The sequence below is a fragment of the Muntiacus reevesi genome, chromosome 6 (assembly GCF_963930625.1).
Source record: "Muntiacus reevesi chromosome 6, mMunRee1.1, whole genome shotgun sequence".
Taxonomy (NCBI): Eukaryota; Metazoa; Chordata; class Mammalia; order Artiodactyla; family Cervidae; genus Muntiacus; species Muntiacus reevesi.
The window spans coordinates 101,306,976-101,439,092 of record NC_089254.1 but is presented as its reverse complement, the minus strand read 5'-3'; the positions used below and the strand labels follow the sequence as shown (position 1 = coordinate 101,439,092).

Here is a 132,117-nt window from a genome sequence, read left to right as displayed (position 1 = left end):
AAGGCCAAATCAAAATAAAAATACTGGGGAAAGCAAAAAGACTTTCACTCAGTAGTGTGCCTAAAAAACATACAAAAAAATCTCATGCTAAAGAGGAAAACAAGGTAAACGATTTGAACTTGATTTATTCAAGATGAAACTAAATTTATAGAAGAATCTTCATAAAACTTTAATATAATTAAGGATGGTTAAGGTGTTCCAACAGATTAATAAAGGGTATGCTACTTATTCAGATGTTTAATAAGTTAAGAAAAATAAATAAGGAAGTCAGGAAAACACAATCAATGTGTAAAAATAGATCAACTATGGACCTCTGAAGGAAGAAATATAGCCATACAATTTTTAAAAATCAATAAAGAAAATAATTTCCAGACCTAAGATCAAGGAGGGAAATAGTCTTGGGAGGTCACATTAAGAATCCACTCAGACTTGAATACAAACAGAGGGATGATATTTTGAAAGTGGAGTTTACACACATGAATAATAGATTAGAGGCTGTACTTAGAAAAGATAGTTCCAGAGCAAAAGAGAGTGAAGAAAATGGTGAAGAAATAGTATTTGAAGAGATTTCACCATAAACATTCCAGAATTAAAAATAGACCTAAGTCCTTAAACTGCAAATATTTATTATACTTAATGAGTGCAATACATAAACATAAATGTACACTCAAGCAATTTTTCATAACTGAAGATGATATAATCTTCAGATAAAAATGTACTCAGAGAACAGAATAGGATAAATAAAAAATAAATTCTCAAAAAATATAAATTCTTAACAATTGTCTCGTTGACTATTGTCTTTTCTTCATTCTCTACATTTCACTGTGTATTGACCTTCTAGAATTAATCAATGTTGTAGTCAATCAACCTATCTTAAGGCTCTTAATTACCCCCTTAGATTTCTTTTTACTCTTTTCATCATGTTTTAGACATTTTATAACTATAATTCAATTGCACATTTATTCTATGAAAGATGCCAGGTTACCATTTATCCCCTCTACCTATTTTTTCAATGCATTTTTTTATATTGATTCATAGCCATTGTTCTTGGTTCATTATAGTGTCTTTTTTGCGTCTAAAACTTTGTGATTAAAAAAAAAAAACATTTATTTATGTATTTATTTGGCTGCACCAGGTCTTAGTTCCAACACATGGGATCTTCAACCTTTACTGCAGCATGCGAACACTCAGTTGTGGCATGTGGGATCTTGTTCCCTGACCAGGGCTTGAATCTGGTTCACCTGCACTGGAAGCATGGAGTCTTAGCCACTGGACCACCAGGGAAGTCTCTGTGATTTTTAATAGAAGTTATAATTTCTTTTGTCTCTCTTCTTAGACTTTATAGTTTACTTTTTTCAATATTAAGAGGAAATACTAAAAGTTATCCAGGGTAAAAGTAATTATATACATAGGAACAACAATTCAACTGAACACGACTTCTCATCATCAGCAAAGGGTCTAGAAGCAATAAGCAATTTTCTTTAATGTGCCAAAGAGGGAACAGGTTGTCTTTCTAAAATTATGTATCTTCAAGAATTCTTTTGAATGAATGAGAGAAAAGTAAGACTTTATTTATATGAAGATAAGATGGTGTTACATACCTACAGATCCTCAGAGTACTATTAAAGTATATTCCCCAATAACGATAAAGGGTAACCTACAGGTAGGTTGACACATAATTTGAAAAAATTATTTTGATAAGTTTTATAACCTATAGATTATAAAATGATTATTTTGGCATTTTAAAAGCAGACATTAAATTTTTGAAAATGAGTAAACAGAGAAAGGGATATTAGATAGAAAAGTTAATATTCTTGATAAGAATTGAATTCTGAATCACTTGAAATTTGTTAGAGTACTTGATTAAATTTAGATACTATCAATTAATGGAAATCATTTTAAAACGGTATGACATAAAATCTATGGATCCCCAAATTACAAGACAAATGAAAAGAAAGTAAAAGTATTATGAATCCACAGCAGGCAGAAGGAAGAAAAGGAGAAATAAAGGAGCAAATAATTTTATAATGAACAGAAAACACAATTTAAACTGATATTAATAAATCTATGTACGTAAATTAAACATTATGCATAAATGGAAGACATTAAAAGATAAGTGAAGGCGAAGTTGCTCAGTCGTGTCTGACTCTTTGTGACCCCATGGACTGTAGCCTGCCAGACTCCTCTGCCCGTGGGATTTTTACAGGCAAGAATACTGGAATGGGTTGCCATTTCCTTCTCCATTAAAAGATAGAGTTAATCATAATAAAAGGAAAAAAGAAAATCAAGTTACAAAATCCTTTCAAGAGTCATACCTAAACTACCTAAACATAAATACAAACATACAAACTCTCTGTCACTCTCCTTGTCTCCATCTCTCTCTATCTCTCTCACACACAGACCAAGGTTAAAGATGAAATAATCGAAAAACATGTTTGAGCCATATAGAATCTGGTAGTTGCTATACTGAGATAACTTCAAAACATTTATAGACACACAGAAACTACTACAGAATAATAAAGAAAAGGTAAATCCACCAGAAAGATAAAATTCAAAATCTATTCCCTACAAAGACTTAGCAAACATCAAATAGGAAGAAACATCTTTAATCTGAGAAAAATATCTCCAAAACTTACACAAAAATTACATTTAATAGTAAAATAATAAAAACTTTTCTTATGAGCTAGAAAATAAACTTAATGTGCTTCATTGAAAACACTTCTATTTAACATTGACTCATAACTAGTCAGCAACAGGCAAAATGAAGAATAAAGGGCACATTAAAATGGAAAATACAAAATACCAATTGTGTATGAAGAAAAAACTATAGATGAACTGTTGAAATTAAGTGTAATTATAAAAATTATGGATTCAAAGGCAATGCAAAAAATGAAAATATATAGATGTTTAAAAATTGGAAAATTTGTAAAGATCCTAAACTTCTCCAAATTCATCTATACTTTCAATGAAATCCAAATCAGAATTCTAGGAAATTTTCTTTATTTGTGGAAATCAATAATCTTATTCTAAATTTTGTATGCAAAAATGTCAAAGATCAAGGAGAGCCAAAAATATCTGAGAATAAAAAAATGAAATAAAAGGAATTTATTAATCATAATCATGTATATTGTCACCATGCTTTTTTAACTTATATGCAGAGTACATCATGAGAAACACTGGGCTGGAAGAAGCACAAGCTGGAATCAAGATTGTCGGGAGAAATATCAATAACCTCAGATAAGCAGATGACAACACCCTTATGGCAGAAAGTGAAGAACTAAAGAGCCTCTTGATGAAAGTGAAGGAGGAGAGTGAAAACAATTGGTTTAAAGCTCAGCATTCAGAAAACTAAGATCATGGCATCCGGTCCCATCACTTCATGGCAAATAGAGGGGGAAACAGTGGAAACAGTGGCTGATTTTATTTTTCTGGGCTCCAAAATCACTGCAGATGGTGATTGCAGCCATGAAATTAAAAGATGCTTACTCCTTGGAAGGAAAGTTATGACTAATCTAGACAGCATATTAAAAAGCAGAGACATTACTTTGTCAAAAAAGGTCTGTCTAGTCAAGGCTATTATTTTTCCAGTAGTCATGTATGGATGTGAGAGTTGGACTATAAAGAAAGCTGAGCTCTGAAGAATTGATGCCTTTGAACTGTGGTGTTGGAGAAGATTCTTGAGAGTCCCTTGGACTGCAAGGAGATCCAACCAGTCCATCTTAAAGGGGATCAGTCCTGGGTGTTCATTGGAAGGACTGATGTTGAAGCTGAAACTCCAATACTTTCACCACCTCATGCGAAGAGCTGACTCATTTGAAAAGATCCTGATGCTGGGAAAGATTGAGGGCAGGAGAAGAGGATGACAGAGGATGAGATGGTTGGATGCCACCACTGACTCAACGGACATGGGTTTGGGTAAACTCTGGGAGTTGGTGATGGAAAGGGAGGCCTGGTATGCTGCAGTTCATGGGGTTGCAAAGAGTTGGACACAACTGAGTGACTGAGCTGAACTGAACTATAAAACTGCAATTATTAGTCAATGTGGTGTTGAGGCAAGGATGAACAAATAAACCAATGAAATAGCTTGGTTAACTCAGAAATACATACATACATACACACACACACACACACACACACACACACACACACTTTTGATCTAAGACAAAGGTGGCACTGATATTTTCAATAAACAGTGCTGAGTAGGATGGCTATCCATGAGGAAGAAAACTAAGACATGCCCCTTACCATATATAATATAGAAAATAAATTTCAGGTAGGTTTTAGAACTAAACATAAAAGATACAAACAAATCTTCCAGAATACAAATTAGATGCTCTTAGAGTAGCAATATTTCTTAAACAGACTCCAAAAGAAGAAGATTGTCTCATTGCAATAATGAACATTCTGATCGGATTTCCTTTTCTTTGTGTATTTTGTAAATTTACGAACAACACATTTTCACTTAGGTTAATATCTTTAACAACCATTTCTTGAAAGTAATCTAGAGAAAGAGAGAGAGAAGGCACTTAAATTTTTAAAGTTTTTATAAAGCAAATGTTTTTACTTAACATGATGCCAGATACAGAACAGAGGTGAAATGGAGAAACAGTTTTCATAGCAGAACATTTTACCGTATTTCCAGCAGCAAATACTTCTGTCTAAACATAAGTGACAGTGGCACCACATAATCCCACTCTAGGATCTGATTAAGGGTTTCCCTGGGATCAGAACCACCACCCCTGGAGAATAAGGCTGGAACCCTGTGACCTGGGAGGGACTAGTCAGAGGAATGAGGAACCTATGGTTAGACAGTGTGGGTATCAGATGTGACTCTGAGATCCCAGTACAGAGCAGGAAAGGGATCTTCACAAAAGTGCCATTTTTGTCTTCCTAAACCTGATGATTTCTGCCAGCCTTCTGTCCTCTTCTGTAAACCATTGCCCAGTATATAAATAATGATTTGTGCAACTGTGTGGTACTATTTTTTATCTTTTCCCCAACTTGGGCTGGAATGTAGAGGAAAACTCACAGAGATGGGAATGGCTGGAGCTGAGTCACCTGCTCCCTGGAGTGAGTGCAGTGGATGGGGAGTCCCAGACACCTTTTCTGTCCTGACGGAAGGACGGGACTCAGGGTGCTCAGGAGCTTTGAGGTGTGAGGGTTTTATAGTCTGATCACCTAAAACCAGCCCATTCCCCAGAGGCATTCCTGTCGAGCCCAGGGAACAAATTACTAAGCGTCTTCTCACCATTCTGTCTTCCCTACAGAGTAGACCCTCCCCTCTTTGCTCTCCCGGGTTGCCATCCATGAGTGTGAGTGTGTGTGTGTGTGAGTGTGTGTGTGTGTATGAGTGTGTGTGTGTGAGTGTGTGTGTGTGTGAGTGTGTGTGTGTGGTGTGTGTGTAACTACTTAAGCAGAGAAATAAGAACTCAGGAAGAATGGCTGGGGTAATCCTACTCAGAGGGATCTTGCTATGAAAATTTAACAAGTCTAAGTCATATATTATGGATTATGTCACACAGAACAATTTCCAAGTAATTAGACTTATTATGTACTTGATCTTCAAGTCATGCCTGCCTCCATATCCCCTTTTGGAATGATTTAAATGTCATGATGTGATATGTGTGGACCCATAGAGCTTGTTAAGACAGAACCTCAAAGGACCAAATCCTCCCTGGAGAATGAACAATCTTTGTCTGCTGAAAAGTGCTATTATGAAATGAACTACCGAAAACTTCCATTACAAATAATTGTTTTTACTCAGAAACTCAAAAAGATTGAACTCTATTCTCTTATAATTGGGCATGCTTTGTGACTTTAAGAATGCTGGACTTACTCTCTTGAGATAGAAAGTCATCAGGCAATACTGTTTCATGCCGGAATGCAGTAGGCAAACATCTGTTCTGAACCACTGCGTTTTGGGCAGAGACCTGGTTTGAGATATCAATTTATGGGTTAGCAGCACATGTAATGGGCTTCCGTGGTGGCTCAGACAGTAAAGAAATCATCTGCAATGCAGAAGACCTAGGTTTGATCCCTGGCTTGGGAAGATCCCCTGGGGGAGGGCACGGCAACCCACTCCAATATTCTTGCCTGGAGAATCTCCATGAACAGTAGAGCTTGGCGGGCTATATACAGTCCATGGGGTCGCAAAGAATTGGACAGAACTGAGCAGCAAAGCACAACGGCACCAGCATATATAATGTACTATAATCATTGAGACTGATGAGGTCCATAGAAAGTAGATAGAAAATAGATATGAAGAATCAACCCTGAAAAATACCAGTGTTTTTAGATATGGGAAATGATGAGGAGCAACCAGGAAGGTAGAAGGGCCACCAGGAGAGCAAAATATCAGTGTTCAGGCAGGCAGTTCATCTCTCCACACTAGTCTTCACTTCTTATACTTGTACAGACTCCTAAAGTCAGGTAGAGAGTGAGTCCTGAACTTTCTCACTTTTTCCTTGTAGATACCCGAGTCCTGGACATGCAGACATCCCGACACATGCGCATGGTCCTCTGAATTCCCAGGAAGATGCTGGAGCCTTTCAGAGTCACCTGTATCCATCTCATTGCTCAGCTTTTCGTCTGAAGTTTTCTGGTCAGAGGGTTTGGCACCATATCTTCATGAGTAATGCCTGTTATTAGTACCTCTGACAGCTGTGATGCTTAATAAGTGCCTCTCACTATTTTCCATAAACACTCTATTCTATATATACACAATGAGAAGGATGAGCCAAGTCGAACACAATCTTGCAAATAGGTATTATAAGTAATCTAGAGATGATTTAAAGCCTATAGTAGGATGTCCACAGGTTCTCTGCCAATAACTATGGGCTAATGGCCTAGTTTTCTAGGATTTCCTAAACCTAACCACCACATAAATAATAGAAATTTATTTTCTCACAGTCCTAGGGGTTTGCAGGCAAAGACAAAGGTGTTGACAGGTTTGGTTTCTTCTGAGGCCACTCTTCCTGGTTTCTAGATGACTGTCTTCTCCCTACGTCTTCACAAGGTCTTGCTTCTGTCTATGTCTATATTCTATCTCCTTTCAAGGACATTGGTCACTTCGAATTAGGGCCACTATAAATACCTCACATTAATATAATTACCTACATAAATCTTATCTCTGAAAAGTCACATTTATATGCACTCTGGGGCCATGGTTTCTATATATTAACTTTGAGGGGACACAACTCAGTATAAAGTAGCTAATTACTCACTTTTCAGACAATGAAATGTTACCACATGGTGTGCATGATTAATAGCCACAAATCAACTTGCTGAATATTGGCTTTCAGGTATATGACTTGACAATTAAGAATTATCACCTCTTTTGGCATATGGCTCAGGATTGTATTGCCCCAGTTTTTACCTTCCTACTAATAAAGAACTCAGTATAAAAATAAAAACATTAACTGGAGCAGATTGGCATTTGTGTAAACTCTCTCCAAGGGCTTTCAGGCTGCCTTAATCATTAATGAATTTAATAAAAATTTGTTACATGCTGAAGATAATTCTTCAAAAAATTATTTGATAATATTTACTGTTTTTTTAGCAAGGAAAAGTTATCAAGATAGTTGTTGGTGAACTTAGACTTCAAATGAGTCAATAGTATAACCTGTGAACCTTGAAAAAAAGGATTTGTCAGTTGAGCTCACATTCCCAGAGGCCTAGTTCCTAGAGGCATTTTCTAAACAGTGACCATAAAAAAGGAATCTAAGCAGAAAGCTACAGTCTTGTTGGATGGAAGTATTCAAAAATGGAGATATGGAGTTTAAGAGGGCTAGGAATTGAGTTGTGGGGTATTTGGAAAAGGAAAGATCTGTAGATAAGGAGCCCCCAAAATTTGTGCAAAAGTTTTTGTGAGGTATTTCTTAATCCTAAAGCACATGAATGTTAAAGCCTAACAGGGAACAGTTGCTGAGGGACTGAGATGTGAGATGAGCTGAGCATAACTGGACAGATATTTCAGATGCTACAAAATGTCTAGAGGAAGTTGAAGTTATAATCTAGCCAACCTGGAGAGATCTTCATAAAGATTTTCATATATGTGCAAAAATGACATCCAAGGAGTAAGAGTAACAATAAAATAGACTCATATTAACAAACCTAAAGACCCTGATGCTGGGAGGGATTGGGGGCAGGAGGAGAAGGGGACGACAGAGGATGAGATGGTTGGATTGTATCACCAACTCGATGGACATGAGTTTGAGTAAACTCCGGGAGTTGGTGATGGACAGGGAGGCCTGACGTGCTGCGATTCATGGGGTCAAAAAGAGTCGGACATGACTGAGCGACTGAACTGAACTGAACTGAACAAACCTAAAATCAAGACCCAGGAGAAACAAGGTGATCTCCAACAAATGTAATTGTTTGTTCATGGGAAAAGCACAAAAACCTCAATAATCTTTATAGAAGTATAATATAATTGATAGCTTCTACAGTGTATAATTAAACCATTGAAAATGATCAATGCTCAAGAGATACATTAGTCTGACAGTTGAGCCCCCAGACATAATACAGATAGTGAAGTTACAAATAAAGTTACCAAATAACTATAATTTATATCAAAGAAATGGGAAACAAAGATAGAAAAAATGAAAAATATAATGTTTCACTGAAGAATTAGAGTCTACAAAAAGAATCCAATATCTGTTCTGAAACAGCAATATGTATTATCTTAAATTAAGAAAACATTAGATAGATTTAACAGATGACTGCCCCCAACAGCAAGCAGGACCAATGAACTTGCTGCTGCTGCTGCTGCTAAGTTGCTTCAGTCGTGTCTGACTCTGTGCGACCCCACAGATGGCAGCCCACCAGGCTTCCCCGTCTCCAGGCAAGAACAATGGCATAGATTGCCATTTCCTTCTCCAATGCATGAAAGTGAAAAGTGAAAGTGAAGTCACTCAGTAGTGTCTGACTCTTAGTGACCCCATGGACTGCAGCCTACCAGGCTCTTCCATCCATGGGATTTTCCAGGCAAGAGTACTGGAGTGGGGTGCCATTGCCTTCTCCGACCAATGAACTTACATGAAGATTAATAAGAAACTAACAAGCAATAGCATTAAAAGTAATGAAAAATGGAGCTGAGTCTGAAAGACATAGGGGAAAATGGTAAAAGTTCTAACATACACTAATGAAGAAAAAGATAAAATAGGAATAAAACAAATTTTGAATATTATTTCTGAGAATTGCCAATTCTACATTTTCTATTCCAATTTCTCTGCTTAAGTTTTATTTCATGGTATTTTCACCATTTCCATTTTCCAGTTTCTTTTATTTACCCATCAGATTCTTGTATTCCCCAATTTTTCCAGTCCATAATTTTTCTTGTCTCTACATGATCAGATTATTTATAAACCTTAATTTAACTGTTTCATATTATAGATTTTCTATTTTTAAAGCTATACTTTCAAAAATGTTCTATTTCTTCATTATATAGTTTAATATAGGCTCATCATACTTGGACTTAAAAATTCAGGTTAAGAAAATATTTTATGTGAATTTAATCTCAAAAATGCATATTATATGAATTTCATTAGTGATCATTTTTCATTTAATATGAATTTATTAAAAATATTACAAGTCAATACATACATGAAAAGGTTGATTTTTTAAGAATATATTCTTTTGAATGCATGTTCCATACAAGTACATATTTTCTCTCTCTCTTAATAGTAGAAACCTTGGATGTTTCCAATCTTTTAGCTACTAGAAATGCTGCTACAACAAGGCATCTTTGCTCACATAATTATGTCCTCAGATGAATTCTTTAAATTTGAATTATTGGATTGAAACTAACAGCATTCATCTCTTTGTATCAAATTTCCCTGAAGAAAGATATAAGGCTTTAGGCTCCTATGAACACACAATAGTTTTACCTATTTTCTTAAGGCTTTCCCATAAAGAGAGAATAAAATTGAAAAAGTCATCAATATTAATTACAGATAATTGTATCTCTTTTTAAACTTAACATTTATTATTTATATTTTTCATATGAATGATGATAATTTGGAAAATTAATTTTAAAGTGTTCTGAAGATGTTTAAAGAACTGCTTAAATTTTGTGTTCTATTCAAGTTCTATTCTACTTCAAACTCTTGAAACACTTCAAAAACTTAGCTGTTAAACAGCTTTAACTTAGTTGCTAAGAAGTTTTAATTACTTGAAAGAGATACAGTTAAAAACCAAAAGCTTGATAATGAATACTGAAATTTAACTAAAAGGCAGTTTGTTTTATAAGAAAGTTTCCTTACCTCCCTTCTTTTTTCTTTCTTTCTTTTTCTTACAATTGTGAATACATATCATGTAGTTTTACTGAACTTCTTCACTGTTAGATAATTGTGACGCTGTGTTTTCACTAATGATTCAGAAAAATGAGCACAAATTCCTCCAAAAAGCTCTAAATTGATAAATTCATCAGTATAGTTTTTATACTTCATTGTAACTTTATATTTAAACACACAAGTACATTCTATACAAACTATAATGGACAAGCCTCAGTCACAGTCTCAATCATTCCATATTCTTATTTTGACAGCTAGAATAAAGGTTTTGAGTCCATACCAATACAGCAGTCATAAAAGTAGTCAAAAAAAAGCCTATACCAATATAAAAGTCAGAAAACATAGTAGACTCTGTCTAAATTCATTGTGTTTCATGGATAAATCAAGATTTAGTTCCCTGGGACTTAACCGTTGTGGCAGATACCTCTCTTTCACTTCCTCACATCTGTCAGTCTGAGCTCTCTGGAATCTTCATCCACTTATCCCATCTCAGCCCTCCATGTGACTAACTCTGGTCTAACCCGGTTGGCTTCACTGAGTAAAACACAACAGCACCTCACCTCATGGAGCTTTGCATGCCTCTTGCTTCCTGGGCCAAGGTTTTCCTTTTCCCCTGGAGAAAGTCACACTGGACTCCTTGGTGGTCATGATGTGCATATAACCTATAAGATGGATAATTAATACCCCATGGAGTGAAACACACATTTATGAATGAGAGAATCAAGCAATTAAGTTATTCACTTATCTATTCTTGGGTGGACTGTTCTAAGACACATATTTCATAAGGCTTCTCACAAGACAATCCCATGAGGTAGGACAACTAGTTATTTCTAAAACTGAGAAGTAATGCCAGCATCAGTAAAGCACCCTTGAACTTCCTCTCCCAACTCTTTTGTCTCACTCCTCTTTTTCCTTATTTATCGTTAAATGTTGCTGCCTGCCTGGTGGCTTAGATGGTAAGGAATCTGTCTGCAGTGTGGGAGACCTGGGTTTGATCCCTGGGTTGGGAAGATCTCATGGAGAAGGGGATGGCTATTCACTGCAGTATTCTTGCCTGGAGAATTCCATGGACAGAGAAGCCTGGTGGGCTACAGTTCATGGGGTCACAGAGTGGGAAATGATTGAGCGACTAACACTTTCTTACATACATAAGCTTTTATTTGGGGGGAACCCAGGATCATGGAGCCACTAAAGTTGCAAAAATCTAGTGGCAGAGAGAATCTAGCCTAAGATGTAAGGGTATTCTCTGTTTTTGGAGAGGCAGAAAACCCTGTTCTCCTGGTCCCATTGAAACAGAAGGGAAAGGAAGACAAGTAAGAAAACATTGTTGGTTAGATGCATATATATCCTGGGTTTCCCGTTCTGGCTTGAAATCACAGGCAGGGGGCTGTTGGGTACAATGAGAATAAATCTCAAAATATATGAGTATTTCCCTAACATTTCCCATTAGTATCTCTGGCTGCAGAACAATGTGCAAAGCAACTGCATAAAAACATCACATAAGGTTGAGCAAACAGAGATAAGCGCTCAAGAACTGTTGTGTCTGGATCCAGGAGCAGTAAGACAGCTTTCCTGGACCCTTGCTGCCTCTGGCAAGGACTTAAATAATTCTACCTGCCTCCTGAGAAATCTAGTCAAGAAGCAGACATGGAACAACGGACTGGTTCCAAATTGGGAAAGGAGTATGTCAAGGCTGTATTTTGTCACCTTGCTTATTTAACTTAAATACAGAGTACATCATGCAAAATGCTGGACTAGATGAAGCACAAACTGGAATCAAGATTGCCGGGAGAAACATCAATAACCTCAGATATGCAGATGACACCACCCTTATGGCAGAAAGTGAAGAGGAACTTAAGAGCTCTTGATGAAAGTGAAAGAGGAGAGTAAAAACACTGGCTTAAAACTCAACATTCAGAAAACTAAGATCATGGCATCTGGTTCCATCACTTCAAGCCCAATGCATGGGGAAACAATGGAAACAGTGAGAGACTTTATTTTCTTTGGCTCCAAAATCATAGCAACCATGAAATTAAAAGACACTTGCTCCTTGGAAGAAGAGCTATGACCAACCTAGACAGCATATTAAAAAGCGGAGAAAGGTCTTTGCAGATAAAAGTCCATCTAGTCAAAGCTATGGGTTTTCCAGTAGTCATGTCTGGATGTGAGAGTTGGACCATAAAGAAAGCTGAGTGCCTAAGAATTATTGCTTTTGAATTACGGTGCTGGAGAAGACTCTTGAGAGTCTCTTGGACAGCAAGGAGATCAAACCAATCAATCCGAAAGAAATCAACCCTGAATATTCATTGGAAGGACTGATGCTGAAACTGAAGCTCACATACTTTGGCCATCTGATGTGAAGAGCTGACTCAATGGAAAAGACCTTGATGCTGGGAAAGATTGAAGGCACGAGAAGGAAGTGACAGAGCATGAGACGGTTGGATGGCATCATCAATTCAATGGACATGAGTTTGAGCAAGCTCCAGGAGATAGTGAAGGACAAGGAAGCCTGGTGTGCTGCAGTTCACGTGGTTGCAGAGAGTTGGACACGACTGAGCAACTGAAAAACAACTACATCTTCCCTTGTTATCTCTCAGGTCCATCACTACCACTCTAACCTGTGTATTTCTCCAGGCCATCCTCTAGCCAGCATTTCTTGCCTGGACTAATAGTAGCTTTTAAGCTGACTTCTCTGATACCAGTTTGGATATCTCAAATCCTTGCTCCATACAGCCCTAGAACCAGCCTAAATTAAGGTCTGTCTACTTGATATTTTCATACTTACAACCCTTTAATGGCTTCACATTTCACACAGGACATATTTCTGGATCAATAGCTTAGAATATGAGTGTTTCCCTGCTGCTTTTTCTCCAACCTTGCTTCTCATTAATCCTTGCTTTGTGTTTTTCTGTCAAAAAACCGTGACCTTTGGAGTTTCCCCCACCCCATACATGTCGCTTACTCCCTTTGGGCTTTTGCTCCTTCCACTCATTAGACAGAATACATGTTTCTGCATGCCACCTCATACTTCTGGTTAACTCTCACTCATTCTTTAAGATGATCTTCTCCTGGAAGTCTTTCTTAGCCACTCTCACCCTAACAGAGTTATACTTTCCTGAGCTACATTAGCTCTACCCTCTGCAGAGCTCAGTAACTTATTTAGTGTGTGATAAGATTAATTTCATTATGTATCAGTTGTTATCCCCACTAGATAATGAATAAAGTCATAGTAGAGAATGTATTCTTTTCATGTTTTCATTTCCAGACCTAACAGCACAGAATGTGTATGTGAGTATACACACATGTGAAAATGAATTTTAGCAATTTTGACTTGTATTTATTCCTGTATTTTTAACTATTCATTACCTCTTTAGAGAATTAAGATTGCAAAGTAAAGACATTATAAGTCATTGACTTCATAAATAATTTTGCATCAGGTAAAAGGCTAAATTTTACAATATTCCTGCTTCTTTCTAGTACAGTGGGAAACCTTATTTGCTAGTGTCTTATTTATAGATTATAGGTCTTATTCTTTAAAGATATGCTAAGCTTATGCTGTAGATGATATTGATACCATTTGCTCAGCTCTTACTATGTGTCATGGATTCTGATAAGCATTTTGCATATAGTATTTTCTCTTCACAACACACCTGTGAGCTTAGTATCAGTGAACTTTTTGCACATATTAAAACTAAATTTCAAAAAATTTAGGTAAGTTGCACACTTAGCAACTGAAAGACCTTTGTAAAAACCAAACTCTAGCTGAACTCAAAACATGCATATTTTTAAACCTTTTTTTGGCCGTGGATAAAATGCCTTCATAACAGATACCCTTAAAAAGGGCTGTTTTATAAGAGAGAAGTTCACATGTTTTCAGCTTCAAAAATATTTTTCACAAAAAATCTTATTTTAAAATTTGAATAATTCCTTTATATACAGTTTAAATATTTAGAAGGTTTAATTAAGTATGTAATTTGAGGAAAGGGGTGAAAAACAAACCAAAAAAAACCTCTCTATATATCCTTTTCCATTACTTCTTAACTATTTTCTATCACTTCATAATTGCTAGAATTTTATGCTTGGTTAAAGTGGCTATTTAACTTACTCAAATATCAACTTAAAATCAAATGATTTCTGATAAGTTATAGCTCCAGTATCCCTAGTCAATCTTCACAATTACAGTATGTTCTTATTTGCTAGGGTGTTTTCTCCAAATTTTGATCATTTCCCATAAGAGACAAGGACATTTGGTCATTTCCCATGACCAAGACACGGAGACAAAAACAGAGTTCTTTCAAGGACTTTGTTACTTCCATTCTGCTCTCTTCTCTCACCTCCACAATCCATGGATTGCCACCCACACTCCACAAGTAGAGAAAAAACTAACTGAGAAAGCTCTGGTATGTCTATATATTTATTAGCATGACATCATTTGGTGTTTTTCTGTTGCTGTTAATTGCATCACAATTATATTCTTAATTGTCTTTCCCTTGAAGCCATGGCTCATGCTCTCCTTCATTTAAGTTGGTTATGCCTTAGAAAACGTCACTATCATAGGAATATAAAGAAATATTTCAAGTGTAAACCAATTTTTGAAAGAGACCATAGTTGCTGAACTTAAAATGTTTAACTACTATGTTATTAATCTCTCCCAACTCCTTTATCTTAAATATTCTACAAATACCTTGCTTTATTCCATAATATTTTGTCTGTAAGTTCCGATTACAGAACAAAAAATATACACACTTATTTCCTCTTATTCAGAATATTTCACCTAACCACATTACAAGTATATACACTGTGCAGTTATGTGGAAACTATTTTCATTTTCTTGTGCAGCACTAGCTTCACTACCAGAGTCAGAAATGTAGACTGGGCTTTCTTGGATGACAGTCTTAGGAACATTTGAAGAAGATGAAGAAAATGCCCTAAAGCATGTTTTGATATCTGTGTAGTTATTGGACGAGATGACTTCTTAGGTGCCTTTAAACTCAGTCATTTTATTATTCTTTAAGTTTTTCGTCAACTTCTCTCTTTGTGAAGCATTCTCTTCAGAGCAGCTTTGACCTCTTTATTCCTCAGACTATAGATCAGCGGGTTGAGCATGGGATTGAAAAGGCTATGAAACAGCAAAAGGTACTTTTTCCCTTCCTTAGAGTCCCCATGTCGGGGCCCAACATACGTGATAATGGCTGTGCCATAAAAGAGCCCAAACACACAGAGGTGGGATGAACAAGTAGAGAAGGCTTTCTGGCGCCCTTCTCCTGACCGGATCTTTAGGATGGCACATAGAATATGAATATAAGATACCACAATTGAGGAGAATGGTCCCACCAGCACAGACACTGCCCCAGCCAAAACCATGGTCTCATTAATGTGGGTGTCTGCACAGGCCAGCTTGAGAACAGCTATGATCTCACAGAAAAAGTGATTAACTTGCTGGGGCCCACAGAAGGGTAACGGTAGGAGTAACAGCAGGTGGACTAGGGCTAGGAGGACTCCAAAAACCCACGAAGTCACTGGCAGGGTGAGGCAGACTCTCCAGCTCATGATGACTGAATACCGGAGGGGGTGGCAGATGGCCACATATCGATCATAGGACATCACCACCAGGAGAAGACACTCGGTGTGGGCGAAACTCAAGAAGAGAAAGGTCTGTGTGATGCAGCCAGCAAAGGAGACGGGCTGGGCTGGACTCAGGAGGTTGAGCAGCATCTGGGGCACCGTGCTGCAGGCGTAGGCCATGTCGACGATGGCCAGGTGTGAGAGGAAGAAGTACATGGGGGTGTGCAGTCTGGAGTCCAGTGAGATGAGCCCCAGGATGACCCCGTTCCCCAGCAGCGTGAGGACAAAGAACAGGGAGAAGAGTCCAAAGAGGAGCATCTGAGTCTTTGTGTCAAGGGGAAACCCCACTAGGATGAATTCTGTGACAGGGGTCTGATTTCCCTCCATTTCCCTGTGAAAGAGACAATGAACCTTGCCAAATCGGAATGTCCAAGGGGAGAGTTTTAACATGCTGAATCTTTGTCTGTCTCTGTTTATTCCCTAATAAAACATCTTCAATGATATTTTTGCCCTGCTAGTCATTTAATAAATGAAAACTATGCATGCCACATGAGACAGAAGGAAACATTTTCACCGTGGTATGCTAAATGCTAGTATTTGGAAATCCTAGTATTCTGCTATAGTAGTCAATAAATCTTTATTCCCAAACCAACTTTTGTCACAGCTCAAAATATATTAATGCTTAAATTGCCTTCACAACAGTGGAGTTTTTCTCAGTCTGTGCTGGTTACATCAGAGGTTTGCCCATGTGTGCTGCTGTGTACATGTATACATGTGTGTAAATTTGCACTACTGTCTTTACATCTATATATGAAGGAAGGAAGAAGAATGAGGAACATGTCAGTGACTTGTCTATCAGGTTGTCTCACAAATTTGTGCCTTTCATAAATGACTTACTTGTGGGCTTGTGATCTTTACTGATAGCATAACACAATTAATTTGAGGGCATGGTGAGCAGTTTGTTACAACTTCAGTTAGATTTAAAGTAGAGACCTTTGTCTTTCGATTTTTGTACCCACAATGGGTATTCTGATCACACTGTCTCATGATCCTTACATTACCCCTGTTGCCCCTCTTATATTCTATATAGATATTTATATTCTATATCTTTAAGTACGTTTACACACATACACATATATACACAGACATATATACCACATTCATATGTTTATACATATGCGTGTGTTTATATATATACACATACATATATCTATATTTATCTATACTTGAGTTTTTCCTAATATTTTCACCATATCCTACAGTAAAACATCTGCTGGGAACATATATGCATAAATATATATATGTATATATATACAGATATATATATATATTTTGAATCTCCACTATGTGCAGTGTACTTGGTATTTTCTTTTCTATATTATTCCATTTATTTCATTAGTAAAAATGCTGGTTGAATGATTTCATGATTGGTCGTAACCTAGGATTTAAAAAATATTGGTCTATATCCAAGGCTAGAGCTAAAGTCCTAACTGTAGAGTCATCGTCACAGAATCTTTTATATATTTTATACCTCCTTAACTCTAATGTAAAAGTTATTATTTATCCACAATCTTTAGCTTGTTGTGGCTTATCAAATTTTTAAAAATCATTTCACAAGAGAGTAGGTTTGAACCATTGTAACTTTTAAACCACTGTCTGTTTTCTTGCTTGTCTGACTCTACAGCCTTCGTCAGCCCAGAATCCATCCGAATTTCACTAAAATATGAATCTAAAAAAATTCCTAATTCAGTTCTTCTCTATAAGTCCCCATTAAAATCTTCTGAAAAGTTAATGTTTGAAAGGCTTCATAAACAAAAGTTTATGCCCTGCTTAAACAAACTTTCACCCTGCTTCAAAGGGAGAATCAAAATTCATAGTAGAAATTACTGGGAGATGATGACTTTGTCTTATTAAGAAGTAACTATAACAATTAGAATCACCTCCTTGAAAGCTGGTTGTTATACTAGAGCTGAACTTTATGTCAGTGAATGCTTTATATCAAAGATTGAGTAATCATCTATTCAAGATGGGATTCCTTGTGTTATGCTGAGGTCTTTTCCAACTATAGGATTCATTGGCTTTCAATGTGTAGAAAAGTGTTAACCATTTTCACTTCAACTTGCTTGCAATACTTGGGGCCACTTAAATTACCAATGATGTTTGTAAAATGTCACATACTTAAGCACACAAGAAACTAAAGTAGAAGAACTGAGAGGCACCTCATCTTCCTCCTATCTGAAAGTAGTTAAAATACAAAACATAAAATCCACAGATATTTACTAAACACATCCTATGTCTTGCTACATAGTTTCAGCTAAGGATATACAAGATAGCCCTTGTCTGCCGGTGTATACAACCTGCTTGGAATGATAAGACTGTTAAAAGAAGGCACAAAGATGAAAATTCTCATGTTTAATGACTTAACAAAAGAAAGTTCATGCTAAAAATAAAAGCTTCTGGACACTCCTCTGTAACAAACTCATTTTGTAGTCAATTTAGCCCATTATTTCATGAAGACACTACTTAATTTCATGAGGTGATAGAAAGGTTTGTAAGGAAATCTCTCAAATAGCTATTTATCTTACAGTTTAAATAAGAAATTCAAGACTAAATGCATCAAAGTAATAACCTATATTAGTTGTTTCTAAAAGAGATGATAATTTTTAAATTTTCCTATTCAGTTCAGTTCAGTTCAGTTGCTCAGTCATGTCCAACTCTTTGCGACCCCATGAATCGCAGCACGCCAGGCCTCCCTGTCCATCACCAACTCCCAGAGTTTACTCAAACCCATGTCCATCGAGTCAGTGATGCCATCCAGCCATGTCATCCTCTGTCGTCCCCTTCTCCTCCTGCCCCCAGTCCCTCCCAGCATCAGGGTCTTTTCCAATGAGTCAACTATCCATAAATAGAAGAAATTTGCTATTAGCAGATAATAACAACTACATTTAACACTGTGATTTTTCATTACAATCTATATGAAATTATATAGTGAACAAAGATTAGATAATATAACAAACTTACTTTAAATTCACACCTTAATATGAGAAGACAAGATGAACATGAATTGGGTAAAGTGAAAGTACACCCATAAAGTATAACAAATAGCATCTGTAAATCAGTGTTGAAATTCTTTTCTTCCAAGGATTATCTGAGAAAAGAAACTGTCTCCACAGAGGCAACAAGATATCTCTCAAAAGAGATGATTTTATTTTCTCCTAGCTCAGCTATCCTTAAATACACTTCTGAGAGTCTGATGTAGGGGAGGGATAAAGATCCACTGCACACCACCACCTGTTTCTTCGAGGGAAAGGGGGCTCTCGAAGGCTATACTTATTTCTGGTTTCAAGAACTCTGACATTTCCCCCTTCTTTAACCCACCAAATATATTAAGTAGTATTTAGGGCACATGAGACCCATATATTATTTGCATCCTCTCTAGTACTGTTTGAGTTATATCACGCCTGACCTGAACACGTATCCCGTATATTTTTTCCATCATCACCACAAGGAATGCAATTCATACAGTGAGACCAGGTAACAGGACCTACAGAAGCTATAGAGAATATGTCGAGGAGTCAGAAAAGAGGATAAGGTATCCCAGTGGGACTTGTTAAATCCTGTTCTTTAGTTTCCAGAGATTCTGAGCCCAGGGGGTTATAGGAAGAAAGATCGATGTTCCCCTAGGTCTGTAACTATTATCATTTTCTCTTCTTTCTGAAATGGAAATTAATTGACCTCAAGTCACCATCGCCTACCTAGCTGGCACAGTGGTAAAGAATCCACCTGCAATGCAGGAGACTTGGGTTCAATCCCTGGGTCAGAAAGATACCCTGGAGTAGGAAATAGCAACCCGCTCTAGTATTCATGCCTAGAAAATCCCATGGACAGAAGAGACGGCAAGCTACAGTCCATGGGGTGGCAAACAGTTAAGACACGACTGAACAATAACACCATTCCTATATTCAAATAATAAAGTAGATAGAATGTAATTTCCTAAATTAGAGCTGTTTTAGTGTGCACAGGAACAAATTAAGGAAATAATAGGCCAATTATCTTTTACCCTGAGAGTGATGACCTGCAGTAGGTCTGTAGGTAGGAAAATAAGATTTTCCTCATCAAAACTGTTCAGTTAAAGGCTTATTGGAGACAAGAGTCTAAATTATACCATCACATATTAGAAAGAAGCTGCTCCCTATATTATCATTTTAAAAGGATTAATCTCAAAAATATACAAGCAACTCCTACAGCTCAATTCCAGAAAAATCAATGACCCAATCAAAAAATGGGCCAAAGAACTAAACAGACATTTCTCCAAAGAAGACATACAGATGGCTAACAAACACATGAAAAGATGCTCAACATCACTCATTATCAGAGAAATGCAAATCAAAACCACAATGAGGTACCATTACACGCCAGTCAGGATGGCTGCTATCCAAAAGTCTACAAGCAATAAATGCTGGAGAGGGTGTGGAGAAAAGGGAACCCTCTTACACTGTTGGTGGGAATGCAAACTAGTACAGTCACTACGGAAAACAGGGTGGAGATTTCTTAAAAAACTGGAAATAGAACTGCCATATGACCCAGCAATCCCACTCCTGGGCATACACACCGAGGAAACCAGATCTGAAAGAGACACGTGCACCCCAATGTTCATCGCAGCACTGTTTATAATAGCCAGGACATGGAAGCAAACTAGATGCCCATCAGCAGATGAATGGATAAGGAAGCTGTGGTATATATACACCATGGAATATTACTCAGCCATTAAAAAGAATTCATTTGAATCAGTTCTAATGAGATGGATGAAACTGGAGCCCATTATACAGAGTGAAGTAAGCCAGAAAGATAAAGAACATTACAGCATACTAACACATATATATGGAATTTAGAAAGATGGTAACGATGGCCCTATATGCAGGGCAGAAGAAGAGACGCAGAAGTACAGAAGAGACTTTTGAACTCTGTGGGAGAAGGTGAGGGTGGGATGTTTCGAAAGAACAGCATGTATATTATCTGTGGTGAAACAGACCACCTGCCCAGGTTGGATGCATGAGTCAAGTGCTCGGGCCTGGTGGGCTGGGAAGACCCAGAGGAATCGGGTGGAGAGGGAGGTGGGATGGGGGACCGGGATGGGGAATACGTGTAACTCTATGGCTGATTCATATCAATGTATGACAAAACCCACTGAAAAATAAAAAATAAATAAATAAAAAATAAAAATTTTTATTTGGGGTCATATTATGTTTTATTACTATTATTGTATGTATAGAACTTTTCCCTATTTTGTCATTAGTCTTATCTATTTTAGTGGCATTTGTAAAAAGAACTAGGCTTTTATTTTAATGATCTTTATAATTCCTTACTTTATAAAGTCTGCTCTTAAATAAATTATACCCTCTCTTTATTTTAATTCTTGGTCATCGTATATTCCTGAGTTGATCATTAAGTGTGGTTTTAAAAAATAATTTGCACTTTATAATACCATTTTAGCTATACATCTTATTTGTTAGCCAGAAATTTTATCATTAACATTGTCAATAAAACATAAATTATGCAGAAGTATATTTTTGGTTTCCAAATATTTGTATTATCTCTTTGTTAATTTTAAATGTATTGTGGTAAAATAATGAGTCCTAGTGATGTTGATTTTTTGAAAATCTAAAAGGTTTTTTTTTTAAACTCATTTGATTTTTGCCATTTTTATACTGATTTTAATGTGATATATATTTTCATTAAAGTCATGGTTCTCAAATCTTGTACCTGGGGAGCCTTAAAAAATACTGACACTTAGGACCCACCACCAGAGACTGATTTATTTAGTCTGTGAGTGCCCACAGGTTTTCCAGAGCCCCTAGGTGATTCAAAGCCAAGGGCAAGAGCTCCTTTCATATTTTTTTATTCTCTTCCCTTTTTCTTTCAGTTTTTGCCTTCTTTTTTATTCTTCAGAAATCCTCATTTCAACACCTGATTTCCACTGACTATATTTTCTGTAGGTTCATAGGCTACACTGACAGATTTTGTTGCATATCTAACAGGTTAATGAGAACAACATATTTTATTTTAGGATTATAAATTTCACTTTCTTTGGGCTCATTTTCCTTGAAGGTTTTTTATGATATTAACTGGGTGGTTATCCATTCAAGATGAGAGCTGGATGCTGTCATCATCATTGCTCTCATGGTCAACAAAATCAATCCTCTAAAGAAAGGCAAAATCCTCCCTCATGAATTAATGCCTTCAAAAGAAAATAGAATTCCTCAAAACTGTTCTTATTCTGCCTCTTTGATAAGGTTCATCCCATTGGACCTCCTCACTGCTATGAAAGTGAAGTGTTAGTTGCTCAGTCATGTCTGACTCTTTGCAACCCCATGGACTGTAGGAGCCACCAGGCTCCTCCGTCTATGAGATTTCCCAAGCAAAAATTCTGGAGTGGGTTTCCATTCCCTTCTCCAGGGGACCTTCCTGACCCAGAGATCAAACCCAGGTCTCCTGCATTGCAGGTGTATTATTCACTGTCTGAACCACCAGGGAAGCCCCCTCACTACCATACTCTGTGATAAAGTTAATTCGTGTATCAAGACCCACAGAATGTAGGCTACCCCAGTGGCCTGATACACACCACAAAATAAACCTAATTCAGCCTGTACTTATGGGAAGCACCTGTCAAGGAGACCTAACATACATTAATCACAGTCCTACAACTGAGCTTTAGCTGGCTTACCTCACCCTAGGAAACAGGACCTGTCAGCTATATTTCTTTATAAAAAGAAATCCCCAGACTCCTGGCCAATCAAGTCCTGTTCCTATATGACCTCTTCTAACACTTTATAAAATTTGCTCCTGTCCAAAATCCCTTGGGAACAGTGCTCCACTGTTTATGAGGCACTGCCTTCCTCCAATCCATGGGTTGTTTTCCCTTAAATAAAGGACATCAAAATCATTATTCAACTGTTCAAGTTTCATTTGACACACAATTTGACATTTCCCTCATCATTTTGAAAATTCTCTTCTGCCATCTGTTTTGCTGAGGAGAAGTCTGCTATTACTTTAATTGTTATTCTTTTGTAGCTATTTTTCCCTCTGAAACTTTTGTAAGTTTCCTCCTTCTCCTTAATGTTCTGAGCTTTAGTTATGTATGATATGTCTAGACATGGATTTATTTTTCTTCACCATTGTTTGATACTCAGAGTACTCTTTTGATTTGAGAATTCACACATTCATCAGTTAGAAAAAAAATCTCAAGAGTGATATATTCAACTACTGTTCTGCCCCATTTTGTCCTTTCTTCTGGAATTCCTATAAGATAAATAAATATTGCACTTCAGTCTAGCTTGTATGAGATTTTTATTCAATTTTCTTAAAAAGTAATGTGCTGCATTTTTTAGTAAATTGTTCACTAATACCCTCTGTTTTGGACTTCCCTGGTAGCTCAGATGGTAAAGAATCTGCCTGCAATGCAGGAGACCCAGGTTCAGTCCCTGGGTTGGGAAGATCTCCTGCAGAAGGGAATGGTTACCAACTCCAGTATTCTTGCCTGGAGAATTTCATGGACAGAGGAGCCTGGTGGGCTACAGTCCACGGGGTCACAAAGAGTCGGACATGACTGAGTATCTAATACTTTCACTTCACATCTTCTATTTCACAAATTCTTCTCATGTGCTCAGTCTAGAATTCACTCCTGTTTGTTGATTTTTTGTGTGTGTGTGTGTGTGTTGATTTTTTTTGTTGTTGTTCTATTTCAGGGATGAGAGTTTTATTTCTAAGATTTTTAATTGGTTCTTTTTGAAATCTACTTGTCATTTTCTAATCTGGTCATTTAAAACAGTTGTCATGAATTTAAAAAGTCTATTTATGCATTTGAAACATACAAATATAAGGTGTTTGTCAAACGATCATTCCTTATGTCACAAAATGAATATCATCAAAAGCGAGTTTGTATTTCAGTTGTTTTTGGCTGTTTTTCTTGGCACTGATTTCCTCAAGTCAAGAAAATAGATTCAAAGCTTATTCTTCAGACCAGCTTCTTCCTTTCTCCCTTCCTCCCTTCCTTTCTTTTTTCCTTCCTCTCTTCTTCCCTCCTTCCTTTTCTTCCTCCATCCCTTCCTCTCTCTCTCTCTCTCCCTCATCTAGAAGATTACAGACTGTTTCAGCTTAATTTATGGGCCATCGTATCCAAACTCAGATCCTACACTAATGGTTTAGGATTATCTCCCTAGGTGATTTTCAGTATATCAGAGATCCAGCACAGACAGAGTGGGTGGTTGGATTCCATGTCAGGCTGCAGTGTTATGCCTGGAGGTTCTGACATTCTTACCCTGCAATTTTCCTAAGGCTGTATCGTGAAGCAGTTTTTGGAATAAAAGATTTTTCAGCTCCATTAACAAACAAAGGATGTCCCTCCATGCCCTCCTCATACCTTATTTTCAAGGAAGAAGCCTAATCCCAGTTCCTCATTATCACATGGAGTACTTCAGTATCTATTGTTTCTAAGAGAAAAGATATTGCCTCTCCTGACAGCTTTCAGACTCAGCCAGCAAACCCATGGTGTCAGCATCACTTACAGGTCATTTATGCTTTCTTTCTGGTCCACACAGATGTTTATCTTGCCTTGCAGGCTGATTTTGTCTTCTTAATTTTCTCTTTTCATACTTTATCTGTTGCTGCTCTGGGTTTGAAGTGAAAGTCCTTGAGCCACTGTGATTGAAGTTTGAGTTAGTATTTTAAAATGTGAATCCACCTATATTCAGAACTGTGGCAGTACAGTGGCAGTGTGAAAATTAAAGTAAGAGAACCACATGTATGGAGCTTATACAACAATTCTCTTCTACTTCAATATTTTCTTTTGATGAATTTGTTCAATAATTGAAAGAATGAGGTAGTTTGGACTTGGACATAGAAAAACTCCAAGTCACCATTTAAAAGTCCCTAATGGTTGTTTAAAATCAATTTGACCTCTACCACAGTAAAAGATAAAATTAAAAAGCTTACTGTGAAATAATAAAAATTTTAAGATTGGAGAGGCATTGGAGAGAATATATTCCAAATACCCATTTAATCCATGTATATTCACTCAGCCTCTGCTTGTATATTTATAGGAAGATTGCACACCAATTAATGAGATATCATTGTTGGCTAACTTGTAATTCTAGAAAATATTTTCTCATATGGATTTTTATTCCATCTCCTTACACATCTACTTAATGATTCTAGGTTTTCCCTCTGTTCTTAGATGTTCAACAGTGTCTGACTCTTTGCGACCCCATGGACGGTAGCCTGCTAGGTTCCTCTGACCATGGGGATTCTCAAGGCAAGAACACTGCAGTGGTTTGCCATGCCCTCCTCCACGGAATCTTCCCAACCTAGAGACAAAACTAGGGTCTCCTGCATTGCAGGCAAATTCTTTACCAGCTGAGCTACCAGGGAAGTGGGGAATAAAACCCCACTTTTACCTCTTAAAGGATATTCTATGGGACATTTGAAACTCACTCTTCTGTTTCTTTTTTCCAGCCTAAACTCTGATTAGTATTAAAAAAAATTATCTGTTCATTTGTTTATTTGCTTGTCTATTTATTCTTCTTCAAACCACACTACACTTGTTGGCAGGCAATCTTAAGGACAGAGAAAGCTATCCAAGGAGGAAGCCATTAAAAATGCTGAAATGTCAACCAGTGAACAAGTTACCACAACACTGAATTTATATTTCCACATGTAGAACTTGAAACTTCCTAGTAGAGCTATTCTAGCTATTCGGCTGGTGAGAAGTCTTAGTTGTGGGTAGGGAAATGAATGTAACAAAGCTACAGACTACGGAGAGATGATTTTTGTCTGTATTTCCTATCCTAGATGATATCTCATGAATCCTCCTGCAAATATCACTACATATAGAGTGTACAGTTTATGTAGAATTCTTCTTACAGTTTCATCTTCTTCTAGCAGTTAAAAAGCAAAGACATCACTTTGCCGACAATGATCCATATACTCAAGGCTATGGTCTTTCCAGTAGTCATGTATGGATGTGAGAGCTGGACCATAAAGAAGGCAGAGCACCGAAGAATTGATGTTTTGGAATTGTGGTGCTGGAGAAGACTCTCGAGAGTCTGTTGGACAGTATGGCAATCAAACCAGTAAATCTTTAAGGAAATCAACTCTGAATACCCTTCCTCTGACACTGAAGCTGAAGCTCCAACACTTTGGTCACCTGATGCGAATAGCCAACTCATTGGAAAAGATTCCATGCTGGGAAAAATTGAAGGCAGGAGAAGAGGGTGAAAGAGGATGAGATGGATGGATGGCATTATCGACTCAATGGACATGAACCTGGGCAAACTCTGAGAGATGGTGAGGGACAGGGAAGCCTGGCGTACTGCAGTCTATGGGGTCCTTTAGTGTCAGACACAACTTGGCAACTGAACAACAACAATGAAAACCAGGCTCCTATGCGCTGTTCTTCAACCTCATTTCAATGAGACTTTCCCCAAAACAATGTCGGTTTTAAATCATGAATTTTACCAGCATGTAATCTTACTGTGTGATCACGTAGATTTCCATTCTACTCTTTTTTTTTATTATTATTATTTTTATTTTTTTTTATTAGTTGGAGGCTAATTACTTCACAACATTTCAGTGGGTTTTGTCATCTACTCTTTTTATAGTATATTTCTTTGCCACACTGCCGTCATGCAGATGCCAAGCCTAAGCCAGGTTCAGGTAAAACTGGTGGTGTTTCAGGAAGAAAACTAATAAGCAGTGTGGGTTTTAAATCAGTACAAGGATATTAAACTCCCAACTCTGTCCTATTACTGGCTGTGAGGTGTAGAGAAAGTTACTAAATCACTCCAAACTTTGGAAAATCATACCTTCTTTACATGTCTGTGTCTCTCTCTTTCCCTGGGTTGCTGCTTTGTAAATAGGTTCATCTGTGCCATTTTTCTGAAGAACAAATATATGGACACTGAGAGGGGAATGAGATGGGGGGATGAACTGGAAGACTGAGACGGACGTATATACAGTAGTGATATGGTGTATAAAACAGATAACTAATGAGAACCTACTGTACAGTACAGGGAACTGTACTCAGGGCTCTGCGGTGACATAACTGGGAAGGAAATCCAAAAAAGAGGGGATATATGTATACACATGTATATCTGGTTCACTTTGCTGCACGCTAAGACCACACTGTAAAGCAAATATTCTCCAATAAATTTTAAATCTACTTGATAGCATATAAGGGTGAAAGGTGAGTAGGATAACATTGGGAAATAGTCAGAAGAATCCTAAGTATCAAGTACATGTATCCTTTTTTCCTCTTGCTCTCAGCCTTTTCGAAACTATGGCCAGTGTTAAAATAAAATATATATACTGGGTCACAACAAAATGTAATTTGTTTATTAAAATCTCATAACACAAATACTGAAACAATTCATAGTAATCTCTCATCTACTTAAACATTTTATGCAATTTATTAACAAAATATAGTTTTGTTGCATTTCTTTTTTTTTTAGTCAGAGCCACTCCTCAGATCTGTTACAGGATATTTTTTCATAATTCATCTACCTCAGTTACCTTCATACAAGATTGGTCTTTCTGGTCAATTCTTTCTCAAGTATTTTTGAACTGACACAAGAGTGAATACAATCCCTTGATTTTTCTAATGAGTCCTTGTAGAAAAATTCTGAGTTCAAACCAATGGTTTATGTTTTGTATGAGGCAAATTATCCTATATTTTCCTCTTCCTCTTCTTTTTTGGGGTTTTAACTTTAATATAAGGTATATATATTTGGGGGCTCCCCAGGTGGCACCAGTGGTAAAGAGCCCACCTGCCAATGCAGGAGACTTAAGAGACGTGGGTTCCATCTCTGGGTTGGGAAGATCTCCTGGAGGAGGGCATGGCAACCCACTCCAGTGTTCTTGCCTGGAGAATCCCATGAGCAGAGGAGCCTGGTGGGCGACAGTCCATGGGGTTGTAAAGACTGGGACATGACTGAGCACTCACATACACGTTTCAGAGAACACAAATTTTCTAGCTATACTTTTAAAGTCATTTTTATGAAAATATTACCTGTTTTTTCCCTACCTTTAAAAGAGGATACACAATAATTACATAGTGCTTTAAATGTTACATTTAGAGCTAATATTTATCTCTTTATTCACATTATTCTTTTTGGGTGGGGAGGGAACTGGAGTAAATGTGGATTTCTGGGGGCTGGCAATTTCCTGATACTGCTGGGGTAAGAAGACTAAGATAATGTCCACAGACAAAATGATTTACCCAAATGAACTAATGAACAGAATAGTCAATGAGAAGAAGAGTCAGTAACTGGGCTTTCTTAGAACTAAGCGGAAAACAGTGCAAACTTTAATGAAATAAAACAAAGATCTTCATATTTATATGAGAGTCTGTTAATCTAAACACAAACTCTTTCTAATTAAATGGTGCAAACTTAAATGAAAGAAAACAAAGATCTTCATATTTTTTGTCTCCCATATCAAAAAATTCTCAAAATTAAGCTTTTGTTTTCACACAAATAAATTCATTAGGCTCAGATTCAGGTGATTTTTCAGAACACATGATGTCCTCCTTAGATTTTAAGTTCCAGACCAAGTAGTTGGCTCTTTCTATAGTTCTTACTGCATTTCCCAATAGGATCCTGCTTAACCAAGGTCAGTGTTTATTCTGTCTTGTTAGAGGTGTGCTGTTGTAGCAGCATTTATTATGACATTATTAAGCATATGTTTATATTCATAAGGGAGAAGGAAACCGTAGTGGAATTGAAGACAAGATTTGAGACAACGAAACCTCAAAAGAAAAGAAACTAGACCTTAGTGTTGAGACCTGGCCCTGAGAATTGACGACTCTCTGCCACGCATTTACCATCTCACGATTCTTCTCTCATGGCCTGTATTTTCCATGACCTTATTCTTTAGGAGTTAGGAACAGCATCTGATCAATATAAATTCTTAATGCCAGAGATTTAAGACACAAGATTTTAAGGCAGGTACGTTGCCGTTCTCCTAAGTCTCACAGAGAACAAACCTTCCACCCTCAGGACTCTTCCTGGCATCCCTCACATTAGCCTGTCTTCCACAGCACTCTCCTCAGGGCACCCTTGACCTCTTTGTTCCTCAGGCTGTAGATCAGCGGGTTCAGCATGGGGTTGAAAAGACTATAAAACAGGGAAAGAACCTTCTGCTGCTCCTCAGGGTGGCGGGACTTGGGGGCCATGTACGTGACGATGGCACTGCCAAAGAAGAGCCCGACCACGCAGAGGTGGGAGGAGCAGGTGGAGAAGGCCTTTCCGCGGCCCTCACCTGACTGGATCCTCAGGATGGCGGCCAGGATGCGCGCGTAGGAGAGCAGCACCAGGCCGAGGGGCCCCAGTAAGATAAACACACAGGCCGAGAAGATGACAGCTTGGTTCAGCCTGGTGTCAGCACAGGCCAGCTTGAGGACAGACAGGATTTCACAGAAGAAGTGGTTGATTTCATGAGGCCCACAGAAGGGCAGCCTTAGGATGAGACCCACATGGACCAGGGCCAGGAGGGAGCCACATGCCCAGGAAGTGACAGCTTGAACAGTGCACACTCTCCAGCTCATGATGACAGAGTAACGTAGCGGGTGGCAGATGGCCACGTACCGATCATGGGACATCACCACCAAGATGAGACACTCGGTGTGTGCAAAAGCCATGTATAAAAAGGTCTGCATTATGCATGGGACAAAGGAGATAGTATTTTTCTTGTTCAGCATGTTCACCAACATCTTCGGAACATTGTTTGATGCATATGAAACATCAACGATGGCCAGGTGTGAAAGGAAGAAGTACATGGGGGTGTGCAGTCTGGAGTCCAGTGAGATGAGCGCCAGGATGACCCCGTTCCCCAGCAGGGTGAGGACATAGAGCAGGGAGAAGAGCCCAAAGAGGAGCGTCTGCACGCTTGGGCTGAGCGGGAATCCCAGGAGAATGAACTCTGTGACCCATGTCTGATTTTCCGCCATGCCCTGGCGACAGTGCCTGTGCTGATCACAGCTGCTGCGGTGCCTGTGGGCTGAGAGGCAAATGCGGATCTGGATTAGCCATTAACAGCAAGATGGGGTCTGTGGTGTGTACTGTGTGCTGACTCAGCCAACAATCGCTTGCAAATTCATCACGTACGTCACGTCTTTTCATCCGCAGTAAAGCAGAAAGGCTCCCGTAAATCGGATCAGTGAACACAGGGTGTCATGTATTATTTCCATTTCTTCAGAATTTTATTTAACTCTGATTGCAAAGTTTATACTCATACTGTCAAGATGGTAGCCACAGAATAAATTGTTCTCCATGATGACTAATCATTTTATTTTTAAGAAGGGCCCATAGTTACCTTCTCATTTTGCTTCCTTATTTCTTCAGTTCTCAAATTTTGCCCATACTTTATCATTTGATTCACTCTTATTTTAAAGCTTGTGCAGAGTACACTGCACACAGCAGTTGCTCAATAAATGATCATGGAGTAAATACACCAATAAGGCAGGGAATGAGATGTACAAATGCAACTTCAAGGAGGTATATTTCCTTCTGTGATCACCAGGTTTAAAGCTTTAGCAAATGAAATTGGCACCAAGTTTTTTCTTCCTGATATGATGCAGGAAAATCTAGATTTTTCCATTCTGGGCATGAGCAGAGTGCCATCACTGATCTGGTCAGCATTCATGGAAGTTGTTTATGATCTATCATCAGGGCAAGGATCTCTGTTATATTCCTACTCCTGCCCTACACTACCTGCTTGCAGGGCTGCTTCCCTGGTTCTAAGGAGATGTTACTTCTGGGCCCACTGCACTTGTACAGTGCATTTGTTGAATGGATGAATGGATGGATGGATAAAGGATGGATAAAATGCATTACTTTAGGAATAACATCTAGAGTATATTCTGGAATTTAATCAAGTCTTTTGACTCTTCTTTAATTCTTTGGTTACCATTCCACCAACCTCATGGACACCCATGGTTAACAAGGTGACAAGTGTGACAGAAAGGGAGAACCTGAAATGCTCCATAGAAGCACACACCTATTACCTGACAATTCATGATAGACATGATCATTCTCAATGAGCAGCTTATGACCCAGCTTTGCAAATCCCAAGGCTGTCTTAAGCCCAGAAATCTGCCTGCCTGTACGCTGGCCCTGAACTTTCCATTCAGTGTGCTGATTTCTAGAGTCCTTCCTTTTTCCAGATCCCAGCTCCTCTAAATGATCACACTTGGCCAAAAGCCCTTTACTCACTGTGGCACTGGACTGAGCCCAGAGACAGGTTTACATATACAGCAAACAGCACAGAGGCCAGGAGAGATTTTGAAGATCCGAACTGAGGCTCTGGCTCCCTCAGCTGTCTCTGAATGAGAGGGTCTGCAGCTGCAGGAGCTATCCCCACTTTTTTCACACAGGCGGATGCAGGGACTGGATCCCTGCCCACTATGAGCACCAGCGGTACAGTCTTTATGCTCATCTCTGCCCGAGTCCTCCCAGATTGTCCCCTGAGTGTCCCTGAGGGAGAGGGGACTAGGACATGCAAAACACAGATGCCATCTCTAGCAGGGGAACAAAAATTGCTTAACTCTTTGTCTCCACTTCTCTGGACACTGGGGATGGATGTTCAGGAGAAAAGAAGCTGGCAGGTGATGACTTAATACCCAGATGGATTCATGCACATGAAAGTCATGAAGTAGTAAGAACAAACAAACTCCCGGGGTCACGTTGTAAATTACACTCCCCAGGTACTTCGATGGTGGTGTGTTCCTGGATCTCAGGCTTACCCAGATGGATTTAGTGGAGCTGGGAGGAAGCAGAACATCATTCTTAATGAGAAATTAACTTGAAATTGGCATTCATTTCTTTCTCCTTTCCTCCTAAGATAACTCTAAGTTACTGTTAATAGATAAGAACACTTCTACCAACCTTCCTGCACTGTGCTAAGAGGCTGAGTCTTCTACAGGTTGTACCTGAAATGTGATATAGGGTGTTAGGAGAAAGGAAGGAGAGAAAGCAGAGTAGAGCTGGCCTTGAAGAGGCATCTGGTAGAAGGGCAACAAATGTCTAATTCACATCCTTAGATACACTCGGAAGCTCAGTGAGCCTTCTGATTAATGATGCCTTGGACTGAGGTGTTGTCTTTGTAGTCACATAATAAAACAATAGAGGGTTTCTTGAAAATTCTTATTGTCTCTCTTATGTGTGTCACGCCTACATATATATATATATATATATATATATATATATATATATATGTGAATGTTTGTATATGTGTCTGTATGAGTGTGTATATTTGTATATACATTTATTTATTGGGCAAAGTTTTGGAGAGAAATAGCCAAAACTCTGTTTTAAGGACACAGCCAGTTCTTTACTGAAGAGAAGTATTGACTTGGTTAAAATGTTCATTCAAGTTTTTCCATAAAACAAATTTTTGGGCCAGCCCAGTAGATTGTTAACATATAAGCAATGTGGTTCTCTGTTAAGAAGACACGGAAGGAAATATGCCTATGGTTTTTGGTTGCCTAAACAAGGATTCATAGCATATACATTTGCATGGGTAGAATAAAGAAGCTCAAGGAATAATTGTCCTAAAACCTCTGGAGGAGTGATTAGAAAAGTTTAGAAGCTTTGCATGGCTAGGAAACTAGCTGAAGAACTTAACAAGGTAAAAGAAATTGACTACTCCAGACTGGAGAATTAAATAAAATACTGCCAAGATGGTTTCTAATTTCTACATAGTACTCATACATGAATACTTAATATACATGATTACTCATACGAGTCACAATAATTTAAATGTCATTCATTCATAATTCACTCATTCAATTTATATTTACTGAGTATCTGCTGTATGTGGCCACTGTCCTTGACACTGAAGATTCAAACATTAGTGAGACATTAGCTTGGTCTTCAAGGATCTTGTCGTCTCCCTACAGAATTAGCCAGGCAAATAAACATTTAAGGAACTGTGATAGGAGTATACTCAGTATACAATGGTGCTAGATGATTCTGAAAGGTGGTTGGGACATGTTTCATGGTAAATGAGATGCTTAAACCCTCTTCAATAAGATGTAGGATGAATATGGCATGCCAGACTGTACCTGAGGGTCTGAGGGGGGAACAGCAAAAGAGTAATATTGGAAAGGGGACTCACAGACAAGTTCTCCTAACATATCAGATGTTGGACTTCATTTTAAATAATTAGAATGATATGACTAAATATATGGTTAAATATATGGTTACACTTTTTGCTAAGTGTAGAGTACTATTTAAAAGAATAAGAATGGGGACTATGAAGCAAAACTACCTGAAGGGTTATCATGTGAGAGTAAGGAGTACCTGAGTTAAGGCAGGAGCTATAGACATAGACAGGAGATAATGTATATGAAACATGTAAAAGAAACATAGGTATCAGTATTGTGACTTTTTGATGTGTGGTGAGGAGAAAAGAGAAGCCTGGATGCATCCCAGGAGTCTGACTTATGTGGTTGATACAACTCAATGCCAAAAAAGACCCTAATTTAAAAATGGGGAGAGGACCTGAATGGACATTTGTCCAAACAAGATGTACAGATGGCCAATGAGCACATGAAAAGATGCTCAATCATCAGAGAAATGTAAATCAGAAAAACAATGAGGTATTACCTTATACTGGTCAGAATGGCTATCATCAAAATGGTCACAAATGAGAAGTGTTGGTAAGGACGTAGAGAAAAGGGAATCCCAGTACACTGTTGCTGCTGCTGCTGCTAAGTCGCTTCAGTCACGTCCAACTCTTTGCGACCCCATGAATCACAGCACGCCAGGCCTCCCTGTCCATCACCAACTCCCGGAGTTCACTCAAACTCATGCCCATCAAGTCAGTGATGCCATCCAGCCATCTCATCCTCTGTCGTCCCCTTCTCCTCCTGCCCACAATCCCTCCCAGCATCAGGGTGTTTTCCAATGAGTCAACTCTTCGCATGAGATGGCCAAAGTACTGGAGTTTCAGCTTCAGCATCAGTCCTTCCAATGAACACCCAGGACTGATCTCCTTTAGGACGGACTGGCTGGATCTCCTTGCAGCCCAAGGGACTCTCAAGAGTCTTCTCCAACACCATGGTCGCAAAGAGTCGGACACGAGTGAGCGACTGAACTGACTGACTGAACTGCAGCATATATTATGCAGCACAGAAAATGCAGCCAATATTTTAAAAAACTTTAAATGGAGTACAACACAATATATAAAAATATTGTGGCAAAAAAAAAAAACATATTAATGAATAAATGGCAAAAAAAAAAAAAAAATATTGGATCACTATGTTGTATATCTAAAACTAACATAATATTATAAATCAACTATACTTCAGTTTTCCAAAGACCAATATTTAAGAGATGGTGAGAGGAAGTTAATCTCTCAATGAGAGCTAAAAAAAGAGATGAATAACAAACCAGAAAATATGAATTAAAAAAAACAGTGAGCTATGTTATATGTTATGCCAGGATGCAAACTATTCACTTTAATCCTGTGAGTAATTCTAACTTTATTTTTTAAGTACAAGAATATTCTGCATAGAGCTACGTTGAAGTTAATATTTATAGACACAAGTAAATGAATCCAAAGTTACTAAGAAAAAGGCATTATCATGCTTTAAGACAAACAATACTTCTTCATATCATTTTCCATTTGCCTTGATCTGTACAAGTGTGAATGTTATTCAACATGTATAGAAAATTTAAATTTCCAAAGAGACTGTTATTAAGATGTTAACCAGAAATACAATAAAATATGCAGTGATTTCATTGTCTCCAGCCTCAAGTCTCCAGACTCTCAGGGGCTGTGACAGGTAACACATTTTAGTGCCTAGTGGCTTCCCCTTCTGCATACTTGTTATTTGGTTGCTTCCTCTCTGATATATTAACTATCGTTCCTCCATGTACCTCTTATATATATGTATATATATATATATACACATATATATATGTATATATATATATTAATGTTACAATTTCTCTTGTTTGCTTATGTCTCCTCCACCATTCTATTTGTTCTTGTGGATTATATCTTTTGCTCCATTAGCTATATCAGTGGTATCTGCGAAGGAAGAAAAGGTACATGTGTATGATAAAGCTTCCTTGCTCTAAAAGAGTACTTAACACTTCAAATTTTATATTCCTAGCAAGTAGTTCTTCACCCTAAGAATTCTTTCTCTCTAAAATAAATTTAATTTAATTAATCTAATTTTTTTACACAAGAAACTAACCCTAGCATATTCAAGAAGCTCTTTTGACTACTATTTGTTTGCTGGCTTATTTTGGGGGGAGGTTTTTTGAGAAATGGGAAAATTATTTATCTTTACATGATGGTCTACATCTTCTTTATTAAATTCCATCAGCAATATCTTGTCAATGTCTCTCCTGCCTGGACTGTCTATAATAAATTGAATTTATCCCAGGTTTTTCTTCTATTTACCTTAATCCTAATCTTGCTCCATTGGTATGCTTGAGGGATGGTTAAGTATGAAAACCAGTGTAAATGCAAGGTCAAAGAACTCAGAAGAACTGGTCACATCAGCAAAAAATATCAGTCCTTTCCATTACCTGCTTTATCACCCAAACTTACTTCTACAAATGAGTTTAAATTAAATGGTTTTCATCATGAATTGTTTGATTGGTTCAATCAAATGTCCAACCTGCTTTGTGCATGTGTAAGCATATACATGGGCTTCCATGGTGGCTCCGTGGTACAGAATCTGCCTGCCAATTCAGGAGACACAGGTTCGGTCCCTGGATCAGGAAGCCCGCCTGAAGAAGGACATGGCATCCCACTCCAATATTCTTGCATGGGAAATCCATGGACAGAGGAGCCTGGCAGTCTACAGTTCATGGGGTCACAAAGAGTCAGATATGACTGAGGCACTAAAGAACAAGAACAACAAAAGCATATACATATACGGCATAATATATGTATGCACACATAGATACACTAAACCTTTGCTGATTCTCGGGCATGAGGGGATGACTTGACACAGTCCTCAGGTTAATGGGAGCCCTGAGGTAGCCTGAGTCTGGGGATGGGGCGGGCGAGTGTTTGTGCTTATGCTCCCCAGTGTAGATCTGGTCAGTGCTGTAGGTCTTACAGTCGCCAGCCAGTAGGACAGAGGCCCAAAGTCTGTACTCAAGTATGAAGCGAATTGGAAGAGCCTTGCCTATCAGTGACTTATTAAAGACTTTCAAAGAACTCTCCCTCACTTCCTCCCTCCCTCAGTGACTGCAAATGATTCTAGAGAGATTCTAAGTCAAAAGGTGTGTGCACCTCTCAGCCTGTCCAGGGGAATCAGCTTTAGGGTTCCTCAGTTTTCATACCCTTACTCCCCAAGAACTCCTGAAACTTCAGTTTGTTCACTATAGAATCTCAAGGTGCAGGAGCCTCTTAGAGAACTCATTAAAAAAAGATACAGCTGGAAAGTTGCCTCAGCATCTTGGCAAAGATGGAAAAAAACACTTTTTAATTGATCTCGAAGGAATAAAGACTATTTCAAGATCTAAAAAGTAAGTGTCAGTAAAAATCTCCTTGCGGAGTTCATTAAAACTTTGCCACTGTTAATTACAACAGCGGAGCCCTTAGTGGGCAATCTTACAGGAAAGCATGGGGGTGCTTGGAGTTTGGGGGAAAAGTCTTAGCTGCTCACCTCTGGGGCCCCAGAGTTAATGTTTAAGTGGAGTGTGGGGACACCCTCCATGGAGACTGGGACTACAAGTGTCTTACCAATAGATCCACACATTTAGAGAACAGAATAATAAATCAAATAACTGCAGTTTATTCCAGGCACACTGTTAAGAGCTTTATACAAATTGTCGTGAATCATCAAAATGGCATTTTAAAGTATATATTTATCACCTGCCTATTTATAATAGAAGCAAATCCCATCAAGCTAAATAAATCATCTAAGATCATATAAGTGACAGCCTCCTGATTTAAAACTGATTTTGAAGCCTTTTCCATCTTTCTACTAATAGAGTCTAGTATGAACTCAAGTACAGTCTCTCCAGACCATCTCATAGTTCTCTAGTTCAGCTACTCAAACACCTTCCCTGTATATTTATTTTTAGCAACAGTAAGGAACACAAAATAAAGCAACATTAAAGGAAGTATGATGATAAAGAATAAAACCTAGAACTTCTTCCAACATTATTTCCATTTCAACATTTCCTGCTGCTATCATGTGTCTGTCCACGTTGGTATTAACCCCAGGTCTAACACAACCATCTCTTTGCCATATATACCATTTATACACCTTTGCTTACATGCTACAACAGAATCATCTCAATAGATAAATACCAAACTGATGCCCAGTTATTCACCCCTCTTAGTTCTTCTGTGAGCCTTAACCTAAGGCCTAAGGCATGGGGGAACACTTGAGGTTAATGAGCTAGTGTTTGTCTGGGTCCTCCAAGAAGCAGAAGCCAAGACAAGATTAGATGTGCAGAGGATTTATTAGGAAAACACCATGAGGAAAAATAAGGAGGGAACACATAAAAGCTTGAAGAGCCATTTGATGCTTCTCTGATTCCTGTGATTTCTTTGATTCTGATTTCTGATTCCTTGGAGAAGGAAATAGCAACCCACTCCAATACTCTTGCCTAGAAAATCCCATGGACGGAGGAGCATGGTAGGCTACAGTCCATGGGTTGCAAAGAGTCAGACACGACTGAGGGACTTCACTTTCACTTTACTTTCAGTTTCACTTTACTTTCGGTTTCACTTTGATTCCTGTGATGGAGAGAAAGGAAGGCTCAAAACATATGTATCACTTAGGACCACAGCTAGAAACAGATGGTACTTTCAAATGTGATAATTTGAGGAACATGTAATAAAGGGACTATTTACAATGTATGCATAGGGTGTGGGGAAATCACCAGGGAAAGTGCAAGATCCTAGGCCAGTGCCAAAACCTGAGCTATTAATAAAATTTTTTACAACCTCTAGACCTAAAGGAGAAGAGATTGCTGTTACTAGAGCCTGGAGACAAAAGAGGGCTGTGCAGAAAGGGTACCCTGATAGAAATAGGAAACTTAATGATAATTGGACAAGTCCATATTGATGTTGCACATAACAATAAATACTTAGCCTCACTCTCCTCCCTCTCTTTGGTCTTTTGTCTTTGTTTCCAATGAGACAAACCCAGCAAGAGGCCAGAGGGCAGTGAAGCCCCAGGATGTAGCACATGCAGATCAGTCTTACCAGGCACAGAGCAGGGCACGCAGGCGTGTGTGCTCAGTCGCTCAGTCGTGTCTGACTCTTTGAGGCTCCATGGACTGCAGCGAACCAAGCTCCTCTGTCCATGGGATTCTCCAGGCAAGGACACTGGAGTGGGTTGCCATGCCCTCCTGCAGGGGGTCTTCCTGACCCAGGGATCAAACCCATTCCCTGCGGCTCCTGCATTGCAGGCAGATTCTTTACTGCTGAATGATAACCAATAATTATAAAAGGACACAATTAGAAAATCACTGCTTTGTGGCCAGTTAATAAGTGGCTCAGATGGTAAAGAATCTGCCTGCAGTGCGGGAGACCTGGGTTCGATCCCTGGGTTGGGAAGATTCCCCTGGAGGGCATGGCAACCCACTGCAGTATTCTCGCCTGGAGAGTCCCCACGGACAGAAGAGCCTGATGGACTGCACCCATGGGGTCGCAAAGACTCGGACACGACTGAGTGACTAAGCACAGCACAGCCCGATAATTGATTCGGGCAGTCAATGGATGGTAAAATAATTGGCTGGAAATAGTGTGAGGAGACAGAATTCTCACATAATACCCAAGATTTATGCTGCAGAATACTAATTAATTTCAAAGTAGGAAAAAGTTCTTTTATAATGGAGTAATCTAATAGAAACTGTTCTACCATATTACCAAACTAGACATTATCAGTACCGGAACAGACTGGTGTCATTGGCCCCCTGATATGATGCACTAGGAAGAACGCAGCATCATTCATGTAGCATTCCTTAAAAAAAGGTTTTGTCTGGCCTTAAATATGATGAATCCAAATTTCAGGACCCTCCACAAAGCAAGTAGCCTGGATTCCTAAGAAATGTCTATGATGTTAAAGACAAAAAGTCTGAGATTAAATGAAACTAAAGAGATAAGAAACTAAACACAATGCATGATCTTTGATTGGATTCTGAATTGAAAAAAAAATTCAAGTAACCATTGTTAGAAAATAATATTGTATCAATATTAAATTTTATATATTTATTTTGAATATATGTTGTATCACACACACACACACACACACATATATATAAATGTTGTGAGCATGCTATGTTATTCCCCTCATTAACCTCAGCATTATTAACATTTTGGACTAGATAATTCTTTGTTGTGGAGGGTTGCTTGATACACTGTAGAACAGTTAGAAGCACCTGTGGTCTTCAGTCAGTAGATGAGCGTACCATCCCTCTCCAATTTTAATAGTTAAAAATATTTCCAGACTTTGTAATAAATCCCCTGGGGACGGGGCACAAATTGCCACAGATATATGTATATGAATAGATAGACAGATAGATAGACAGACAGATAGAGATAGATAGATAGATAGATAGATAGATAGATAGATAGAGACAGATACATAGATAGATAGATAGATAGATAGAGAGATAGACAGATAGATAGACAGATAGAGATAGATATATAGAGACCTAGGTAGCTATCAAGAGAAAGCAAGATAGATAAATAAATGATACATAAAGATAAAATATATCAAAATACCAATAATTAGCAATTAGGAAATCCAGGAAGAGATAAGGGTGTTTACTATATTATTCTTTTCACAAGTCTGTGAGTTTTAAAAATTTACAATAAAACACTGGTTAAAAAGAAAAATAGAATCAAGTAAAACATTAACTAGATTGGCCAAAAGATGTAATATGAAAATAAGACAAAGTAAGAACCTAAGATATAAAACAGTCTATATCTGTCAGTCTGACTCTGACCCAATTTCTTTCTCTAATCATTTACCTTGATTTACTTTTGCTAGCCAAAGATCACCAAAAAAATCTGTTCATGTAATTTTTTCTATTTCTTACACTTTTTTATTACACTTTTTATCTAGCACAGAGCAGTTACCTGGCACAGAGGGAGTCACCAAACATGGGTTGTCATTGCTACTGTGAAACATTTAGGGTCAGCATCATTCCCTACTCTTGTTCTGCTTTGGATTTTAGAAGATGGTGTTCTGTTTATGAAAAATAAATTACTATACAAATAAAATAACCCTATCCTAAGAATCAGTCTAATTAGTAAATACACCTTTCCCAGTCAGCCTGCTTGGGTCCCCTTACTCCAACTTTCCTTCTTCCCCCTGTTTTCCAGTCTCTCTTCTCATACTGAAACTCTGAGTTTAATAAAAAAAAAAAAAAAAAAAACATTATTCAAGCTGTTCTTTCCACATTTAAGGCTCTGGTAAGGTTATTTAGCTTCAGCTAATTTTAATTCAGTCATTTAAGCTAAAGATGAATAAATTTACCAAGCTGCTTTTAAAAGAACCAGACTAATGTGATCAAAACAAAAGTTACAATATATACAGCTTAACTGCTCAGATAATCATGATGGTATGATCACTCACCTAGAGCCAGACATCCTGGAATGTGAAGTCAAGTGGGCCTTAGGAAGCAGCACTACGAACAAAGCTAGTGGAGGTGATGGAATTCCAGTTGAGCTATTTCAAATCCTGAAAGATGACGGATGCTGTGAAAGTGCTGCACTCAATATGCCAGCAAATTTGGAAAACTCAGCAGTGACAACAGGACTGGAAAAGGTCAGTTTTCATTCCAATCCAGAAGAAAGGCAATCCTAAAGAATGCTCAAATCACCGCACAATTGCACTCATCTCACACGCTAGTAAAGTAATGCTCAAAATTCTCCAAGCCAGGCTTCAGCAATACGTGAACCGTGAACTCCCAGATGTTCAAGCTAGTTTTAGAAAAGGCAGAGGAACCAGAGATCAAATTGCCAATATACACTGGATCATTGAAAAAGCAAGAGAGTTCCAGAAAAACATCTATTTCTGCTTTATTGACTATAACAAAGCCTCTGACTGTGTAGATCACAATAAACTGTGGAAAATTCTGAAAGAAATGGGCATACCAGACCACCTGACCTGCCTCTTGAGAAACCCATATGCAGGTCAGGAAGCAACAGTTAGAACTGGACATAGAACAACAGTCACGTCAAGGCTGTGTATTGTCACCCTGCTTATTTAACTTATATGCAGAGTACATCATGAGAAACGCTGGACTGGAAGAAGCACAAGCTGGAATCAAGATTGCCAGGAGAAATATCAATAACCTCAGATATGCAGATGACACCACCCTTATGGCAGAAAGTGAAGAGGAACTAAAAAGCCTCTTGAGGAAAGTGAAAGAGGAGAGTGAAAAAGTTGGCTTAAAGCTCAACATTCAGAAAACTAAGATCATGGAATCTGGTCCCATCACTTCATGGGAAATAGATAGGGAAACAGTGGAAACGGTGTCAGAATTTATTTTTTTGGGCTCCAAAATCACTGCAGATGGTGACTGAAGTCATGAAATTAAAAGACGCTTACTCCTTGGAAGGAAAGTTATGACCAACCTAGATAGCATATTAAAAATCAGAGACATTAGTTTGCCAACAAAGGTCCGTCTAGTCAAGGCTATGATTTTTCCAGTAGTCATGTATGGATGTGAGAGTTGGACTGTGAAGAAAACTGAACGCCAAAGAATTGATTCTTTTGAACTGTGGTGTTGGAGAAGACTCTTGAGAGTCCCTTGGACTGCAAGGAGATCCAACCAGTCCATTCTAAAGGAGATCAGTCCTGGGTGCTCATTGGAAGGACTGATGCTGAAGCTGAAACTCCAGTACTTTGGCCATCTCATGCAACGAGTTGACTCACTGGAAAAGACTCTGATGCTGGGAGGGATTGGGGGCAGGAGGAGAAGGGGACGACAGAGGATGAGATGGCTGGATGGCATCACTGACTTGATGGGCATGAGTTTGAGTAAACTCCGGGAGTTGGTGATGGACAGGGAGGCCTCGCATCCTGCAATTCATGGGGTCGCAGAGTCAGATACAACTGAGCGACGGAACTGAACTGAATTATGTGTATTTCCTCTCCTCTGCTCACTCACTGACATTGTCCCTGAGCCCTGTGGCCACTGATAATCTCTGAAGCCCAAAAATCCACAAACTGGATTTTTTATTTCAGCTTTCCCATTCATTGAAATCCACTTATGCTCATTCTCTGACTTCCCGAGAGAGTCTGTTGTTCGGTTGCTAAGTCATGTCTCCCTCTTTGCAGCCCCATGAACTCCAGCATGCCAGGTCCCTATCTTTCACCATCTCCCAAAGTTTGCTCAAACTCATATCCATTGAGTCAGTGATGCCATCCAACCATCTCACTCCCTATTGCCCCCTTCTCCTCCTGCCCTCAGTCTTTCCCAGCATCAGAGTCTTTTCCAGTGAGTCGACCCTTTGCATCAGGTGGCCAATGTATTGGAGCTTCAGCATTGGTCCTTCCAATGAATATTCAGGGTTTATTTCCTCTAGTCTTTCCATTTTTCCACCCTTTCTTCTATTAGTCTCATCTGTTTTCACTTATTTTCTCACTCTAATTACACTCCATGTTCCATCTCCTTTTAACAATGTTTTTAATAATCTCAGCCCCACTGTCCTTTCTCGAAATTGCCTGGAGAAGACAATGTTCTTGGATCAACCTCACTCTTTCCCTTCAGACTCAGGCTGAGCACTAGTGAAAAAAAATGTGACTACTAGAGAAGCAATTCTCAATATAAACTCATAATATGCAACCTAATCTGAGTCATCAGCTCTACACAACAATTTTTCCTCTAATTCTGCACACTGATATTTAACTTTTTCCACTTTATTGGAACCTCAGATGCCCCTATCCCCACACTTCGCCAACATTTCAAGTCACACAGGACAAATGACTTGTCTCCTTTTCACAGAGCAAAAGCGTAAGCCCTCATAAAGAAATCCTCGCCTTCCCAACACAAAAACATTCAAATGTCCCTCATCCATGTCTATGCTTTCCCTCTTTTTCCTAATCAATGGAGGAAGTCTTCCCTTTAAATTAGAGCTAATTTTCTACACAAGTACTCTTGATACTGTCCCTTCATTTCTCTCAAAAAACTGATGCTTTCAGGTTTCCCCTTTTTCCTCTCTCTTGGCTTTCTAGCCCATCATCCCCATGGACCACGAACAAACAAACCTATCTCACCAACTGTCCCCTTTACTGTCAGCATGGCTGAAGGACTTTTCAACACTTGATCACTTCCTATTGGAGAAAGGAAATGGCAGCCCACTCCAGTGTTCTTGCCTGGAGAGTCCCAGGGACAGGGGAGCCTGGTGGGCTGCCGTCTATGAGGTCGCACAGAGTCGGACACGACTGAAGCGACAGCAGCAGCAGCAGATCACTTCCTATAATTTGCCCCCAACACAACCTTTTCACTGAAATTCCACCAAAATGATTTTAATAAGTTATTAGTAAATGTTATGTCATTTAAAATACAGTGTTATCTTAGATTTTGGATATTTTTTATCCAGAAATCTCAAAAACAGGGGTCTTTCAGTTCTAGTAATGGGGCACGCATCTGTCTTAGGTTGTTTGGGCTATTGTCACAAAATACCCCTGCGTGAGTGGCTTATCAATAGGTATGCATTTCTCACAATTCTGAAGGCTGCGAAGTCCAAGATAATGGTGTCAGCAGTTTTGGCATCTTGTGGGACCCTGATTTATAGGTCATAAGCAAACGCATTCTCATTGTGTGGTGAGGGCATTCTGTGGGGTGTTATACAGCCACAAACGGCAATCAGGAGGTCTCAGTCCTTATGACCTGATCACCACCCAAGTCCCCACCTCTTATCACACTCACCTTGGGAATTAGGATTTCAATATACAAATTTTGGAGGGACACAAATATTCAAACTGTAATAACACTTGATATATCCACCTTCTCTTCCTTGAAGTTCTCCATAAACCTCAAAGACAATAAAAAACAAAAGCTACAAACCCTATGTTGGAAAAACTAAGGTCACCCTTTTCTTATTTTACAACTTGATTGAAGAATTATGGAACAATAAACTGCACATATTTAAAGAGTGCAAGTTAATGAGTTTTGACTTATGTATGTACCCTAAGGGGCTTCCCTGACTGCTCCACGGTAAAGAATCCACCTGCCAATGCAGGAGACACAGGTTTGATCCCTGGTCCAGGAATACCCGCTGGAGAAGGAAATGGCAACCCACTCCAGAATTCTTGCCTGAGAAATCCCATGGACAGAGGAGCCTGGTGGGCGACAGTCCATGGGATTGCAAAGAGTTGGACACGACTTAGCAACTAAACAACAAATGCACCCATAAACACTACTGCAATCAAGATAATGAACACACATATCACCCTCAAAAGTTTCTTTCAAATCTGTCCTTCATCCCACCTCATTTCCAGTTAATTTCAACTTTTTCTGTAACTATAGATTAATTTACATTTCTAGAGTCCTATATAAATAGAATCATACAGCATATATTCTTCTGGATAGAACTCATACAGTATAAAGTCTTAATAAAAACCTTTCTTCATTCAGCATAAATTATTCTGAAATTTGTAAGTGTGGTTGCTTGCATTAGTAGTTTCCTCTTTGTATTGCTACATAGTATTCTGTTGTATGGATATACCATAATTTGTTTACCCATTCACGTGTTGATGGACATTTATGCTACTTCAAGCAAAAAATAAAGATGCTATGACATTTGTGTGCAAGTATTTGTGAGGATCAGGGCTTTCACCTCTCTTATACAATGACTGGGTTGTATAGTAAGTGTATATTTAAAATTTTAAGAAACTATCAAACTGCTTTCCAAAGTTTTTGTTCTGTTTTACATTTTCACTACCACATGATGAGAGGTCCAGCTGCTCTATAGCCTCATCAACACTTTGTATGGTCAGTTCTGAAATTTTTGCTATTCCAATAGTCGTGTATTGGGCTTCCCTTGTGGCTCAGCTGGTGAAGAATCCACCTGCAATGCAGGAGACCTGGGTTTGATCCCTGGGTTGGGAAGATCCCCCTGAAGAAGGGAAAGGCCTGGAGAATTCCATGAACTATACAGCCCATGGGGTCTCAAAGAGTCAGGCACAACTGAGCAACTTTCACTTCACTAGTTGCATATTGCAATCTCTTTGTTTGGATTACCATTTTTCTGATAAGTAAAAATGTTCAGCACCTTCCTTCATGTTTATTTCCCCCGTGTATATATTTTTATGAAGTATATATTCAAATCCTTTGCCTACTTTGTTGGGTCATTTGTCTTACTATTAAACTGAAGAAATTCTTTATCTAGCACAGATACATGTCTTTTGCAAATATTTTCTCCCAACTTATAAACTGCTTCTCATTTTATTTATACTGTATTTTGAAGACCAAAATATTTCAATTTTGATAAAGTGTAATTATCAATATTTCTTTTTATAATTTGTTTCTTGAATATTATTTTAGAAATCTTTGCTAACTCAATATCACTAAATTTTCTCATATTTTCTTCTAAAGTTTCAATAACTTTGCCTGTTATATTTAGACCTATAATATATTTTGATTTAATTTCTGTATGTGATGATAAGTAAGGATGGTTGAGTTTTGTTATTTTTTGTTTACATATGGCTCTCAAATTTTTCTAGTACAATTTATTGAAAAAATTGTCTCCCCATTGACTTCTTTTAGCATTTGTCAAAAATCAATTGGCATTTTAATAATATTGAATTTTTTGGCATGACATATGTCCATTTTTTTAAGGTTTCCTTTAAATTGTTTGAAAATACTTTACGGTTCTCAGAGTACATGTCTCAAAAACTTTTGTCTCATGTTTCATAATTGTGTTGTTATTATAAATGGTTTTTGTTTTTCAAGCTCAATCTTTATTTGCTGTAGTATTTAGAAATATAATTTATTTTGTATATCGGCCTTATGTCCTATCAGTTCAGTTCCGTTCAGTCGCTCAGTCATGTCCGACTCTTTGCAACCTCATGAATTGCAGCACTCCAAGCTTCCCTGTCCATCACCAACTCCCGGAATTTATTCAAACTCATGTCCATCGAGTCGGTGATGCCATCCAGCCATCTCATTTATGTCCTATAGCCTTGCTGAAATAACATGCTAGTTCTAGTAGATTGTTTTTGTAATCCCTCTCTCTGTGTACGTGTATACACACACACACACATACATTATCTGATGATAAAGATATTTTTCTTTTTCATTTCGAATCTGTATACTTTTTATTTCCTTTTACTGCCTCACTGCACTTTTTGGAAACTTTGGTACAATACTGAATAAAAATGATAAGAGACAAGCCACAGGCTGGGAAAGAATGTCTACAAAAGACACTTATGATAAAGAAGTGTTATCCAAAATAAACAAAGAACTGCTAAAAGTCAACAATTATAAAACAAATAACTCAGCTAAAAAATGGTCAAAGACCTCAATGAAAGTCTTACCAAAAAAGATATACAGATGGCAAACAAGCATATAAAAACACACTCCACAGCATATATCACCAGGAAAATGCAAATTAAAACAATAAGATACTATTGCATCCTTATTAGAATGGCCAAAATCCAGACAATATGACAATATAAAATGCTGGAGAAATGTTGAGCAAAAGAAGCTCTCATTCATTTCTCATTCATTAATAGGAATGCAAAATATTATGATCCACTTTGGAAGAGAGTTTTGTGGCTTCTTATATTAAAGGAACAACCATACTCTTATCATATGATCAAACAATTGTACTCCTTGGTATTCACCAAAAGCAGTTGAAAATGCAAGTCCAACAAAAACCTGTGCATGGATGTTTATAGCACCCTTATTCAAAATTGCAAAAATCTAGAAGCAACCAAGATGTCAATAAAATTATCACTACTTACCAGAGGTTGAGGGGGGAGGGATGAATAGTTGAAGAAAAGAGGATTTTTAGGCAGTGAAAATGTTCTGTATCATCAATTATAACAAATGTACCACTCTGGTGGAGGATGCTGGAAAAGGGCGAGGTTATGCCCCTGTTGGGAAAGGAGTATATGGAAAATCTCTGTAGCTTCTGCTCATTTCTGCTGTAAACCTAAAACTGCTCTCTATATAAAGCATTAAAATAAAAAAAGCAAGTCTGAAAAAAATCCAATACTGTATTTCCTCTAGACGTGCTAGTTCATTCATTGTTAACAGTGACTTTTTAGAACATAATTACTGAAAATAATTAAAAATCAACTGTATTATTCTGTTTCACAAGCAAATTTTCTGTTGGTTTTGGCTCTTTCTTCACTTGCCCAGGAAATCTTCATCTGCTTCAAAGACAGTCAAAAGAAAACAGACTAATATAGCCAGTTCTCATTATCTGCAGTAGTTGTGATTTACTGTGAGCACTGTATTTGAACTGAATTACCAAATACTGAACTAGTGCTCCCAGGGAAAATACAGCATTAGGTTCTTGCAAACCCCTAGTCACAACATTTTTATCACTCAAAATGTCATTTGCGTTATATGGTTCTCTTACCAACATCCTTGTAAAACAAGTCCATATCATCAGTATTGAAAACTTGTTCTTCCATATAAACTTTTTCCGGTATAACACTTAGCAAGTATTTTTCAAAAGTCTTGCATAGCCTCCATACCTGCAGAGAATTATCTTGCCTGAAAGCTTAATATTTTTCACTCTGCATTGCCTCTTGAAAACTGTGAGTTAGCCAGCACTAGCTGAGAAAGGTTAACACTTTTCTGACTCTGGGTAACATGATCGCAATTTTCTTTGACTTTCAGCCTTACAACAATGCTGCCCATTACACTTTCTTTTTTATCAGTTTTCATCTCATGAATGCACAATTTAGCCATGTTCCATCTCCTCCACAGCTTCATCATGCACTACAGCTGTTACTTTCACACTTTAGGAGAGTTCTCATGTACACATCAGCAAATTCCCTCTTACTTTTTCTTGGATATATTGTACTGTTGATTCACTAACATTGAACTCAAGACCAAGAGCAGTATAAATCATGCCTAAAGAAGCTTATCTAACATTCATCAACCAAACTTATGGTTATTTTTTCTGTAAAACATTTCACAATCTTCTTGCACTTAGGGACATTAGACAGTACTTCAGTGCTACATTTGGGGAGCAACTTAAACAATGAACTTAACAACAAAAGGCACCAAAATATGAAAACATGCGGCATTAGTTAGACCACAAAAGAGAAACAAGTTTACAGCTTGGGACTTGAAATAACAAGGCAGAGTATCAGCTTCTTTATCTTAGCTGGAAACATGCACATAGAGAAACTCAAATTTTTGGCCACTCTACTCATGTCTGTGAATGACCATGTGTTTATTTGGGGTAATGCACACATTTTACCAAATAGACAAATTCACAAATATATAACCTTCAAGTAATGAAGATTGGCCCTATTAATATTAAAATACTCTGCAAGAAAAAAGGAAAGAAATTAGAAAAATTAATAGATGATAAGTTTTCTCACAAAATAGATGAAAATGGTGAACAAATATTTCTCTGTAAAAGCTTATGAAGCTCTTTTCACTGTAAAACAAAACTTAGCAGAGACTCAGAACTTTGCAAAGAATTAAGAAATTAGGAAAATATACTGATGTAGCAAAAGGAGATGAAGTATGGAAATAAAAAAGCTTAAAATATAAATGAAAAACTAGGGGGAAAATTCCAGAAATGAAGTTGAAATTGGAATGAAGAAAAGAGAATAGCGATGCTCCTGGAAACACACTAAGAAACTTTGAGCTTAAAAATAATAAAAGCAGCATAACCAACTGAAATAAAAAGTTAAACTGAATTAAAAACTACCTATGAAACAAAAAACAGTTCCATCTGGACTTACACATTTCCACAGCAATATCCAGTGCTAAAGTTCGTGAAGCAATACCTGCACAATCCTCCAGGAAAGAAGTAATCAACCAAGCTGTATACCCAGCCCAGTGGTTATACAAATGCAGAAGCACAAAGTGTAGAATGATAAAAATTATCCAAAAACTGTCAGGCCTAGAAAATCTATGGCAAAATAACTGCCAGTGAGAATTTAAAATGGAAAGCTTTTAATTACAGGACTATGATGAGTATAATTATGAGGATTAAGATAATATTAATAGATGTCGGGGCATGTTTGACGGAGGATTCCTACGTGCTGTGTCTCATGGGTCCTTTGTCCCTCTTCAAGCAGAACAGCACGCTGCTCCCAGGGACTGAGGTCACTGTGCGAGGCAGGCTTGGTCTCCTTTGGTAAACACTCTCTTTAGGACAAAACTGCTTAGTCTGCTCCCCTTTCTTGAGATATGGATTGCCTCCTGACCTTGTGACTAACGTTACCCCTTGTTCCCTTGGTAACGGTTGCTGTACGTTTGGTTTTCTGATCTCTATCATTCCCGAAAGAAGTTTCTTGTACCACAGCCTATATATACTCATAGAGAAATCATTAAAGCACCTTTGCTCCATCAGAGCTTAGGTCCCCGGGTCTTTTTTTGTCTCTCTCTCTCTCTCTTTTACTTTCTTATCGTCGACTCCGTACCACCAGGTTCCAGTCCATTAAAGGACCCCAACAATAGAGCAAAATTCAAGTGCTTAAGACATACCCTGAATGTGAAAACAAATATAAGTAACAAAAGTTGAAATAAAGGTAGGTAGGAGATTTGATAATGCTGACTTCCTCATCTTTAGTATCTAGGAAGAAAAATATTTCACTTAAATAAGAAAATCATGTAAAAGATTTATAAGTACATTTAATTGATGACAGTAATTATCAAGAATGATAAGATCAACTAAATACAGGTGGAGGAAAAGAGAGGAAAAGGGAAGGATGAAGAGTAAGTACACAGACAAATTTCATTACTGCCCACAGTAGATAATTATTACCTGCGGCAGATAATTAAATTCAATGTAAAAATAAAGAAGATTTAAGATCTTATACAAAACTGTAGATATAAAGCATAACCTCCAGGATGAAACCACAATTCTCCTAGTTATTAACACACATACACATGACATAAATACAATACAGTTTCTCAAGGTTATAAATCCATCAAGATTAACATAAAATTAGATGATGGAATTCATTCAAACTTAGAGCCTGAAAGAAAAACAAAGTTCAAGTCTCTGCTGTTCACAAGAAACAGGCAAAGCAGAGATTCAGAATATTTAGAAAGAAAAGTTCAAATAATGGCAAACAGGGCAAATACAAACACAAGCAAAGCATGAGTTGTAAACTAAATATCATAGAAGGCTTAATTCAGACCAAAAAAGCAGCATAAATCATTTAAGAGTACTCATAACACCAAGTAATGCAATTAACACAGAAGATATAACAGCTATAATGATGTAACTTCAAATGAAATAAAGTCATTCTTCATAAAGCACATACTACTAGTGATTTACAGATAAACAGAAAAACAGAAGCAGTAGGAGACACTAGTTCACTTTTCTCAGTCCCTATCAGATCTTTGAAAAAATTACTATGTAGAGGATTAAAATAGCATAATTAATCAAGTACATCTTATTAATATTTCAAAGACTCTGAATCTTCAAAAAAAAATGAGTCTTCCTTCCAAATGCCAATGGAATACACTCATATACACAAAGATCATATATCATGGTATCTTAAAAAATTAACACAAAATGTAAACACTGTGTAAAAGAAATTTTATAAAGAATTGCTTAGTAATGCAACAAACCTGATCAAATGGAAAAACTTTCATACTCTTGAACAGGAAGACTGAGCATTATAAAAATGTCAATTCCCTAAGTGATTCAATGAATATAGTGCAATTCCAAAGTAGACAGCATTTTTAAGTTAGATTAGATGTGCTAAGATCATATAGAAAACAAAAAGCATAAACTGGGACATTTTTATAAAAGAAAAGTCATAAGGAAGACTAAACCTTTTGTATTTTAAAGCTTCAGAGGATTATAGTGATCAAACAGTGTGTTACTGTGCAGGACTAGAGGGATACATCAATGGATCAGAATAAAAGACTGTAAATAAACAAATGTATATTGGATTTTTTGATGAAAATGGCATCTCAGATCAGTGATGCAAAGATGGATTACACAATAAACATACTGAAACCTCATCAAAATACAACACAAATTTAACCCCTTCTAAAAACTTTACTTTTTATTCAATGCGCTCTTAGCACATTTTTGTTATTCTCCTGAATTCTTATAGAAACTTTTGCCTGGATAATTCATTAGGCATTTCAGCTTATACTGAATAATTTAAATATCTCATTGTCATCTTTTACATATTAAAGTCTATTTCCTGTGTTGGTGGTAAATTATGTGAGGTCATGAACCACACCTTATAACTCTTAATATCCCATTTACAGTTCATTTCACATAATAAGTGTTCAGCATTATGTAGACTGTAAGAAACTTCCTAAACTTCCAAAACTTCAGTTTAATAATTTGTATAATGAATTATACAATTATTCAGCCCAGATGATCTTCAAGACCTGTCTCAGTACTAACTTCAATGCCAATTTAATTGCTGAGCATTACTCAAATTTGCCACTAGATGGTACTGACACCAAATAAACGCTACTTAAGAAAATTAACCTTTTTTTTTCTATTTATTTTTATTAGTTGGAGGCTAATTACTTTACAATATTTTAGTGGTTTTTGCCTTACATTGATATGAATTAACTTTTTATTAGGTGAGTTTTAAAAGTGAATAATCAGAATAGGTAGCTTGTTATGTATACCAGTAATAATTTGTGAAAAATAATAGAGAATCATACAATTCTTTCTCCTTTTTTAAAGCAGACAACTATTTGCTAATAAGTAAAGAATATCCTCCAAAACACATTATTTGCAGTGATGTTTGTGAAATCAACACAAAATACATTGGTAAACAAGTGCTTACTGAATTCCTACTCTGAACACAACAATATAATAGTTGTTTGAGGCTGCATAAAGGTAAATCATGCATGAGTGCTCTTATAAAAAAATGAAACAGATACAATTTTTAAAAATAAAACACAAACTAAAAATGAAGTTAGTCAGAGGGTGCAGGTATTACTTTCAGATCAGAAATCAGCATTGGTCTTCGTGGGGACTGGGACATTTTATTTTGAGACTACGGGCTAAATTTATTGTGTCATATAAAAAAGAAAAGCATGTTAAAGCAGATAGTAGAGGATAATGAATGTCAAACAAGACAATGAGGTAAAATTGAAGACTTTTCCACATAGAGCTGCATGATCAGAAGTATATTTAAAAGTTATATTTGCCTGACTGAAAGTGAAGGGACATAAAATGTATTTCATGCAAGAAAACAGGAGTAGCGATATTCATATCAGACAAAACAGACAATAAAACAAAGACTGTAACAAAAGACAAAGAGGAGCACCATATAATGATAAAGGGATCAATACAAGAGGATATTACACTTGTTAACCTAAATGCACCCGATACAGGACACCTAAATATAAAGCAAATATTAACAGATATAAAAGGAGAAACTGACAATAATACAACAATAATAGGATATTTTAACATCCCACCAACCTGGATAGACAGATCATCCAGACAGAAAATCAAAGAGGACACAATGGTCTTAAATGATACAATAGACCAGTTTGACTTAATAGACATGCACAGAATATTTCACTCAAAAACAGCAGAATACACATTCTTTTCAAGTGTACGTGAAACTTTCTCTAAGATAGATCATATGCTAGACCACAAAACTCATCTCAACAAGTTGAAGAGCCTAGACTTTACAATAAAACTATAGTAATCAGAGAATCATAGTACTGGTACATAAATCAATGAAACAGAGAGCCCAGAAATAAACCCACACAGTTATGGTCATTAATCTTTGACAGAAAAGAAAGTGAAAGCCGCTCAATTGTGTCCAGCTATTTGCGAGCCCATAGACTATACAGTACATGGAATTCTTGAGGCTGGAATATTGGAGTGGGTAGCCTTTCCCTTCTCCAGGATATCTTCCCAACCCAGGGATTGAACCCAGGTCTCCTGCATTGCAGGAGGATTCTTTACCAACTGAGCCACAAGGGATGCCTGACAAGAATATACAACGGAGAAAAGACAATCTTCAATAAGTGGTATTGGGTAAACTGTAAAGGAATTGGATTTCAAAACTTCCTCACAACATATACAAAAATAAACTCGATTAAAGTTCTAAATGTAAGACCTGAAAGCATAAAACTCCTAGAAGAGAACATAGGCTGAACACTCTTTGACATAAATAGCAGCAATATTTTATTTTTTGCAGATCTGCCTCCTAATCCAAAAGAAATAAAAGCAAAAATAAGCAAATGAGACCTCATTAAAAGTTTCTGCACAGCCATGGAGACCACTGAAAAAATAAAAATAATCTACTGATGGGAGAAAATAATTGCAAATGATGTGACCAATAAGGGGTTAATATCCAAAATATAAAAACAGTCCAGATAACTCAATATTAAAAAAAAAAAACTCAATTTAAAAATGGGCAGAAACCTGAATAGACATTTTTCCAAAGAAGATATAAAGATGGCCAACAGGAACATGAGAAGATAATCAATACTGCTAATCATCAGAGAAATGAAAATCAAAACAACAGATATCATCTCATATCTGTCAAAATGGCCATCACCAAATAGAAAATAAATTACGAGTGTTGGTGAGCATGTTGAGAAAAGGGAATATTTGGTGTATACTGTAGGTAGGATTGGACTTCCGTGGTGGTTCGTAAATTGGTACAACTACTATGGAACCCTGGTGGCTCAGGTGGCAAAGAATCCACCTGCAATGCAGGAGGCCCAGGTTTGATCCCTGGGTTAGGAAGATCTCCTGGAGAAGGAAATGGAAACTCAGTATTGACTGGAGAACCTCATGAACAGAGGAGCCTGGTGGGCTACAGCCCATGGGGTCACAAAATGTTGGACACGACTGAGTGACTAACACACACTATGGAACACAGCATGGAGCTGCTTCAAAAAACTAAAAATAGAATAACCATATGACCTGAAGAAAATAAAAACTAATTCAAAAAGATACATGCACCCAAATGATCATACCAGCATTATTTACAATAGCCAAGATGTAGAAGCAATGTAAATGTCCACCAATAGATGAATGGATAAAGATGCCGGGTATGTATACACACACACACACACACACACACACACACACACACACACACACATAATGGACTACTACTCAGCCACAGAAAAGCATGAAATTCTGCCATTTGCAACAATGTGGATGGACCAAGACAGTATTATGCTTAGTGAAGTAAGTCAGACAAAGACAAATACACTGTATTGTCATTTATATATGGAATCTAAAAAGTAAAACAATCTCCCTTAGTTCAGCTTACATTAGCAATGTTAATCAGGCATCAACTGTATTCCAGGGACTGTGTCAGAATCTAGGGAAACAAAGATGAATGAGTTCCTGTTCCTTTGATATCAAAAAGAGAACATAAGACAGCTGATTGTGCATCAGACAGGAAATGCAGGCACTTCTTGTTAAGATTCTTGAAAGAAATTCAGGAAACAGCCTGAACACAAGACAGACACGCCTAAAAGAACCTGTTGTGTTTTACAAACTATAAGACGTTTGAGAACAAAAGTGCTAGGTGGGAATATCTGGCCCTGATGCTGGAGAAGTGGGTGCTGATGGGGAAGCATGGGCAGGACATCAGAGAACTTTATGACCAAGCTAAGGACGTCGTCTTTGTAGACGGTGAGGAGAAAACAATGAAGCATTTTAAAGAGGAGAGTGACGGGAGCACAGTAGTATTTTCATTTAGGGGGGAATCTAGGAAACAAGCAGCACAGCATTTATTAAGTAGGAAAACAGAGGAAAACATGAAGTAAATGTGTAAATAGATAGCTAGTGGGAAGCTGCCATATAACACAGGGAGTTCAGCTCTGTGCTCTGTGATGACTTAAAGGGGTGGGGTGGGAGGGGATATATGTATGCATACATTTGCTTCACTTTGTTACAGGAAAAACTAAAGCAATTACACTCCAATTAAAAAAAAAAAAGAAAATATTAGGTAAGAAAAAAAAATGGAGGAGGACCAGAGGGAGGCAGAAGAGACACAAATGCTTGCAATGCATCCACTCCTAGATAAATACTTCTATTTTGTATCTGTATCTCTAGATGTTTTTCTTTTCAGATTATTATTGGCCACATGATCTCAGCCCACCATGGGAACATTTCAGTCTAATCGTGAATCAAAAGGGAAATGCTCCAAATGTCAACTACGTTTCGTGTAGAGTCATAATAGCTGCTTTAGTATGCTCTCAGTTCTGCGCACTCCTGTTACCATGACGACCTGTACAGCAAAAGGCAAGGCTGATGAAGTTGTTTTGATCCAGAAGCTTTGCCTCGCTGTTTGAGGCTTCAGATTTTTTAATATCAAATAGACCACAGATAGCATTTGTGTATACTCTGCTATAAACTAGAAATATTAATTTATCTAAATTTCATATTTTAATATAGCATGTTTACCTATGGATACATTTATGGGGTCTAAACCAGCCCAACTCACAGAGGCTTCTGGGTCTCAAAAGAATCTGGCAATAAACAACGGGGAAAAAGGAAAACCATATTACACCAAGGCAGAATAACAATTTTGATGTTCATTGTTATTCTGCCTTAGCATAATATCACAAGTACAAAATGTAAGAATCAGGTTAAAGAAATAGCTGCCTAGCTCTCTCAAATACTATTGGGTTATTAAACCTTCATTTGATTAATATTTGATCTATCTACTGTCATCCTTGCACTTTGAAAATTATTAATGCTTCCTTCTTTTATCTCTTTTTAAAAAAAGTACACATATGCCACATATTCCTGTATTTTATGGGATCATGCTGTACATCATTTTTGTAATTACTTATTTGCAAACTGCTTTTTACTCAATAGTGTAATGTGAGTTATACTATCAATATAAAAATCCCATGCCATATTTTTTTAGCTACAACATTTTCCGTCACGAGGACATTTTATTCTATCCAACTCTATTTTTTTAACATGCTGGGCTTTTTCAATTTTTTCTGTTATAAACAACATTGCAATGAACATCCCTCTAATTATTCCCATATGGATGCATTTCCTTAATCGTGTCCGACTCTTTGTGACCCCAAGGACTGAACAGTCCATGGAATGCTGGAGTGGGTAGCTGTTCCCTCCTCCAGAGGATCTTCCCAACCCAGGGATCAAACCCAGGGCTCCTGCGTTGCATGCAGATCTTTACCAGCTGAGCCACCAGGGAAGCCCAGTATAAATGTCTAAACTGGAATAATTATACAAGTTTTACTTTACTTCCAGCACTACTAGCCTTCTTCATGCAACATGCTGCTCTAGTTCTCACTACAAGCTCCTGCGCTCAGTTCGTGTTTTGCCTATAAAACTTAGCCTGACACAAAAACAAAAATAACCCTTTAAGTAAGTTAGAACACTTACTCTGCGCTGAGTACTGATTAAGTACTTCTATTTACTTATCTTCAAACCAATGCAATGGAGGAGGTTCGGTTATGAGCCTCATTTTACAAATGAGAAGACAGACAGAGAAAGATTAAACTTCCCCAAGTTTACACAGCAGGAACTAGCTCCAAAGTGGGCCCAGAACCTGTGCTTTTCAGTCACTGCATTTTACTTGGCATGACTGTATAAATTCTCATCATTCAGGCTTTATGTAAAATATTACCTCCTCATAGGCATTCCTAGACCACTGTTACTAAAGTATTCCATCATCAACAAGTCTACAAATAATAAATACTGGAGAAGGTATGGAGAACACTCCTACACTGCTGTTCGGAATGTAAATTGGTGCAGTCACTCTGGAGAACAGTATGCAGATTTTTTAAAAACTAAAAAAAAAAAAAAAACTAAAAATAAAGTTACCGTATGGTTATTTTTAAATGAATGCGGTTATGTTGAACATCATTTTAATGTGCATTTCCTCACTTTATGTTTTTTGTTAAGGGTTTATTACTTGTTGCTTATTTTATATTTTAGCCTATAGAAGTGATGTTAGGCAAAAAGCAAATTCAAGCGATTTTTTTTTTATTCCAGTTAAAGATAGGTGATAAAGCAGAGGAGACCATTTGTATCATCAACAATGCATTTGGCCCAGAACTTCTAACAAATGTACAGTGTAGTGATGGTTCCAGAAGTTTTGCAAAGGAAATGAGAGCCTGGAATATGAGGAGCATAGTGGCCGGCCACCAGAAGTTGACAATGACCAGTTGAGAGTGTCATTGAAGCTGATCCTCCTGCAACTGTGTGAGAAGTTGCCGAAGAATTCAGCACCAATCATTCTATGGCAATTCGACACTTAAATTGGAAAGGTGAAAAAGCTCGATAAGTGGTTGCCTCACGAGTTGATTGAAAATAAAAAAAAAATCAATGTTTTGAAGTGTTACCTTCCTTCTATAACCAAATAAGGTAATTATATGAATCAAAATGGGGCTTCACAGGTGGCGCAGTGGTAAAGAATCTGCCTGTCAATACAGGAGACACGTGTTAATCCTTGAATCAGGGAGATCCCCTGGAGTAGGAACTGGCAACCTACTCCAGTATTCTTGCCTGGAAAATTCCATGGACAAAGGAGCCTGGCAGGCTTGGGATCACAAAGAGTTGGACATGACTGAGCACACAACACACACAATAGAATATTTAAATTCCTACTGACATCAGCATGTTGCATTGAATACAGCTTAAATTATAGCTCCCTTTGCCTTTGTCAGAACTGTGAGCCAAGAGTAGGCATATCCATATGCACTTCTGCAGGTGTGTGGGCCCATTTTATCAAAAAGTAAAGCTTACATGGTTAGATAAATAAGTAGGAGAGTAGAGAGTCACTGCGGTACAGGATGAAAATCTGCTAATTCCTAAGACTGGCCTAGTTATTTGTATATGAGGTAAGACAGTGAGGCCAGAGGAAGTAAAAGAAAGCTGAAGTGGAGTGAGATGACTGAGACCAGAAGGAAAGAGGACTGTGAGTGCAAGCTTCCTTCAGCAAGTAATATAGGTGACGATATTCATTTATTTATCAGCTATCAGGTGCTTGTCCACCGGAGGATACAAATAAATATGCTGTGACATCTAGGAAGGAAATATTAAATTCAACACAAAACAACTGAATAAGTTATATCAGAAGACAAAATGTAAACTATGAAACTTATAGTCCACTTATAGATGACACCTTGCGGATAACAGAAAGCACTCCAGCTGTTTTGAAGCAGAAAAGTATTTAATGCAGGGAAATGGGTGTTTACAAGTGTTGAAAGAGGCTAGAGACTGTTCCTCTAGTCTTTGCCACCAAGATTGACTCCTGGCATCAAATTCAGAATGGGATTATTAAAGGAGCAGCTATCTCTGTCTCAGTCAGGAAGCTGAGAAGTCAGGAAGCCGTCACCAAATCTGATTCCCCAGAGAGTATAGTGCTTGCTAGATCCTAAAACAGCTAATTCATATGCTGCCATCTCTCTCTCCCACTCAACTCAGGAATTTACTCGCAATCTTAGAAACTCCGTTTTGGATCACAATCAAAGAGCACTCACTGTTCAAAGGGCATGCCCTTAAAACACAGACCACAGGCACAGATGGAGATCTCAGGACACAACCAAGAGCTGCTGGTTAACGTGGCTGTGGTGAGGTCACATTAACATGAGTAATATGTTAATATACAGCTGAGGCATTAAAGGAGAAAGGATGGGGGTTGAAGAGCAGGCTCCAAATCAAATTACTTCTTCTAGTCACTTGTAACAGACTAGTCAGATCTGGCCTGGCAATAAGCCAGTTTCTTCAGAGCCTCTTTGACCTCTCGGTTCCTTAGACAATAAATGAAAGGGTTGAGGGCAGGGGTGACGATGGCATAGAAGATGGAAATAACTTTGTTCATGTTGAAGGCGTGAATGGCTCGGGGCCGGGCATACATGAAAATCGTAGCTGAGTAGAAGATGGTGACCACCACGAGGTGGGAGGCACAAGTAGAAAACGCCTTCTGCTTGCCTGTGGACATGCGTAGAACGGTGGCCAGGATGCATCCATAGGACAGGACAGTGACAGTGAGGGGGAGGAGGAAGATGACCAGTGCCAGGACAAAGTCCACCAGCTCAGCTGTGGACATGTCTGTGCAGGAGAGGTTAAGGACCGGAGAGATGTCACAGAAGAAATGGTTGATGACATTGGGGCCGCAGAAGCTGAGGCGAGAGATGAAGTAGGTCTTAGCCAAGGAGATGCCAAAGCCAATGGTCCAGGAACCAAGAGCCAGGCGGAAGCAGAGCCCGTGGCTCATAATGGTGGGGTAGTGCAGTGGGCGGCAGATAGCCACATAACGGTCGTAGGCCATGGCGGCCAGGAGCACGCACTCCGTGCACATGAGTGCAATGAAGAAGTAAAGTTGTATCATACAGTGAACGAAGGAGATGCTGTTGCTCATGGACCAAAAACTGAACAGCAGCTTGGGTACCGTCACAGAGATGTACCAGGTCTCCAGGAAGGACAAGTTGGCCAGGAAGAAGTACATAGGCTTGTGCAGTGGCCGGTTCTGCTGCACCAATAGGATGATGGTCACATTTTCAACCACTGTCAGAATATAGGCCACGAGGAACATGAGGAACACCGCCGCACGCATGCCCCAGCTCCCGGGGAACCCCACCAGGATGAACCTGGTGACCCGTGTCTGGTTCTCCACTTCCATATTGGAGACACAGGGCTTAACTCTCCTGGGAGAAAAAGTTACTGGTCAGACTCCATGGTCCAGTTAGAACCTTCCATCTTTTGCCTTCTTTAACTAGTAACAACAGTAACAGATATCATTTTTTAATAGTGCATTATAGGTTAGGTCATACACTGGGTACATTACGTACACAATGTAATTTGATTCTCACATAGCCTTCTTATACATCTTAGTAATGAAGAAATTGAGTTTGGGAGAAGTATTAGTAACTTACCACATTCCCACTGCAGCAAGGCAGTTACCTAGTTATTTAGTTCAAGTCTAAGTCTAAACAGCATGCTCTATCTTTGACCCTACACTGTTTCACAACCACGTCCAAATCAAACCATATCAAATGACCATGCTTCATATTACCATTGCCAGCTGTGAAGGATACACCTGGCTTTCCTGGCCTACCACCCACCCAGAGCGCTGGAAGCTTGGCCTTTACAACGCTTTTCCCCCTGTGCTATCCATGGAGACAGAGTGAAACCTGTCATTGTCTGCGAGGTACATGAGAAGATGAGGTGGGGAGAGCTAGGCTTTCCAGTATTAAAAACCTGGACCTCAGTCGTAAATTGCTATATGAACCTTAAAATCTTATCATCTCCGAAACCCAAATTCCTCTTCTGCAAATGCGAATATTAATATTCATTTAGCTTATGTCAATGTGGATCAAAACTCAAATGAAACAATGTAAATAAAATTGTATATAAACTCTAATTGACAGTAAGTGTGAAAGGGCTCCTCCCCCATCTCAGGGCGTTAAAAGATAAGGATGGGCTCCCAGGAGTGAGGAGAGTGACTGCTGTGGGCCAAGCAGAGTAGTCAGCAGACATGAACTTCCTCTTGGAAGTCATTGGGGGTGGAGGTGAGAGTCTCTTGGAGTAGATTTTTTTTAATTAGCACATAATAGGAAATACAAAATACATAATAAATTTTGAGACATTTTCTATGAAGGTTAAAGAAATGATACTCGTGTGATGGGGGAAGGTCTCTCTGACCTCTGAGGAGGTGACATTTACACAGAGAAGGATGCCAAAGCCCCAGCCCTCTGAAGAGTGAGGTGGGAGAGAGCTGCCCTGAGATGAGGTGTGACTGCTGTGATGGATGCAGAAGGAAGGGAGGAAGAGGGGGGAAAGGCAAGCAGAGCCAGCACGTGTAAGACCCCACAGGTCATAATACGGGCTCTGAATAGTGGTCTAAATACCGTGAGAAGCAAGTGAAAGGCTGAAAGCTGAATAGGAGCGCAGGATGACTCACGCTCGGAAAGATCACGCTGACATTGCAAAAGACTGTGGGAGCAAGAGTGGGCGTTGTGAGATCACAGGTGGCTACTCAAAGGTGACGGTGACCTTGAAAACCTTGTCTCACAGAAGTGAGCGGACTCCAGGTATATTTTAAAAGCATCTTTAATGGTAATTGATGGAGCAAATATGGGAGGAAAGAGAAGAGAGAAATCAAGGAGGAATTTCAGGTATGTGGCTTACTATATGGAAGTGACGCCATTTACCATATTGGGAAAATCTTTGGTGTTTACATTTCTCATAATTTAAGAGATGGCAATGGGCTAGAATCTGTTAGGGTTTTGTTCTGATGAGTTTTAACATGAAGCCTGAACAATAAGTCCAGAATTTTCTCTAGTAATAATTTATCAGTTATTACTAGGTACTGGGAAACTTGCTAAGTATCTTTCAAATATGCCACTTAATCTACAAAACAAATGAATGAGGCACTGTTATTCTAATTGCACAGAGGACACTTCAGACTGATTAAGTAACATTCCCAAGTTTGAGAGTGATGAAACCCGAATTACAGTGAAGCCATCGTCTGTCTGACTACAAAATACAGCCTCAACCACAATGCTGTCTCACATACAGATCAGGAATACCAGATTTTGCACTCAACACCACTTCTTAAATATTTTAAATGTCTGATAATTTTAGGAAATATTCTCTAATTGTACTGAAATTTCATTATTGGCACAGGCTATTAAAGATGAGTCCAGATTTCTACAAATGTGACAGAGATGCCTGTTCAATTACTCATATAAAACAGAAATGAATATTTAGAAATGCTCGGTAAATGTATCAGAGAAGAGAAAATCATTACAATAAAGATAAGTTTGACAATAAAAATAAGTTAGAGATATTTTAGGCAGATGAATCAGAGTGAACAAAGGCAAAGAAATATGAAAAAGCCTGACATTTTCAGGGAAGCATCTCATTAAGACCTACTTCCTCTGTGAGTGGGAAAATTATAAGTTAATAAATGAATAGAAACAGAAAGAGAAAGGGGAGATGGGAGAGAGAGAGAAAGGGTGTGGGGAAAGAGAGGAAGAGATAGTGTTAAGGACCAGATTGGAGATTCCTTCATATGATATATTAAGGTATTTAAGAGTTATTCTATATTATAGACAATATGTAATCATTGAATGTTTTCAGCAGCTGATAACATCCTCACATTCCACCCTGGTTTTTGTTATGGTGGGCATGGATTTGGTTGGGTCAGAGTTGCCAAATCAGAGATTAAAACACTAGTTGGAATACACTTTCATAGCTACCAAAGACACACACAAAGAAAAGAAAAATCACCCCAGTTACAATATTTATTAAAGAAAGAAGACAAACATATTTAGACATACTTGTTCACAAGTCATATGAGTAATTTGCACTCCTAGAGGAAGCTCAACAACGACAACATATTTCCTTATTTCTCATCCACTAAATGAAGGGAGCAAGCAGTACTTATTGCACATGAAGAGGAGGACTTGACCACATGCGTTTTCAATGTATTATTTTACCATAAACTTCGTGGACCTTTACATTCATGGTAGTTTCTACTCCACTGCGGTGTACTCAAACTTGTTACCCCCTCATTTGAGACCTTTACCAATGATCCAGAATCAAGCATTTTAGCTTCTTCTCTCCATTCTTGTGCCTGCTGTGTATACACTTTCGCTTAACTCTGTATGGATTCTGTACAAGGGTAGGATCCAAGTAATTCAGATGTGATAGAAGCATAACCTCCTTCCCTGTCAAGACAACAGCAGTTCTTGTAGCCACCATCACAAATGAATTGCCAGGAAGATGCAGAAGCACATTGCTCCCAGAAGGCATAATAAGAAACTGCAGGTTGGGATCAGAGCCTGGGGTTTTTATTTCTAACCCAATATCAAGAGATGCCCCTCAATCGTAGGAGATGGAATGTGCTCACTGCATACCTGGCTGTACTTAGAGCTCAGAAGACGAGATTATCACCCTGACTGATTGCTGGAGATTGAGAGTGGATAGAAGTGTGACAACAGAATTAAACATTTAGTATTTAAACATCACTGTGCCATATGAACCTGAAGCAGAGCTGAAATTTCATTATAGGCACAAGCTATTAGAGATGAGCCCACATTTTAAGAAATGTGACATAGTTACATATTCTATCCTACATGGAAAACAGGAATGAACATACAGAAATGCTTGGTAAATGCATCAGAGAGGAGATAATCATTAGACTGAGTCCTACAACAAAAAGTGATGTTCTGAGAAGGGACTCTTACCTTGGCTCAGCAGCCTCTAAGTGGCTGGGATGTGAAAAGAAATTCTTCACTGACTCTAAAATAGGAAGAAGTAGAAAAGAAAGATTCAGGTATTGGATAGATGTGAGACGTGCACTCTCTAAACCTACAAAGGGTGAATAGGCACAGGTTACCCAACTGCTTCCAAACTGACAGTCAGGACTAGAGGAGAGGTGAGTCCTGGACACTAGGAACACATTTGTGCCTGACGCGGCTCCAGGATGGCTCTCCCAGTATCCTGGGGCCAGAGCACCCATTGCCTTCCTGCAGGAAGCTGCAGTGGTCTTAGGCACAGCACGCTGTGAAGATCTTTGGATTCTGAGGGTTTTATATGGTTTTAAGACTTGCCCTACATCTCTGCAAACACCCAGGAGAAAAGCACTTTGAAAAGGCAGTTCAGGTCTCTTCTGGGAGCTGTGAGAAATTTCTATTGGCCTATTGTGGTAATCTAACTTATTTTATACAGTATTAGTTCCATAGGGGAAAGAAATCCTTGCTTTGAAAAGAACCACCTGTGATTTTATTCTTTGCTGAAGCATAAAGAAAAAAAAAATTACTACTTTTAAATCTATCTGCAGACTTTCAGGATGGCCTGTGGCTCAGATGGTAAAGAATCTGCCTGCAATGCAGGAGACTTGGGTTTGATCCCTGGGTCAGGAAGATGGCAACCCACTCAGTATTCCTGCCTGGAGCATTCCATAGAAGAGCCTGGTGGGCTACAGTCCATGGGGACGCAAAGAGCCGGATACAACTGAGGGACTAATGCTTTCACTTTTCATAGATTTTTCAATTATTCAATCTTCAGTTACTTAAAACAGGACAATCATATCAGCACTCCATAGGAGATATTAATATCCAAAATAAACACACTGCTACATTTTGTAAAATTTTAAATAAAGGTTTTTGTTTAAATGCTTCTACTGTAATTGTGTGCTAAATAAATTTACCATAATGGGATCATTACTTTGTCTGTCAGCTGCCTTTGGGAACCACTTGACCAGTATTTCATGTTCTAGGACAAAATTTTAGTTTACTGAAATCACTTCTGAAATCTGAAGAACTCTTAAGTAACCCTCACAGAAGCAAAAGCTGTCTAATTCATTGGGGTTTCATGAAATGAAAAATGGAGATATTAGTAGTTATAAGCAATTCAGTCTTCCAATGTGTCTATGATAATTAAACAGGCTTTAACACAGTTTATAGGGCTGAAGTATGAGTAGATATCAAACAATGATAATACCCATATACTGGACTAACACTTAGCAATAAAAAAAAAATGAACTGTCCTTTACCATTAAAAAATCTAGACATAACACACAGGTTTCCGTAGTGTAGTGGTTATCACATTCGCCTAACACGCGAAAGGTCCCTGGTTCGAAACCAGGCGGAAACAACACTGGGAGGCAATCTTATTTTGGGCCTTCACTGTGACTCAGACAGTAAAGAGTATGCCTGCAATGTGGGAGACCCTGGTTCGATCCCCTGGAGAAGGAAATGGAACACAACAGACACAAGATGATACACAAAAAAATTAAAACCAACAGCTAAGGGACCTCAGGACCTGAGGGAAAACACAGCTGAGAGTGAGTTCCCTGGGTTTCCTTAATGCTTCACACATATCCTGGGCAGAGATCTGCAAAATTATCCAACCTGCAACTTCCAGCAAGTATTAATATATATATATATATTAATATATTGTATTTATATATATATATATATATATATATATATATATATATATCTCCAAGAAAAGACCATATAGCGGAATTCTAGGATACGATAGTGTCAGAGTGTCAGGGAATATAGCCAGTTTGTATCTGATGAACATCTCCTACCTATTTGAGATCATTTGTATGGAATTCTGACCCTAAACGCCTTGTGTAAAGACACAGACACAGTAATTCATAGAACACTCTGACAATGGACATTCCCGATCTTTGGAGGAGAAGTGTGGTCCGCGTTCAGTCTCCCTGGCACATTGCTACCACAACAGGTGGCTAGAACCGGGTTAGCACAGATACTGTCTGGTGGATCCTCGGTCATTTCTTTCCATTAGTGCCCACCACATCATGATATATTTAAGATCCATTTGGGAAAACTGTGGATGATACCAAATGATACATTTTGGGGGATGTCAGTTGTTCTAGGATTTTAGGATAAAAGGATTCAGGATAAACAGGGTTTGAAGGAAGTGCCTTATTTTTAGTTGTTGCAGTTTGGTGTTCATACCTCAGCTCTATTAACTGTTCTTTACCACTAGCACCACCTGGGAAGCCCTTGAAAGTAAGCGAAAGTCCCTCAGTTGTGTCCAACACTTTGTGACCCCATGGACTTTAGCTTGCCAAACTTCTCTGCTCATGGAATTCTCCAGACAATAATACTGCAGTGGGTTGCCATTCCCTTCTCCAGGGGATCTTCCCAACCCAGGGATCAAACTAAGGTCTCCTGCATTACAGGCGGATTCTTCACTGTCTGAGCCACCAGGGAAGCCCAAGAATACTGGAGTGGGTAGCCTATCCTTTCTCCAGGGAATCTGCCTGACCCAGGAATCAAACCAGGGTCTCCTGCATTGCAGGCAGATTCTTTACCAGCTGAGCTACCAGGGATGCCTTTAAAAGCCCTTATTCCCTTATATACATCTTTTCCCAGCCTCTTGATCCCAGTCTTTTCAGTCTGGTTACTGGCTGTCTTGACTGTTAACCCTAATATCAGGCTGCCATACTTTTACCTTTAAATATTTTCAGCAAATGCCACCTGGAAAGCCATCCCAGTCTTGATAATACTCTGAGTCAGTAAAGCAAAGGCCAGCCTTTATGTCAGTTCTTCAGGTAGCTGCCAGATATGTTTAAACAGCCAAAATTCTTTGAGTAAGGTCTAGATTGCTGCCTTTTACTTGCAACCTGCACCAAGAGTGTAGACTGTAACCTTCATGGCTGTCACCAATTTGGGAGGTGAGAGGTAATAAGTGGGCAGCAGAAATGCCCTAGTACTATTTTACCATAATGCAGCATTTTCCATTTTTATTAATCTTTCCCCTTTTGTAGTCAGTGTTTTACTAGATTTCAGAGTTCTGCAAAGGTTAATTCCAAAAGTTTTTGCCAGTTTATTTGTTGTTTTGTGGAGAAATAAAGTCTTGGAATTCCCTGCTCAACAATTTTCAGTAATGTTTATAAAAACATCGTTAACTTAAATATGCATATAATTTATATTTATTTATATAAATATTTGTACATTTAATTAATCTACATATTTGAATACATATATACATAAATGTGGGTTCCTCTAGTGGCTCAGTAGTAAAGAATCCACCTGCAATGCAGGAGACATAAGAGATGTGGGTTTGATCCCTGTGTCAGGAAGATCCCTTGGAGGAAGACACAGCAACTCACTCCAGTATTCCTGTCTGGAGTATCCCATGGACAAAGGAGCCTGGCAGGATACAGTCCACAGGGTCACACAGAGTAGGACACAGCTGAAGTGATTTTGCTTGCACGCATGCACACACACATACTTTACATATTATCTTTGCACCTTTCAACCTTGCCAAATTCCCTTATTAATTCCAAAATCTTTGTTGTAGAGTCCTAGAGACTTTATATGTAAATGATAATCCTGCCTGAGAACAAAAATGATTCTGTTTCTTTCTAATTTGTATTTCTTTTATTTCTTTTTCTGGCCTTATCATTTTGGCCAGGATTTCCAGATAAGAAAACTGATAATCATGGACATGAAACATTGTTCTCAATCTCAAAGAGAAAATGATTCCGTTTTTTGCTAATAAATATTGATGCTAGCTGTAAGTTATTTGTATATACATTTTATTGGGTTAAGAAGTTTCTTTCTATACCTAGTTTGCAAAGATTTTTTTTATTAACATTAATACTTCTTGTCACCTCTTGAGGTGCTAAACTGGTTTCCCCTTTTAGTCTACTGATACAGGGAAATATATATATTGATTTACTTTAGGATGTGGAACTAAATTAAAATATAAGCTATTATATTTTTGCAAAGTATGGGAATTTACTTGGCAATATTTTTAGAATTTTGTGTGGCTGTTCATGATTGCTGTTGATCTGTGGTTTCCTTTCTATAATGTCTTGGCTTGATTTGGTGTGAGGGTAATCCTGACTTCATAAAATAATGTGGTGTTTACTCTTTTTCTATATTCTGGAAGAGTTTGAACTAGTATTAATACACACATATGAAAAGATGCCCTATATCATGTGTCATCAGGGAAATACAAATTAAGTCAATAATCAAATACCACTACACACTATTAGAATAGCGAAAATCTGAAACACTGGAGAATGCTGGAGAAATATGGAGCAATAGGAACTCTCCTTCATTGCTGGTGGGAATGCCAAGTGGTACAGCCACTTTGGAAGACAGTTTGGTGGTTTTCTACAAAGCAAAACATACTTTTGCCATACAATTCAGCAATCATGCTACTTGGTATTTACCTAAAGGAGTCCTAAAGGAGTCAAAAATATGTCCACACAAAACCTGCACCCAAATGTTTATAAGCAGCTTTATTCAAAATTACCGAAAATTAGAAGACAAGAAGTCCTTCAGTAGATGAATGAATAAACTGGGGTACACTCAGACAATAGAATATTATTCAATTCCAAAAAGAAATGAATGATTAAGCTATGAAAAGACATGAAGGAACTTAAATGCAAATTACTAAGTGAAAGAAGCCAATATGAAAAGGCTGTATACTGTATGATTCCAATTGTAAGACATTGTGGACCCCTTCTCCCCAAGTTTGCAGTGACATATAATTGATGTGTACTGTTTGATATCTATTTTTATAACTTTTTCCATTTATTGTATCTATGTCAACAGAAAGACAAAGTAAACAAATGGAGTGAACTGGAGAATCAAAATTGAAAATAATCTAGGCAGGTTGGTGTGTGAAAATCAATAATGATTAGCAAAACAAAATGCACATACCTTTGTTTAAGTTTAAGAGAAAAAGAGTACAGTGAGTGTGGAATTTTTGTAACAAGTTTATAGGAACCAGGTCTTTGAAAATTAGTTGAATAAAAGACTATGGTAATGAATACTTTGGAAATAGATAGTGGTGATGCTTACACAACATGGTGAATGTAATTAATGCCATTGAAGTACACACTTAAAAATGACTAAAATGGCAAATTTTATATTATATATTGTATGCTTTACCACAATAAAAAACACTATAGTGAAGCCACAGATTTCTCATCTTCAAAGCAAATAAGATCCAGCATAATGGTCTGAACAAATATTCTGTCATATTTATTTCAGAGTATAATATCACAATCTAGATTTAGGCATAGAGAGTATTGAAAGCTCCAAAACTGATGTTATTTTTTTAAAGAGTTGAAAAAACCATTTGGAGGAAATGAAGCTGTTCTAAAACAATTGGAGTATTGTCAGGCATTCTCTCTTCTAGTCCACAAAAGTATAAGTAGACCTAATTGTCAGAATTCATCTATCCATTCAATCCACAAACCAGGTCTGCTTGATGAAGCCATGCATTATTCCTTTAAACACTGATAAGCTAATAAAATGTAAAAATGGGAGAAGAATGCTAAATACTACTGGATACCTGAGATAAGATGATCTAAGAAAAGGCCCTTTCATGAATCACTGATATGTAAATTCCCTGGTATTGGCCTACATAAGGAAATCCGTTAATTTTGTGGAGAAATTCTTCATTTGAAATCCAGGATCTCACCATAATAGTCTTCTTTAGTGTACATGTCCCACTTCACTTATCTGATCTTCTTTTTTATTTTGATGATAGATAACAAGACATTCTCATAGTCTTTACCCTTTGTATCTGAATTTCTCTAAAACTTTGCTGAGAGCAGCCATAACTTCTTTATTTCTCAAGCTGTAAATCAAGGGGTTCAACACAGGGGCCACCACAGCATAGAAGAGAGCGACCATCTTTCCGCCGTCCACTGAGGAGGCGGACCGTGGCCCCAGGTGGGTGAAGATGGCCGAGCCAAAGCGCAGGGAAACCACGATGAGGTGAGAGCCACACGTCCCGAAGGCTTTGCTGCGTCCCTGAGCAGAATGCATGTGCAGAATGGCAGCAACTATACGACCACAGGAAAACAGAACCAGGGTGAAGGGAAGCATGATCATCAGAGACCCCGAGATGGCCACCATGACCTCGTTGAAAGAGATATCCACACAGGCTAGCTGCAGCACCGCTAGGGTCTCACAGGCAAAGTGATTAATGACGTTGTGACACAGGGGAAGCCGAAAGGTGATGACTGTCTCCACCAGTGAATTCGTGAAACCAGCCCCCAGGCAGCCGGCAGCCAGCCCCAGGCACAGCCCTCCGCATGATGACCGTGTAGTGCAGGGGAGCCCACCGCCTGCAGCGGTCACAGGCCATGGCGCCCAGCGGTAGGAGCTCAGACGCAGCCAGCGCAGGGAGGCAGAGAGCTGGGCCAGGCAGCTGCAGAGCGGGATGGACTTCTGGGCGGAGAGCAGGTGGGCCAGCATCTGGGGGGCAGTACTGCCTGAGTAACAAAGGTCCACAAGCGATAAAACACTCAGGAAGAAATACATGGGGGTATGAAGCCTGCTGTCCAGTCTGATCAGAAGAAGGATGAGGACATTTCCCACAATAGTCACCGAGTACATGGCCAAGAACAAGACAAAGAGGGAGACTTCAGTCCCCCAGTCGCTGGACAGCCCCAGCAGAATGAACTCACTCATCCATGTCTGCGTTTTATTTCCCTGACCCATGAGTTTCTAAGAACTGAACTAAAGACGTCAAAGTGACAAAGAAACTCAGAATTGGAAGGTGGCTTTCATACCACATGGAGAACCTACCGGTTTGAACTTAAAGTTCTCCCTGAATGTCAGCCAGATCATCATCCAAACTCTGCTTAATGTAACTGTAGAGGAAAAATGCAACGGTATCCAGTTGTGCAGCTGTAAATCAAGAGGAAAAGTGGTTACATTCTTGAAATTCAATTTATTAGAATGTGAGTTTTCTCTCAAACATCTACCCTTAAATGGAGGAAAGAAATGAATGAAGTGCTTAGATTTAAAATTCTAGTTAACTTAGTTATTAGAGGGGATAATTCCTGTCTTTCTGGTGAGAAAGTTTTTAGCCCACATGAAAGATCTTCTTCTGAATTCTGCGTGATGTTCAGTACCGTTTAACTTTTTTGTTTTGTTTACTCCTTGGATGTCTCAGACACAACTGTACTCACCCCTCCTCAATGGAATGTATTCATGAAATCCTGAATATTTTAATTAATATTCTCATACTTCTTACCAAGGGATTTTGAATTTGTTTTCTATAATTTGCCCTTTTAATCTGAGAGTGTCAGGTGGAAGGTCTCATCTTCACCTACCTCACACCAGTGGCCCAGGTGGGCATGTCAACCCAAGATAGCCAACTTCAAGAATCAGGGGTTAAATGAAGAGAAGGTACACATACCTGTTAAAATGTATCTCTTGTGCCCTCCAAGGGTAATTTAATAATGTGTTTAATGACGTCATGTTATCATGCGTGCATGCTCAGTCACTCCAGTCATGTCCAACTCTTTGTGACCCCATGGACTATAGTCCACCAGGCTCCTCTGTCCATGGGATTCTCCAAGCAAGAATACTGGAGTGGGTTGCCATGCCCTCCTCCAGGGGATCTTTCTGGTCCATGGATTGAACCCATGTCTCCTGCATCTCCTGTGTTGCAAGCAGATTCTTTACCACTGAGACACCAGGGAAGCCCGTCATGTTATTACTTAACAACAATATTTTCCCAAGGAAGGGACAACTCATTCATTCAGCAATCTGACAGGAATCACTCCTCACCAGTAAAGGCAGAAGGGTGGAAAATCAGCTCTTAATTATAGAACATGATAACAGAGATATAACAGTTTTTTTGACCCAAGTCAAAACTTCTTTTATGTTTCCTACTTAAAGAAAAAAATGTATCCATAACTAAAGTATGAGCATGGGAGTCTGAAGTCTCTGAGATACTCCTGTGACAGTACCTGAAACTTCCACATGAGGGTCATTTTTCCAATGGCTTCTTTGCTATTCATACAGCAGATGGGCAGCAGATTACATTTATTAAAAGTTTCCAGTTTTAGTATAAAAACTTTTAGGATGATTGTTACAGATCACACCACTTATAACTCAGATGGTTGGAGGGCTTGCTATTATAGTTTATTTTCATATGATTAACTATAAAATATTCAGGATTTAGCATTGCTTTGAATAAGGTCCAAAATGTCAAGGAATTTATTAAAAAGAGAACTTTCGGAAATTGAATATCACACAGAAAGTATTATAAATGATCACTGAACAAAGATACCACTTTCAAGTCCTTTCACTGAAATCTTTCTGTCACTTACATCAAACTGATTGGAACAAGACACTCAGCTGGCAAGACTGGCAAAAAATGCACAATATTTAAAGATATAAGTAATATTCTTCACTGAAACACTTTTGCACAGCCAGAGTGCAAAAATCCACTGGAGTGGGAAGGATGGTAAAAGAAAAATAAGAATCATAATTAAATTTATTTTTATTTGCTGAACACTTACTCTGTACTAGTCATTATACTAAATACCTCACATATCTACAATATATGGGGCTTCCCATATATTTGCAAGTGGTAAAGAATCTGCCTGCCAATGCAGGAAACGCAAGAGATACAGATTACATCCCTGGGTCAGGAAGATCCCCTAGAGAAGGAAATGGCAACTCATTTCAGTACTTCTTGCCTGGGAAATCTCATAGAGAGGAGCCTGGAGCATTACCATCCATGGGGTGGCAAAGAGTTGGACACAATGACTAAGCAACAAAAATATAATATGTCTTCACAACAACACTGTGAGCTTTGGCTTATTATCTCTGTTTTACAGATAGGAAAAAGAGCTGAAGTGACTAGACAGTGGAGGAGTCAGGAGGTAAGTAGGATTATCTGATAACCTGGGGCACATCCATTATGCTGCTCCTATACATAGCAGACCCTGTGTATAGCACGTGACAGTCATTTTTTAAAGGCTCTGGCTACACCAAACATGAAAATCAGGAGACATATCAAGGAGACTAAATGAGTTCCTACTTTCTACTTTTGAGGCCACTTATCAGAGTACTGGTGGGCCAGAGTAGGTCCCTCTCATTTACCTGTGAAGTCAAGGTCTGGCCTTCAAGCCACTTCAGCAACATAAGGAAGAGAAACACAGCCCATCTCCCCCATTAGAGACTCTTCTTGAAGTACATGGAAGGCTGCGTTCATAAACTTGAAAAGGTGATCATGCTTCTATTCTATCTGATATGGTGATGAACAGTGTCTTAGAGTGGATCCACGGCAGGAAATCCTTTCTTCCTCTTCTAAGAGAAAATTAAGAGCTCTGAATACGAAAAATAAGGAAACAAAAATGACCCGATATCAGAAATGGATAAATCAAGTGCTTATTTTCAAAAACTAGCTTTCAAATGTTCTAACCTAAGAATAGTTTTGTCTAGATAAAATAATGTCCTTAAACAGTAAGAGGTGAGACATGATGAATGGGCCTGGTCTGAGGGTATGAGTTTCATCTGATTGGGGAAATTTGTCCCTTCTGAGCTGACTCCCATGGGAAACTCAGAATCTCTTCTCTGCAGTGGTGAGTGCTTATAAATAGAACCAACATATCCCCCACTGTTTGTGTAAATGGTTACTATCACACTAATATAAAAAGTGGACTATATTTCCAGGTCACCTGGTAATCACTCCAAAGGCAGAGGTAAAATTTTGAATAGCCATGTAGTTAAGCTAAAATCATTACACAGATAGAGGAGAGCCCAAAATTCTTTCCACTCATAGGATCACTTTCCATTGTGGCCCCTTTGGAACCGACACATAAACGCACTCAGTCATGCTTAAACTGTTCCCAAACTTCTTTTCAAACCTACTTAGCTGTACACTCACAAACATAATATGAATAGCCAGAACATAATTTTTAGGATGAACTTCTACCAGAGGACAACTATATCAAGCCACTATACTCTGAGACTTGAAGAATACAGGAGAGGTCATGGATTATAGGAAGCTGGTTTCACAGTTTGTGTTGCTAAATAAGTGCTGAAGAAAGACTGGAAATGCCTGAGTTACCTCTGGATAATGGAGGGGACCATCCTGTGCCTTGGAAAGATGGCAGGGCTGGGAGAGTTGTGGAGTTTGAAGCAAGCGCAGTTGGAACAGGTAACTTTCTATAACTTAGTGATAAAATCTCAAGGGGCCAATTATTTTTTGCTTATTAGATTTCTTTTAATTTTCCTCTCCCTCTGCCTGGTCACTTCTGCATCTAACACCCTAACCTACATTTCAACTTTGCAAATGAGAATTTTGTTTCCTTGTCTCTGGAGCATGAGAAAGAACTCACCAAACTTTAATTTCTCAGGGGAAGTATCTGTCTTCACTGATACCAGCTTTGGATTGTGCATGCATCCATGCTAAGTCACTTCAGTCGTGTTCAACTCTTTGCAACCCTGTGGATCGTAGCCCACAAGGCTCTTCTGTCCACAGGATTCTCCAGGCAAGAATATTGGAGTGGGTTGTCATTCCCTTCTCCAGCGGATCTTCCTGACCCGGGGATCGAACCCACGTCTCCTGAGTTGCAGGCAGATTCTTTACCACTGAGCCACCAGGGAAGTCCCTTTGGATTGCTGGGATTTTTATCCCACGTTAGGACCATGGGTCCATGGGGTCACAAAGAGTCAGACATGACTGAACGACTGAACTGACTGAACTGTAGGACTGTAGGAATTACATCAAAACTTCCCCATTCCAATCCACCCATCACCTCATCCCTTTGACAAATAGCTCCCAGGTCAGCAACTCAGGGGACCATTGGGTGCTCTGTGGTACATCACCTAATCTGAGGCCGGGCAAGGAGACATCTTTTATGCCAATACCTGACAGCTGGGCTGCTGTCCAGGCTTCCCAGGTTGCTCACTGGTAGAGAATCTGCCTGCCGATGCAAGAGACACAAGAGACATGGATTTAATCCCTGAGTCAGGAAGATCCTCTGGAGTAGGAAATGGCAAACCACTCCACCATTCTTGCTTGGAAAATTCTATGGACAGAGGAGCCTGGTGGGGTACAGTCCAGGGGGTTGCAATGAGTTGGACATGACTGAGTACACACACACAGTCCAGGTTTGTAATTCTACCATCACATTCTGTAACCTTAGAAATTTTGCCTTTCCCTTCACTTTAAGGAAAATGATTTTCTATATGTTTGTTTGTACTTAGGGATTTTTAGTGTTCAGAATCTTTAATAAAACACCACTACCCTCTGTTAAAAAATACTCTAGTGAAGATGCTAAGCATTGTGCAGTGATACTTCTACTCCCAATTTCCCTTTCCCAAGAGTGGCAGGGGAGATTTCCACCGTATGCCTCGTCTAAGTAAGCGTAACCAGTCTGTCCTCATCCTCTGTTCAGTTATGTGGCATTGCCCTGTGAAGGGCTTGGGAGCGGGTGTCGGCTTCTTCTCCCAGCCTGAGACTCACTTTTTAAAAAGAATAGACAAAAAAATAAATAAATAAAAAATAAATAAAAAGAATAGACAGCCTACCTACAGATGGCTACCTACGTGGGCACTGTTGAAAGGGGAAGTATCCTAAAGTCTATGTTATCTCTGGACCTTAAAAAGATAAGAATTTGCTCTCTAGCTTCTAAAACATTCCTGGCATTTTTTATAAAATATATTAATTTTTTACTGCCCTTTATGCTTTGTGGATTTACTGCTCTGTTTCTTATTCTTTTACCATTATTTACTTTAGTTTTAAAAGGGAATGAACATAAATCCATTTGTAAAATGAACTTCTTCACCTCTAGATATTAAGAATTGATCATTTATTACATACAATAGGAAAGATGAGCTATTTTTCCTGCTAAGGTGGTAATTTTTCCCAATATCATTTATTTGTAGTACATATTTTCCTAAATTAATTACACAATTATGATACACTAAATTCCCATGACAAAGGTTTCTTTTGAGTTTGTATGTTGATTTATTGACACGTCTTTTCTACAACAATACTATAATTTTAATTGTAGTTGCCTTATGATATGCTTTGATATATTCTAGAGAAGCTACTCCCTTAATTTAATACACTTCAAACTTAAAAACTTAACTTAATTCAAATTAAATACCCTAAATCCACACAGAATATTGTATTTAATGGAGAATCTGCAGATTCCTGCCTTTAGATCAGGAACAAGAAAGAATACCAGCCATCATGGCTACTTTTTCATATGACCTTAGAAGTTTTAGACTATGATACAAGAAAAGGAAATAGATTAAGATGGATAAAAGATCATAAAAATTATCACTATTTATAGATGATATGATTATAAACCAGGAACATATTTTTCAACAATCTATAAATGAAAACTAGATCAAGACCACCTTACAGAAATCATAAGTTCGTGGATTTATCTCTGGGCTTTCTATTCTGTTCCATTGATCTATATTTCTGTCTTTGTGCCAGTACCATACTGTCTTGATGACTGTGGCTTTGTAGTAGAGTCTGAAGTCAGGCAGGTTGATTCCTCCAGTTCCATTCTTCTTTCTCAAGATTACTTTGGCTATTCGAGGTTTTTTGTATTTCCATACAAATTGTGAAATTATTTGTTCTAGTTCTGTGAAAAATACCATTGGTAGCTTGATAGGGATTGCATTGAATCTATAGATTGCTTTGGGTAGTATAGCCATTTTGACAATATTGATTCTTCCAATCCATGAACACGGTATGTTTCTCCATCTGTTTGTGTCCTCTTGGATTTCTTTCATCAGTGTTTTATACCTTTCTATGTATAGGTCTTTCGTTTCTTTAGGTAAATATACTCCTAAGTATTTTATTCTTTTTGTTGCAACGGTGAATGGCATTGTTTCCTTAATTTCTCTTTCTGTTTATTCATTGTTAGTATATAGGAATGCAAGGGATTTCTGTGTGTTAATTTTATATCCTGCAACTTTACTATATTCATTGATTAGCTCTGGAGAACATAGGCAAAACACTCTCCGACATAAATCACAGCAAGATCTTCTATGACCCACCTCCCAGAATATTGGAAATAAAAGCAAAAATAAACAAATGGGACCTAATGAAAATTAAAAGCTTTTGTACAACAAAGGAAACTATAAGTAAGGTGAAAAGACAGCCCTCAGAATGGGAGAAAATAATAGCAAATGAGGAAACAGACAAAAGATTAATCTCAAAAATATACAAGCAACTCCTGAAGCTCAATTCCAGAAAAATAAATGACCCAATCAAAAAATGGGCCAAAGAAATAAACAGACATTTCTCCAAAGAAGACATACAGATGGCTAACAAACACATGAAAAGATGCTCAGCATCACTCATTATCAGAGAAATGCAAATCAAAACCACAATGAGGTACCATTACACGCCAGTCAGGATGGCTGCTATCCAAAAGTCTACAAGCAATAAATGCTGGAGAGGGTGTGGAGAAAAGGGAACCCTCTTACACTGTTGGTGGGAATGCAAACTAGTACAGCCACTATGGAAAACAGTGTGGAGATTTCTTAAAAAACTGGAAATAGAACTACCATATGACCCAGCAATACCACTTCTGGGCATACACACTGAGGAAGCCAGATCTGAAAGAGACACGTGCACCCCAGTGTTCATCGCAGCACTGTTTATAATAGCCAGGACATGGAAGCAACCTAGATGCCCATCAGCAGACAAATGGATAAGGAAGCTGTGGTACATATACACCATGGAATATTACTCAGCCATTAAAAAGAATTCATTTGAATCAGTTCTAATGAGATGGATGAAACTGGAGCCCATTATACAGAGTGAAGTAAGCCAGAAAGATAAAGAACATTACAGCATACTAACACATATATATGGAATTTAGAAAGACGGTAACAATAACCCTATATGCAAAACAGAAAAAGAGACACAGAAGTACAGAAGAGACTTTTGAACTCTGTGGGAGAAGGTGAGGGTGGGATGTTTCGAAAGAACAGCATGTATATTATCTATGGTGAAACAGACCGCCAGCCCAGGTGGGATGCATGAGTCAAGTGCTCGGGCCTGGTGGGCTGGGAAGACCCAGAGGAATCGGGTGGAGAGGGAGGTGGGATGGGGGATCGGGATGGGGAATACGTGTAACTCTATGGCTGATTCATATCAATGTATGACAAAACCCACTGAAAAATTAAAAATTTTAAAAAATTTAAAAAATAGAAAAAAAAAAAAGAAGAAGAAGAAGACCACCTTACAGAAATCAATAGCATTTTTGTATGCCAGCAATAACCAACTAAAAAAGTAAAATAAAATAATACCCCATATAATAGTTGTGAAGTATTTAGGAATTATAAATTATAAAGTAATTAGGAATTTCTCAGCAGAGTATATACATGAATTCTATGGCACTCTCTGCCAATACTTTCAGTCCTCCTGTGTTCTTTATCCACGTTCCCCATTTTATTTTTCTCCTTAGTAATTATGACACACCGTATTTATTATTTATTTTCTATATTTACTGCCTATTTCCCTTTAAGTAAAACGTAATAGTCAAACACAACTTAGCAACTAACCACCACCACAATCTCCAAGAAGGCAGACAATTCTGTATGCTTTTCATTGTTGGATCCACAACACCCAGAAGATTGTCTGGCATATAACATATATTTAACAGATATTTATTTTAAAAATATGGAGAATATGTGAAAACTCCAAATAAGACATTAAAGATTATATGAACTATAAATACATTTCTTGCTTTGGATTGGACAATTTAATATTATAAAGATGCCAATGCTCCAAAATGAATCTCTAAGCTCAAAGTAAACCTAATCAAAATTTCAGGTGAATGTTTCATGGAACTTTAAGAAATTACTCAAAATTTATATGGAATATATCATGCTATAAGTAGCTAACTATAGAGAAAACATGTCAACATAACAAAGGCCACATATGGCAAACTCACAGCTAACTTACTCAATAATGAAAAGCTGAAAGCATTTCCTATAAGATCAACAAGACAAGTGTGCCAACCATTGCCACTTTGATTCAACATAGTATTGGGCTTCCCCCATGGCCCAGCAGTAAAGAATCCACTTGCAATGCGGGAGATGTGGATTTGATGCCTGGGTTCGGAAGATCCCCTGGAGGAGATCATGGCAACCCACTCTAGAATTTTTCCCAGGAAAATCCCATGGACAGAGGAGCCTGGTGGGCTGTGGTCCATGTGGTCACAGAGTCAGAGACAACTGAAGTGACTGATCACACACTGGAAGCAATAGCCGCAGTGATCAGACCAAAAAAAAAAAAAAAAAAAATGAGAGCAAGAGACAGAGATAAAAGGCATCCAAGATGGAGGATAGAAGCAAAACTCTCACTATTTACAAATGGCATGATACTATATAGAAAACCTTTAAGCTCCCACTCTTGAACTATTAATACTAATAAATGAATTCAGTAAAGTTGCAGGATACAAAATAAAATATATAGAAATTGGTTACCTTTCTATACACTAATGAAGAATAATCAGAAAGAGAAATTTAAAAACAATCCCATTTACTATTGCACCAAAAAGGAAAAAAAAAAAAAACGGAATAAAAACACCAAGGAGACACTGACAAAAGAAGTTGAAGATGAAACAAATAAATGGAAAGATATGCTGTGCTCACTAATGAAAGGAATTAGTATTGCTAAAATGTCTACACCGCCAAAAAAATCTACAGACTCTATGCAATCCCTTTCAAAACACTGATGGCATTTTTCACAAAATTAGAACAAGAAACTTTTCAATGTATATGGAACCACAAAAGACTCTAAACAACCAAAGCAATATTAATAAACATGAGCAAAGCTAAAGATATCATGCACCCTGATTTTAAACTATACTACAAAGCTGCAATAATCAAAACAGTATGGTACAGGCAGGCACACACAAACACACACAATTTCGGTGGATCAGAATAGAAAGCCTAGAAAAATAAACTCAAGTATTTATGGTCAATTAATCTATGAAAAAAGAGGAAAGAATATACAATGGGGGAAAGACACTCTTCAATAAATGGTGTTGAGAAAACAGAAAAGCTATAGGCAAAAGAATTAAAGCAGACCACTTTCTTATACCATATAGAAAAACAAACTTTAAATGGGTTAAAGACTTAAATATAAGACCTGAAACCATAAGACTCTAGTAGAAAACATAGACAGTACACTCTTTGACATCAGTCTCAGCAATATTTTTGTGTGTCTATCTCCTCAGACAAGAGAGACAAAAGCAAAAATAAACAAATGGGACTACATCAAACTAAAAAACTTTTTCACAAGGAAGGAAATCATCAACAAAAAAGACAACCTACTGAATGAGAGAAAATCCTTGCAAATAATACACTGGATTATATCCTTCGTATTCAAAGGGGTTAATATCCTTTAATTCAAAAAAATATGTGTACACCTATATTCATTGCAACATTATTTACAGTAGCCAAGTACAGCAGTACCTTAAGTTCTAATAAACAGGTGAATGAATAATGAAGATACAGTATACATGCATATACAAAATGAAATATTACTCAACCATAAAAAATAATGAAATTCTGTCATTTGTGATGGACCTAGAGAATATTATGCTAAGTAAAACAAGTCAGACAGAGAAAAACAAATAGTGCATGATTTTACCTATATGTGGAATCTCAAACAAAGAAACAAACCATCAAAACAAAAACAGAAACTGACTCGCAGATAAAGAGGAAAAAACTGGTGATTGGAAGAGGAGTGAGAGGTTGGGAGAAACAGGTGAGTGAGATTAAGAGGTATGAATTTGCAGTTGCAGAATAAATAAGCCCTGGAATGTGATGGACGGTATAGGGAATATAGTCAGTAATTTGTAAGAGCTTTGTCTCATGTCGGATGGTTATTAGACTTACCATGGTGATTAGTATGTAATGTATATAAATGCCAAAATACTATGTTTTACACTTCAAACTGATATACTATTATATGTCAACTATATATCAATTTTTGGAATTAGAATATAGAATTGCATGGCGAAAAACAAATGAACAAATAGAAAAGAATAGAATTCAAAGATAGATCCATATATAGGACCATAAATGGACCATGACATGGGGGAAAGCACTAGACCTATATTTAAAAACATATGTAGAAATAGATGTCTAAAGAAATTAAAATGCTAGAGATAAACTAAAGAAATGCTGTGAAAGGTGAAAGTAGAAAACTTAGTTAAATAAAATAGAATATTTTATGACCTAGATTTGAAAAAAGTTCTTAGAAAAATAAAACTTCATAACTTTAAATCATTGGACAAAATATGATAAATTGGATTATATCAAAATGAAGATTTTTCATTCAACAAAGGACTCCATGAATAAAATTGACAGAGGTGACAGATCAGAGGTATGTATTTGCAATGGCTATAACAGAAAAGGATTCATATCTATAATATACATACCAACAAGGAAATGGTAAAAAAGCAAAGGAAAATGAACACAGTGTATAACAATAGAAATCCTAAAGGCTGACAATATGGTTCACTCAGAAAATATTCATTGTTTGGTAACTATGAGACAAACACTATGATATATTCTTGAACCAAACAAAGACCTCTATTCTTAAGGGGCTTGTATTCTGGGGGCAGTGGAAGGGTGACAGACAGACATTAAAAAAATGAATTAATTGCAAATACATTAGAATAGATAAGTTCTTTGGAAAAAATAAATAACAAGGTAAGAAGAAAGACTGCTCATGGGGTTCTCAAGGCAAGAATACTGAAGTGGATTGCCATTCCCTTCTCCAGTGGACCACGTTTTGTCAGAACTCTCTGCCATGACCCATCCATCTTGGGTGGCCCTACACGGCATGGCTCATAGTCTGATTGAGCTAGACAAGGCTGTGGTCCATGTGATCAATTTGGTTAGTTTTCTGTGATTCTGGTTTTCATTGTCTGCCCTCTGATGGATAAGGATAAGAGGCTTATGGAAATTTCCTGATGGGAGAGACTGGCTGAGGGGGAAACTGGGTCTTGTTCTGATGGGCCCATCAGTAAATCTTTAATCCAATTTTATGTTGATGGGCAGGGCTGTGTTCCTTCCCTGCTTCTTGACCTGAGGCCAGACTATGGTGGAGGTAAGGAAGATAATGGTGACCTCCCTCAAAAGGTCCCATTAAAAGGTGCCACACTCAGTGCCTCTGACCCTGCAGCAGGCCACCGCAAACCCACACCTCCACCAGAGACTCCTGGACACGCATGGACATGTCTGGGTCAGCTTCTTGTGGGGTCACTGCTCCTTTCTCCTGGGTCCTGGTATATACAAGGTTCTGTTTGTGCCCTCCCAGAGTCTGTTTCCCCAGCCCTTTGTAAGTTCTGGTGGTTCTATGGTGGGGTTAATGGTGACCTCCTCCAAGATGGCTTATGCTACAGCCAGATCTGCTGCACCCAGAGCCCTTAGGTTGTTGGGTTAGAACCTTTCACAGGGAAAGTTCTCTTTTCTGCAGTTATGGTTAGGTGTGTATTCTGTGGGTTTTTTTTTTTTTTTTTCTGTTATGTTGCTTTCTGAGATTCCAAAACTACCCACAGACCCGCCTGTGAGAGGGGTCCCTACTGTGTGAAATCTTCTCCTCCTTCATGACTCCCTCCCCAGGACAGGTCTCCATCCCTAAACCTTTTGTCTTTCTTTTTTTTTTTTTGTCTTTTATATTTTTCTCTGCCTCCTTTCGAAGAGAATGGGCTGCCTTTCTGGGTGCCTGGTGTCCTTTACCAGTGTTCAGAAGTTGTTCAGCATTCAAATGATCATTTGATGAATTTGTGGGGGAGAAAGTGGTCACCCCATCGTATTCCTCCACCATCTTGGCATGGAAGAGATACCTGGAGTAACAGACAAATTTGATCTTGGAGTACAAAATGAAGCAGGGCAAAGGATAACAGAGTTTTGCCATGAAAATGCACTTGTCATAGCAAACACCCTTTTCCAATAACACAAGAGAAGACTCTACACATGGACATCATCAGATGGTCAATACCGAAGTCAGATTGATTATATCCTTTGCAGCCAATGATGGAGAAGCCCTATATAGTCAGCAAAAATAAGACTGGGAGCTGACTGTGGCTCAGATCACGAACTCATTATTGCCAAATTCAGACTGAAATTGAAGAAAGTAGGGAAAACCACTGGACCATTCAGGTATGACCTAAATCAGATCCCTTACAATTATACAGTGGAACTGACAAATAGATTCAAGGGATTAGATCTGATAGGCAGAGTGCCTGAAGAACTATGGACAGAGGTTCATGACATTGTACAGGAGGTAGGGATCAAGACCATCCCCAAGAGAAAGAAATGGAACGAGGCAAAAGGGTTATCTGACAAGGCCTTACAAATACATGAGAAAAGAAGAGAAGTGAAAGGCAAAGGAGAAAAGGAAAGATACATGCATTTGAATGCAGAGTTCCAAAGAATAGCAAGGAGAGATAAGAAAGGCTTCCTCAGTGATCAATGCAAAGAAATAGAGGAAAACAATAGAATAGGAAAGGCTAGAGATCTCTTCAAGAAAATTAGAGATAACAAGGAAACATTTCATGCAAAGATGAGCACAATAAAGGACAGAAATGGTGTGGACCTAACAGAAGCAGAAGATATTAAGAAGAGGTGCAAGAATACACAGAAGAGGTACACAAAATAGATCTTCATGACCCAGATAATCACAATGGTGTGAACACTCACCTAGAGCCAGACATCCTGGAATGTGAAGTCAAGTGGGCCTTAGTAAGTATCACTATGAACAAAGCTAGTTGGAGGTGATGAAATTCCAGCTGAGTTATTTCAAATCCTAAAAGATGATGCTGTGAAAATGCTGCACTCAATATGCCAGCAAATCTGGAAAACTCAGCAGTGGCACAGGGCTGGAAAAAGTCAGTTTTCATTCCAATCCCAAAGAAAGGCAATGCCAAAGAATGCTCAAACTCCCACACAATTGCACTCATCTCACACACTAGCAAAGTAATGCTCTAAATTATCCAAGCCAGGCTTCAACAGTACATGAACCATGAACTTCCAGATGTTCAAGGTGGATTTAGAAAAGGCAGAAGAACCGAGATCAAATTGCCAACATCCACTGGATCATCGAAAAAGCAAGAGAGTTCCAGGAAAACATCTACTTTTGCTGTATTGACTATGCCAAAGCCTTTGACTGTGTAGATCACAACAAACTGTGGAAAATTCTGAAGGAGATGGGAATACCAGACCGCCTGACCTGCCTCCTGAAAAATTTGTAGGCAGGTCAAGAAGCAACAGTTAAAACTTGACATGCAACAACAGGACTTGCTCCAAATCAGGAAAGGAGCACATTAAGGTTGTATATTATCACCCTGCTAACTTAACTTATATGCAGAGTACATCATGTGAAATGCTGGGCTGCATGAATCACAAGCTGGAATCAAGATTGTTGGGAGAAACATCAATCTCAGATACACAGATAACACCACCCTTATGGAAGAAAGCAAAGAAGAACTAAAGAGCCTCCTGATGAAAGTGAAAGAGTAGAGTGAAAAAGTTGGCTTAAAACTCAACATTCAGAAAACTAAGATCATGGCATCCAGTCCCATCACTTCATGGCAAATAGATGGGGAATCAATGGAAACAGTGACAGGCTTTATTTTGGGGGTCTCCAAAATCACTGCAGATGGTGACTGCAGCCATGATATTAAAAGATGCTTACTCCTTGGAAGAAAAGTTATAACCAACCTAGACAGCATATTAAAAAGCAGACATTACTTTACCAACAAAGGTCCATCTAGTCAAAGTTATGGTTTTGCCAGTAGTCATGTATGGACATGAGAGTTGGTTATAAAGAAAGCTGAGTGCCAAAAAATTGATGCTTTTGAACCGTGGCATTGGAGAAGACTCTTGAGAGTCCCTTGGACTGCAAGGAGATCCAACCAGTCCATCCTAAAGGAAATCAGTCCTGAATATTCATTGGAAGGACTGATGCTGAAGCTGAAGCTCTAATATTTTGGCCACCTGATGTGAAGAACTGACTCATTGGAAAAGACCCTGATGCTATGAAAAATTGAAGGTGGGAGGAGAAGGGGACAACAGAGGATGAGATGGTTGGATGGCATCACTGATGCGATGGACATGAGTTTGAGTATGCTCTGGGAGTTGGTGATGGACAGGGAAGCCTGGCCTGCTGTAGTCCATGGGGTCGCAGAGTCAGACACGACTGAGAGGCTGAACTGAACTGAAGAAGAAATAGGAGTAGCAGCAAGGAGAAGGTTTGCAGCATCAAATAGGGTAGTGATGATAGTTAAATGAAGAACTGGAGGAGATAAAGAAGTGCGTACTTGAGAAAGAGACATTCCACACAGACAGTACAGTTAGAAGAAAAGCCTGTGTTCATTTTAAGGAATTTGGGTTTTACTATGAATAAGTGCAAGGCTGAAAGAGGAAGGACATTATTTGAGTTATGTTTTAAATGGATCACTCTGAAACCTGGGATATAAGAACAGAAGCAGGGAAATTTGACGTAGGCAATTGCAGTAACTCGAGTGGGAGGTAGGGTGGCTCACACTGGGATATAGAGAGGAGATGTTGAGATGTGATCACACTATGTATATATTTTGAGAATACAGACAACAGGCTAAGCTTGCCCATTTAAAGCAGATAGGAGAAAGAGACGGAAATGTCCTAACCACTGCAATGATGGAGTTATCATGAACTGAGTTGGGGAAGGAACAGATAGAATGGGGTGGGGTGAAAGTAGATGAAATCAGAAGTTCAGCATATGAAGACATGTTCATATTGACTAATTATAAGAATAATGCAAAATAAAACAATTTTATACCTTCTAGGCTAGAAAAAATTTAAAACAAGCAGGCTGTGGATAGATAAGGAACCCTCACACACTGAAGTAAGAATGTAGATAAAGCTAATCTGGAGAGCATTATCCATTACCAAGCTATTTGATTTCTGTGTATATTCCCTAAATAAATTCTCATAGGTCTTTAAGTGCACATGTATTATGATGTAAATCATAGGGCCATATATGGTGATGAGGAGTTGGGCACCACAACAAAGAATGGTAGCTAAAATATGGTGAACACCATGGGTTACTCTGTACAGTTTGAAGTAATAGACTAGCAATAGAGGGTTTGGTTAAAAAAAAAAAACTAATAAGACATTGTATTAGTTTATTGAGTAGTCAATATATTTCTAAATACATAAACATACTCCCAAACATCATTGCATGCATTAAACATACCAGAATAGTTGTCCACACAGCAAGGAAAAATTAATAATAAAGAATGGGATAAAATAAAATTAATCAATTTCACTTAATGAAAGAAGCCTTGTATGGGTGATAATATTTCATCTACTGAGGAACATTATGAACCAGTTAACTCTGCACCTATTTTTTTTTGCACCTATTTTTAAAAGTCTTATTTACCACTATACTAAATTCTAATATGAATTATCTTTATATGTTTCATAAAAGGCAACCTCTAAAATAGTCAAGAAAGTTTCAATTAATAAGTTATTCAATCAGCAGGTATTTATTGGCACTGTTAAGGCACTGGGGAAAAAATGAGATAAAATACATAGTCCTTACTCACATGAAGTTTATAGCTTAACTGGTGAACAGTTATTTTGCCCTTTATAATGTGAACACTGGAATTTTCTCCTTTTAAAAAGTGGGAGATCAAAATATCTTTACTCTTGAGATTTTACTCAGAAATTTGAGCCCCGTTATTCATGATACTAATTGATAAGATTCAGAATTTCCAGTGAAAGGTAGCATTTATTACTAAACTTATGAGTGCTTATTAGTAAATTATTAATACATTGGGTAAGTCTCAGATTTCACATACTAAAAGCTAACAGGTCTACAATTATTTTTTCCATGAATTCGTATGACTTGTACAAAAAATAAAATTTCCTTTTATAGAGACAGTCATTTTCTTCCAACCCTGATAGACAAACAGTGTGGCCTGAGAGCAATCAGAGAGAGGAGGAGGGAATCAGGATGTAGATGAAGAAGCAGGCACACATAAGGCCACATCAGGCCCTGCACATGTGAAGTTTGGATTTTATTCTAAGCAGGAAAAAGATGTGACCTGATTTGTTTTCTAAGATAAAGAAGCCTTCAACAGGTCAAATGGCCCAGGTCACTCAAACAAATTGTAGGGAAAAGACAGAGTTAGAGGGGCCCTGTAGATTAAAGAGATTTCTAAGCATATCAAATTGAGAAAACTGGGCAAAATTCAACTACAGTGACTAGGAATCTTTGCTTGAGGAATAAACCCACAAGTAAATACAATACAGTAATTACTACAAAGGTCAAGAGAATAGTTACTTTTGGGAAAAAGGAGTTGTCATTAGGATACATGGAGGGACTGCTGCAGCAGCTGGCAGATCTTCTTTTGTTGTTTTAATTTGAGTGGTGGTTACAAGAGGGTTTGTCTTACAATAATTCACTGTTACACATTCAGTATTGTGTTCTGCCTCTGTTTTCGCTTACAACATAAAGTAAAAAAGCAAACAATAACTTTAAAAATTAAAGTTGTGTGCAGAACAGAATGTAAAAAGGAGAGGTGGAAACAGAGAGACCAGTTAATCACATATTTTGTTGGCAAGCTAATGAACTCTATTGCTGGGTAGAATGTAAAAGAAAGGAATCAGAAATTACTCTGAAGTATGATGGTCCCTTTTACTAATACAGTGAAGGTGTTTGGTGGCAAGAGGAAAGGAATAGCTTGGGACAGAGAAAGCAAGCATAATAGCTCTATTTTAACTATGGTAAGAATGAAATTTATATAGTGTAAGTGAAGGAGTCAATCAAACATTGATACATGGATGGATGGATGAATAAATGCCATGGTCCTGGGTAAAGTATTACTTGGAGCAGACATAGAACAGTGATCTACTAGAGCCATAGCGAAAGGGAAAAAGCTCATTTTGAGTAGTTGTATGTAGAGAGAAGTTTGCAAAATATGTAGCCCTACAATTGTGTAATGCTACTTAAAAAAATAGCTGAATATCTACTCTATACCACCACTCTACTAGGTATTTTACATAGATAATTTATAATCTTCAAAATAATCACATCACTGGTTATGATCACTTGTTTTTATAATTGAGGAAACTAGAGGTTAGAGAGTTTTCAGAGCCACATGAAGTGTGGCTGTTCCCACCCTGAAATATTTTACTGTTTATATTGCATTTTCTGCAATATAACACGCAAGAAGAATTTCAAAGTAAAAAGGGGGATATGAAGTCTAGGAGGAGAGCTTATCCAGAAGACTGCAGCGTAGGAATTCAAGGCTTTAAAAAATTCTGTTGTTGTTGTTTTGTTACTTAGTCATGTCTGACTCTTTTGTGACCTCATTGACTGCAGCCCGCCAGGCTCCTCTGTCCATGGCATTTCCCAGGCAAGGATACTGGAGTCGGTTGCCATTTCCTTCTCCAGGGGCTTGTCCTGACCCAGTGATCAAACCCGCATCTCTTGCGTCACAGGCGGATTGTTTACTGCGGCAGTGACTTACATAGCCAAAATGTGGATGAATGTGGAAAGTCAGTCTAGCAAAGCTTGTTCACCATGATCTGCCTTGTCAGCAAATCTAAGGAGAAAGGGCAGAGACACAGATGCAAAGAACAGACTGTTGGACTCTGTGGGAGAAGGCGAGGGTGGGATGATTTGAGAGAACAGCATTGAAACATGTATATTATCATATGTGAAACAGACCACCAGCCCAGGTTCGATGCATGAGACAGGGTACTCAGGGCTGGTGCACTGGGATGACCCTGAGGGATGGGATGGGGAGGGAGGGGGCAGGGAGGGTCAGGAGGGGGAACACATGTACACCCGTGGCTGATTCATAAGAATGTATGGCAAAAACCACTTAAAAAATAAAATCAAATGTCGTTTTACGGGCTGTTAGAAGCCCTGTCTTTGAATCATTACCCTTTTTCACTAAACTTCCCCAACACTCTTCTGAAGGCGCTCATCACTTCCTTGTTTCTCAAGCTATAGATTAAGGGATTCAGCATTGGGGTCACCACAGCATAGAACAGAGCAACCCTCTTCTCCCGTTCTGCGGAGGAGCCAGCCGTGGGTCTCAAGTATGTGAAGATGGCTGTGCCAAAGCACATGGAAACCACAGCGAGGTGAGCTGCGCACGTCCCAAACGCTCTGCGGCGTCCCCGGGCAGAGCGAATACGCAGGATGGTAGCGACTATGTGACCGTAGGAGAACAGAACGAGGAAACAGGGAAGCATGATGACCAGAAATCCTGAGACGGCCACCATGACCTTGTTGAAGGAGGGGTCCACACAGGTCAGCCTCAGCATAGCCAACATCTCACAGGCAAAGTGGTTAACAACCTTCCGGCACAGAGGCAGCTGAAAGGTGATGGTCTGCATCAGCGAATTCACGAAGCCAGCCCCCAGGCAGCCTGCAGCCAGCCGCAGGCACAGCTCCCCGTGCATGATGACCGCGTAGTGCAGGGGCCGGCAGACGGCCACGTAGCGGTCATAGGCCATGGCCCCAGCAGGAAGAACTCTGCGCTGCCCATTGCCAGGGAGATAAGCAGCTGGAGCACACAGCCGGAGAACGGAATGGACTTCCGGGCTGACAGGAAGTGAACGAGCATCTGGGGGACCGTGCTGTTGGTATAACAGACGTCCACAAACGACAGGACACTGAGGAAAAAGTACATGGGTGTGTTCAGCCGGCTGTCCAGTCTGATGAGGAGTATTATCAGCAAGTTCCCCAGCACAGTCACCAGATACATGGCCAGGAACAGGACAAAGAGGGAGGCCTGGGTCTCCCGGAGGCTGGACAGCCCCAGAAGAATGAACTCACTCATCCATGTCTGGTTTCCCCTGCCCATGGGTCTCTGAAGACCAAACCCAAGTTATAAATTGAAAAAGCTAGATACTTAAGGTGCCAGAGGACCTTGTGGGGTCATTTAGACAAAACAACCGTCCATTATAAAGTGGTGTGCGTTTTCAGATCATGTGTCTCCTTCTGGGTTTGGGAACCACTGTAGAATGCACGATGTGGCTCAGATCCAAGGAAAACAGAAAACTCTCCTCATACCTTAAGTGGGAAGATTTTCATTAAAATGCTTAGATAATTGAGTTAAAAATGTTAACTGTAAAACGTGATTTTTTTCTTTAAAGCCAACTCCTAACTATGGAGTTTGTTTACTTCTTTGTTAGATACCAGTTTTTCCCTTCTTATAATCTCAAAATCCATATTGAATGGACCCTAACAGGGATGAACGGTTTTAATCACTTTTTAAATTCTGGATTCTTTGATTGTGAAAATGAGATATTAAATTTCCACCCTTTTAAAATCACAGATTTTGGGTTATAAGTTAGAAGATAGCAAATATAAAATAGTTTTTAGGAGCTAGAAATTGTCAAAAATTACATCCCCAATTCAGTGAGATGAAAAATGAAGACCTGAGTGATCAGACTCAGTTTTGAGAAACCTTCACATATTTGTCTTTTATCTGGTTGAGAGAATAAAGGGGAAGAATCTTCTATATTGTATTTCTCCTCCCTTGAAAGAACGGCAGTGCCTGGGGTCGACAACAAAGGATGACTGTCAAGAAACAAAAAGATGAATTAACCATCTTCCTTAGTGATAAAAGCTCAGATAGTTGCCACATGTGCTAGCCTATTAACTAAATAAGGGAAAACTGGTTGCACATTCCTTCCAATTCTATTTGTATATATTCTGGATAGGGATGATTGTGGTTTGGAGACTATAAAATGTGATGGAAAAATTAGAGTTAACTCAGTGAAATGACTGATGATTACCTCTTTCCTTTAGCCCTCTTTCCTTTTATCTCCATCTGAAATATGTGACTGTTCCCTGTGCCTTAGAAAACTTTGTCTTTCCTCATCCTTATGCTATGCTCCCTCTACTGTGCCTAACATGACCAGAAAGTAATAGCCTTCTCTGCTCAATACCCCCAAACTTTCTAATCCTGCTGATGTATCAGTACTTCGGAAAGCGCAAGAGCTTGAGTATTATCTCTGGAACACTTAGTAATCTTACATGGGCCTTATTCAAATCACAAGTGATTTCCAGGAACCTCACAGACCGAACAAAGCCCACTCTAGATTTTCCACATGCTCTGCCCCTCAAATTACTCTGTCCTTTGGGTAGAGAAAGTGAAATGTAAGCACAGCTATCCCAAGAAAATGTTACCTACTTGCTGCCTGTGATCAGAGAGGGTCATTGAATATATGATGAAAATTATACTTTGTTTTGAGGGTATTGATGACAGTCAGGGCAGATAACTGCAGATAATCCCAAAGGTGCCATCCAGCTGAGAAGGGTCTATGGAAATTTGCACTTGATAATCTTTCTATTGTCTATGAATGAATTAAGCTTGCTAAACCATTCCCACTTAAAGAGATAATTTATGTAAGTTACAAGAGGAGGCAATAAAAGTACAAAATGTTCTTTAATTCTTTAGAATTTACTCTAGAGCTTCAGATTAACAAGTCACTTTGTAATATTTATATCAAAGAAAGAGGAAACCTACCTTTCTATCCCCAGTGAAAAGGGAAAAGTTGGAATATGAAATTATCACTGGTGAAGACCTCGGGTACCAGAGAGAGGTAAATGACTTCAAAGGGGAAAATCTGAGAACTGTCAGTGGAATATGACCATGTACATATAACATTTTAATAGATAATATTTAATCCTGCTATAACACAAAAAACAATTTATGTAACACAAGTTCTCTGGGAGAGGGCTAAAAGAAAAAACAAAACAAAACAATTCAGGAGGTAGCTGATGATTATTTAAGGTTTTCTCAGGAAACAAATAAGGAGAGTTTGCTGAAAAATCTGATGATAATCTCTTGTGGTTTTGAGGCTTTCACCTCTTAAAAACAAATAATAGTTAAGGGCAAAAAAAAAAAAAATAGTTAAGGGTTTGACGAAGAAAATATAGTAATCCCTAATCTTGGGTCAGTAATTCCCCTTAAAGGCTCAGCAAGTTATTGATACAAATAGAAACACTCATTGTTAGCATGTCATGTTTCTGCATCATCTTCATGATTTTAAAGTGCCATACCCTGGGGTAAATGAACTGCTTTGTCAATGAACTTGCATTTCCCAGTTCAACTATTATTACCTACTCTTGCCCCTCTGTATCCATGGGATTGGTTCCAGGATTCCAGTGAACACCAAAATCCATGGATGTTCAGCTCCCTTATATAAAGTGGTCTATTATTGCATATAACCCACACACATGCTCCTGTACACTTTAAATCATCTCTAGATTGTTTGTAATATCTAATACAAAGTAAATGTGATGTAAATAGTTGCCAGTATGCAGCAAATTCAAGTTTTGCTTTTGAGAACTTTCTAGAATTATTTTTAATATTTTCAACCTATGGTTGGTGAATCCACAGATGTGGAACCTGTGAATTTGGGAGTCTAGCTGTAGCTTCTTCATCTGTCTAAACACAGCATACATCCCAATTCATTGGAGTGAGGGAAGTAGGAAGAGTGATGGAATTAGGATAGGACATCAGTAGTAAAAAGAATAATTTTTTTAATCAAAAATAAAGATTCAACAGCAAAATAAGTAAAACGATTAAACTCTTTGAAAATATGATACGTAAATAAAAGTTAAAAACAGACTTTCAAAAATAAGGTGGAGGTGTTATAACTGACAATAACAACAAAATTAACAGCATTCCTGAACCACCTTTCCTTCCCAGAACTGTGATTCAATCTCCCTAAAGAAATGTTCTTCTCAAAAAAGAAGCAGGCAGGAAAGCTTGCGATTTCTCCCAAATGTTAACTGGCTAAGTTGCTATCCCCACCCAATTCCTACTTCCCAATGCATACCTACACTGCTTGGAGCGACAGAAAGTTTAAAAAGCCAATTATCCAGCTGAAGTTATCACCTTCTGACCATCACTGTTTAAGAATGAGCTGGTTAACACAAACCTGTCCTCTGGTCCAGATTTCCACCAGTGTACATGTGCTGGGGGTGCAATGCGACAGGGAATACAGCCTATAGTAATTTATGTTCAATGATTCCATGAATGTAGTAAAAGTCCTATGCTAGGTACTTCATTTCTCAGAGATACTCAAGAGAAATTTCTCGCCAGTTTGGCTATTCAAATGTATCTTCTTACAACAAATTGTTCAAATGTGACCTTTATCTCTATACTAACCAAACTCAACCCAACTGTTACATGAGCCTAGAAAGAAGCTATGTGTTAAGGAAATCATTGCTTATTGACCATAATCCTAAGAACCAAATGGAAAGCTTCTGATCATGACTGCCCTACCTCCAGGACAAGAGGCCAGCACTGCCCCAGGAAGAGTTGGGCTGGGCAAGATGTGGGATCATCTTTTCCCTCAGTGACAAAATTCTCTGCAGGCCAATTATGCTGTGCTTATTAGGTTTCTGTTGTTTTCTCTCTTTCTCTATATGGTAATTCTCTCACCTTAAACTCTTACCTGCTTTTAAAGAATTTACAAGTGAGAATAATTTTTTAATGAACCAGAAAAGAGATGAGAATTCGAAGCCCTGGTTCCCCTGGAGACATTCTCCTGTCTTTGGTGAAATTTCACTTTAAGGAAGTTAAAATTGGCCCATGACTTTCTGTCCATGTACTCATGATTGAGACTATTTGAACCAAAGCGTCCAATTATTCATGGACTGCTCAGATATCTTTGAACAATAACTCCTGTAACAAGGTTCTGAAATTATACATGGGTTATAATCATATACTATCTTCAGAACTGATGCAGTTATTTCATGGGAACTTTCCCCATGTTGCCTTACTATTGGGGGGTTCCTTTTAACTGGGCATTGCCAAATTATGCATTTTTGTTTCTAGAAGTCTGCCCTCATTCTGAAAATACTTCAAAAATTTACTACCCACTGAAAGCATCTCAAATCTGATATCCACCCCATTGATAGACATTTAGTTTGTTTCTGCTTTGCTGCTGTTAAAAAGAACACTCCTATGAACTTTCATACACACACACACTCATCTTTTGTCCCACAAATGTCCTCATTTCTGTTCCCCAGTAGTGGAATTGCTATATCACAGATTATGTGTGTGTCCAGGTTTAGCTAATATTGTCAGTTTTGTGAAAATAGATGTTCCAATTACATGCCCACCAAATCTATATGAAATTTCTTTGCTCTAACCATTCTTTATCCTTGGTCATTTTACTAAGTACTTTCATTGAATCCTCTCAAACTTCTCACAAGGAGCTTATTTTTCTTTGCAACTTATGAAAAAGAGAGCTGATTCTTAGAGAGGTTTTATAACTTGTCCAGGATCGCACTTCTTGTTGTTACCCTGCTATACTTTGATGAGGACTATGTAGAAGGCTCAAAGAAGTCAAGCAATAGCATACATATAATGATAATTTCCATGAAATGGGAAAAAATTCTCATGATACAAGGATCAGATTTTGCTGAGAGTAACTTAACCCAAATTTGGAGCTAGAAGGACAACCAAACCATATCACTCTGGCAAGACACACAACCACTTGGTGGTGTATATTTCATAGGATCTATATTTTATACAGTAGGATTAGGCTTCAAAATCCTGAATTTTAGTGGGACGAATAGGGGTGAGCTTGATGGTCCCAGATATCACAATAACGCCTAGTACAGAGTGAAAGCGGAAGCTTGTATCCCCAGAAGACCTATCACTGCGGTGAAATGCTGCTAGGGCTAAGAAGTAATATAAATCATTCAATTAATAGTCAGCAGATATCTAAGAATGATGCTAATATGGGATTTGTGTCTTGCATTCACCCATTAGTTTGGAGTTCTTAGATTTTGGGCAGATGAACCTAAATGATGATAAGAAATGAGATGCTTTCTGAAATGCAAACCAAAGTGAGAACTACTTCATTTTCTCTTCACCATCATGACCTCAGTCTACATGCTGAAAGAATTCCTTTTTCATTTTTATATTAGTGCTCTTTATGTGTATACCTTGTGTTGCAATTTTGCAATTTTGTTCCATTTCCCTTAAAATATTATAGCAAACTATGGCTACTGCTAAGTCACTTCAGTCGTGTCCGACTCTGTGTGATCCCATAGATGGCAGGCTACCAGGCTCCCCTGTCCCTGGGATTCTCCAGGCAAGAATACTGGAGTGGGTTGCCATTTCCTTCTCCAATGCATGAAAGTGAAAAATGAAAGTGAAGTCACTCAGTCGTGTCCGACTCTTAGCGACCCCATGGACTGCAGCCTACCAGGCTCCTCTGTCCATGGGATTTTCCAGGTAAGAATACTGGAATGGGTTGCCATTTCCTTCTCCAATGCATGAAAGTGAAAAATGAAAGTGAAGTCACTCAGTCGTGTCCGACTCTTAGCGACCCCATGGACTACAGCCTACCAGGCTCCTCTGTCCATGGGATTTTCCAGGCAAGAGTACTGGAGTGGGGTGCCATTGCCTTAGGTCAAATTTGGCCTGCCACTGTTTTTGTACGGCCCACGGGAAAAGATTTTTTTATATTTTTAAATGGTTGGGAAAAAAAGAAGATTTTATGATATAAAAATTATATAAAATTCAAATTTCAGTGTCCCTATATTTAGATTTATTTGTACCAGCAACACTCACTCTTTTTTTTATACATTATAACTATGGTTATTTAATGCTATTATGGGAGAGCTGAATTAGCTGTAATGTAGAATGTATGACCCAGAAAACCTAGAAAATTTTCTATCTGGCCTAATACAGAAACAGTTTCCCACCCTTTGCTCTAGAAGACTGTATATTTCCTGAAGTAGTGACCATATCTCATTGACTCAATCTTCGACTATGCTAAAACCTTTCACTGTGTGGATCACAACAAACTGTGGAAAATTATTAAAGAGATGGAATTACTAGACTGCCTTACCTGTCTCCTAAGAAGCCGGTATGCAGGTCAATTAACAACAGTTAGAACAGACATGGAACAAGGGACTGGTCCCAAACTGGGAGAGGAGTATGACAAGGCTGTAAATCATCACCCTCTTATTTAATTTCTATGCAGAGTACATCATGTGAAATGCCTGACTGAATGAATGGATCAGAATCTGAAATCTAGATTTCTGGAAGAAATATAAACAACTTCAGATATGCAGATGATACCACTTCAATGGCAGAAAGTAAAGAGGAACTAAAAAGCCTCTTGATGAGGGTGAAAGAGAAGTGAAAAAGTTGACTTGAAACTCAACATTCAAGCAACTAATATTATGGTATCCGGTCCCATCACTTCATGGCAAATAGACGAGGAAACAGTAACAGATTTTGTTTTCTCCAAAATCACTGTGAATGGTGACTGCAGCCTTGAAATTAAAAGATGCTTGTTCCTTGGAAGGGAAGCTATGACAAACCTAGACAGAGTATTAAAAAGCAGAGACATCACTTTGCCAACAAAGGTGCATGTAGTCAAAGCTATGGTTTTTCCAGTAGTCATGTATGGGTGTGAGAGTGGGAACATAACGAAGGCTGAACACTGAAGAACTGGTGCTTTTGAATTGTAGTGTTAGAGAAGACAAGAGAAAGTCCCTTGGACTACAAGGGGATCAAATCAATCAATCCTAAAGGAAATCAACCCTGAATGTTCATTGGAAGGACTGATGCTGAAACTGAAGCTCCAATACTTTGGCCACCTGATGCGAAGAGCCAACTCATTCGAAAAGACCCTGATGTTGGGAAAGATGGAATGCAAAAGAAGAAGGAGACGACAGAGGATGAGATGGTTAGATAGCATCACCGACTCAAGAGACATGAATTTGAGCAAACTTCAGGAGATTGTGAAGGACAGGGAAGCCTGGTTGCTGCAGTCCATGGGGTTGCAAAGAGTTGAACACAATTTAGCCAGTGAACAACAACAAGTGGCTATATCTAAACACAACTTTGATACCACATAATGCCTATAGCAGTGTCTTCGACAAAGCTAATGTCCACAAAATAATCATATGTAACTTTGAGAAGGCTGAGAATAAAGTTGGTCAAATTAGAGGGAAAATGTGACCTTTGTGACCTTGTAATTGAAGATACTGAAATGAAATTTAAAGATACTTTAGGCAGACAGTGGTGTCCACAAGTAAAAGAAGCACATTTGTCTGTATCCCACTGTGGCCTGTTAGCCTTCACCATTCTCACATCTTACACCTTCATCTCTTCCTCCCTCCTCTGCACTCTCAGCCATGAGAGCTCCATCTTGTTTCACAGAGAATAGGTGCCAATGGAAATCCCTCAGCTTCTGATCACCACTGCCAAAATGCAGATCAACCAAAAACCATCAATTGACTTAACGATGAGACAAAAAAGAAAAGGGGAGCCTCTCTTTTAGACTCCTTGAAGAGAGTGAGAAGACCCACTATTATCATATGCTCTGTCTCCTCTCTTGCCTATCCCTTGTTTAATCATTTCTTCCCCCCTTTTACTTTATTTAGGTTTATCCTTAGAAACAAGATGCACTCACAAGCAATGCCAGCTCACAAGATTTACAGAAGTAGGGGTTTGTGAGGTGTGTGGAGGGAAGTACAAGAACACCTTTAATGGAGACTTGAGAATAACATCTGCACAGCAAACTGACCTATCTTTATAGCACAAAATCCATATTATCTTTCATTGGCTTATCCAAGAAACTACTTTCCTTAGATTAACTGTCTCTTAACATTGTCTCACTTATCTTCTTGTTTATTTGCTTCTTTTTTTCCAAAAGTTCAAAGAAAGGTTTGCTGAATTTTCAGAAATTACAGTTTTAGCTTTTGAAAGGTATCCAAAATATACAATTGTTTCCTTACCAAATTATTCACATGCTATTTAGCGGTAGCTGTCTCACATTTTCCTTAAATAATGTCAATCACAAACAACTCAATTATATCTTTATTGCAGTAAAAAAAGAAATTTAGTTGATGTTTCTCCTCTCATTTATTTCCATTATTCAGACAGACACTGTACGTCCACATACAACAGGTTGTGCAAAAAACATTTCAATCAGAGTTGATAGCAACATGCTCCTTAAGATAGTGGCTCACACAATAAATGTGACTATATATGGCACACAATGTTTTGAGTGTTCAAACATGAAAATGCATTTTGTTCCCAGTGGAAATGAAATGACCTCTTTAAAATGTGGTTGAATAATTCAGTATTCCAAGGTAAAATCCAAGAATGGGTCCATAATTGCAATAATTTTTCATGTTGCTGTCAAAACAATAAATATTTTCCTCAAATACTCTAGGGTCATATGAATGGGTACTGGGTGAATAACAGTGGGAAGCTCTGTTACAGCACTGCTGAATGTCTTTGAACATCCTGCTGTGACATAAAAACACTCCCTCATCCCACACACAATCCAGTCACTAAGCCTCCTACTCAACATCACAAGCACATGTTTTGTCATCTCCTTCCTAGTTGCCAAGGCAATGCAGTTATAAGGCTTCATATCTGAGCTGGGTAAGAGAACACATAGGCAAAGCTCCTTTCTCTAAGTGATGCTCATGAATCATCAAGTTGCCAGTTTCGACGTTAATCCAAATAATTGTCCTAGTAGTTTCTGCCAAGCTCTCTTCATCTCCTTATTCCTTAGACTGTAAATCATGGGGTTCAGCATGGGTGTCAAAATGGCATAGAAGAGAGAGATCAACTTCTCCTGAAGCACAGAAGGGCCAGAATTGGGCTGGATGTAAGTGAAAATGGCCATGCCATAGCACAGGACAACCACTGTGAGGTGAGAGGCGCAGGTGTGGAAGGCCTTCTTTCTCCCCTCTGTGGACTGGATCTTTAGGATGGTGGAGATGATCCTGATGTAGGACAAGAGAACCAGGCAGAAAGGTGTCATCAGCAAGACAATACTAGAAACCATGATGGCCACCTCATTGGAGGAGGTGTCCACACAGGCCAGCCTGACCACAGCTAGGATTTCACAGGATATGTGATCAATATACTTGTTCGTGCACATGGGCAACTGAAAGGTGATGGCAGTATGTATGAGAGAGTTCACAGAGCCACTGAGCCAGGATGTGATGGCCAGCCTAGCACAGAGCCCTCCGTGCATGATGACCGGGTATCTCAGGGGGTCGCACACAGCCACATAGCGGTCATAGGCCATCACGGCCAGGAGAACAAACTCAGTCCCACCCAGGCCCAGGGAGAAGAATAACTGAGCTGCACAGCTCACGTAGGGGATCCCTTTATGTTCTGCAAGGAAGTGCACCAGCATCTGAGGAACGATGCTCGTGGCGTAGGAGACATCCACGAGGGAGAGGTTGCTGAGGAAGAAATACATGGGAGTGTGGAGTTGGCTGTCCAGTCTGATCAGAAGGACAATGAGGACGTTCCCCAGCAGGGTCAGCAGGTAAGTGACTGAGAACAGGATGAAGAGAGCCACCTGAGTGTCCCAGTCACTGGACAGGCCGAGGAGAATGAATTCTCTCACCCAAGTCTGGTTATCTGCTCCCATTAAAAGATGTGAGGTTATTAATCTGCAGAGACTCAGAAATAATAGAAGCTGTTGAATCAAAGAACCATTTTTGTTGTTCAGTTGCTAAGTCATGTCTGACTTTTTGTAACCCCACGGACTGCAACATACCAGGCTTCCCTGCCTTCACTACCTCCCAAAGCTGCTCAAATTCATGTCCACTAATTTGATGATGCTATCTAACCATATCATCCCTCAGATGCACCCTTCTCCTTTTGCCTTCAATATTCAAAGACTCAAAAAAATAATTTTTTATCAATACATACTGTATGAAATTAACCAGCCTAAGTCAGATGCTTCAGATCATTTATGGGTCAAGATGACAGGCTTTATACTGATACATATTATACCTACTCTGTATCAGAGACAGTCCAGTGCTTTTATAAGAACATGATGTGGTCTCTAGGAGATTCAGTTAAAGTCTGAAGATAACCACAGAGCAATTTTAAGAACCAGCTTACAACAGATTCTAGGATATGGAAAGGATGGTAGGTGACAATGATGGATAAAATGATAAACAATGAAGAAAAACTTGGTTGGAAATTTTTTTTAAAAGCCTGCATTAGATATGTCAGCTAGACCCATCATGATGAACTGGATAAATCTATTATAAAAGGAAATATTGGGAATAGAGAGAAACTTACAGAAAGATCTGGAATCAGTGAACCTAGGTTTGAAATTTAATTTTATTTAGCAGCTATGTGATCTCAGTTTAGTGACAAACTTCTATTTATGAAACAGACTTATGCAACTCACAGTACTTTTAAGCTCAAATGAAGGAAACTTATGGAAAAAGTACTTGTGAATTGTTACTGGTAGTTCTATAGTAGTATGATTAGTAGTAGTAACATGACCTCCTCCTGGGGGTAAATAAAGTAACAGATGTGACTTTCATCAGATCTCCTCTATAGATTCAGACACAGTTGTTTTAAAAAGTAAAACTGTAGGAAACATTTAATGAATCTTAGAACTTAGTGGGATATTCTGAGAACTTTTTCTTCCTTTGGTGTTTTTACTAGACTCTGGTCTCTTAGCCTTTAATGAGCTGAGACGGATAAGAGAACTGTAGTTGGGCCTTGTTTTATTTTTTCTCTTCAACTTACTATTATTGATAATCTACCATTTTTATATTGGCTCAAAAGAAAACAAGGAAAGTTATGAATGTTTAGACTTTCTCAATATAAGAAAGAAAGGAAAGCATAAGGCTAAGGACCCATTCTTACTGTTCAAGGCAGATATGGATTCTTGTAGATACACATTAGAATAGAGTTTCCATTTTGCTTTCTTTTGCTTAGCATCACTTTTTAAGTAGATCTAATGTGTTTTACCAATCCCAAAGAAAGGCAATGCCAAAGATGTTCAAACTATCACACAAATGCACTCATTTCACACGCTAGTAAAGTAATGCTTAAAATTCTCCAAGTCAGGCTTCAGCAATATGTGAACTGTGAACTTCCAGATGTTCAAGCTGGTTTTAGAAATGGCAGAGGAACCAGGGATCAAATTGCCAACATCTGCTGGATCATCAAAAAGCAAGAGAGTTCCAGAAAAACATCTATTTCTGCTTTATTGACTATGCCAAGGCCTTTGACTGTGTGGATCACAATAAACTGTGGAAAATTCTGAAGGAGATGGGAATACCAGACCACCTGACCTGCCTCTTGAGAAACCTGTATGCAGGTCAGGAAGAAAAAGTTAGAACTGGACATCGAACAACAGACTGGTTCCAAATAGGAACAGGAGTAAGTCGAGGCTGTATATTGTCACCCTGCTTATTTAACTTATATACAGAGTACATCATGAGAAACGCTGGGCTGGATGAAGCACAAGCTGGAATCAAGATTGCCAGGAGAAATATCAATAACCTCAGATATGCAGATGACACCACCCTTATGGCAGAAAGTAAAGAGGAACTAAAAAGCCTCTTGACGAAAGTGAAAGACGAGAGTGAAAAAGTTGGCTTAAAGCTTGACATTCAGAAAACTAAGATCATGGAATCTGGTCCCATCACTTCATGGGAAATAGATAGGGAAACATTGGAAACGGTGTCAGACTTTATTTTGGGGGACTCCAAAATCACTGCAGATGGTGATTGTAGACATGAAATTAAAAGACGCTTACTTCTTAGAAGAAAAGTGATGACCAAGCTAGATAGCATATTAAAAAGCAGAGACATTACTTGGCCAACAAAGATCCGTCTAGTCAAGGCTATGATTTTTCCAGTGGTCATGTATGGATGTGAGAGTTGGACTATAAAGAAAGCTGAGCACCAAAGAATTGATGCTTTTGAACTGTGGTGTTGGAGAAGACTCTTGAGAGTCCCTTGGACTGCAAGGAGATCCAACCAGTCCATCCTGAAGGAGATCAGTCCTGGGTGTTCACTGGAAGGACTGATACTGAAGCTGAAACTCCAATACTTTGGCCACCTCGCGCAAAGAGTTGACTCATTGGAAAAGACCCTGATGCTGGGAGGGATTGGGGGCAGGAGGAAAAGGGGACGACAGAGGATGAGATGGCTGGATGGCATCACTGACTCAATGGACATGAGTTTGAGTAAACTCCAGGAGTTGGTGATGGACAGGGAGGCCTGGCATGCTGCGATTCATGGGGTCGTAGAGTCGGACACGACTGAGCGACTGAACTGAACCGAAATAGATTAAAAAATAATGGTATATACACATACAAAAATGGAATATTTTTCAGCCTTAAAAGGAAAAAGATATCGTTATTTGTAACAACATAAGTGAACCTGGAAAACATTATGCTAAGTGAAATAAGCCAGGTACAGAAAGAGGAAAACTGCATGACCTCACTTATACGTGGAGTCTCAACATCAAAGACAGAAAGTAGAAAGGTGGTTGGCTATCAGGAGCTGGGAGGTGGAGGAAATGGGGTAATGTTGGCCAAATATACAGAGGTGCATAATTTAGGGTGAAAAAGTCTAGAGATCTAGACTGTGATGACTACAGTTATTAATATGACATTTAATATTTGGAATTGGCTAAGAAATTCGATTTTAGGTGCTCATCACAAACAGCAAGGAATTATGTGAGAAAACAATGAGAACAACATGTTAATTATCTTGATCATGGTAATCACTTCACTATATGTGTGTGTGTGTGTGTGTGTGTGTGTGTGTGTGTATAATCATGTCATATATTTTAAATAATACAAATTTTATTTTAAAAATAAAACTAATAAATCTTATTTATATCGTTTGGGTAATATGTTCATATGTTCAAACTTCAAGTCATACCTCTCTATGTTTTGAGTTTTTTTGTTTACTCAAAAATAAGCAAGCTCTGCTGCCTGCTCAGAACATTGTAGTGACAGTGACACACCTCTGTAGTTCCTCTCCTTAAACACGAGCGCCATGAAGGAAGGACTTGCTCATGCTTGTGTTTTATGAACTGAGGTGGATGTAGGGTAGTTACTGTGGCCATAACTAATAGAATACACCATGTGATATTACCTGATAGGCGTCATTGAAATAGTGGATGAAAAATCATCTCCTGAAAGCACTGCTACTAACGCCTGAGATCTACTACTTTTATGTTTAGCATTTTCCTTTTTCATGAAATGGTTAAAGATAAAACTAATTAGGAGTTTTAAAATACGAAGTATCTAATCTTGGTGTGAACTAATATATCAGCTTATGGGCGTGCGTGTTCAGTCGCTTCAGTTGTGTCCAACTCTTTGCGACCCCATGGAATGTATCCCACCAGGCTTCTCAGTCCATAGAATTCTCCAGGCAAGAACATTGGATTGAGTAGCCATTCCCTTTTCCAGGGAATCTTCCCAACCCAGGGTTTGAACCTGGATCTTCCACACTGCAAGCAGATTCTTTACCATCTGAGCCACCAGGGAAGCCCATTAAACAATTTTAATAGTATTTAGTTTCTATTGGTACTATGCGTAATAATACTCTAAAATACTTCACTTTCCTTTGTAAGGAAGGAAGTATCCAGGGCTTGACATATGGGTACTTTTTCCTTTTCCACATATATTGTCACATTTTATTAACCTGCCCTGATCAGACACATTTAAAACTATCTAACAACACTTTCTACTTGTACTTGCTGACAGTTTCATAAATTATCTTGTTCCTTTTCCACTCATTAGAAAGAAAGAAATCTTACTTTGAAAAACTTAGCAGGTATATATGCTACAGAAGAACTCCTCAGTGTAATAACTTCCAGAATTATATTTCAGAGTAACTATGTCTTCCATTAGTCATGCCAATTCAAAGACTGTGTGGATGGATAAACCTCAAAAATCCAATCTCCAACAGGTGAAGGCTTAGAGCTGAGCCCATGACCCATATGATCTCCATATTACCCATTCACTGTAGAGACGATATCTTCAGCTAAGGGATAAAAAGCCAACACCTTTTTTCTGTCCTAAAAGTGTATATCATCTTTTGTAAAAATCTAAATAGAAGTCCTAAATGTAGAAGCAGAGCACATGAAGGTGGGGCCCACAACCTAAAGATATGTTTTCTTTCATGCTAGTCAGAATAAACGAGAATCATACCTTTTTGCAGTTGTCAATAGAAATGGCACTTCAATTTAAAGAAAGAGTCATATGACCTGTAGGTGAATACTTGGCTGTTTATAAACTAAGCGTATCTATCATGAGCAGAAATATTTGCATCAACCTACTGTTTGGAAACAAAAGATCCCAAGGTCACTTGGATGGTTCAAATATGGTTTAATACCCTGAGAGGGAAACTAATCTTTCTTCTTCATGGTTTTATTATCTATTTCACATCTGGATTTATTTGTTGCCTGACTTTTTATGTAAACTGAGTCCAAATATTGAGATACTGTCCAATATGTGAAAACCTGAAATTCACCTTTAATGATATATGTTACCATGATTTCATTTGTAAATGCTCACTTTCTTTGCATTTCTTGTCCCCTATAGTTAAGACTAGGTTATTCTTTTGTAGTATAATTCCCTAAGCCTGGCAGCTTTCCACAGTATAATCCCTACAGTTCATTCTGTAGAGTCAGGAGACCTCATTTCTAGTGCCACTTCATAGTCTCACTGTTTATGAACATAAGCAATCCATTTAATCATTTTACATTTCAAATTCCTTTCACTGAAAGGAAAATCCAAATACTATGAGAAAAAAAGACACTTTAAGGCTATGTCCAGAGATGTAATATACTCCTATTTGTTCAAGAATATCAACATCTAATAACCATTTAGATCTGGGCTTGTTTAGTAAGTGTTTCCCTGAAAAAAAGATGCAGAATGCATCCATAGGAATTCCAATCTTTAATTATTAGTCATCTCCACTATGCCCCCTCTGTTTCATATTTTCTCTTTCTCTCTGCCAGTACTAAAGTTTGGAATCGAGAAACTTGTACAACAAAAATATAATTAAGCCTCCAACATCTGGAAAGCAGTATTATTTTACCACCTTTGCTATTTTATACAGGGTGAGAAGATTCCAACATTCATGGTTTGTATTTTCAATCCAACGTCCTTGACAAGCTACATCAGTTCTATTTCTACCTCTCTTAAAAAACCTCTGCTTACAACCACCCTCTCTTAGTATCTCTATTAACAAACATTCATTGGTACCAGAAAAAATGGCCATGTGTTCTTCAGTCCAGGTTTATGTTGCTTTCTGAAGAGTGCTCTTCCTCAAAAAAGTGGACCATAGAAATTAAGTTTCTTGGTTTCTAGGCTAAGATCACCTGGGACTAGTTTAGTTTGTGAGGGAAATTGATGAGAAGGAGCTCACAGATGCCCCAGAATTGGCTCAGACACAAACCTAATGAGGTGTGACAGTGGCTGAATTAGAAATATAGGCAGAGTGCCTTTGGGATCTGTAAGAATTAGTGTTAATTGTTGCCTCCACTCCCAACCCCCAAGGGCAGGGCCTTGATGCCACACTTCTTCTCTCTGTGGAAGATGGTACTCCATCCTCCTCAGACTACAACAAACTACTGAAGCCTTAGGTCATTCTAAGAAGCTGGAGATGGCAGCTTTTTGAGGATAGGATAATCTTGTACAGCCCAAACATGATATTTAGCTCTCAATATACCTTTCCTCATGAACAATGACTAGACCTGCATCCAAATTTAGGCAAAATTTAAAAAGCTATTTCCTTTGGCTCCACGATACCTTCATCTCTCCTTCTGAAAATAGAGTTGTGCTTCGCTCCCCTGAGATATGTGCCAAGAATCTAATGGAATCCTGTGAGCAATGCAAGAACAGAGGGACAGCGAAGTATGTATTTTACATTGGTTTTCAACTTTTAAAAAGAGTAATACCATGCAGAAAGATTTAAGGCTCAAAATAAGGTCCCAGAAAGGGAGTGAAGAAAACCTTATGATTTATAGGGGGAAAAGGGTGAAAGAAAAAAGATCAATTGAAATCCTCCACACAGAAGTATGAACATCTATAGCTCTTCAAATCTTTAATTTTTATGAAGAGATTCAATGTAATTTTGACAGAATATAATCACATTAACATTCTCTAATATATTATGTATGCATTGCACATCTTTTAAGTGAATTATTCATTCATTTATCTCCCAAATAAAATTCTTAGCATCATTAACACATCTACTCATTTACCTGTCTCTAACCAACTCAATACTCACTCATTTGCTCATATGCTCATCCAACCATCTATGCAACCCATCAGTCATCCACGTTATAACTCTTCTATATCCCTTGTTGTTTTTGTTGTTTCGTTGCTAAGTCATGTCTGACTCTTTTGCAACCCCATAGACTGTAGCCCATCCAGCTCCCCTATCCTCCACTATCTCCCAGAGTTTGCTCAAATTAATGTTTGTTCAAATTCACTCATGTGAGTCAGCAGTGTTACCTAACCATCTCATCCTCTGTTGCCCTCTTCTCCTGCTTTCAGTCTTTTCCAGCATCAGGGTCTTTTCCAATGAGTCAGCTCTTCGCATCAGGTAGCCAAAGCATTGGAGCTTCAGCTTCAGCATCAGTCCTTCCAATGAATATTTAGGACTGATTTCCTTTAGGATTGGATGGCTTGATCTCCTTAAGTCCAAGGGACTTTTGCTTGTCTTTTCCAGCACCACAATTTGAAAGTATCTATTCTTCAGTGCTCAGCCTTCTTTTTAGTCCAACTCTCATATCACTATATGACTACTGGAAAAATAGCTTTGACTATATGAACCTTTGTTGGCAAAATGATGGCTCTGCTTTTTAATACACTGTCTAGGTTTGTCATCACTTTCCTTCCAAGGAGCAATTGTCTTTTAATTTCATGGCTTCAGTCACATCCACAGTGATTTTGGAGCCAGAGAAAAGAAAATCTGCCACTGCTTCCACTTTTTCCCCATATTTGCCATGAAGCAATGTAACAGGATGCCATGATCTTAGTTTCTTTAATGGTGGGTTTCAATCCAGCTTTTTCACTATCCTCTTTCACCCTCATCAAGAGGCTCTTTAGTTTCTCTTCATTTTCTGCCCTCAGAGCAGTATATGCATATCTGATATGCATATTGATATTTCTCCCAGCAATCTTGATTCCAGCTTGTGATTCATCCAGCCAGGCATTTCACATGATGTACTCTGCATAAAATTTAAGTAAAAGGGTGACAATATGCAGCCTTGTCATACTCCTTTCCCAGTTTTAAAACAGTCAGTTGTTCCATGGCCAGTTTTAACTGTTGCTTCTTAGCCTGCATACGGGTTTCTCAGGAGGCAGGTAAGGTGGTCTGGCATTCCCATCTCTTTAGAATTTTCCACAGTTTGTTATGATCCACACAGTCAAAGGCTTTCATGAAGTCAATGAAGCAGATGTTTTTGTGGAATTCCTTGACTTTGTTTATGATACAACAAATGTTGGCAGTTTGCTCTCTGGTTCCTCTGCCTTTTCTAAATCCAGCTTGTACGTGTGCAAGATCTCTGCATATCTTAACTTCAGAGTCCCCTTATGTCCCAGTAGTATCACTGGGGCAACCCCCCTAGCTGGTCTCCTTGTCTCTAATCTTTTCTTCCTTTGACTCATTTGCCACAGTGATAATTCAAAAATGTAAATTTTATCAACCCAGGCTCCTACTTCAAAATCTTTACAGCTCCCTGTTGCTGTCAGGATAAAGTTCAAAGTAGTTTATCATTTCACAGCCTCCAAGACCTGACTCCTCCCTGCTTCACCCTCACTACTTTCTGTCTGCTCTGCCCTGCAAGCCAGGTTCCAGGATAGTTTTGAACACTCATGACCTCTTCCAACTCAGCACTTTTTACAAGTTGCCCCTTTGTTCAGGTTGATCATTATTTAGATGACTTGTTCTCACTTTTCTGGTCTACATCTAGATGTTTTCTGATCCTGTCATAGAGAAGATTTCTATAATCACCCCTGAAGCCTTATTCTTTCCATGACACTCAGTGCATTTTATCTGTTTCATTATCTGTCATCCCAACTCTGTGGCCATATCCCTGTCAGGATTGTTCCATGTTAACTGTTGTCTCTCAAGAACCATTCATGCTATTGACACACAGTAGACTCTCCACTGGTATTTCTGAATTAACAAGCCTGGTAGCAATGACACTTTCAGGAATGCCTGATTGTACTCCAAAATCTGTGTTTCCCTGGTGACTCAGACAGTAAAGAATACGCCTGCAATGTAGGAAAACTAGTTTCAACCCCTGGGTCAGGAAGATCTTCTGGAGAAGGGATTAGCTACCCAATCCAGTGTTCTTGCCTGGAGAATTCCATGGACATAGGGGTCTGGTGGGCTATACTCCATGGGGTTATAAAGAGTCAGATGAAATTAAAAGACATTTGGTCCTTGGAAGTAAAGCTACGACAAACCTAGACAGCATATTAAAAGCAGAGACATCACTTTGCTGACAAAGATTCACATAGTCAAATCTATGGCTTTTCCAGTAATCAGGTATGGATGTGACAGTTGAACCATAAAGAAGGCTGAGCACTGAAGAATTGATGCTTCTGAACTGTGGTGCTAGAGAAGACTTTTGAAAGTCCCTTGGACAGAAAGGAGATCAAACTAGTCAATCCTAAAGGAAATTAACCCTGCATATTCATTGGAAGGACTGATGCTGAAGGTGAAGCTCCAATACTTTGACTACCTGATACCAAGAGCCAACTCATTGGAAAGGACCCTGATACTGGTAAAGACTGATGGCAGGAGGAGAAGGGGGCACACGGGATGAGATGGTTGGATGGCATCACTGACTCAATGGACATGAGTTTGAGCAAACTCAGGGAGATAGTAAAGGACAGATGAGCCTGGTGTGCTGTAGAACATGGAGTCACAGAGAGTTGGACATGACTTAGTGACTGAACAACATCGCAAATTTTAGCATTGATAGTTTTAGGTAAATTTAATACATCAAATGGATTTTGGATTATATGAAACTTCAGTTTGTTTAAACACAGAGACTGTGGCACAACGTGTTTATAAATGGGAAAACTGCCCATCAACTGACATGAAGAAAAGACAATGGAAGAAAGGACTTTGAGATGTCTTCAAGGGGGTGAACCATGAGCTGCCATCTTAATCTTTCTCCCCATTTCCTCTTCATTATCCCATGTACAATTACTTCTTCTGCCTCTTTTTCCTTATTTAGGCTGTCTCTCAGAGGTGAGGTCTATTCCAGACTATTCTAAGCTCCACGAATTTACCAAGAACAACTAGGGCCCTGCAGGGTGTGAGGAGAAGGGATGGACGAACGGATTTATAAGGAGAGGGGAGGCTGACATGGGCACAGCTGACTCAACTATCTTGATTCCCAAAATACATATTAACATTGTCTTATCTTGCACTGCCTTTGCCTCAGGAATCTGTCCTTCTTTAGGTTAACTACATCTGTTGTTTTATGTATATTATTTCATATTTTATGTACGTATTTGTTTCTAAAATCCCAAAAAAAGAAATTGTAGACATTTCAGAAGTTGGATTGGTTAAACTTTTAAACGGTACCCCATATATATGCAGTAAAATTTCTCTCAAACTGTTTGAACAGTATCAAAAAAGAGCTTGAAACATAGCTTTCTTTGGACAGTAATAGCTTGGTGTAGAAACACCTTCATTTATATCAGTGTCAAACAAGACCTTTAGTTGATCCTTCCACTGAGTACTTCCAGCACTCAAAGGTTTTATGTCCGTATGTCATAAGTTCAGCATGAAACATTTTAACCAGTCTTGAAGGCAATACTCTCCTAGGAACAATGACTCACACAATTATTGGCACATACATTATTTTAAATAAGTCTAAAATGTGAAAATGGTTTTGTTCTCAATGGAAACAAAATAACCTTGTACAGTGTAAGAATCACTGGTCCAAAGTAAGATTTATGAATAGACTCATGATCACAAACAGTATGATCAATCAAGATAGCAAATGACATTTTAAAAAATATTATCAGCTCACATGAATGGAGACCAAGCAAGTAGTAGAAGTTCTATTACTGTAGTGCTTAATTTCTCTGAACATCCTGCTGTGACATAAAATGTTCCTGCACTAAATACCTTAACCTAACTCCTCAGCCGCCTACCCAGCATAACCAGTACACATTTTGTCACGGCATTGCTGGTTGCCAGGGTAATGCAGCTAATGCTTCATAGCAGAGTTAAGTGAGAGAATTCACAGGCAAAGCTCTCTTCTCCAAGTGATGCTCATTATTCATCAAGCTGCTAGTTTCAATGTTAATCCAGACAATTGCCCTAGTAGTTTCTGCCAGGCCCCCTTCACCTCCTTATTCCTTAGACTGTAAATCATGGGGTTCAGTATGGGTGTCAAAATGGCATAGAAGAGAGAGATCAACTTCTCCTGAAGCACAGAAGGGCCAGAATTGGGCTGGATGTAAGTGAAAATTGCCATGCCATAGCACAGGACAACCACAGTGAGGTGAGAGGCGCAGGTGTGGAAGGCCTTCTTTCTCCCCTCTGTGGACTGGATCTTTAGGATGGTGGAGATGATCCTGATGTAGGACAGGAGAACCAGGCAGAAAGGTGTCATCAGCAAGACAAAGCTAGAAACCATGATGGCCACCTCATTGGAGGAGGTGTCCACACAGGCCAGCCTGACCACAGCTAAGAGTTCACAAGATATGTGATCAATATACTTGTTCATGCACATGGGCAACTGAAAGGTGATGGTGGTCTGCACAAGAGAGTTGACAGAGCCACTGAGCCAGGATGTGATGGCCAGCCTAGCACACAGCCCTCCGTGCATGATGACCGGGTATCTCAGGGGGTCGCACACAGCCACATAGCGGTCATAGGCCATCACGGCCAGGAGAACAAACTCAGTCCCCCCCAGGCCCAGGGAGAAGAATAACTGAGCCGCACAACTCACGTAGGGGACCCCTTTATGTTCCGCAAGGAAGTGCGCCAGCATCTGAGGAACGATGCTCGTGGCGTAGGAGACATCCACGAGGGAGAGGTTGCTGAGGAAGAAATACATGGGAGTGTGGAGTCGGCCGTCCAGTCTGATCAGAAGGACAATGAGGACGTTCCCCAGCAGGGTCAGCAGGTAAGTGACTGAGAATAGGATGAAGAGAGCCACCTGAGTGTCCCAGTCACTGGACAGGCCGAGGAGAATGAATTCTCTCGCCCAAGTCTGGTTATTTGCTCCCATGAAAAAAATGTAAGGATTAGTCTGCAGAGAGAGTCAGAAATAACAGAGTCTATTGAATTACAGAACCCTAAAAATCACTTTTATCAATACATACTGTATGAATTTGGCCACTCCTGGTCAGATGTTTCAGATCGCCCATGGGCCAAGATGATAGGCTTCCTCCTGATGTACATGGTACCCATTCTGCACCAGAGAACAGGCCAGTGCCTTCATAAGGACTTAATGTGGTCCCCAGGAGACCCAGTTAAAGCCTGAAGATGGTACAGTACGATTTTAGGAGCTCCACATCTTTGCCAGCTTACCTCAGATTCTAGGACATGGGAAGGACGGTAGGTGACAAAGACAAGTGAATTTTTAAACAGTGAAGAAAGGCTGGTGGGAAAGTTACAAAACTTACCTTAAATATGTCAACTAGCCCCATCATGATATAATAATAGATTTATACATTTCTATTATAAAAGGAAATGTTGAAAAGAAGCAGGTGCTTGTGAAAATATCTGAAATCAGAGAATCTAGGTTTGAAAACTGATTTTATTTGCCTTTTTATTTGCTCTGTGATTTTTGGTTCAGGGGCAAATTTTGTATATGAGACAGACCAGTACATTTGCTACTTGTAGTAGTACTACACTAGTGTGAGTATTAGTTGTAGCATGATCTCTGCCTTGGTGTAAATAAAGTAGCAAGTATGATTTTCTCATGAACCCACAGCTCCCCCCACCCCCAACAATTCAGACACAAATACTAGAGGCAACTTTTAATAGCACTGAGGGCTTAGGAATAGTTTGTCCCTTTGAGAACCTGGGGACCGCTTGTCTTCCTGACAGGCTTGTCTGTTTAGCCTCATTGAGATACAATGGGCTAGATGATTGTAATTTCTTGTTCTTTTCATTTTTCTCCTTTCAACTTGCAGCAGTTAAAGATCTACCCTCAAAATTAAGGAAATGAGAATATGGATGATTGACTTTTTATTTACAAGAGAGAAAGGGAAGCAAATGCCTAGCAACTTTTCTTCATTGTTGAAGGCAGAGAAGGAGGTATAAATTCGGGTAAATGTACAGAGGAATGAGGTTGATTTTTTGCTTTCCTTCATTCAGAAAGTGCTTTTTTCAGTAGAATTATATGCTATAATATCAATTTTGAATATTAATAGGAAGGCATTTACATTTTTAAGAATATTTTTTATAGGACTGATTCATTCATATTATTTCTCCATGCCTGCCCAATTCACTAACTTTCCTTTTCTTTCAGTGCACAAAATAAAGCAGGAGATAAGGCAGTAAGAGGGCTTGAGGGCAGAAACAGCTGCTTATGTTATCGGCAAACCCTTAGGGGTTGGGGTAGGGTCTCTGAGCAGAAAACTGAATACTGTCTAAGCTTCAACTCTCTTACCTGTGTGAAAATTAATAAAGGAAAACCCTAACTAAAGAAGGTCAGATAGGAAGTCTCAAGCAGACCAGCAACATAAATTAGAGGATGAATCATCAATTACTAGGCCCCAGAGAAGAATTATCAACAGGAAAGAATCATCTATTGCAAACCCTCAACAGGAAAAGATATACAATATACACATCGAATCTCCTATTAGAAACTGACTACCCCAGCAACTCAGCCAAAGGAGACACCGTCATCACCCTGAGTTCTCAATTCTCTCCAAAAGACTTTGGTTCAAAACAACCCTTCCCAACACCCTGCTTTTTCTCTATACGCTTCCCCTCCTTTGTGGTACGTGATGATGGCTTTTGCTACAGCTTGTATGCCCTGAATTCCAATTCCTCTTGCCATTCCCAAATAAACCCATTTTGCTGGTAAAATAACTGATTTGTTTTGAGACTGAAAAGCTGTTAAAGGACAAAATAAAGCAAGTAAGTCTACAAATGGCTGTATGTTTCAGGATTCAGATACATACATTTTCCATAATGTCCACACACCTGATGTCCTCCACTGCTCTATCAAGATACTTCCCGTACCACCCCTCACTTTGCTTCTCTTCAACATGGTCAGGCGGAAAAGAAACATCTACTTGCCTCAAAAAAGGCTGTCAAATATAATTCTGAAACTGCAAGAAAATACTTCACTTAAAAAAATTTGTTAACTGCTGTTGACTGTATAGCAGATCTTCAGTAGAAAGTAGACATTTCTTTTTCTACTAATTTGGCAAGTATCTATAAAGTCTCATCTTGGCTAGATGCTGGTGTTTCAAGACAAATATTACACTTATCTGTGTTAAAGACCTAAGCCATCTCTAGGCTTACAAAACAGGTCATCCTCACGTCAATTTCCCCACTGGTGTCTGTGCAAGCCGCCTGGAGAACATGCCAGCCGGTGACTCTGTGTTCCTCTTAGTCATCCAGCACATCTCTCTACTACAGCTGTGTCTCCTTACAAACACAAATGAGGGACTGGGTCGCCTCTCAGAGCAGGTGTGAGCTTCAGAGCCCAATAGTTTCTGCTTTGAATTCATTCTCTTCCACTTCCTGAGGCAAGCCACTTGCCCTCTCTGAGTCTCATAATTCTCATCTATGCAATGTGGGTAATATTGGCCTACTGAAAGGATCACCGGTGAAATTAAGGAGCTGAAGATCCATCATTGCTATACTAATGACCGAATAGGACAAATACCCACTATTTGTTTATGATAATTGATATAAGTTTTGATTCCAGGCTTTCTCTCTTGCATGGTCTTATTCCATCATTCAGCCTCTCTTTTGATCATTCTGGGGTCTTTCCTACTCCTGATAAACTCCTTTTCCTTCATTATAAAAAATAAACAAATCTCTCAACATGGAGAGAGGAATCTTCGCTATTTTCCATTTTAATTCTTTCTTTCACATCCAGCTTTCACACCGAGTTCTCAAATGATTGGTGTCCACTCCCAGGTTCATTTCTTCAAAACATTCATCCTTTAAGACTTGGAAATGGAGTTTTCACCTTCATTAATTCATGGAAACACTCATGGCCTTCTAGGCATCAAACCCAGAGACATTCATTTCTTTTTCATTGCTCACTTTGAAGAACATCAACTAATTCCTCTTTCTGACTTTTAACTCTGTCATTCACTTCTAATCTGATTTTCCTCCAATCTATTATTTCTCATCTACATTCTTGGGTAAATTTCCTAAATTCTCCATGGAGTTGCAAAGAGTCAGCTGAGTGACTAACACTTTCACTTTCACATGTAGCTCACCCTCAATTTTACATTTATCTCCTAGCGTATGTGCTCAGTCACTTCAGTTGTGTCCAACTCTTTCTCAAGGACTACCATGTCTATCTCATGGACTGTAGCCCACCAGGCTCCTCTGTCCATGGGATTTTCCCAGGCAAGGATACTGGAGTAGGCTTCATGCCCTCCTGCAGAAGATCTTCCCGACCCAGGGATCGAACCTAGGTCTCCTGCATTGCAGGTGGATTCTTTACCACTGAGCCACTGGGGAAGCCCCTTTATCTCCTAGACTTCCCTCCAAAGCTCCAGATGCTTTTCCCAACAGCTTAACAAGTGTTTCACAAATATCTCACCAATGTCTCAATTCATCTCCCCGCATGCTGTATTCAAGTCCTTCCTGACTTCACGTCTGACAGTGGAACTAAAGTGCAACCACTCTTCCAACACATCATGATTTGATTTTTTTCTTCCTCCTCACCACTCCATAGAATAAATCCTCATTTATTTAATCCTCAAATAAATAAATCTTTGTGTTTTTTTTTAATCTTTGTTTTAATTACACATCTTTTAGCCTTCACTTAGTGTTCATTCACACTTGTTTGCCCTCATCAATTTCACTTTATGAAGTGTAACAGCTTCTTTGTAAATTTCCCGGATGTAAGCTCTACCCACTCTACACATCCCTACACACTGCCTCCACATTAGTGATGCAAAATACAAATTTATTCACATCATTTTCATGGACAAACACATCTAAGATGCCTAAATATGCACAGAATTAAGTTCATCCTGAGTATAATTTCCACACAATCCACAATCTTATCCTGTCTTATTTCTAAATTTCATTCTCTTTTGATTATCATATTTTATTAAAATAGCTGAAATATCTTTCATTGAAATGTTACCTGATTATTTTTAACCCAAGACTACTATTCATTTTTAAACACCATGTCTTATTTCAAACTTATTAATATCAAAACGCACCTTTTATCCACACTCAATGTAGTCCCTTCGGGGACTCCCTGTAGATAAAGAAAATAGAAATAGCATCAGCATTTGGAAAGCCAAATGAAGGAGGAAATGTGTTCATTGGATGCTTTTAACATTCCCTGAAGTTAATACTGTCTCCATGTTACTTTGTGGTCAGCTCCAATGGCCTACAGTGGAGAATGAACTAGTGCCTGAGAATGTCCTTCATCCCTCACCACTCCTATCAGGAAGCCAAAGCATGGTCTTCTTAGCCCAAACTAATTTATGGAATATGTAGCTCTCTAAACATGATTTTTCACTGATATCAAATAATGAAGAGAACAATCTGGGAATATTTGTCCATTTGTCTGTGTAAATAGAACAACAAAAACCTCATAGTGCAGGGCTGGGCATACATCTGATATTCAAAGCCAGAATTTAACAATGACCACAGCTAACAGCCTGATCTATCTGGCTCTTCCTCCTGTAAAAGTCATTTTCTTCTCAGTATTGTTTTAATTTTGGCTAATTCATATCTATTCCAGGTTCATCATGCCCCTTTAATTAAAAAAAATACTATTTTACATCTTTTGTGTCATATCATGCTCACACTCAACAAATCTCAAATCATATCTCTCCCTTTGTTTTGAGCTTTGCCATTCTTATTAGGGTGAAAAGATTTCTGCATTCATAGTTCATATCTCTGATCCTCTAATCAGATCAGTTCTATTTCTGACCCTGTGGAAGCCTCTGTCTATGCGTGACCCACTGTGGATATGTTAGAACTCTCACTCATTGATTAGTGCCAGACAAAACAGGCACGTCTCCTTCCATCTAGGTTTCCATTGCTCTCTGAAGAGTACTTTCACCCCACAAGGTGACAGACCAGAGATTGGAGGGGTCCACACTGCTTGGCTCCTGTGCTAAGATCACCTGGGACAAGTTTACTTTATGGGCGAAGCTGCTGGCAAGTTCACAGATGCACCAGAATTGGCTCAGACACAAACCTAATGAGGTATGGCAGTGGCTAAATTAGCGATGTGGGCAGATTCCCCTCAGGAGCCTTATGCTTTCGAGTGTTAACTGCTGCCTCCACTCCAAAACCTCAAGGGCAGAGCCTCGCGGCTGCGCTTCTTCTCCCTGTGCAATCCAGTCCTCCTCCGATTGCAGTCCACTGAAGCCTTAGGTCATCTAAAAACTCACTGAAGCCAGTGTTCTGATATTTTAGGATATTCTGCTACAGCCCAAACCGACTTTCTGCACTCAATCTCCCATCTTAGTGAGCAGTGACTAGGCCTGCGTCCACCTGGTGAAAGGCATCTTTGACCTAACTTCTCCTTCTGGAGATAGGAGAGCTGATTTCATTCCCCTGAGATATGTGCTGAGTTGGCTAAGCTGCCGTGAACATTACATTTTGAATGGATCTGAGTACACTGCTCATGATAACTGCAAAGTATAGAAAGATTTAAAGCTCCAAATAAAATACACAATAGTTTTATGGTCTCCACAGGAAAAAAAAGGAAAAAGAGTATCCAAGTCCTTAAAACAGTTTACTTTCGAAACCTTTTCAAATTTTTGATAATTGATGAAAAGACTCAATGTAATTCTGATGGAATGCAGTCACATTATCATTCTCTGATATATTCTTTAGACATCATACATCTGTTAAGTGAACCATTTATCCATTTATTTATTCATCTACCAAATCATATACCCAGTAATTCTTAACACTATCATTAACATAGCCACTTATTTACTTAGCTGTCTATAAACTGCTCAATATTCACTTGTCCATTTGCTTAACTGCTAGTCCAACCATTTATGCATTCCCTCCCTCACATGCCAATTCATCTCTTTACCTAATATACATTGATTATTTGCCAGATCTTTTACTCGCTCAATGTATCATCCTTCTGTTCATCCATATTCCATCATGTTCCCGTGGCTTCTCTATTACAGCACCCAGTGACTCTGACAAAGATTATGTGATGTTCCAGAAAGGGATAGTAGAGAGGCTTCTCAGTCCTCACCTGATCGTCTACACTCCAACAGAATTGACAGATTGGTTGCATATTTTTTCTCAGGAAAGTTGGAAACATTCCTTTACAGTGAGGGTTCTGGGCACAGTATCCAGAACTTCACATCACTCCTGCTTTTCTCCCCTCGTATGCAGATAACAGCTTCACTTTCATTTTTCACTTTCATGCATTGGAGAAGGAAATGGCAACTCACTCCAGTGTTCTTGCCTGGAGAATCCCAGGGACAGGGGAGCCTCGCGGACTGCTGTCTATGGGGTCGGACAGAGTCGGACACAACTGAAACGACTTAGCAGCGGCAGCAGCAGACAACAGAGGTGAACTCCCAAATGCCAAGCTTCTAACAAGGACTCAGCTCTCTCAGCTCATGGGGTGATAAAGTCACACACAACTGAGCACAACAACGAAGTTGTGATTTAAGGAGCCTCTCAGGTGTTTCTGATAGAGTGAAACACTTCTCAGGTGTTTCTCAGAGATTAAACTTTAAGAACTACTGGACAAGTTCACTCTATAGACCACTGTCACATTAATCTTTGACTACAGCACTTTATTCTACAACTACTCACCTCACAATATTTGATCTTAAGTTTCCAATGAATTTAATCCCAGATCTCAATCATCTGAGAGAAAATTTTTTTTAAGTCAAACACAATCTAAGAGTTTTCATGCTTCTCTTCCATGTGAGCCCCCATGATTCTAAAATTCTTGCTCGTCCCCAAATGGGAAATGCTCTCTCTTCTAAGTAAAAAGTTTATTTCACAGGTCTCTACCTAGAAGTTGAAATAGTTTCTTCAAGAAGTATTCGTGACAGACACGCTAATATATTATCAACATTTAGGCTTGGGTTTGTAAGAAGGGCATGAACATAAATTATTTGCTCCCAACAATTTGGTTAAGGTGCTTTGAGAAAGCTGGTTTGTCTGATTTAAAATTCCTTAGTTCAAAAATCATCATTTACCATTGTTATATATTCCTGAGCTGTAAATTATCATCCACCTCCCCACTTTTTACTCTGTTAAAAATCCTGTTAAAAATTGAAAATATTAATACTCTGTTGCAGGATGTTCATAATAGGAAGGCTGTGTCTGTTGCAGGGAAGAGGGGCAGATATAAAATATGAGAACTGTCAGTACTTTCTAGTCAACTTTGCTGTGCATTTAAAAATGCTCTAAAAAAAGAGTCTACTTAGATACAGTAAAGTAACTGAGCTTGTTCTAGCTTCCACTTAGGTTGTAGAAAGCTGGAAAGAACATTGACTGTTTCCTAAAACAAGAGAAGTTTTGATAATCTACAAAATCATATCTTTGAAATCATCAGTAAAATGAGATTGCAGGGCAAACAAATAGCATGAAATCTTGGGAGAGACAGGTCCATCAAGAAAGAGATAGGATGTGAGCTCTTACTTACCTGAATGAGACCATGGAAGGAAAACAGAGCACCGCCCACCCCACCCCCCACCCCCAACTAGCCAGTGAGAATTGCTTTAACAAACTGCTAAAGTTTGTGTGGGGTACTGTGAGTATAGAATGGCTGAGAATCATGGCAAAAAGAGAAGTTCCCACGAATTGTCAGTATTTTCTCCATAGACTTAGAACTGTCCTCACAAGAATATTTGGGGAAAAGTGGAAACCAGAGACAACTTTCTTCCTAGGGCAGGTCGAGAAGGCAGCTGCAGCTTCTGCAGCGAGCAGAAAGAACTCTCCAACCACCAAATCATCTCCATTATGGAACAAAAGCCTGAAGCCACCGGGGGAAGGACTACAATCCCTGTTTTCCTCAGAGACAGCTGAAGATTCATTAAAGAGGAAAACAGAAAAATAAATAAATAAATTCCCATGCGGGGGTCCTTGTGATAGGAAGCTGCTCTGTGTTCAGATCATGAGCCATCTAACTTCTTACTCTGTAGAAGTGCCAAGACCACTGATATCTTACAGTGAACGATGTTGGATTTCATGATCTCCAGAAAGAAGATGTAGCTTCGGGACCAGGGACCAGGCTTGATCACTCAAGAGCTTTTGTGTAGCAAAGTTTCATTAAAGTAAGAAAATGGACAGAGAAAGCTTCTGACATAGACATCAGAAGGGGAACGGAGAATGTCCCCCTCGCTAGTGTTAGCAAGGGAGTTATATACTTTTTTTAATTGGTTATTACAATTAATCAAAAGAATGTCTCAAGATTGTAAACATTTTACCAGACCCACTCCCACAATTTACATTTTAGGATAACAGGATTAGAACTTAACAATAGAAAGATCCTAAAAGACCCACTCGCATAATATCTCTCTTGAATCTTGAAGTTGCTCTGTCTTGTCCAACTCTCTGCAACCCCATGGACTGTAGCCTACGAGGCTCCTCCATCCATGGAAATTTCCAGGCAAGAGTACTGAAGTGGGTTGCCGTTTCCTTCTCCAGAGGATCTTCCCAACCCAGAGATCAAACCCAGGTTTCCCACATTGACATTGCAGGCAGATGCTTTACTGCCTGAGCCACCATGGAAGCCTTCCTATAATGTACATTCTAAAATACCAGAATTAGTCAGCAGGTTCTTGTTAAGGAGAAGCAAGTCCTCAAGCAAGATACACTGTTACACTGACTAAGACAAAGCAATGTAGAAAAGAACCTTTGTCCTTTTCTCCTTGAGAGCCCCAGACCCCTTTCTCCTTCTCAAGGGCTCCAGACCCCTTTCTCCTCCTCAGGAACCCTGGACTTCTTATCAACCTACCTAGGAATTGACTCTCACCACTAAGAAAGCCCTAACCCTGAGACACGGGGACAAAGGATGTGCCTAAGTCTGAGACCAACCCTGGAGAACAGAGAGTTGTCCCTCCATCACCAGACTAGCAAGAACTGAGGAACAAGTAACAGCAGTTTACCATGGGTTAGACATGGGAAAGATGTTCTGGACATGCAGACTCACAGGGTTGCTTAAGACAAAGGGAGGAACAGGGACACTGCAAAAAACCCTCCAATGACTGAATGTCCTACAAGCTTAAAACTCACCATTCAAAAAACTAAGATCATGGCATCTGGTCCCATCACTTCACAGCAAATAGATGGAGAAACAATGGAAACAGTGACAGACTTTATCTACTTGGGCTCCAAAAATCACTGTGATGGTGACTGCAGCCATGAAATTAAAGACTCTTGCTCCTTGGAAGAAGAGCTATGACCAACCTAGACAGCATATTAAAAAGCAGAGACACTACTATGCCGACAAAGGTCCATCTAGTCAAAGCTATGGTTTTTCCAGTAGTCATGTATGGATGTGAGAATTGGATTATAAAGAAAGCTGAGTGCTGAAGAATTGATGCTTTTGAACTGCGGTGTTGGAGAAGACTCTTGAGAGTCCCTTGGACTGCAAGGAGATCCAACCAGTCCATCCTAAAGGAAATCAGTCCTGAATATTCATTGGAAGGACTGATGCTGAAGCTGAAGCTGCAATATTTTGGCCACCTGATGTGAAGAACTGACTCATTGGAAACGACCCTGATGCTGGGAAAGATTGAAGGCAGGAGAAGGGGACAACAGAGGATGAGATGGCTGGATGGCATCACCAACTAGATGGACATGAGTTTGAGCAAGCTATAGGAGTTGGTGATGTACAGGGAAGCCTGGCGTGCTGCAGTCCATGGGGTCACAAAGAGTTGGACATGACTGAGCAACTGAACTGAACTGAATAATAGGAAAAAATGAATTTGTTGTTGTGTGGTGGATAACCCTAACAACACAAAACTCAAACTCAGCTCTACGCATGACTACATTGATTCCACAGTCTTCACAAAGCAAGACTATAGGATAAACAGTAGAGATGTGTCCATTTCAAAGTATAATACTATCTATCTCATTGTACACACAAAATGTCTGGGTACCAATTAAAATTAAAGGTCAGAGAAAAAGGCAAGGAAAATTATACTGTACTGAAGAAAGAAATTAAAAACCAGAATTAGATATACTTGGATTAAAGGAACTACCACACAGGGGGTTAAAGTAACTCTCATAAAGAAGTAAAGGGTCTAGTGGAAAAGATGGATGTTTTCATAAATTCTTGAGTAATTTCAATAGAGAATTGAAAACTATGTAGAGGAATTAAATGGAAATGCTAAACAGAAAGGACACAGTCATAGAAACAAAGATTTCTTATGAGTAGCCTCAATAAAGCCAAGAAACAATCAGTAAGAATAAAGATAAACCAGAAAAATTAGCAAAACTGAAGCACAAAGAGAAAAAAATATACAATGATAAAAAAGAGATAAGAGCCTCCCAGGGCTGTGAGACAACAGAAAACACTCACATATGTGAAACTGGAAAATCCCAACAGAAAACAGACAGAAGTACAAGAAATACTGAAGAGATAATGGCTGGGGGAAAAAAATGAATGAAATCAAAGCACAAATCCAAGAAATTCAGTCAAATAGGATAACTAAAAAAATAAAAACATAAACACATGATATTTTAGTTGTATACAAGCCAAAAATAGAGTGAAGTCACTGAAGGTAGCCAGAGATAAAAGATACCCCACATAGAGAAAACAAAGATCTAAATTAAAGTGGAATTCTTCTCAGAAACTGTGCAAGGCAGAAGATAAGTGAATGACATCTTCAGAGCCCAGGAAGGGGTGGTGCAGACGATGTCAACAAAGAATCCTATATGCAGAACAGATATATTTTGAATGAAGGAAAAAATACAGGTACTTTAAGACAAACAAAATGAATGAGTACATTTCCAGCAGTCCTAGGTCACAAGGAATGTTGATGGAATTCTTCAGACTTTCTTGAAGAAATTATTCCCATTATAAACCAGGAAATATAAAAAATGGGATTGTATATTGCATCATATCAGAAAGTGTGGGAGCTATTGAAGATTACTAGTCGTGTGGAAAAATTGTGTCCAATCTTAATAGATTCTGTGATAGGCTGAATTATGACCAACCCCCTGAAGATGTCTTTGTCCTAATTCTCAGAATGTGTGAATATGGTGCCTTTTATGTTAAAACTTACACGTGTTTTAAATTAAGGATCTTAAAGTGGAGACTATCCCAGATAATCTTAGTGGTCCCATGTAGTAAGAAGGATCCTTAAGAGAGCACAGTGATGGGTACGGAGAGAAGAAAAGACGTAAAAATGGAGGCAGAGGATCAGACTCAGAGAGATGTTTCTGGGCTGCTGACCTTGAAGCTTGGAAAAGTGGTGACAAGCAAAGAAGTGGAGGCTGATGAAGGCAAGGGGTCATGGGATGAAGAGTGGAGAAGACTCACAAGTATATTAATCAGGCACAGAATGAGGGCCAGAATCTTCAGAAATTCTCCTTCTTGAACTGTCATACATATATTTGACATGTGTACACTTGTATTTTTCACTAATTTTTTCTTTCATCACGTCCCCCAACCATTTTATATAGTGTGTTTTCATGGTGGTAAATTTTGTACTTCACTCCACAATTTACAGAACATTCACACAGGATTATGACATGTTAGAGGAGGTGGTAGATCCACAGAAAACTCTAATCAAAGAAAACAGGAATATTCCTCTGAAATCTCTTTTGTCACGTGATTTTACTTTTCTCCTTGTCCATTGCCACAACCTGAGTACAGATTCGTTTTATGTCTCAATAGGGTCACTAGAGCAGGCCCCTAGATGGTCTCCTGGTCTCTCATTTTTTCTCCTTTGACTCTTTTGCAAAAATGATGATTAGAAACATAAATTTTATCAAGCCATGCTCCTGCTTAAAATCCTCTACTAGCTGCCATCGTTCTCAGGTAAGGTTGAAAGACAATGTGGCATCAGTGCCCTCCATACTCTGACCCCTCATGACCTGCCTGCTTCACCCTCACTACGGCTTCAGTCTTCTCTGTGCTGCAAGCAAGGGTTCTTGGACATTTCTGAACTTCCATGCTCTCCCAGTTCTGAGATTCTCACTGGTTGTCTGCATCTTTGTATGGACTGTTGTCCTCTGAGTAACTTTTCCTCACTTATCTGGTCTCCACTTGGACCTTTTCTGGTTCTATCATACAGAAGACTCCTGAAATCACCCCTGGAGACTTGCTTTCTCTGTGACACTTACTACGTTGTATTTTGTTTCATCATTTGTCATCTTTGCTCTAGGACCATGTTACTGCCAGAAATGCATTATGTTGATTATTGTGTCTCAAAAACAGTTCATGGTCATACACACAGTATACACTCCACTAACATTCCTTAATTAACAGCAAGAGAACTTTAGCCCACTAATATTGACATGTTTGGGGATGCTTGCCTATAACACAAATTATAGGCCTAAATTACTTTAGGTAAAATTTGATATTAAAAGGGCCTTCAACTGTGCTCAAGCACTGAGATTTGTCCACAAGAGGAAGAACTGCATATCACCTGACTTAAAGAAGAGACAAGGGAAGAAGGGACGTTGAGATGTCTTCAAGGCGGTGTGAAGATGAGCTGTTACCATACTCTTTCTCCCCTCCCCCTTCTTTACCTCTTATACAGTTACTTCCTCCCCTCCTTTACTTTATTTAGGCTTTCTGTCAGAGGCGAGGTCTACTCCAGACTAGTCCAAACGCAGCAGATTTATAACTAGGGCCCTGCAGTGTGTGAGGAGGAGAGATGGGAGAAAGGGTTTATATGGAGACTGGAAGCTGACATGGGCGCAGTTGACTCAACTATCTTGATTCCCAAACTAAATGTGTCTTATTTATTTATATTTTTTTATTAATATTATTTATATTAGTTGTGTTTGAGGAATCTGTCCTTTCATAGGTAACTACATCTTTGGTATCTTATTCAATATTTCAAATATTACATGCTAACTTTGTATCTAAACCTAGAGAAAGAATTAGATTCTTTGTTCAGAGATTGGACAGTTTTAAATATATGAATGGCACCCCTTAGGTATGCATTAAAATTCCTCTTAAATTGTTTGTATAATATCAAGGAGAGACTAAAACTTAGCATCTCCTTGGTCAGTAATAACCATGTGTACAAATGCCTTTAGTTACATTCTTTCTGTGAAAAGACCTTTAGTTGATTCTTCCACTCAGTTACCTCCAGCACTCAGACAAGGCTTTATGTTCACATGTCAGAGGCTTTGCATAAAACACTTTAATCAGCCTGTCAACATTCACCTCAGAACAGCAATTTATAGAATTTCTAGATGCAGACACATACTCCATGTGTTATTTTCAGTAAGTCTAAAATGTGAAAATGCTTTTGTTCCCAATGGGAACATAATAACCTTCTACAAAATTTAGATGAATAACAACAAGTGGTCCAAAGTAAGATCTATTAATAGATCCATAATTGCAAAAATATATTTCACAATAACAAATTATTTTTTCCATTAATTTTGGGTTAAATGAGTGGAGATTAAGTGCAGGAAGTTCTATCACAGCAGGGCTTAAATTCTCTGAACATCCTGCTGTGACAAAACCTCCTACCCAGCATCACCAGTACATGTTCTGTCATCACATTCCTAGTTGCCAGGGCAATGCAGTTAATTCTTCATATCAGAATTAAGTGGCAGGCAAAGCTCTTTTCTCTAAGTGATGCTCTTATTTCAAGTTGCCAGTTTTGACGTTAATCCAGATAATTGTCCTAGAAGCTTCAGCCAGGCTCCCTTCACCTCCTTATTCCTTAGACTGTAAATCATGGGGTTCAGTACAGGCATCAAAATGGCATAGAAGACAGAGATCAGCTTCTCCTGAAGCACAGAAGGGCCGGAATTGGGCTGGATGTAAGTGAAAATGGTCATGCCATAGCACAGGACCACCACTGTGAGGTGAGAGGCGCAGGTGTGGAAGGCCTTCTTTCTCCCCTCTGTGGACTGGATCTTTAGGATGGTGGAGACGATCCTGATGTAGGACAAGAGAACCAGGCAGAAAGGTGTCATCAGCAAGACAATGCTAGAAACTATGATGGCCACCTCATTGGAGGAGGTGTCCACACAGGCCAGCCTGACCACAGCTAGGATTTCACAGGATATGTGATCAATATACTTGTTCGTGCACATGGGCAACTGAAAGGTGATGGTGGTCTGCACAAGAGAGTTGACAGAGCCACTGAGCCAGGATGTGATGGCCAGCCTAGCACACAGCCCTCCGTGCATGATGACCGGGTATCTCAGGGGGTCGCACACAGCCACATAGCGGTCATAGGCCATCACGGCCAGGAGAACAAACTCAGTCCCCCCCAGGCCCAGGGAGAAGAATAACTGAGCCGCACAGCTCACGTAGGGGATCCCTTTATGTTCCGCAAGGAAGTGCGCCAGCATCTGAGGAACGATGCTCGTGGCGTAGGAGACATCCACGAGGGAGAGGTTGCTGAGGAAGAAATACATGGGCGTGTGGAGTCGGCCGTCCAGTCTGATCAGAAGGACAATGAGGACGTTCCCCAGCAGGGTCAGCAGGTAAGTGATGGAGAAAAGGATGAAGAGAGCCACCTGAGTGTCCCAGTCACTGGACAGGCCGAGGAGAATGAATTCTCTCGCCCAAGTCTGGTTATCTGTTCCCATTAAAAAATGTGAGGTTATTAATCTGCAGAGAGAGACAAAAATCGTAGAAACTGTTGAATTAACTGTAAGAATAACTTCTTAAAAGAATGCATACTGTATTCAACCTTCCAGCCTTAGCCAGATGTTTTAGAGTGTTTTCGGCCAAGATGGCAGGCCTGATTCTGGTATGCATTCTGTCTATTCCACACAAGTAATGCAAGCCATTGCCTTCTAAAGTATAGAATGGTCTGAGGGAGTTCTTTATAGCCTGGCAATAATGCAGTGCAATTTTATATCCTTCCAATTTACACTAGCTTCCAGGACAAGAGAGGATGATAGGTGACAATGAGAGGTAAGTTGACAATACTGATAAACATGTTTTGAAGTCAAGGATAACCCTACATAAATCTGCTACACCAAACATGAGGAAATGAATAAATAACCTACCAAAAAAAGAAAAAAGATTCAGAAGTGGCACATGGATAGTACAAACAAGGTTAGTGTCTCATGGAGAGATCTGAAGTTAGATCTTGTTTTCTTGAACTTACCAATGTGTGATTGGGTTAGAGATTTAAACTTTTATGAAGAGAATGTGATCATATTTTATAATTAGTATGTGTATTTAAGGTCAAATGTAAACAATTTATGAGGAAGTTACTTTTTGAAGTATTACTGGTGGCAGGACTTTAGCAGAATAGGTACTGGTTGTAACCCAAGCTCCTCCCTTGGAGAGAAACAAACGTATTTCCCTCACTGCATTTCACCTTACACTCATCATTAGCTGGTTGTCCTAAAATACAAATGTAATTACACCTCTTTCACGCACAAACAAATCTTGTGATGTATAAGTGCTTACAGAATTAAGAACATCATGGACAGGGAGTGTCTGAATACTCATTCATTAGGAGCTGCTATATTTTTTATTAATTTTAGCATTCATTATCATGCATGCTTTTTAGGGCAAATCATTTTACTAAAATAACCTGTTAATACTTAAATACCTTTCATGGATATGTCAGCTAGTTATTTTTAACCCATCAGTGTGTGTGTATATATATATATACATCTATCTATATAGGCAATTTCCTTCATTTTAAAATAATTTAAATTCAAAATAACTGATATCAAAACATTCCTATTTTCTACAGTCATGGAAACCCTTTTAAGACTCCTGGTAGACTAAGAATATAGAAATAACATCTGGAAAAGTATAGCTGAATAAAGGAGGGAAATGGGCTTGTCTGATGGTTTTCACGTACCTGCAATGAACACTGTCTCCAACATTAGTGTTACCTTGGATCAACTTTCAGCTGAATAGAGCTTGACTCCTAGTAGGTCTCAGGATGCACAATTAAATAACTGGTAGATAGTGTGTGCATATCTAAACGCTTGATGTCAGAAAGCTAAAGCTTGGTATTTTCAACTCTAGACAGATTCTAGGGATTTGATGCTATGCATAAATATGTGTTGTTCGTTGATGTCAACAGGTAAAATGGACTTTTGTGGGTATTTATTCCACTTTTCTTAATAGAAACAACAGAGCAAAACCCTCCTCACAAGGAACTAGGAACACAGCTCTTATTCAAAAGCCAGGTTTGAAGATAAACACAGTTAAGAGTTGGTCTTATTAATGCTTCCTTCCCAACAAGACGGTCTGTGTCCTTTTTTCAGTGCTTGTCCCAACTCTAGTTGCTTTATCTTTCTGCAGGTACCTAACGGTCCTTTAGGGCCATTAGCATACACACATGCAATGCCTCTTTAATGACAAGGAGCTATTTTACATGCTTTAGGCCGTATCTTCCTCATACTCCACAAACTACACCTCTCAAAATGTTTTGAGTTTTCTTTGTCTAGTCAAAAAATAAATAATCCAAGCCACCTGCTCAAGACATAGTATTGACAAATGACGTATCCCTGTGGTTCATCTTCGACATGAGCAACATAAAGGAAGGGTTTCTTCATGCCTGTGCTTTATGATCTCTGGTGGATGTAGGGAAATTATTGCAACACAGTAAGTGATATAATATGAAGGTGCCATTGAAATATTCTGTTACAAATTATCTCCGTCTTGCCCAATCTCCATGTATCTCCATGTGCCTTGTCCCATTAGTCCGGTTATTAATACTGACAGCAAATACTACCAAAATGCCTCCTCTCTATGACAGAGAAATGGAAATAAAAAATTAGTTTTCAGATTCCCAGTACAACTCATTTTACATGGCTTAACAACAAATTAAAAAGTTCAACTTTACTCAGTTGTGATTCACTTAAGTAAAGAATTGTGTTTATTTAAGCTTAAAGCTATTTGATCTTCAGTGCTGGCATTCTTGACAACCTTGGCTGGGACAAGTAAGAACCCCGAATACAAAAACACATTAAGATAGCTCTCACAACCTGCAGACGTGTTTCTTTCATGTTGGTCAAAATGACTCAGAGCCCATACCTCTATAAAGCTGAAGTTTCCATAGACACTTTCATAGACACTGTCCATACTTTCATTTAGAGAAATTTTCTCTGACTCATGACTGAAGAGTTGCTTGATGTAGACTGCAAGCATATCATACCTGAGAAGGAATATTTGCATCATCTTACTCTGTAGAAACAGAGAACCCACGATCTTCAGGGTGGCTGATATCTCAAAGATGGGTTTAACACACTGAAAGAACAATTAATTTATTCCTGTTCAGGTCCTGTGATCTCCTTCCAACCTGATTTGATGACCTGACTCCACACAATCTCAGACCAATTATGAGACCCCATTTCTCAAACATGTGCAATCCTGAAATCCACCTTTGGTGGTATATTTCATTATAGCCTCAATGGATAAATCCTCACCTTTTCTATATCTCTTGTCTTTGTCCCTGTTGCTAACGCTAAGATTTTCTTTTGCAGGGTAATTCCATCTGTCTCCAAATCTCCACAATGCAGTCTCTACAGACAATTCTTGAGGAACCAAGCCTGGGATGAGTTGGGAGACCTAGATCCTAACTCCAGTTCACTGTCTTGAGTTCCTAAGGTCTCTGCATAAGCCATTAATTGTCTTATATCTTAATTTATCTGTTATTAAAAAGGAAAATTATATCTTGGGTACAAAAGCCTTCAGAAAAATTGAAACATGAGGCTTTAAGCAATTGACAGATATCTTTTCTGGAAATATAATATTCCTACTATCTGTTAGTTAATATCAATACCTAACTAAAAATTTTATACTTTTGGGCTTCCCTGACTTCATCTTTATGTCAGTGCTAAACCTTAGAGTTGAGAAGCCTGCAGAAAAAAATTGTACATAAGCCTAAAACTTAAGCAAAGCAGTTATTTTAATACATTTGCAGCAATACTTAGGGTGAACAATTTCACCAGCCATGTTACATATCCTTGACCCAAAGTCTCTAACAAGTCACATCACTTCTGTTTCTATATCTTCTAAACCCACACTCCCACATGCTGCTGATGACTCTCAAACATTAATCAGTGTCTGACAAAATACACATTTATGCTGCCATCTGTGTCTAAGTTGATGTGAAGAGTTTTCTCTTCCAACAGAGGGAAGGACCATATAGAATAGATAACACCCAAATTCCTTGGGCTCCAGTAAGTCACCCGGGACTAATTGTGACTAAGAGGGACATTACTGGGAGGAAGTCGACAAGAGCTCCAAAAACAGCTCCAGCACAGACCTAATGAGCTTTGGCAGCAGCTTCACTGGCAACACAGGGCCAACGGAGTCCCCTCAGGGGCCCTGTGCATTAGAGTGGAAATTGCTGCCCCCAATCCCAATTCACAAGGGCAGGGCCTCCATGCTGCCCTCCCCCTGTGGAAGGCTGTTCTCCATCCTTCTCCCACCAACATCTTCATTATAACCCTGCTGCTGCTGCTGCTGCTAAGTCGCTTCAGTCGGATCCGACTCTATGTGACCCCATAGACGGCAGCCCACTAGGTTCCCCCATCCCTGGGATTCTCCAGGCAAGAACAATGGAGTGGGTTGCCATTTCCTTCTCCAATGCATGAAAGTGAAAAGTGAAAGTGAAGTCACTCAGTCATGTCCAACTCTTCACGACCCCATGGACTGCAGCCCACCAGGCTCCTCCGTCCATGGGCTTTTCCAGGCAAGAGTACTGGAGCGGGGTGCCATTGCCTTCTCCATCATTATAGCCCTAGGTCATTCTAAAAAGTCAAAGAAGCCAGCTCACTGAGGTTTTAGGATGTTCTCCTGTAACCCAAAACAAACTTTAGCCTTCAGTGTCCCAATCTAGAAAGAACTGACTGGGGCTGCATCTAAATCTAGTGTAAATACCAATTATCCCCCTTTGGACTCCAGATGCCCTTATTCCTTCTCCTAGAAATGGGAGAGGTGTGCTTCAGTCCCCTAATGTATGTGCAGTCTAATTGGTTCTGTGAGCATGGCCGGTATGATAGACATTCGAACACATGTCTCATGATACTACTTAAGCTCCAAAAGTGATAGCATCACACAGGCAGATTTAAAAATCCAAGATACGGAAGCAATATAAGTCTCCAATCACAGACAAATGGATAAAGAAGATGTCATGTATATGCATATATACACAATGGAGTACTACTAAGCCATAAAAAAACAAAAATTTGCCATTGTGGCAACATGGATGGTCTTGAAGAGAATTATGTTAAGTCGTCAGACAGCAAAAGACAATATTGCATCATGTAACTCATATGCGAAATCTAAAAAATACAACAAACTAGTGACTGTACCAAAAAATAAGTAGACTCATGGATATAGAGAATAGCCCAGTGATTACCAACGGAGAGGGGCAATATAAGGGTGGAAGAAAAGGAGGTACAAATTATTAGGTGTAAGATAGGTTTAAGGATATACTGTACAACATGAGGAATATAGCCAATATTTTGTAACAACTGTAAATGGAAAGTAACCTTTAAATTGTATAAAAATTAAGATAATCACCTATAAGCCATTAAATCATATTAAATAAAATCTAAATCTACAATAAATTGACAAACGGAGTTTTAGCAATTAATAAAAAAAATGGAAAAACAATACGGTCATCCAAAATTCTTGACAAAGAAAGATGAAACTACTACACTTCTTCAAATTTTATTTTAATTAAAGTTTATATTTATTGAGATTGTAGATTAATGTGTCATAAGAAATAATACAGAAATACCTCTTATACTGATTTACCAGTTTCTCACAATAGAAGCATCTTGCAAAACTACAGTACAATATCATAAGATAGTATGATAAACAAGGTAATCATGTAATTATAGTCATGTGGTATGAATAATATAATATGATAATGAGTAATACAATATCACAACATATTGGCATTGATACAGTCAAGATACAGAGCATTTCCATCACCACAAGAATTCTTCATGCTGTCCTCTTATAGCCACATCTATTTCTGTCCAGCCTTTCAGTTCAGTTCAGTTCAGTTGCTCAGTCATGTCTGCCTCTTTGCAACCCCATGAACCGCACACCCCAGGCCTCCCTGTCCATCACCAACTCCTAGAGTTTACTCAAACCCATGTTCATCGAGTCAGTGATGCCATCCAACCATCTCATCCTCTGTCGTCCCCTTCTCTTCCTGCCCTCAATCTTGCCCAGCAACAGGGTCTTTTCATCATCTCATCTTTTCAAATGAGTCAACTCTTCACATGAGGTGGCCCAAGTATTGGAGTTTCAGCTTCAGCATCAGTTCCTCCAATGAACACCCAGGACTGATCTCCTTAGGATGGACTGGTTGGATCTCCTTGCAGTTCAAGGGACTCTCAAGAGTCTTCAACACCACAGTTCAAAAGCATCAATTCTTTGGTGCTCAGCTTTCTTTATAATCCAACTCTCACATCCACACATGACTACTGGATAAACCATAGCCTTGACTAGATGGACCTCTGTTGACAAAGTAATGTCTCTGCTTTTTAATATGCTGTCTAGGTTGGTCATAACTTTCCTTCCAAGGAGTAAGCATCTTTGAATTTCATTGCTGCAATCACCATCTGCAGTGATTTTGGAGCCCAGGAAAATAAAGTCAGCCACTCTTTCCACTGTTTCCCCATCTATTTGCCATGAAGTGATGGGACCAGATGCCATGATCTTAGTTTTCTGAATGTTGAGCTTTAAGCCAACTTTTTCACTCTCTTCTTTCACTTTCATCAAGAAGCTCTTTAGTTCTTTTTCACTTTGTGCCATAAGGATGGTGTCATCTGCATATCTGAGGTTATTGATATTTCTCCTGGCAATCTTGATTCCAGCTTGTGCTTCATCCAGCCCAGCGTTCCTCATGATGTACTTGGCATATAAGTTAAATAAGCAGGGTGACAAAATACAGTCTTGACGTACTCCTTTTCCTATTTAGAACCAGTCTGTTGTTCCATGTCCAGTTCTAACTATTGCTTCCTGACCTGCACACAGGTTTCTCAAGAGTCAGGTCAGGCGGTCTGGTATGCCCTTCTCTTTCAGCATTTTCCACAGTTTATTGTGATACACACAGTCAAAGGCTTTGGCATAGTCAATAAAGCAGAAATAGATGTTTTTCTGGAACGGTCTTGCTTTTTTGATGATGCAGCAGGTGTTGGCAATTTGATCTCTGGTTCCTCTGCCTTTTCTAAAACCAGCTTGAACATCTGAAGTTCATGGTTCACGTATTGCTGAAGCCTGGCTTGGAGAATTTTAAGCATTACTTTACTAGCGTGTCTCCTTTTAACCTCTAGTTATTACCATCTGTTCTCTCGATCCATAATTTTAGCATTTCAAGAATTATATATAAGTAAAATCATACAGTATATTCCTTTGGGACTGTTTTCTTCATCAGTAACTTGGAATCACACACTGCCACATAGCTATCACAGGCCATCCATGCCAGAGGAAAAATCCAAAACTTACCCAAACCTAGCAAGGACAATAACTGGACTGCACAGCTCCTATGTGGAATTACTTGATGTTCTGCAAGAAAATGTACCAGCATCTGAGGAACAACAATTGTGGTATAGAGACATCAGCAACAGAGAGGTTGCTGAGAAAGAAATACATGAGTATATTAAAAAGAGTCATGTACCATGATCATCTCAGAAATTCAAGGATAGTTTGATACCCATAACTCAATCAAGAAAAAAAATTTAGTAACTACCTATGGTGATGCATGGCAACTGCACTTAT

The 132,117-nt window shown here is 38.8% G+C and overlaps 6 protein-coding genes, 1 non-coding gene and 2 pseudogenes across 7 annotated transcripts; 1 reads left to right on the top strand and 8 right to left on the bottom strand.

Moving 5' to 3' along the window:
* Nucleotides 1-15,314: 15,314 nt before the first annotated feature.
* LOC136170896 (olfactory receptor 2A25-like) lies at nt 15,315-16,244 on the bottom strand. Its single transcript, XM_065939478.1, has one exon. The coding sequence runs from the start codon at nt 16,242-16,244 to the stop codon at nt 15,315-15,317; it is 930 nt and encodes a 309-aa protein (XP_065795550.1).
* A 12,685-nt stretch (nt 16,245-28,929) lies between these two features.
* On the bottom strand, nt 28,930-29,856 carry LOC136170371 (olfactory receptor 2A5). The gene has a single exon (XM_065938519.1). The coding sequence runs from the start codon at nt 29,854-29,856 to the stop codon at nt 28,930-28,932; it is 927 nt and encodes a 308-aa protein (XP_065794591.1).
* A 28,833-nt stretch (nt 29,857-58,689) lies between these two features.
* On the bottom strand, nt 58,690-59,622 carry LOC136171202 (olfactory receptor 6B1). Its single transcript, XM_065939941.1, has one exon. It carries the CDS (start codon nt 59,620-59,622, stop codon nt 58,690-58,692), a length of 933 nt encoding a protein of 310 aa, XP_065796013.1.
* A 4,909-nt stretch (nt 59,623-64,531) lies between these two features.
* Nucleotides 64,532-64,604, top strand: TRNAV-AAC (transfer RNA valine (anticodon AAC)). Its single transcript has one exon. It is a non-coding gene; the product is annotated as a tRNA-Val (tRNA).
* A 4,418-nt stretch (nt 64,605-69,022) lies between these two features.
* Nucleotides 69,023-69,958, bottom strand: LOC136170370 (olfactory receptor-like protein OLF3; annotated as a pseudogene).
* An 18,231-nt stretch (nt 69,959-88,189) lies between these two features.
* LOC136170369 (olfactory receptor 2F1-like) lies at nt 88,190-89,121 on the bottom strand (annotated as a pseudogene).
* Nucleotides 89,122-97,750: 8,629 nt separating this feature from the next.
* Nucleotides 97,751-98,704, bottom strand: LOC136170993 (olfactory receptor-like protein OLF3). The gene has a single exon (XM_065939679.1). It carries the CDS (start codon nt 98,702-98,704, stop codon nt 97,751-97,753), a length of 954 nt encoding a protein of 317 aa, XP_065795751.1.
* A 10,664-nt stretch (nt 98,705-109,368) lies between these two features.
* On the bottom strand, nt 109,369-110,322 carry LOC136170368 (olfactory receptor-like protein OLF3). Its single transcript, XM_065938518.1, has one exon. It carries the CDS (start codon nt 110,320-110,322, stop codon nt 109,369-109,371), a length of 954 nt encoding a protein of 317 aa, XP_065794590.1.
* Nucleotides 110,323-124,031: 13,709 nt separating this feature from the next.
* On the bottom strand, nt 124,032-124,985 carry LOC136171009 (olfactory receptor-like protein OLF3). The gene has a single exon (XM_065939707.1). The coding sequence runs from the start codon at nt 124,983-124,985 to the stop codon at nt 124,032-124,034; it is 954 nt and encodes a 317-aa protein (XP_065795779.1).
* Between the last annotated feature and the right edge of the window lie 7,132 nt (nt 124,986-132,117).

Bases quoted from the DNA above. Each gene is read 5' to 3' on its own strand.
- LOC136170896 (XM_065939478.1), bottom strand. From the start codon at position 16,244: ATGGAGGGAAATCAGACCCCTGTCACAGAATTCATCCTAGTGGGGTTT.
- LOC136170371 (XM_065938519.1), bottom strand. From the start codon at position 29,856: ATGGCGGAAAATCAGACATGGGTCACAGAGTTCATTCTCCTGGGATTC.
- LOC136171202 (XM_065939941.1), bottom strand. From the start codon at position 59,622: ATGGAAGTGGAGAACCAGACACGGGTCACCAGGTTCATCCTGGTGGGG.
- LOC136170993 (XM_065939679.1), bottom strand. From the start codon at position 98,704: ATGGGAGCAGATAACCAGACTTGGGTGAGAGAATTCATTCTCCTCGGC.
- LOC136170368 (XM_065938518.1), bottom strand. From the start codon at position 110,322: ATGGGAGCAAATAACCAGACTTGGGCGAGAGAATTCATTCTCCTCGGC.
- LOC136171009 (XM_065939707.1), bottom strand. From the start codon at position 124,985: ATGGGAACAGATAACCAGACTTGGGCGAGAGAATTCATTCTCCTCGGC.